This window comes from Leptodactylus fuscus, chromosome 8, assembly GCF_031893055.1.
Source record: "Leptodactylus fuscus isolate aLepFus1 chromosome 8, aLepFus1.hap2, whole genome shotgun sequence".
NCBI lineage: Eukaryota > Metazoa > Chordata > Amphibia > Anura > Leptodactylidae > Leptodactylus > Leptodactylus fuscus.
The window spans coordinates 63,391,163-63,535,341 of NC_134272.1; the positions used below are offsets into that span (position 1 = coordinate 63,391,163).

The 144,179-nt window shown below is 42.1% G+C and overlaps 1 protein-coding gene across 3 annotated transcripts; it reads left to right on the forward strand.

The window, feature by feature from the left end:
- Positions 1–6,301: 6,301 nt before the first annotated feature.
- Positions 6,302–98,121, forward strand: ZNF804A (zinc finger protein 804A). 3 transcript variants are annotated; one of them, XM_075283798.1, is made up of 4 exons: positions 6,302–6,615; positions 87,536–87,679; positions 93,154–93,284; positions 94,907–98,121. In XM_075283798.1, exons 1-4 carry the CDS (start codon positions 6,511–6,513, stop codon positions 97,809–97,811), a joined length of 3,285 nt encoding a protein of 1,094 aa, XP_075139899.1. In that variant the 5' UTR covers positions 6,302–6,510; the 3' UTR covers positions 97,812–98,121. The 3 variants fall into 3 exon arrangements, with proteins under 3 accessions (XP_075139899.1, XP_075139901.1, XP_075139900.1); XM_075283800.1 differs by lacking the exons at positions 6,302–6,615; positions 87,536–87,679 and adding an exon at positions 24,028–24,538; XM_075283799.1 differs by lacking the exon at positions 6,302–6,615 and having other exon boundaries at positions 87,586–87,679; positions 93,156–93,284.
- The last annotated feature ends 46,058 nt before the right edge of the window (positions 98,122–144,179 follow it).

A 144,179-nucleotide genomic window follows, 5' to 3' on the forward strand; every position in this document is an offset into this window, starting at 1 on the left:
CTGCATTACAATGTAAAGATGTCGCAATAGTCTCCCCCTGCATTTTCTAGTTGTGGTTTATTGCGATGATGACACAACAACGACAAATATTCTTTGCCTTTTTTTAAATTTTTATCTGGGCCGAGTTATATTGTAATCTTCATATGAGTTATTTTCTCTTTTCCTAGGCTTTTCCCTCTTGTGAATTGTATTTGTCTCTCTTTCTTGGTAGTGTTTTGTGAACATCTAATGGGTTATTTCGAGCTCATGACTTACTCGGCTCCCACCATGTCTGTACATGTCTGAGTGTGAATATTTATTTCATTTGGAAGAGGGAATTAATGAATTTGCATGAATTAATGGGTGCTGCCTCACAGATTCCTGCACAGTTGGAGCTTTTTCTCTGGCCCCCACCATTCCTGAGCAAACAGTGTTGTTAGTGTTGATGCCTCACATGCTATTTAGGTTCTGTACCATCAGGAGAGTGGTTCAGACCTGAGATGTGATTCTGAGATCTGACACTGGCTGTCTCTGATTGGAGCTCTACATCACGTCGCACTGCCTGACACCGCCCTTCTGACATTACAGAGCTTAAATAGCACAACAGGCACCAAAACTAACTGTGCTGGTTGCTCAGGAATGGTGAGGGCTAGAGAGAAAACTCCAACTGCGCTGGAATTAGTGGACAAATTCCGAAAACTTGAAATGGTAGATGGGAAAAAGGTCCTCTGTAAGCACTGCTGTTTTTTCCTGCAACTGGAAGCCACAGTTATAGCACTGTAAGGGTAAGTTCACATGCGTTTTTCTGGTCCAGAACTTGAGACGGAGGCCGCCTCAGGTTCTAGACCAAAATATGGGTAGCTGTGACTGGATGCCGATGCAGTGCACCGGCATCCAGTCGCACAAACTGCTCCGGATTTGGCCCAAATGAATGGGCCTAGTCAGGAGGGAGTGTCTTCAGGCGAATATCACGAGGTGAATCTACCTGAAAAAATGAGCATGTCGCTTCTTTTGTTCCGGCTCCTGGAAAAAAGAACTGACCGGCTCCCATTGATTTCAATGGGAGCCATCTTTTTGGTCAGGATTTTGAGGCGGATACGGCCTCAAAATCCTGACCAAAAAACCAAGTGTGAATTTACCCTAAGGGTCACAGTGCAGGAGTTACAGGGTGACATTATGATCTTTGCATGCATGATGGAAGTCACAGCCAAAGAGTAAATCAATATAGTATACAAGACTAGACTAGTAATATTAATACAATTATAACTGAAATGCAATATTATGTAAAACAGACAATATGTTTATTTCAATACAGTATACAACACCGTACTAGTAATGTGAGCACAATTATATACTGTATTAAAATATACATATTGTCCACTATATTTAATATTATGTTGCAGTTATAAGATCATACTTGTAATATAAGTACAAACATAACTGAAATGTAATATTATATAAAATTGGTATATGTCTATTTTAATACAGTGCATAAGACTATACTAGTATATAGGGGGTAATAGGGTGTATAGATATAATAATACAGTGTACTGCTTTGGATTTCTGCACTTTTTAAATAAATGATTTAGTTTTATATGATTTATGTAAACAACAGTTCACAAGACATGTAACATCCCCCTGGGTAATAAATAGTTAATAGGTCAGCATCATTTGCCTGTGGTTTTCATCTTTTATGTAGCCATTTCTGTAGTTTCAGCATCTCTTGTAATGTGCTAGCCAGTTAATGCTGTATTATGATCAGATTGTAAGGTTCGGGGGATTATACTGAACCAGGCAACAGAGAGATTTAACATCAGAAAAGACAGATAACAGATGTCAAATACATTGTGATTTACCATAGGCAGGATTATTTGGTTTTAGCAGAAATCAGGTCTCTGACATTATTAGATCGGCATTACCTAATATTACAGTTATTGTTCCCATTTGATAAATGCTTTTTCATCTAATTGAAAGACAAAACCACCTTAAGACTTGTCATGTCTGGTCTACGTTTCCTCAGCTGACTTAGCCAGATGTAGCCCCAGCAGCGATTTTGCTTATGCAACCTCAGCAGCTGGCAGTGTTAACATAGCCATGGGGCAAGGACAACCCAGCATTGATGCAAGCTGCATCTTCATCTTGTTAGCTTTGTTTAGTCGCCTGACGCAACAAATGACTTCAGGCCTTCAACTGTCTTGCTTGGGTGGCCTTTGCCTATGGCAGTTCACATGGGTAGCAGGTTAAAATGCAATTTTGCAAAAACAACTAACGTACTATCATCCATTTTACATAGCAGGTGCTGCAGTTTGCCCGGTGATGATGTCCATGATAGTACTTAGTACCTGGGGCTAGCTCTCCATGTACTGGACTTCCTGTTTTTCAGATTCTGTCCTATCCTGTTCTTAAGGGCAACTTATCATTGGAAAAATTCTGTTCAATCTGTAGACAGCACATTAGGGGTAGTTTTATGGGAAAAGATTTAGCATAACTTGGCATTTATTCATTCTATTTCTTCTCTTTCTATGATTAGAAGTCAAGGAGACGGTCTTATCAGAATTGACAGACTCCCCTGTATAACTGTGCATGCATAGATAGCTGTCAATCACTGACAGGACCGCCTCCTTGACTCCTCTGAATAGAAAGAGCGGATATATCTCTATATAAAAATTAATTTCTGTTGTCTAATTTCTGTTGTTTGTTCTTTATGCACGGTCAAACGACTGGACCAATCTTCATTAAAATTGGAACATAGATAAATCAGACCCTTCTGAGGGTTTTAGACCTGGTTTCAGTTTTTTTGGACCTATCATTCCTGAGACATTCACAATAGCAAATATAGCACCACTTAAAGGATCTACCTCCATATCATATCACATGAACTGCATTAGCCCTATAAAAGTTGGCAGGTACATCACTCCTAGTAGCCTCAATTACATACAGCATTGTCAAAGGATTGCAGCTCTTTCTCTATCAGCCATTATCAGGGGACAGCACTCTTGTGACCCATATTAGCCAATAGAAGCTCATAGGTTGTTCATCCAGCAGGCAATTCAGTATCAAAATAGATACTGCATCTTATGGGGTGGCTTCTACTGTTTCCAAAGATGCCTTTCTCATTGTAGCTCCATTTTGCTGAAAATCAGTATTTTGCTCCTTTGCAAATTAACTGAAAAGGACTTTAAGGGCGTTTCTTCTCCTGCTAATGTTGCATTCTCTGCTCTAGATAATAACTCCTAATGGTCACCCAGTTTCTCCCCCCTCCCATTGTTTAAGTAACGTCTTCCACTTTTTCACACTTTGTCTGAAGTCGGGACCATTATCTAGAACAGAGAGTGAAGCTCTTGCATTAGAGACGCATCCCTAAATTCTATTTGCATAAGAATAAAACACAGATTTTTATGAAAATGGAGCTACAATGCAAAATAAGGAAGGTACAGTGGGGCAGTTATATAGTCTACTCCTATAGTCTCTTTTCAGCTAACACATAGAAGAATAAAATCCTGATTTTCATAAAAATGGATCAGCAATACAGTATAAGAAAGACATCCTTGGAAAGTGTAGAAGCGCTCTACAATGTACTGTCATTAGTCTGATACCAATTTTCCTGCTGACAAACTTTCTTTCAAAGGCATCACAAGATATGCAATGATCTAAGAACCCAAGCGAGGTGACCTCAGAGAAAGGACTGGTCAACTGATCTGCTTTGGTCCCATTAAATCTCTAGTCTATAAACAGAAAACAAGTCCTACATTATTAATCCCTCCCTGTACATTTTCATGGCCAGTCTTGCACAAACATTATACTGCGATATCTTCCCCTTCACATCTTGTAGACAATAGACCTAATTCCCACTTTCTGTTTTTGACTCCTCTGCTCCTGCCATATTATAATCCCACCTCCCCCACTTTGTTTAGCAGCTCTAATAACCCTTTGTAGACCACTGTTCCAAATCCAGTCATAGAGGGCTAGTAATCCGGCTGTGTCTTCTTTAGGGCTGACTTTTTGGTTGTTTCCCCTGGCAAATCAGTGTGAACTGATGGTTATCATATCGAGAGAGTGCCCGCATGCTGGAAAGAATAAGATTATAATTTTACATTACATTCTGACCACCCTGATGTGAATTGCAACTTTCCATTTGTTTTCTGAAATCCTTGTATAGCCAATTTATGGATTAATCTTAGGTTTGAGTGGACACTGGGGCTCCGGTTATTACTTTTGTGTCCTTGAATGTATTTTCGACATAGTAAAAATGTACCTAGAGCTGTGTTGGAAAGACACTCATATCTGTTTTATAGTACTATGTACTGATCTAGGGGTTTGTTTTGCATGTAAATGTGTAGGAAATACTGAAAATAGTCACATTTATTTAATAAATTTAATCACAGTACATTACAATAAGCGTAGCTTGGTATGGAAGGCTTACTGGAGCTTTTTTTTTTTTTTATCTACAATGACTTCATATTGTATCACCAGAAAATTAATTTGGATTTATTTTGCTCATCAGACTGGTGATCGGCTTTCCAAGGGAGAAACAAATGATAGAGACCTTGTGTTGTCACCCTATGGCTTACTGACCTTGTTGCTAGGTAACTGACCGATTGGACTCCAGGCCAAACCTGCTTAATAAAAAAAAATAAAGTTTGTTGATGTTCACACTTGCTGCATTCTGTCAGGAATTAGTTGGCGATTACATGCCTATATCCATATCCATGCAAAATCTATACGTGCCACTGGCAAGTCCTGATTGAAGTGAATGGGAGCAAAACTGTGGTTCCCTGGCATCACTGTTGCAGTGTACAGATAAGCTGTATATAGTGTACAGAGAAGCTATATACAGTGTACAGAGCAGTTGTATACAGTGTATAGTGATGGCACCAGGCAACCACAGCTCTGGTCCCAATCACTTCAATAGGAGCAGTATCAGAAATGTCAACCTGAGAGAACCCTTCACGGGGTGATTTATGAATGGCAAGTCAAAATGGCGAATGGCAAAAGTGGGAGTGGCCTTTTTAAGTGGCGTGGTCTTGATAAAAAGACGGTTACATATATCCAGACCTTACATAATATTACAACAATAATTGCAGTATTTCTTATTTATGCCATTTAATGATCTTTAAATATTGTAATATTTTTTCATATTATTATTATTATTATTATTATTTATGAACAGTACATTACTATTGTAGTTTGGTATAAGAAAAAACCTATTGAAACTAATAGAGCTTGTGGCTCAGTCAGTAGAGCAATAGCCTGGTTCGAATCCTCACAAATACCTAATGAAACAAATGAATACAATTAAAAGGATTGTCCAGGGAATAGAGATTTGAGGAAGGGGAAGCCTAAAAAACAAAAACAAAATAACCCCTACTCCCCTGACCCCCATGAGGTGACATCACAGAGCAGTGAATACTAATGGGCTGGCAGGTGAGAGAGACTTAGTGGTTCTGTGCTTAGCAATCCTACATTGTTTGCATTGTTGCCTCCCACACTCCAATGAGTACTTTCTTCATACTCACCTTCTCTGGTCCTGGTGCCTATGTCAGAGTGACCAGTGCTTAGGAGTGGTGGTTGCTCACTCCCCGTGCCCCATGGGTAACCAACAAGCGTTTCCATCATTACTAATGGATGTCCTCATTGCTTACAAGGGTCAGCAAGGTCGTGGTGTTAACCTTGTGTATGTCCCTGGAAAATTAGATTGTGAGCGCCAATGCGGCTAATGTGAATGCTGCCAATCTCTGTACAGCCTTATAGAATATGTTGGCATAATATAAACACATTGTCTATTACACCTTGCCAGGCCCCTCAGCTATATTGTCTCAGTTACATCATATCTGTCCTGAATTACTACATTGTATACTGTTATCAGTAAACATTTTCACATTGGACCTCTTTAAGACCTCCATCACCTAGACCAAAGAGATTTTCAATACTTCATTCCCCAGTGTAGACAACTATTCTGCGTTGCAAATTGTGGGTGGTGGTCTCAAAGATGTTTCATGGTATATAAAATCCTCTATATCTGAACAGTTCTTGTAAGTAGTAGCAGTCTAGACTTAGCCAGGAGGTTGCTAATGTGTCTGTAATCCTATAGCTGACCATGCTACACAGTGGTATCTATACATCTTCTGTACTAGATCCTGCCATGTATAGACAGTAAGTGAGCAGTCTGATGAACACATTGTAAGTGCAGTGACAATACAGAGCGCCTTCCATCCAGCAGATCAGAGCAGCGTGTGACATAAGCTCTCTCCTGACAGCTCTGTGTGTTTCAGTCGAGGCGCCTCCCTTCCATTGGCTCAGTTTAATGGAGCGACATAGCCCTCCCGTATAATAATAACAGTGCTTGTCAGGCAGCAGTAATACTGGAGCTCACAGCCCATCAGAGAGATCCGAGAGATCCTCAGGCAGCTGCACACACTTTCCTCCACTCTCCCTATAGACACCAGAACAGATCATCTCACTCTGCATTATTAGTCAGGACACCGCTGCCCGGCAGTTCGCACTGAACCTTGTATCGCATGTAATGGAGGGATGGAGTGCTACTACATTGTCATCAGCTCCTCGCACCTGAGCAACGGACACTTCCGTAACGTCAAAGGAGTTTTCCGAGGACCCCTCACTAGCAGCACAACTCTGGTGAGGAGCATGATTCCCCAGCATCTGCTGCGTGCCTTGTCTGTATTCCCTTCCCTTTCTATGTACATTGTGTCCAATGATCCAAACATTCTGCAGATTTTATATATTGGGTTTTATTAAATGACGTGATGTTAGTTACAGGTTTTACCTCCTGGGCTTTCCTTCTTCTTACATTTGACACTTGGATTTTTACTTTGCTTGGTGAAGTATTGGTGAATATTAATATACAATGTGTAGTATTTGACTGTTCTATGGATTCTATCTCAGACTTGTATACACATGTAGTAGGGCTCAGCTGAACTCATACGGTACTTGTGGTACTATATACTCTCTACATGCAATTGTGTTAGCTCCTATACCTAATGCAACAAAAGTTATATGACTTATTTACCTCTGCTACATACACATATATATTGCTGTATATTTTGTGTAAACTGGGAGCCATATGGGTGGAGACATTCCCATTTTTCAAATTATTTAAGAAGTTTGTAATATTGTAAGTTTTTACAACTGTATATACCAACTGCTATAGCAAATGTTCAGTATAACACTTAGTATCTCTCCACCACACTCTCTCTGGTCATATCAATATGTTGTCATTACATAAGATTCTCATTCAGCGAAATTACAATCTTCATAGGAATTTTTGGGTTTATATTGAGTTTATACTGTTTAACTTTCTAGTGTCTGTCCGAGAAGGGTCGAACTTAATGGACGTGTATCTTTTTAAAACTTTTTTTTGCTATTCTATCTATCTATCTATCTATCTATCTATCTATCTATCTATCTATCTATCTATCTATCTATCATCTATCTATCTATCTATCTATCTATCTATCTATCTATCTATCTATCATCTATCTATCATCTATCATCTATCTATCTATTACCTATCTATCTATCTATCTATCTATCTATCTATCTATCATCTATCTATCTATCTATCTATCTATCTATCTATCTATCCATCTATCTCTTTGACCACCTCTTGGACAGAGATATACTGTGACACATTTCAGTTCATCCATAAATTATACATACTGGCCATCGTCTTTGAGATGTTTAGAACTTCACTTTATCATATAGTTTTGTGTTGTCATCTCAAAGAAGTTTTACTGTATATTAGTAAGTTTGGTAAGAAGTAGATAAAAGTGCTTGAATCGGGCAATTACAATGGAAGTTAATACTGAGGATTATCCTACACTTCCTCAGTGGCTTTGTGCTGCACATTATACTATGTCTTCAACCTCATCCATTAGTTTCCAAGGGCTGAAGAAGTGTTGGGTCAGTTCTCAGATGCTTTTGAGTTCTTGAGGTTGTCACATACACACAAGGGAGAGCCCACGTGAGACGTACTTTATAACAGCCAAGAACAAAGAAAGGAAGGTCCAAAATAATGGAAAAATACAAAGTTTATTAGATAATAAATAATAATTTAATCAAATAGAAATGAACCCAACAAGTCACATAAGGACAGAAAAGAAGTAAAATACAATATTTCACTCTTCTGTTCTTGGATGACATTTTTCATGTCCATTTCTGTTTGATGAATTTATTATTGTCTAATAAACTTTGTATTTTCTATTATTTTGGAGATTCCTTTTTTTTGTTTTTGGCTGTTATAGGGGTCTTCTCACATGGGCTCTCTCTCTCTCTTCTGTGTATGTGAATTGAGATACTTGTCCTTGTCACACAACTTTTATTCTCATCGTTTCCAAGAGACTCCTACAACCAAAAGTTGCTGTAGAGCCTATGGCCCATATGAACTCACTATACGATGGCTTAGGTTGATACCATGAGACAAAGTAGTAATCTTTGATAATACTGCATAACTTTTAGGCTCCATTCTTAGAAAACTTGTTGATTAAAGTTACGTAAAAGAAGGGCTAGACATGCACAGAGTAATGTCACACAGGGGAGACCCTCACCCATTTCAGAAGTGTATTTACAGAGTAATAATACTACAATCCATTCATTGTGATATAAGTGCAGGCATAGACAACAGGGAATACTCTACACTTGGATATCTCTCAAATACTATTACAAGTTTGTAGCCTCTGTCTATGAATCCCTTCCTCTAATAGATGGAGATGTAATACCTCTAGAGAGTTACCTTGTGCTGCCGTCCAACCTGATAAGCTTAGCGAGCCCCACTAATAGAAGTGATGGCTGTGATGTGTCTTGTACAATGTCTCCGAGCTCATGATGAATGTCTCTAATAACAATAGTTATTAGTAAGGGCACAAGATGCAGAATGACTTTTATCCATGCCAGCCATGTTCTTCACCTCTGTACGGCTCTGTTCACATCTGTTTTGGACTTTCCATTGCAGAGTTTGTAAGATAAACTGCATGTTCACATGACGGATCTGATGCTGATTTTGAGGTGGATTCTGACCTAAAATCTGTGGCAGGTTCTGTTTGAGTTTCGTAGACAGAGATTAGACCAGGACACTAAAAAAATAACTGTCCTGATCAATTTTCTCAAAGATTTTGAGACCAAATCAGTCACAAAGACCACAGTGCAAGAACCCCTGCTGATCAGATCTATACGGCACTGTGCCATGAGAAGCTGGAAGGCCAGAATATGAAGAGGAATTTCAGGTGGACATCTGCCGATTCCTCTTCATTTTCAGCTATGTGAACATACCCTAACACTGCACACATCACAGTGACAGAATCAGAAGAGCCCCAATATAAGGAGCTGAGGGAACATAAAAAACACTGTTACTTACCTCTCCTGCAGTCTTGGGGCGTATTTGGTGACATCCCAGATGTCACTTGGGCCAGGCTGGTGTCATTATGCGTTGCAACGATGGCCTGGCTCAGGTGATGTCCAGTGGAGAAAGTCCAAAGCAGTAGGGAGTGCACTGGAGCCAGTGAGAGGTAAGTAACAGTGTTTTTTATGTTTGTATCCTCCCCCGGGTCTCCAATCATTATACTTTGGGGTCTGAAAAAAAACGGAGAGTATAATAATTGTTCATGGTTGGTCCACTATGGGGCATAGTAGTGTGTGCAGGCACCATGGTGGGGCATAATAGTGTGTGCAGGGGCCATGGTGGGACATTATGCCATGTGCAGGACCGCTATGGGACATTATACCATGTGCAGGGGCCGCTGTGGGACATTATACTGTGTGCAGGGGCCGCTGTGGGACAGTATACTATTTGGAGGGGCCACTATGGGACATTATACTGTCTGGAGGCCACTTTGGGACATTATAATGTGTATAAATGGGGTGTTATACTGTCTGGGGGCCAAGAAAGGGGGCACTATGCCATGGGAGCAAGTCAAAAGTTTGCTGGGGGGCCCAGTCTTTGCTAGTTACTCCACTGATAGTCGCAGTGAGTTATCCACTGCAAACTCACTGGTGCCCAACTCAATGGCATCTAAGGTAGCTGGATTGTGGATACGATATAAACAGATCTCATCCACATGCTACAACTATAACCAGGAGTGAAAACTGACCTGCTCTCCGGCTTCGATTATTGCAAACTTCAAGCTTAGCAAAATAAGAGAACTGTAGTGATTTCTAAAGAAAAAAAAACATGGATGGTTTGTGCCATGGCAGCATTCAAGGAAACATACTGCTGAATTTTTCATACACAAATTTAACAGTCTGTTGTCCAGTGTGGCCACAATCTTAAGGTTGTTGGAGTCTTAAATATTGTACGTGCCTCAGCCTCTTCATTCTTATGATCTTTAGAGAATCCTTGCAGTCAGATCCTTATTGATTAGTAAGTGATGAAATATTCTCCCTATATGCCATCACTTCAGGCCGGCTTCATTGGGGCGATCCTGGACCAGACTCTGATCCGGGCTGAGCTCATTCACTTTGCTGGTGCTATAAAATACATAAAAATCTGTAAAATTCGCAGCATGGGACCCCAGCCTTAATTTTGGGCTAAGGCTAGCTTCACAGTACTGCTTCCAAAAGAAACACGTACAACGTTTTCTTATTTATTTACAACCAACTCCTGGTTTCGAAGAGAGCATGCAGCATGCGCTATAACTGTGCCGTAACTGCATTGTGTGAACCCTTCCTTATTCCAGTTCTATGCTCTTCCTTATTAATAAACCTTCCTAGTGTGCGGGTCTTGGCGAATTTAATGTGGTGAATTAGAAGAATAAACATATTCTATGCAATTTTCAGATGTGGGCATTGTACGGTTGCATTGCGGTGTTCCACATGTATATTGGGAATACAATCCTATTTATTGTTTTACCGCATCTACCCAGCAGAAACCCAAGTCAAGTGTTATGGATTGAACAGCATTCATTACTGACAAATAATTGACCCGTCGCACACTCCTGTCACTCAATATATGCTGGAAATGGAAGTCTCCTACATATCAGTGGTATTAAAAGGAATTGTATATCCCACAGTCATGTCTTTGACCTCAGACTTTCCTGCTGATGTGCACCCATACCGTCCAGCATGGGACTTGTAGTTCTGTGACAGATGGAGAACCACAGGTTGGTGACTACTGCTCTAAAATAGCAGCGATACACCGCCATATAGCCTCACAATGATCAGCTCCGTATCTAATGATCACACATTGTGCTATGGAGTCAGGTTCGGACTTGCTGGGTGAGGTATCCAGCTATAGCTGTAATACAGTCTGACAATGGTTTTCACATTTACAGTATTATCTCCAATAGTAGAAGCTTTCTAAATGATATTACCATAAGAAGCCAACTAGTGTTTCAGCCTTGGCGGCCATTAATGGAATTTGCTGAAGTGCTACTTATTGACATGTACTATGTGATACTTATACCAGATATGTCACGTACTAACACACTACAGTGAGAGGTGACTAAGAACCCTGGAAAACTGAGGTGACATATTAAGAGTTCGTATAACACGCAGGCCATCATCTGTAAGAGGACGTTAAGATCTTAAAGGGTTTGTATGACATTTTTAGAAATGACTTGGAATGGGTTCAAAAATAAAATTAGCAACACTCCGATACCCCTCCAAGCTCTTCCCATCCTGCATAAAGCCCCCAGTTTGTCTCTACTTTCTGTTCCCTCTGACATACAAGGATCCTCGTGACTAGGGTTGAGCTGATCTTGAGATTTCAGGATCGATTTTAAAATCCGATCATTTCCCAGCCAATCCCAATCGTGATCGTGAAATTTGCTCGATCACCGATCGGGATCCGATCTTTCCCGATCCCGATCGCTCAACCCTAATTGTATATCATATATACAGTGGGGTTGAGCCAATCTTGAGATTTCAAAATCCGATTTTCAATCATTTTCCATCCGATCCCAATCGTGAAATTTGCTCAATTGACGATCGGGATCCGATCTTTCCCGATCCCAATCGCTCAACCCTACTCGTGACCCACCATAGCCAATAAACGGTTAAGGAACATTTACCTGGACCAAGAAGTAGAGAACAAAGGGAGCCAATAGAACAAAAGCAGATGGAGGTGAAGCCTCACTTCATCATCTGTGAGGTGAGTATTGCTTTTAGTGATGTGCAAAAGTTTTAGGTAGGTGTGCAAATGCTGCAAAGTAAGATGCTTAAAGATTTAAGGTATAACCTTTGCCCTTTGGAGGAAGAGTCCTAGAAGTGATGATTTGGCTTCCAGAGATATAGCCCTGATCTCAACACCATCCAGTTTGTCTGGGATTACATGAAGACATAGAAGAATTGGAGCAAGCTGACATCCACAAAAGATCTCTGCTTAGTTCTCCAAGATGTTTGGAACTAGTCCCTGCTGAGTCTCTTCAAAAAGTGTCTGCAATTGTACCGAGAGGACAGTAAAGGGCAAAGGTCACACCAAATATGGATGTGACAAAAACATTCAGTGAAATACTAACATTTTTATTTCTAAAAGCATTGTTAATATGTAGCATTGCGGACACCAATGGTGTCCGCAGCAGAGGTCCAACATGTGTTAACCCCAGGTTCACTAAACCTGGCTGCTGTGCTATTACAGTGCCATGCTACCGGTACTTAGCCTCCTGCTGAGTCCGCTTGACCACACGGTGGGTCGATTAAAGTCAGTGGCTGCTTTCTTAGAACCTATTCAAGCAATCGGCAGGGGTCACAGGAGTCAGACAGGTGCCCTTCTAAGTTTGGCAATTGGCTCAGTGATTTCCTATTACACACCTGCGACATACAAATACCCCTTTGGAGTTAACATTTTATTTTTCTCTGCATTTCCCCCCTAATGACTGTTAAATAATGTATTTGCTCTGTCTTGGGGTTGCTCTCAGAGGGCTAAAGTGTTATGTGCATTCATTTAACACTAAACTCGAAGCAATGTCACCATTAGAAGTAGCGGGTGCTGTTTGCCTTGTGAAATATTACTTGCTGTGGTGCATTAGTTTCAGGCACATGTTAGTCAGAAGTGCTATGCGGTTGGTCAGTGGGATATTGTGGTTAATTATCCATTTGATTTATTCATAAAGCCGGAGAATGTGGCTGTTGTTTTGTTGAATAACTATAAAAAAATATGTCGTTTCCAAGAGGACGCCATTTTAACCTCGAATAATTGCTTTATCTTCTGTATTGTGTTGGACAAAGCAGATTCTAAAGACTAATTCTAAAGGAAAATGGATTGCAGATGAGATCATAGTATTTTGATTTTGTGTGTTTTTTTGTATATTTGCGCAGTTTTATATGATTGTTATGTATATGAGCTAATAGAAGTAGGTTTGGGGATTTTAACCTGGCACTACCAAATGTGATGCTGGGATAAAGACCGCAAGGATGACACCTTTTACTCGATGAGGCACAATATCACTGTGCTTACAGGTCTGCTTTAATAGATTAGGTGGCCCAGTTCAAATGTTTTGTAAGTAGCCCCCCACACACACACACACACAATTTCAATTTCCCATAACTAATCCCCACATAAGGTCCCATCTCTTCAGTAACCAATATTCCACGAAAGAACAAAAACAAAGAATACTCAGCTAACGCGTTTCCCGCAGGCTTGCCTGAAGCCTTCAGCTGAGGGAGTCCTCTAAACCTTAGAGCCCAGTGCTGATGCACCTCTTGCCCTTTTGTTAAAGCGACTATAACCCAGCATGTACATTCTTACAAACCCTGGATTTCCTCTGATTCAGATTCATTTGCCATATCTTGACATGGAGATGATGAAAGTTGAATGTGGATCATGAGCAACATTAACCATGGGACATATAATAGATGAATTTGCATTTTAAAATGTGATTGTTCCAGTATATGTGATATAGTGTGATTGTTCTATTTATATATTTGTCACTTGGACCAACCTCTTGTGTCTGGTTCCCTGCCAGCACATTACACAGCCATTGGTCAAATATTGGGGCATATATGTCCATACTTTGCACTAAAGCATCTAAAGCTATAAATCCCTGTGGGAATACATCATGTCCTGTACACCAATTTTCTGATGTAGGGGGATGATATTGAGTCACATGTTTCGCTCAAGGCTCTTTCTTGCACCAAATATGCACCTCAAGCCCCAATCTGCACTTCGCCCACCACATTCTGCGTATCTCGGTGTTGCAGGACAGGGACTAGGGCGGTGACACCTTGGCCTGATCTATAGCTTTCCATTCTGACACCAAGACCTGAAGAGACTGCAGCCAGGAGGTAAAATGGTTTGATATCCGAGTTACATCCATTAAAAATGTATCAGTGGGTTGGGTCAAAAAAGAAAGACAAATGAAATTCATCCATTTTTTTTTTATCAGTCCATTAATAATGGATGGAAATAGAACAGAACAAATGCAAAACGGACATAAGAGTAGGTGATCACTGATGAATGTAACAGTCTTTAGGTCTGTCAAAAAATGGCACTGTTATGTGAATAATGTTATGACCCGGTCTTCGCTGTCTCAGCCTGTTAGGTTCAGGAGTGGAGTGTCTGAACAGCATTCTGCACGTGAATTGTCTGATGCATGGCAGGGGTATGTTCACACTGGACATCCGGTCTCTGCCGTTGCACTTTTGCGTGGATCGTGCGATAAGCTGCACCGCTGATCATTGCTGTAGTGTGTTGGCCTCTGAAGGGGTTAAGTTTCTCTGCTGTGCTAGGACTCTATTCAGGTTGTAGGTGGTTCAGGGTTCGGCTATCCAGTTGGCCTTCTGAATACTCCTGCTTCTGGCTAATTGAACTCCGCTTTGCAGACTGTCAGATGCCGGTCTTAAACTTCAGTTTCCTGTGTTTCAGAAATGGTCTGTCTGCCTGACGCTGGGTTCACACCTGCGTCTGGGGTCTCCGTTCTGTGGTTTCCGTCTTCTGCATGCCAGAAGACGGAAACCACAGACCGGGTCCGGCCGTGCGCGGCGGTGAGCGTTTTGCGCTCTCCGCTGCGAAACCGGATTTTTTTATCCGGACACAGAGTACTGCATGTCCGACTCTGTGTCCGGATTATAAAACCCGGTTTCGCGGCGGAGAGCGCAAAACGCTCACCGCCGCGCACGGCCGGACAGCTTTCTCACCCATTCAAATGAATGGGTGAGAAAGTCTCCTGCAGGTTTCCGTATCCTGCCTGTGTTTTAGGCAGGAAACGGAAACCTAAGTACGGAGACAGGGCCGCAGATGTGAACGAGCCCTGAATCTGCTTATTCACCTGTGTCTGAGTCTTGGCCCATTCAGCCTTCCTTACGGCCTATTCATACTATCCGGGTATTTACTAAGTATTGAGCTTATTGATCAAAGCCTAGTTGTTCCGGGTGCAGTGAACCCTAGCCTTTTACTGTTTGGATGTTTGGACCTTTTGTAGGGTTTTTTGTGTGTGATACTAAGTTCTGTTTATCCTATCCCTTTGCATAGTGTCAGTTTTCTGTGTTTCACATTTATTTTCTGCTCTATACTTTGTGTCCCCTCATATTCACCCTTATTCCAGTCGGACCTCTATGGGGGGGCTTTTTCTGTATCTACCTCTCCTTCATAAATGTGAAACAAGTCAGGGGTTTCTGTTTCACTTGTAGGTGACTTATTTCTCCGGCTGTGTTCGCGCCCACTCAGGTCATTTAGTCGGGGCCATGGCTACTTCTAGTGTGCAAACCAGGGATTATTAGTATTACACACAAGATATTCCAAACGCCTCTTACTCTTGATTTTGTTTTTTTCTTTTGTGTTTTCCCTTACAATTGACTGAGACGTTATCTCAGGGGCGAGCCCATGGTCAGAGATTCCCAGACCATAACAAATAAGGTCTAAGGTTAAGGCCGCACGTTGCAAAGATATTCCTGTGGTTTTTTGAGCCAAAGTCAAGAGAGGCTTCAAAAGGAATGGGAAATATTATACTTCTCTCTTCTGCTAAATATATTCCTTTATGTGGCTTAAAAAAACAGTAAAATGTGCAAAAAATGCAGAGTTTACGGAAATACTCCGTTGTACAATAGGGTTTTGCGTAATCTCATCCACACAATGCATAACTCCACAAAATATAGGGACAGTTTATATGAGGTATGGAAGGTAATAGAGATGAGCGAATACTATTCGAAACTAGAGTTTCGAATACCTCGCTCCCATAGAAATGAATGGGAGCTGGCGAACAGCAAGGGGTTAAGCGCCGGCCCCGCACTGGCCGCTCCCATTCATTCCTATGGAGCGAGGTATTCGAAACTGCAGTTTCGAATACTATTCGCTCATCTCTAGAAGGAAAAAATAAAACACAGAGTAAAAAACACAAGTGTCTTACTGTTTTTATTTCTTCTCCTTTTCTACCATGTTTTTTTAGTAGTTTTTCTATAACATGTGGGCTTAGCCATAAAGAGATTTTCTACAGCTTCAATATTGATAGCCTGTTTTTCGGATAGGTCATCAATATCAGATCATCATCTCCATGTGAACATACCCTAATATTGATGATCAATATTAAAGTCCCAGAAGACCCCTTTAAATGATAACATTCATGCAGACACCATTAAGAGGAGCTAAGGAACTTCTAACCTGCTTATGATAAACTGAACGCAATATACAATAAGGCAGATTTATTAAACTGTTTAAGGCCCCACGTAACTAAATGTGGCGTTTTTCATTGAATTTCGCATAGTTTTCCTCTGCAGACTTTCTGCTGCTAGTATACCTATACGGAAACCGCCTGTGTTTCCAAAGGTATAAATGACATGATGCGATTTCCAAAAATGCCTGTGTTTTAGAATTCACAGCTTTTAAACTGCAGATTTTTTCCGTAATGTGTGGATGGGATTTGCCGGAATCCCATTCCCTTTGCAGGTACTGTAAAACACAGTCTTCTTGCAACATGAGGCTTCAGCCTTAAAGATAATGTGTCTTAGGCTAGGACCCTACGTAGCAAGCCACAGTCAAAAAGCACTGCGGGAAAAAACGCAGTGGAAACGTATTGGCGATTTTTTTTTTTTTTCCTGCAATGCTTTTCACAGAAAGTGAGGAAAATGAAAAGAAAGAAGAAAAATCTGTGCACTTTCTGTTTCAATCATTTCTATATGGAAAATGGCAGCATTTCCATAGGTATAACTGACATTCTGCGATTTACAAAAATGCTATAGTTTTTGAATTCGCAGCATGTCCGCTGCGGATATTTTTCTGCAATGTGTGCATGGGAATAGCCAGATCAGTTTTGAGACGTTTACACTTTGTGGGGCCCCGGCCTAAGTGTAAGTGTGATAAGGTCAAAGCCGCATTTATGACTAATTAACCAATAATCCTGGGTAACTGTCGTTGTCTTAATTAATTAGGCTGAGTGCCAGCAGTAAGGAAATGACACCAGACTCACTATGTTGGTATTAGTTCCTCTCTCAACCAAGGAGGAAATACTGACGCGCTTTTATTAAAACAACGTGGGGTTAAATAGTATCAGAGAAAGGAAGAGAGATAACAACAACGTAAGTTTTCATATTCATTCCTGATTGGTATAGTACATCTCAGTCAAACAGAAAAAGTTTTAGCAGTTCCATATATAGCCAACTACTCCTGTTCCTGCGTGGTAACCTTAAGGAGCTGTCATCTGGCAGCAAGTCAAGCATTTGTTTTTCTTGCACCCATCCTAGATGCAGGTACCATCTTATCATATAACATTATGGGGCTTTAGCCTTAAAAAGGTTTACCAATTGGGACAAGTTATACCTTATCCGCCAGATAGGAGAAATTGAGAATAGTGAGCGTGTGCAAATTTAATTCCCCTTTAATGAAGAGACAGGTGGTTGTCACAGGGTCGGACATTGTGCCCATAGATCCATTCTACTGAATGGGAGTGCTGGAGACAGCCGAACTATAGTACTCAACCATCTCTAGCACTCCCATTTATATTAATGGAGCTGTGTGTGCACTGCACGACCACCAGAAGACCACCATGTCATTCAGTAAGGGGGACAAAACAGAATTGAATCATTAATATTATCATTTCACTGTTATTGCAGAAGCCTCTTATCAGAAAAAAGTGGAGAAAATGTAACAGAAATAGACACATTTAATATAAGAAAACAAAATGGTCTTTGACATTCACACTTCTAAACACAACTGAGAAGAATCCCAATGTCTTTGTTGTTTTCAGCAGATATTGGCGGCCAGAGGATCTTGTATTTTATACTCCTTCATAAATCAGAATTGTCAAGACTTAATATCCCAATCCTCTGCATACATTCGATAGGCTTATCTCTGTATGCACATAGATAGCTGTCCATCACTGATAGGTCCGCCCCATAGATCGCTGTCAATCACTGATAGGACCGGCCCATAGATAGCTGTCCATCACTGATAGGTCCGCCTCATAGATCGCTGTCAATCACTGATAGGACCGGCCCATAGATCGCTGTCCATCACTGATAGGTCCGCCCCATAGATAGCTGTCAATCACTGATAGGTCCGCCTCATAGATGGCTGTCAATCACTGATAGGGCTGCCCCATAGATGGCTGTCAATCACTAATAGGTCCACCTCATAGATAGCTGTCAATCACTAATGGTCCGCTCCATAGATGGCTGTTAATCACTGATAGGTCCGCCTCATAGATGGCTGTCAATCATTGATAAGTCCGCCCAATAGCTGTCAATCACTGATAGGTCCGCCTCATAGATGGCTGTCAATCACTAATAGGTCCGCCCCATAGATAGCTGTTAAACACTGATAGAACCGACCCATACATAGCTGTCAATCACTGGTAGGACCGCCCCATAGATAGCTGACAATCATTGACAGGTCTGCCCCATAGATAGCTATCAATCACTATTAGGACCGCCTCATAGATAGTTGTCTATCACTCATAAGACCGCCTCATAGTTAGCTGTCAATAGCTATTAGGACCGCCTCATAGATAGTTGTCAATCACTGATAGGACCACCCCATAGACAGGAGTAAAAGAGGATAGGATATAAAGGAGTAAACTACAAGTTGTACTGAATATTATACATTGATCTGCTCAGTTCCTCCTACTCTAACATGATGCCTGCAGCTTGTACTGCATTTTCCGTCTTACAGATCCCTTTAAATGCACATCACATACCCCAACATAACAAACAATGAACCGTTATAACCCCCAACATCTATCACTCATTTAGCCTCAATTCAGGAACAAGATTTGAAATATTTTGTGGTTTATTTTCAGGAATAATTATACCATTGAATACTTACTCTTCAGAATAAAGACCTGGTTGCCAGGCTAAGTACAAAGGGAACGTTCATGTGTTATAATTCAATCTGCATCATGTTATATATTTGTGTTTCTAACAGCTCCAGCAATATCTAGGGAATTCAGCACAAAGCAATGTTTCACTCCTCTACAAAGTATACAAATTATACAATGACCACATGGGAAATAAAACAAGGGAGGTAAATCAACATATAAATCCTATTAAAAGAGGGAAGAATGCAAAGATATTCACCCTTTGCTAACAATGGGGAGATTTCCTTGTTGCAAAATAGATTATTTTTGAAAGGTCAAAGGAGAATCTTACCAGTTTATAATAAGAACCGTGTAATAAAATAAAGACAGCAGGCGCTATGTAGTGATATTCTGAGATACCGCGCTTCTGTGCAGAGGAGTCTACGCAATTTTCTATTTATTGGGTTTTGGTATTTTTATTTGAAAAATTCTACATTGCTAAAGGAACAAGGAACTCCTATGTGTTACAGTTTATTAAAATGTACTTTAGGCCAGGGCCCCACAGGACAGAAACGCTGCGATTCCACCGTGGGAAAAATCATAGCGTTTACAGTCAGGGCAAAGTGGATGAGATTCTACCAAATCTCATGCCCACTTAGCGGTAAAAACCATGGTGCGGACACGCCGCAATTTCCAAAACCGGCGTGGTTTTGGAAATCACAACATGTCAATTATACCTACATAGACAACATAAATTGTAACAGTTTCCTGCAGTGCTTTTTTTTGCTGCGAGACATCCTGCGGGGCCTTAGCTTTAGGCTCCACATTGCGGAAAAGCTGTTTCTGTAGCAGATTTTGCAGGGTTTTTTTCAGCCAAAGCCAAGAGTAGCTGCAAAAGGAATGGGAATATATAGAAAGTTCTTATACTTCTCCCTTCTGCTCATTAAACTTCTGGCTTTGGCTAAAAAATTGGAGCAAAATCTGCAGTTCTGGTTCCGTTTCCAGAAAAACTATTATGGAAACTTTGTTGCATTGTATTTTTTTTCTAGAGTTTTTCTCTGTGGATTTTCTGCTTCAATTATTCCTTTAAGCAAACCGCAAGCATTTCCATAGGTTTAAATAACTAACCCCTCCTTCACATCTGCGTTGGTATTCTGTCTGGGGGAGTCCACATGGGGACCCCCCCCCGAACGGAATACCAAACGCAATTGCAAGCGGTGTGCAGTAAAAGCACATGCACCCCATAGACTATAATGGGGTCCGCGTGCTTGCTGCGCACTGCCCGCACAAATTATGCAGACAGGAACTACTTTGTGAACTACTTTCCTTTCCGCATGTTCTGTGCGGAGATCTGGCGGCAAGCACACGGACCCCATTATAGTCTATGGGGTCCGTGTGCTTTTACTGCATAGTGCCTGCAATTGCGTTTGGTAGTCCATTGCAGGGGGGGGGGTTCCCATATGGACTCCCCCAGAAGGAATAGCAACACAGATGTGAACGAGAGGTAACCTACTGAGATTTCCAAAAACACACTGCTATTGAAAATTGCAACATTGTCACGGGGGATATTTTTCTGCAACGTTGGGATGGGATTCGATAGAAGATATAGTCTAGCAAATCCCATCCACACATTGCAATAAAATATGCATAGTGGAAATGCTACGATTTCCAAAACCATTGCGATTTTGGAAATCGTAGCATGTCAGTTATACCTATGGAAGCACAGGTGAGGGGGCAGGGACAGCAAATATGTGTTTTTGCTGGACTGCTTCTTTAACTGTATCACCTCTATATAGAGCTTTGCTAAACCACTCGCCACCATGTGACTTAATTTAAAGGCGCATATGAAGAATGGTTTTCCAGCTGTTTTTAGCATCATTAATTTAGTCATAATGAGATCTTATTTTAATTACTGTAGAGGCAGAGACTTTGTAATTAGCTGAAATCACACCAATGAATCGAGTAATACAATAATAGAAGAAAAAAAACTCAGCGCACCAGCCTCATAAAGATGAATGCACATGTGGAATTTGAAGAATTTCTTGCCGCTACGTATGCCTGAACATTTTCCAGAATGATTTTCACACTTCTGCCTTTTATAATTTTCACACTTGTCAAAGCCTTGGTAGTGTTCCATTTGTTAAATTAACATAGTTTTCTGCTGGGACCCTTTGACTTGTTATGTGTTAGACTGCTTGTCTGGGCAACAAAATAAGTCTGCGGCATTTGAAGCGAAATAGAAATAATTTGATATACAGGATGTGGGAGATTTCCATCCGATGAAATGAGATTTTAATTCTATTTTTTAATTGTGTTTCGAAATTGTATAGGAAAGAATTTCAATGTGTTATAAGAAATGGCAGAACCTTTTATTGCCCAGGAGAATGGAATTTTTTTTCAGGTCTCTTGTTTTATCCTAGGCATAGCTGGGAAATATTCAACTGGAGGTTTTAGTAATTTTAGAGGTTTGTCCTTCCTTACCTTTTCTTTTGGCTGTACATCTCCAGGTATAGGTGTCACGAGATGACCAGCATTTTCAAAACAACATGATTATACAGAAATCTTGTGTGGTTTGCAGCATTTCAATGGTTTTGATAGCATGCCATGATATTTTATTAAAGTGGTTTTATGACAAATTGTAGGCTCCAATCATAGTCAAGCGAGGATAACAGTGACTCCTCTTACTAGTGCTGTATCAATTAGGGTTGAAGAGTCTGTATAATACAATCTGTAACATTATAAAGCTGGGTTTACATTCAGGATTCCGTATTCCATTCTGCTTGAAAAATTCAGAGAAAAGAGTCCTGCAATCAGCGCTTTTCTCTCTGCATTTTTTGGGTGGAAACCCGGTGGACCCCATTATAGTCTATGGGTTTGTGGGTAACTGCGGTATGACTAAGGGACGCCAAACTACCAAAACGCGTTTTTAAACCACATTTTGTGTTACTATGTTTTTCTGACTTTGCACCATGTATGTCTTTCATCATTTTTAAACCGATGGATTAAAAGTTAAATTTTAAAGAAAACTCAAGTGCTGCGGACCTTTCTCTCCAATATTCGATAACTGCTTTTTAAGTAGATGGGGTTTCCATTTTTCGGATCTCCAAGCTAAGCGGACCTGAAGACCAGAAACCCAAGCGCAGGTGTGGATCTAGGGTAAGTGGGCAAAGTGGAAGGATTATAAGAAATGATGCCAACCCTCTAATGGTGTAACTATGCCAGATACCATCGCTGGTGAATAGATGGTAGGTTCAGGTATATATAATGCACCATGTACAAGGAGGCTCAAGCCCTTGTAAAAGTACATGATTGCCCTGCTCACACACACATACACTACATACATATATACACACACTACATACACACACACACACACTACATATATACATACACACACTACATACACACACACACTACATACATATATACACACAATACACACGTATACACTGCCATGGACGACACCCCCCTTTACTTATCTCCTTCCCTACGATCAGCCTTTCTAATCCCAAAGTCTTCTTCTGTAGGTTACAGCTGTATAATCTCCCCATGGTTGACTGCAGGTTACTTAGTGGCTATGTGTTATGCTTATGACTTCTTCCACCATTTAGTGAAATGCGGCAACTTTATGATATCTCCCAATTATTATTGTTATTGTTATATTGGCAAATGTGAGTATAAAATTGCCAATTGTAATTCCTAACCTAGCCAAATGTATCTACTGGCTAGAGGACCAAAGTTCAATTGATTCTTACGTGGGGGCAGTGAATGGTCAATACGGAATCCAGTAAATACACAGTCCAGTCATATTAATGTGACCACCACCTACTTTTGACGTCAATGTTAAATAACCAATTGCAGAAGGCTCGTGTCATCAGCGATGGAGCAACACAAGTATGCATCTATCCGTGTGGACCATGTTCACCCCTATATGCAAAATGTTTTTCCTCAGGATGATGGCATCTACCAGCAAGACAATGCGACGTGTCATAAAGTTCGCAGTGTACGTGCGTGGTTCGAGGAGCACCAAGATGAGTTTACCGTACTCCCTTGGCCAGCAAATTCCCCAGACTTGAACCCAATCAAGAATCTGTCGGACCACCTCGATCGGGTTGTTCGCACCACGTATGCTCAACTACGTAACCTAGCGCAGTTGGCCACGGCACTGGAGTCGGCATGGCTCAACATACCAATGAACATCATCACAACATCCCTTCTCTTCCTGCACGTCTCGCAGCGGTCCGCTCTGCCAAAGGTGGTTATTCTGGATTTTGACAGGTGGTCACATTAATGTGACTGGACTGTGTAGTTACTTAGAGCAAGCCAAGCTGTAGTTATGAAACTAGAGAACAGGTCAGTGGGGACGGTGGAAAAAACACATGTACAAAATTTTACGACTAAAGAAAAATGCTATTAAAAATGCTTGAAATGCATGGGGAGCTTTACAAGTACTATAAAAAGCTATAATAAAGTGTGCGTAAAGGAGCCTGAATACGGCACGACCTGCATGTAACCGTGGTGCTGAAGAGCAATTTTGCCGCTTATGCACTACATCCATTGGGAGGCATCAGGATGCATTAAAATGGAGAGGTAATAGACTGTGAAAACCTCTAAGGTTTGCATTTTTCTGCACATTTTCCCAGCCCTCAGCCATACATGAGATATAACTGATTCCTGTGACTTTTTTTCTTTTACGGACAATCCAAAGTTGCAGAACTCCCAGCCAAACAATTGTATCCGCTGCATGCCGCAGTAGTAGGGATATGCGGTCTCACGTGGCCGCTGTCATTCTGTTGATAACATGTTACACAATTTATTACTTATTTATCCTTTACCACCAGAAAAGCAAATTCATTGTAGCAGGAAATATTATTTATTAAAAATTCTCCAGACCTACCGCCTGCGTTTGCATTACAGCTCCGAATTCGGCACTTGTACACGACTCAATAATTCACACTTTCCCCTAATTCTGGTGAACGGTATCACTTTATTTCTAGGATACAATATGGAAGGTCTTACATCAGCTCACACTTTCCATTATTTATACATTTCAGACCGGCTATTCAGAGTTTCTAAATGTCAGTGCCCATGGCATTTCCTGAGACTGCTGTCAAGCACGGTGTCAGCTCCGTGATTCTTGATTCCAGCGACTGTCTCTTACACTCATGAAAAGGAACCGTTGTGGGATGGCTACATATTTTCTTCCATATTCTAGTATACAGCAGGTGTCAGGATGATATTAGTTTAGTCTAAAATTGCTTTTGGCAATATTATTGCGTTACACCTTGTTTTTCGTTCCAGACTCAAATGCATTTTGTTTGCAATGCAATAACCGATGTAAATGACTGCTGACAAAGAAATGTTACCTGAATTTATATGCAGTGCAAGTAAGTATGTGTTACAGGCAATTGTATCAAACCATAGTACTTACAATGACAAGCCGTTTCTTTTCTAAAGAGGAAAAATAAAGATTATATTAAAATGATCTGAAACTCCGTATTGCACGCGGTCTATGGGACTCTATCTATATAGCAACGTTTATGTTGGATGTCCTGTTCCATTAGTTGCCATACAATGGAGACCACATTGGAGACAGGAGACTAGCTCTGTTATAGATTGTGGTACGTAGGTACTAGAGATGAGCGAACACTGTTCGGATCAGCCAATTCGAACAGCACGCACCCATAGAAATGAATGGAAGCACCTGTGACGCCGGCTGGCCGCCGGCAAAGTCAGCGTCACAGGTGCTTCCATTCATTTCTATGGGTGCGTGCTGTTCGGATCGGCTGATCCGAACAGTGTTCGCTCATCTCTAGTAGGTACCATATCGCTATTTGTATCAATAAGATTATATTCCTACCGTAGCTTTAAGTCATCGCCAGTCTTATAGGGTTTAGTGGACATATTGCTCTAATGCAGGACTAATCCAAAGACCTTATGGAAGTGACACAGACTGCCAGATTGCTATATGTCGTAGAGAAATAATCTATCTAATCCATAGAGCAGATTACACAGATGCCATAAAACTCATTTCATCTACTGCAACTTTTTTTCAACAAGTTTTTCTTTTATGAAATGTCCTGAGGGTTTTTATCCAAGTGAGAAGTTTAAGAATTCGGATGGTTCATCTAGTGACCAAGGTTGCTTTTTCTATTATTTAGTATATGGACATGAATAATGGATGAAGTGTGTCAAAGTAACTATAGGGGTGAAGAAGTAACAGTGTCTCCCTCCCAAATCCTTGTGGCTGGAGAGGCCTAAAGGCCCTTCTGCCATATAAGAAGACAATATTGTTATTAGGCAGCAAGTGAACCGTCGGATATAAAAACAATGGGCAAAATGGCAAATCTTTTAAAGGGATTCTACCACTAAAACACTTTTTTTTCTAGTTACCACGTCGGAACAGCCTTTAAAAAGGCTATTCGTCTCTTACCTGTGGAAGTGTTCTCCGCCGCGCCGTTCGTTCAAAATACCGGTTTGTACCGGTATGCTAATTAGTTCTCTCACAGCGATGGGGGCGTCCCCATCGCAGGAGCAGCGATGGGGGCGTCCCCATTGCAGCTCGAAAACCGACCGCAGCGCCGCCTCTCTGGTCTTCGGTGTCCTCTCCTTGCCTCTTCAGCGTACTGTCGGACGCCTGCGCAGTATGCTCTCTGTTCGGCGAAGATTGACGAACGTACTGCGCATGCGCGAAAGTGCGGTGCCCGCACTATGGCTGGGACCGCAATTTCGCGCATGCGCAGTACGTTCGGCAATCTTCGTCGAACAGAGCGTACTGCGCAGGCGTCTGATAGTACGCTGAAGAAGCAAGGGGAGGACACCGAAGACCAGAGAGGCGGCGCTGCGGTCGGTTTTCAAGCTGCAATGGGGACGCCCCCATCGCTGCTCCTGCGATGGAGATGCCCCCATCGCTGCGAGAGAACTAATTAGCATACCGGTACAAACCGGTATTTTGAACGAACGGCGCGGCGGAGAACACTTCCACAGATAAGAGACGAATAGCCTTTTTAAAGGCTATTCCGACGTGGTAACTAGAAAAAAAAGTGTTTTAGTGGTAGAATCCCTTTAAGGTTTCCTCTAAAAGTGGTCCAAGGTAGGATGAGTGTAGATCCACGAACATGGTCAGGGGTATCAAAGCCTCATGGAGAGGAGCGAAGTCTAGCCTATCTATTCAGATCCAACAGTGGATCCATTGTTTTGGTAAAAAAGTAGATCATTCACATCTGAGTTCGGGATTCCGTTCGGGGAGTCCACTTGGGGACCCCCTGGATGGAAACCTAAAGGCATTGAATAAGCAGTGGAAGAAGGTGACCTGGTCTGATAAATCATGGTCTCTTTAACATTATGTGGACAATTGAGTACATAAGTGTTACTTGCCTGTACAAAAGTTACCAGGATGCTCTACAGGAATAAGGCAATCTGCACCAGTAATGTGATGCTTTGGGCAGAGTTAATGTGCCACCTTACAAGATTTAAGCGATTTGCTGCTAACGTCTTGGTACCCGGCAGCGCACACTTACAGGTCTTGCAGAGTCTATTCCTCAATGGGTCAGTGCTATATTGGCAGGACAAGGGGGACCAATACAATTTTAGACAGATAAAATACAGGATTCATTCACACTACAAATACAATGTTCATTTTTTTATTCAATGCTGACATGTCAAGACGTCCAGATATGTTCTCAGAGAGCTGTCGTCTTTGAAGTAGACACTGTATTTATCTTGGTGCTAAGGAAACGTCTACGACTCCCAGTGTCGAAATCCTGATATTCAACCATTGATTATCTTCCTCTATACACATCTGTCCTGTCTTAGGCTTGGCTGTAATGATCCAGTCTGAAGCTGAGTTTCTGCTGTTTTCCTGTCAATTGACTGCTGAAACTGCCGGTGGCAAAATACACAGACCTAATATGAAATTCTCTTGTGTTTGGCTGCTAGAACATCATTTTGTGAATTCCAACACTTGACGTGCTGCTTAGGTTTGTGTTCTATGTGAATATGTAGTTAAATTGGACTTTGTGGATTTGTATGTTGTAATAGCTAGATCTGTTTTATTTTCATGGCTACAATGTATGGAATTAATATCTTAGATTGACTCTACTGTAATGGTCATTGCAAGTCATGTCATCCTTCACCAAAGGTTAGTGTTTTTATTATATTCTACTTTTTTACTGAATTTTCTGTACCAATAACTCAAATCGGTCAAAAATATTTCCTGTCCCTAAAGGAAGCCATTGCAATTAGAGATGAGCGAACAGTAAAATGTCCGAGGTTCGATATTCGTTTTGAGTAGCCCCTCAATATTCGACTACTCGAATCGAATATCGAACCCTATTATAGTCTATGGGGGGAAAATGCTCGTTTCAGGGGTAGGCAACGTTCGATCAAATTATACTTGCCAAGTCCACGAGTGAGGGTCGGGCTGGATCCTCCGAGAAGTCTTCTCCTTGCAGCGTCCCCGCGGCATCTTCCGGCTCTGAATTCACTCTGCCAGGCATCGGGCCTGGGCAGAGCCAACTGCGCATGCCCACACTACAAGCGGACATGCGCAGTTGGCTCTGCCCAGGCCCGATGTCTGGCAGAGTGAATGAAGAGCCAGAAGACGCCGCGGGGAAACTGCACGGAGAAGACTTCTAAAGGTAGGAGAAGAACCAGCATTGATTGGCCGATTGTATAGCATTCGGCCAATCAATGCTGGTTCTGCATCAAACTTTTACATTCGAACAGCGAGTGGTACTCGATCGAGTACGAGTGTTTCGAATACCATAGTATTCGATTGAATACCTACTCGATCGAGTACTACTCGCTCATCTCTAATTGCAATGCCTATAGTGTCAGGGGCATAACTAAAAACTCATGAGCCCTGGTGGAAAAGCTCAGCTTGGGCCCCTCTGCGCTGTTTCTACCAGAAACTGTCAGCCACATCTCATCCGTATATTTTATCAGCATCTACATTTCCCTTATCTTCTCTATGGGAGTGCAGACCACCGTGAAGACTTTGTCACAACCTGTCTGTGCACAGAAGTTTCCCATCCTTGCCATGTCTCGTCAGTGCCCCCAGACAGTAATTGTGCCCATTTTGTGCCAGAGCCTCTTTCCTCCAATCCCTTCTGACTATATATATATATATATATATATATATATATATATATATATATATATATATACAGTCCTATGAAAAAGTTTGGGCACCCCTATTAATCTTAATCATTTTTAGTTCTAAATATTTTGGTGTTTGCAACAGCCATTTCAGTTTGATATATCTAATAACTGATGGACACAGTAATATTTCAGGATTGAAATGAGGTTTATTGTACTAACAGAAAATGCGCAATATGCATTAAACCAAAATTTGACTGGTGCAAAAATATGGGCACCTCAACAGAAAAGTGACATTAATATTTAGTACATCCTCCTTTTGCAAAGATAACAGCCTCTAGTCGCTTCCTGTAGCTTTTAATCAGTTCCTGGATCCTGGATGAAGGTATTTTGGACCATTTCTTTCTACAAAACAATTCAAGTTCAGTTAAGTTTGATGGTCGCCGAACATGGACAGCCCGCTCTCAAATGATCTGAAAACAAAGATTGTTCAACATAGTTGTTCAGGGGAAGGATACAAAACGTTGTCTCAGAGATTTAACCTGTCAGTTTCCACTGTGAGGAACATAGTAAGGAAATGGAAGACCACAGGGACAGTTCTTGTTAAGCCCAGAAGTGGCAGGCCAAGAAAAATATCAGAAAGGCAGAGAAGAAGAATGGTGAGAACAGTCAAGGACAATCCACAGACCACCTCCAAAGAGCTGCAGCATCATCTTGCTGCAGATGGTGTCACTGTGCATCGGTCAACTATACAGCGCACTTTGCACAAATAGAAGCTGTATGGGAGAGTGATGAGAAAGAAGCCGTTTCTGCACGTACGCCACAAATAGAGTTGCCTGAGGTATGAAAAAGCACATTTGGACAAGGCAGCTTCATTTTGGAAACAAAAATTGAGTTGTTTGGTTATAAAAAAAGGCGTTATGCATGGCGTCCAAAAAGAAACAGCATTCCAAGAAAAACACATGCTACCCACTGTAAAATTTGGTGGAGGTTCCATCATGCTTTGGGGCTGTGTGGCCAATGCCGGCATCGGGAATCTTGTTAAAGTTGAGAGTCGCATGGATTCCACTCAGTATCAGCAGATTCTTGAGAATAATGTTCAAGAATCAGTGACGAAGTTGAAGTTACGCCGGGGATGGATATTTCAGCAAGACAATGATCCAAAACACCGCTCCAAATCCTCAGGCATTCATGCAGAGGAACAATTACAATGTTCTGGAATGGCCATCCCAGTCCCCAGACCTGAATATCATTGAACATCTGTGGGATGATTTGAAGCGGGCTGTCCATGCTCGGCGACCATCTAACTTAACTGAACTTGAATTGTTTGTCCAAAATACCTTTATCCAGGATCCAGGAACTGATTAAAAGCTACAGGAAGCGACTAGAGGCTGTTATCTTTGCAAAAGGAGGATCTACTAAATATTAATGTCACTTTTCTGTTGAGGTGTCCATACTTTTGCACCGGTCAAATTTTGGTTTAATGCATATTGCACATTTTCTGTTAGTACAATAAACCTCATTTCAATCCTGAAATATTACTGTGTCCATCAGTTATTAGATATATCAAACTGAAATGGCTGTTGCAAATACCAAAATATTTAGAACTAAAAATGATTAAGATTAATAGGGGTGCCCAAACTTTTTCATAGGACTGTATATATATATATATATATATATATATATATATATATATATATATAATATATATATATATAATATATATCTTCTTGCCATTAAAGGGTTAACATTCTCCTTTCTGACAATGAAAGGCTTTGTATCATAACTTATTTTCACTCCGGTGCACCAGAGGACAGGGGTAATGCATTTATGATGCACAGACTGTCAGCCATCAAAGGAAATCAGAAAGGAGATCAAAGAAACTTACCTAGGCCTAGTGTATTGAGGATGACCTGTGGGTCCCCTGGCTTTTGGGCCTGGTCACGGCTGCAACCACTGCCACACACATAGTAGTTACACCAGTGGATAGGTTACACTTCTATATTTTTTAGATTAATAGATTTATGATATTGGGCACCTTATCAATATGGTACATGAGACACGGGTGAACTTTGAAACCTATAAAGTTGTGTCTGCACATGTAGTGGCTCTTATTTGCATGGCAACAAGGGACACCACATATGTCACATTCTGCTTGCGGGAACAGATCAAGATGCAGAGCTAGAACTCATCGCCTAAAAGCCACAGATAATCTCCTACAAGTCATATCCTATAATATCCTGCAAGTCGTGTAGGATATTACACAGATTTCACAGATCGCCTTTCTGTAGCATAGGACATCGATATATAATCAAGTGTGTCTCATCTGATAAGTAGAATGAAGGAGTAGTATCTAGTACAGATAGATTTATGAGGATACCAAATTGGACAGGTTTCAGCACTCACTAAGGTTTTCTGGATTCAGCATATTGAGCAATACGAACTGTAGCAGCATGTGTGGGTACTGCAGTGCTGCCCCATAGATTTCAATGGGACAGTAATACCAAGTGCCCGGTGATCTCTCATGGGTCCTGGGTAGCACCACCCCCCCCTCCCCGCACATCTTATATTGAAGGCCTATCCTAAGCTGATCAGTGGCGATGCTGAGAGTCAGATCTACACTGATCCGGTAAGGGTGGCACATCAATATTGTTGATTTGAGTAAATCTCTTTAAAGGGGCTGTCCAGGATTTGTTTTCTTTAGGTTAAGTTCACAAAGGTTTTTTTTGGATCAGAACCTGAGGCGGAGGCCGCCTCAGGTTCCGATCCAAAATCCGGGTAGCCATGACTGAAAGCCAGTGCACTGCAGTGGCATCCAGCCGCACACTCTGCTCCGGATTAGGCCCAATGAATGGGCCTAGCCCTGAGGAGAGAGTGTCTTCAGTCCGAATCGTGAGGCGAAACAGCCTGAAGAATGAGCACCTCGTTTCTTCTTCCGGGAGCTGGATTGTGCTGAGCGGCTCTCATTAATTTCAATGGGAGTCATCTTTTTGGTCAGGATTTTGAGGTGAATACGGCCTCAAAATCCTGACCAAAAAACTCTGTGTGAATTTACCCTTAGAATAGGTTATAAATATCTGATGGCGGATGTGTATAACATCTGGCCCTGCACAGATCAGCTTTTCTGGGCTGCATCCAGTCCCTGTACTATACAGTGCACAGAACCAGAACCAGATAGCTCCATACATTGTATAATGATCGGGCAGCTTTGTAATCCCATTGACACCATTGAGAGCAGGAACAACATCCAACCGTGATACAGTGTATGGCGCTATCTGCTTCTGGTTCTGTGAACTGTATAGTAGATTCCCAAACCACTGATCAATGCCATGTCTGGCTGTTAGTCCTAAGGAGTTGTGTGGACGTGTCTTGGACCCAAGTCATGGCCCAAAAGGTTCCTCAATGTAGATAGGCACCCATTATACAGTAGATTTAGCATTGGGGCCCAGGACCTTTAAGTTACACCTCTAGTAAAAGCAATATATGAGCATCACAATCAGATCCTCTATTAAAAGCAAAAACATAACCACTAACAAGTTATTTGCAGTTTTTAGAAGGAAAAAAAAATCTTGTGTGTATTTGTAATTAAGCTAAAAAAATTCCAAAGACTGTTTTGAAGTTTGATGCATTTTCATGGTTACAGGCAAAGTGCATTAGCATAATACATTGCAAATAGTATTTGTATAGCGCACACTGGAGAGCTAATTATTGTTGCTGTTGATGGCATAAAATGAATGGACGAGAAAAAAAAAGCCTTATTAAAATATAAATAATAAAAATGGACACATTTCTCAGTCCAGATTCTCAATTAAGAAATGAAGCTTTGTGCAAAATGTATTATATAACAAATGCAATGTAGCATATGCTGATGCTGGCAAATCTTTAAAGGCTCTTAAATAATCTCCTTTTATTCCCGTAAAGGGAGGCAGGAGAATCGCTGAATATTTGGATTCTTACAAATGTATTTGGCATAGATATTTGCACACTTTAAATTTTACAGCAATAAGACAAGGCCAAATGTTTTACATTTTCATTTACAGTTCGCTAAGCAGATCATATTTTTGCAGCTTTTTAAAAGCAGGAATAAAGCCGGCGTCGCACATCTATGGCAGATCAATCGCTATTCGCATGCATGGAACACTTTTTATTATTATTAATAGAAACCGGAACGTACGGCATGTTTATTTTGGGTTCATATACAATGGGATCCAAAAAATACTCGTACTATTGATTCAATCCTATACAGAGATGCCACTATGCTTCAGTATCATTAACTGTGGTCAATGTAGGGAAGGCATCAGTTAAAGAGAACCTTTTACCATCCCCGCCAAGTCCTGCTCCCTGCATTAATAGTATTCGATTGATTCCAGCACCGTTGGCATTTTTCTCTAGCCCTGATGTTCCTGAGCAATCAATGCTGTTAGTGTAGGTGCCTGATATGTTATTTAGGCTCCGTACAATCAGGCAGGGGTGTGATTCTGAGCCCTGACACTTTCCACCTGGGTTTGGCACTCTGAATCACACCCCTTACCTGCTCCTGCCTGACACCACCCACCTGACAGTCCACATGGAGGGATTTAATACATCACTACATGCATTTAAAGGGATTATTCGGTTTCTAAGATTTGATGGCCGATGGGGAAGCCTATGGGGAAGCGCTGCAGTGCCTACACTCACTGACACAGTTTGCACAGCGGTGTAGATTTGATCTAGGTGGAAGAAGGGACTTGTTACCAACAAAGAGGAGACCAGTCAGCATTCTGCTTTAGATGCTGTTTTAACATTTATCTAGTGAGGGTGTAATACCTATTCCCCTATTCACTATGTGTGTTATTATTGTAGTTAACAGTTACACTATGGGGAGCCTTATTTTTTGTCTTTCATTTACATGCTACTATTCATCTGGGGACTGTGCGGTACTATTTATCTGGGCACTGTGTGGTACTATTTATCTGGGCACTGTGCGGTACTATTTATCTGGGCACTGTGTGGTACTATTTATCTGGGTGCTGTGTGATACTATTTATCTGGGCACTGTGTGGTACTATTTATCTGGGTGCTGTGTGCTACTACTTATCTGTGTGCTGTGTGCTACTACTTATCTGGGTGCTGTGTGATACTATTTATCTGGGCACTGTGTGGTACTATTTATCTGGGCACTGTGTGGTACTATTTATCTGGGTGCTGTGCGGTACTATTTATCTGTGTGCTGTGTGCTACTACTTATCTGGGTGCTGTGTGATACTATTTATCTGGGCACTGTGTGGTACTATTTATCTGGACACTGTGTGGTACTGTTTATCTGGGTGCTGGGTGCTACTACTTATCTGGACACTCTGTGGTACTGTTTATCTGGGTGCTGTATGCTACTTTTTATCTGAGTGCTGCTTATTGCTATTTACTTGGGCACTGTGTGCTACTACTTATCTCGGCTCCATGTGGTATTATTTATTTGTGCACTGTGTGGTCCTATTTATTTGTCTAGTATCTAACATTATCTAGGTGATGTATTTAGTACTTTTCTAAAAGTGCATGGCATTGAGTGTGGTGTGTTGCTTTTGGGACACTTAGTGGCACTATATACATGGACACTGTGAGGCTGTCAGAATCCTGGTGTATTTTGCTAATCCACCACCAGTGGCCACTGTTTCTCTCACTCTGAACTATTGAGTTGCACTTCCACTCTTCACCACTGGAGGCTGCTGTGTTATCCTAGGAATTGCCTTTAACAAAGATGTGAAGCCATCTTGTTTCCTGTTTGGGCCTATTTATACCCATGAGGCAGTACAGCCTTTGCTGCACCCCGGCCTACAACTTTACTATTCCTAACTGAGCCTGGCTTATTCCATCTGGCTACTGGATTCCAGCCGTGCCTTCCAGTGGCATTACCTAGACCTTGTATGGACTATTAATCTGGGCACTATGTGGTCCTATTTGTGCCCTGTGTGGTCCTATATATCAGTAGGCTGTCGAGCATTATCTGTGAGATGTATTGTGTAGTTTCCGAGCACTGTATGGCACTATTTCTCTGGACATTGTGTGTAATGGTAGTGTTTAGTCCACACATTGCCTTTAACTATAACTATATCTATAAGGTCTATGTGGAATTATTCAGACATTGCAAGCCTGTGTATATATATATATATATATATATATATATATATATATATATATACATATATTTGAGCAATGTACATATTATTTCTTCTCTCTGTCTCTGAAGTTTAATTCCAAAAAATCTACATTTACCCTAGTACTTTAAGTAGTTGCTATGACATTCTGTTTTTAGATTTTGTTCTTCTTTAACCGGAGTACATAGCAGCTTTTCTGGGGAGAATTGGTCATGTGGAGTCGCTTCATGAATAGGAGACTGTCAATAGTCATAAACATATGGCGAGCATACTAATATACCATATGGAATCTTCACCCCTTACTTTGGGGAAAAAGCAAAGCCTGCAAGTGAATTTCCGAAGCGAAGAATCTTGCATTACAATTCAGCTTATTTGAACTCTATTTGCAATAAATATCCTTAAATGACACTTGGTTTTTGACCATTAATTATAGGTCTAAAATATAACAATAACACAAAAGTATAACCATAAAGCATAAGAAAATGAAATCTATTCACCTTAAAGATGTCCTCCGTGTAACTTAATTCTTGGAAAATCTACTATAAATAGATGGGAGATCCCTTGACACACTTGTCATTGGCTAGCGTGTATTTTGTGCACATTTTCGCTCCTGTATTATGGCGCACCCTGGGTCCAATGGGCAACATTATAGGAATTTATGATGCTGTCAGTTCATGTCATTAGATTGGCAATCTGGTCGGGGCAATTGACTTGACCACAGTGCACGAATGCTCTTGTAATACACTTGCTCGAAACTGGACTCACTCCAGGTTTCTGTCAGCACAATGGCACGTCTCAGCTTTCAATAGTTGAGTCTTGGGAGACATTCTGGTTTCTAGATATGGACTACCCGAAAACAAGTCCTCCCGGTCTTCCATGTTTGCACTGCCAATGTAAAACAAGATATAATACACTATATACAACAAAATTGCAGCATATTACATGAACAATTGCTGTCATGTATGTTCAAGTGATCAAGTGTAACTAAAGTAAAAAGTAATACAAGTTTGGGGTTTTTTTGTTGTTAAAAAATATAGAACAAAAATGGCATAAAAATCCAATGTTTCCTATTAAAGATAAAACATAAAATAAGCAAAAATTGTATACAACGCAACATGGTACTATGAAAACTTCGACTAATTCCCCATAAAAATCAACCCCCCACAAGGCCATTATTGGAAACAAAGGCATTTTGGCTTTTATAATATGGCAGCACAACATCACATTTTCTTAAAGTGTCTGCAATAAGCAAAAGTATAAAAGAAAAAAAAAAAAAAAGCTGATAAATTGCACCGTGAATTTGTAGCACAAAAACCCTACTTGAATTTGTTTGTTGTTTTTTTTGTTTTTTTTTTCCATTGCCTAGAAAGTGTTAATATAAGTTAATCAATAAGTTTTACGTGTCTAAAAGATTGGGGTCATTGAAAAATGTAACTGATCCTGCTATAAAAGCTCTCATTGGCTATATTGAGGAAAAAAATTGTGAACTTTGTAGCTAAACTAAAAGATAGTTTGGGTGTTTAAAGGAATTTTCCAAACTAAGGGTAAGTTCACACGGAGTATTTTGGTCAGGATTTTGAGGCCATATTCACCTCAAAATCCTGACCAAAAAGACGGCTCCCATTGAAATCAAGTCGGCTCCGGGAAAAAGAAGCGAGATACTCATTCTTCAGGCCATTTTGTCTCGCGATTTGGCCTGAAGACATTCTCTCCCGACTAGGTGCATTCATTGGGCCTAATCCGGAGTGGAGTGCGGGACTGGATGCCGGTGCAGTGCACAGGCATTCAGTCGCGGGTGCCCGTCTGTTGGACCGCAGACAGAGGTGGCCTCCGCTTCAGGTTCTGGTCCAAAAAAACCCCGTCTGAACTTACCCTCAAGGTATTAATGACTTAGCCTTAGGATAGCTCATCAATATTAGTTTGATAGGGGCACCACTACCCGTCAGCTGTTCAAAGCAACTACTGGCATCGTAACATACACAGAGAATGGAACCGAGAGCAGACAGCTCCATTCTCTGTAGTGACCAGGCCATGTTACTGCACCTTAAAGGGGTTGTCCCATCACAAGGATCCTATCTATTCTACTTGTTAATGTGGATGTAAGACTTTTCCTAAATACATTGCTTCAGCAAAACTGCTTTGTTTGTCCACTATCTTACTTTATTCAATTAATTGTTGACACAGTCCTTGACTTATCTGCTCAAAAGTCAAGTGATGTATCTGCCTGCTCTCAGGGGGGAGGGAGGAGGGGCTAAGTGCACGGGAGCGAGCCTGTGTTTCTAGCTATTCCTGTGTCTGCACCATGTGACCTAGCTTCCTGCTCTCAGATAGGGGGGAGGAGCTGCTTTCATTTCGGAACTCGTCTTCTGTTCTCCCAGTTATCAGGCTAGCTAATTCAATTGTGTTCATTATGGCAGAGACAGGCAGTCTCTGTATGTAACACAGAATGGAGTTGCTCCTGCCTGTACTTCATAGAACAATATTGTGCATATAGTGTTTTTGAGGACCTTTGATGACATCACAGGCCCTTCAGCCGCCCCATAGGATCACGCTATGTGGTGGGTGGAGCTACATGCTAATTTGGGGTGGAGCTAAACGGCAGGTTGCATGTGAAACCCCGCCCAACAAATGATGCAAGAAACCAGGAAGAAAGAAGATTTTACAGCAGTGAAGACTGGTGAGTATGCGACATAGGAATACCCCTTTAATCCCCATTTACTAAAATCGGAGCTGAGCTTCTAAACTGACTATTCTAAATAAAAGCCATCAATATCTTTAGCCCAGGTAAACTCCTTTAAGGTCTATAGTAGCCTGGTTGTTAAAAGGGTTTTACTGAAATAATTTTTTTGATGGCCTAGGGTTAGTTCTTAGGACTGCTGTTGGTCTGATACTATATAGTGTACGAAGCTCGTTTTGTATGTATGGACTCCTATGATCCCATAGAATCCAGTGATGATTCAAGAATCAAAAGAGAGAGAGGTGGTATGAGGGATGTGAGAGATAATATAGATGCAGTGGTAATACAGTTGACTGTACACTAGGTTTACATTTGTATTGTTCTAAGGTGGCCTTTGATATCCATCTCACACACGGAAATCAATGGCACCTACTGGTGAATACTTAACTTTTTTATATGACATTGGTCAAATACATATTATAAAAACTGTTGCATGGTTGATGCCCTACCAGGAACAATTCTATTAGAAGAGTCTGCGAGTCTTCTAGATTGGTACTAGCTGCACCCCCTGCGAGATGACAACGTCTTGACAACGTGTGACCCTATATTAAACCTGAATGGTAGAACATCTGCATTATACCGCATTGTGTAGCACTCAATGGAAACATTATTGGTCAAGTCAGTAAATCTGCTTGCAACAAACTATGGACTTGGACCAGCACCAAGCTTTATTATTGGCCATTTTGGAAAACATTTAAACACTTGGAAACTCTCCATTTCTTAATGGATTGATCTTTTTTTTAAGCTGTTTTTTGTGTAATGTAATTTGATTTAATAATCAGCAACATTAATTAATCCGTCAAACTCCAGATAAAATCCTGTCTAAAGGGAAAATATAATATTGATGTCAAAATAAATGCTAGGTTGACAATGCTGCTGTTTAGTGGAATGGTGCCAAAGAGAGCCTGGTCTTAGTGGATCAGTTGATGGATGAGTCCATGAGTCCATCATCATCAGTTCTATTTTTGAAAGGATTTGTCATGATCTATATTTTCTTTGTTTTTTTTTTATTATTGAAGGAAACAGGAGATGGATTGAAAAACAACCTGATATAATAGTGAAAAACTAAAATAATGCTATCAGGTTTGGGGGCAATGGTTGTAGGTTGAAACCTTTGTAACCAAAGACCATAACTCTATGTAAAATACGTAATTGGTTCTGAAAACCCCTAAAAATAATAATAAAAACATTGTATAACTAATATAGATATAGAGGCATCAACAGACTGGGACCAAAATCTTCAGAAGGTTTGGCAAGGAGAAGCGCTCACCCAATTGGATAACGATATGTTTATTAAGGCACAACGTGTTTCAGGCACTTAGGCCCTTTATCAAGTGCAATAAATCACCTTCCCAGAGCAGCTGGGAGTCTTAGTGGCTCCGAGTTCAGGCTTTATCCAGATAGAGTACATGAAGTACTGCACTATACTGTAGGGAGGCGCTACTGAAATGGATGGGATTTTGGCGGCGGCTCTCTAGGCTAGACAGTCATAAAATGTACCAGATTTATCATTATGTCTACTGTCTAGTTTTACTTTATATCACCTATTAGTGGGTTTAGTTTTCAACGAAAAAATCTGGCAAACTTTTGGCCCATGGTGCCGCATCTTAAACACCGCTCCTTTCCAGAGAAATCAGGCCAGAGAATGAATGTTTTGTAAAGTGAATTCTGGAGCGTTTTCAATAGCAAGTCAGCCCCACCGAGCCAGCTGGGAATATTGGGAGCTCAGGCAGCGGCAGACTGGTTGAGGATGGACAGTAGAGCAATTCATCTGCAACTTTCCAGAACTTCTCCCGTAGATTACTTTTATATGTAAAGCGTAAACTGATCTTCAAAGGTGAACATACGCTGCCTATAACCTTGTCAGCAACACAGATGTTGCACATGGACTATGAATAAATTTAACCGTATAATGAAATCTTAGTTCTGGCTACTGCAGCAATATCCTTTTGTAAAAGATAACCTTTGGAAATCAATAAACTGACTTTGAAATGGTATTTGATATGCAAATATGTTTATAAATATAAAATGCAAATGTAACATCTCACGTAGCATATGGAGCATGAGCTGGTAAAGATGACCCGGAGGTACATGTGTAACTCAATTGTTTATTCAAGGGTTTACACTGAAACTAGACCAGTATTTATGAGAATTTTAGGACATTAACCGAAACACTTTGTTTGCTCCTATGATGAAATAGAAGAGCAGAAAGCTTGAACCGAAGTGTGAACAGACCCTTAGTTTGCAATAATGGTTTCTAGGCTATGCTAAATTCTAACAAAATTATAGCTGACCCTTCAATATATTCAACATGTGGTATACGGGCAAAGCTCCAAAATGGCTGTTTGCCCCCTATTCCTTCCCAAGTTTCATTCAATATTATCAATGGCTACAGGATATTTTAAGAGCTCTTGGCAAAGGCGATGGTGCCCTCGAATAACTGATGTATTGGTGGCCACTACGCCAATGTTACACCGGATGACTTTAAGTGACAACTGTAATTTGATGATATTTGGCCTCAGGTGACGCTCACCCTAGCTCTACTTATCGAGGTTTTACACAGAAAAGCCAGTGGAAAATATTTTAGTTAATATTCAATATTATTGTGGTATTCAGATACATAATAATATTAATAGTAATATATATATATATATATATATATATATATATATATATATATATAAATATATATATATATATAATTTTTGTTGTTTATGCATGATCAAACTGGACAAATCTGCATCAAATGTGGTACATAGATAAATCAGTCACATCCGAAGATTTTAGACCAACTTTTAGCTCTGTAGGACCTACTATTCCTGATATATGTTCACAAAAGCAAATATGGCATCACAGGCATCCACAGCAAGGATTTCCTCCATATTACATCACATGACCTATATTAGCCAATAGAAGATCACAGATCACTTCATTCCTAATAGCATCACTGACATATACCATTATAAGAGGATTGCAGCACTCACTATTGTTCTTTTTAAAAGCCATTATTAGAAGACACTACCCACATGTATCACACTAGCCTCTCTGATATACATCATTATCAGAGCATTTCAGCACTCACTGTTGTTCTCTGTTGTCAGCCAAGGTTCCCTACCCCTGGTCTAGACAGTGGTCCATCAATCCCAACCTATGCATTTCTGGTTCCTTTTTTTGGAAAGAGGATGCAAATTCATAGTTAGGCTTCCCTAAACTTCTTACCTGAAACAGAGTAGGTCGTTGGTGCCCATTCCCTTACGTTAAGCCCCAAGATGATATTGTCAATATTTTCTACATTCAATGGTACCACCATGAAAGTACAGAGGAAATGTGATCTCAGAAATGTATTCATTTTATTTTTAGTTTTTATAGGGATTGGGTGTCACATAGACCTATTTTATCATTTCCTTATCAGACTACACTCACACTGGTTTCTTTTAATCCATTGTTCTGATCCATCATACGAGCAGAACAACGGACTGAAATAGCATGCCACAATTCTGGCATTAAAATAAATAGAAAAATAAGATTTCCAGTGATGGATCAGAACAACAGACTAATAGAAGTGTGAACATAGCTTTATTTAAGTGAGTATGTCTTAAGGCTGCAAATTAAAATCACAATTTGTGAAAACATCACAGGCCTTTATTATTCACATTTAAAATAATAGATAATATAAGAATTACATTACTGGCCTGGAACGGGTCGTCCTGCTGTGACATTAATGCCATCTCACGGGCAGAAAAATGGGTCGTTTTTTCCAGGTAGTGAAAAAGTTCACTGCACATTCACGAAAATACCACAGACAATAGCTAGTGTCTAGCGTTCCAGACGACAGCAAAGTAAATTGTTTTTGTTAGTTCGGCAATTAAATCAAAGCAGCTGCTTGGCTTCTTAAATAGGAAGTAGTCTGACACCATGACTGTAAACTTGTTGTGCTGGCTTTTATTTAGCAATCATTAACTACTGCAACGAAACGACTAATTGCCGCACGTCAAGGCGCTATATTTGTCTTTCTCACATGTAGCAGTGCACCAAGAGCTAGTGAAAAATATTTATATTCCGTATTTTTCACATTTTAAAAAACATTACATGCACTATAAAGCTGCTTTTTTGTTGCAGACTTGAGGTTGCCCATAGCTAACCCACTGTGATCTACAGCGGAAAAACAATAGAAAGAGGACCTTTCACCATCTCGAACAAGTCCAGTTCTTTACATGTATACATGTGTTTATAGCTGCTGCCCCATTGATTCAGGCACACATGAAATTTTCTCTCTAGCCCCCACCATTCCAGAGCAATAAATGTTGTTAGTTTTGGTGCTTGATATGCTATTTAGTCTCTGTACTGTCAGGAGGGCGGTGTCAGGTGGAGCAGACAAGGGGTGTGATTCTGAGCTCTGACACTGGCTCTGATTGGAGCTCTGGATTACACCCCTTTGCCTGACTCTCCCCTTCTGACATTACTGAGCTCAAGGTCGGGGACCCATGGGACGTAAACGCCGCGATTTGCCCGTGGTGGAAATGCTGCGGGAAAAATCGCAGCGTTTTACAGTGCAAGCAAAGGGGATGGGATTCATGTGATTTTTATGCCAATTTGCGGAAAAAAACGCAGTGCGGACACACTGCGATTTGCAAAGCCGTTACGGCTTTGCTAATTGCAGCATGCAAATTACATCTACGGTAACGCCGGCGCCTTTCCCGTAGATATAATGTTAAGAGAAAGTCCGCACAGGAAAACTCTGTGAACTTTCTCTTTAAAAGCGCTGCGGAAAGAACTGCAATGCGATCACACAGCAGTTCTTCCCGCAGCACTTTATCACTGCGTTTAAGGTCCATGGGGCTTTAGCCTAAAGAGGATCTCCCCCCCCCCCCCCTCCCCAGGGGTTTGCAGTTTCAAATAGCATGCACCCAAAGGAATGGAGCCGGTCGGCGTGCAGGGGGTTAAGTGGTCGGACACCGGCGCTGGCTGCATGCCGGCTGCATCCATTAATTTCTATGGGAGCATGCTATTCGAAACTGCTGTTTCGAATAGTACTCACTCACCTCTATAATGCACATTATTGGTTAATACCTCCCTGGTGACCCAATAATGCCCCTCATTATGTCCCCTTCCAGGTTGCCCCCACATTTTCATGTCCCCCTCCATGTTGTCCCCACAGATTCATATCTCTCACCCTCCTGGTTTTCCCCACAGTGTCATGTACCCTGCCCCTGTCAGATCTCAGGTTGCCCTCAAACTGTCATGTCCACCACAGTGTCATTTTCCCTCCAGGTTACCCCCACAGTATCATGTCTCCCCAAGTTGCCCCTACAGTATCATGTCTCCCCAGGTTACCCCCACAGTATCATGTCTCCCCAGGTTACCCCTACAGTATCATGTCTCCCCACTTCCCAGGTTGCCCCCACAGTATGTCCCCTACAGTGTCATGTTGTTAACAATGGTACCGCACTCTCCCAAAGAGATATATGATAAATAGTGGTGCAGGCAAAAAAGAGGGTCCTGCAACCCCACAGGAGACAAAAAAAAATACTTCCGCCGCACACACTTAGAAAGTGAAAAAATATATTTTAATAAGTGATTTCAGCCCAATGACAATGGATGTATGCCATGGAAAAGAAGGTTGCAATGCACACAAGTGAATAGTAGATCATTAGTAGTGACATTTCAGTTGTGAGACCTTCTTCATGAGAACTATACATGTAGACCATCTAACCTCCATGGTGTTGGTGTCATGTTCCCTTCAGGTTTCCCCCACAGTATCATGCCCCCCCAGGTTGATCCTACAGTATTGAGTCCCCCCACCCCACAGGTTGCCCCTTCCCCCCCAAGATTACTTCCACAGTTTCATGCCTCTCACTGTATATAATCAAAGAAAAAAAAAAAAAAAAAAACCTTAATACTCACCTTTCCCCGTTCTCCTAGTCACTCTTGTCTCTGGTCCTGTAGTCTTCAAGGAGCAACAGGCACGATGTGAGTGAGGACACCGAGAACTAAAAGTGGATGGCTCCCTACTTCATCACTGGCTTCAACTCATTGGTGTCCCCCAGTGATAACCAACCCGCTGCCCTGGACAGTGGGAACAGGAAATGTAGGACTGCCCCGCTGTCCAAAGGGGGCTCCCACCACCATAGGGTCTGGTGCAAGTGCACTGTTGGCCTATGGTTAAAGCTACCTTGCTGCTGTCAAGTTTCATCCAAGCATGGAGGCCATTGTGCAGTCGTGGAGTCATTCACACTCCAGATTTTCAGACAGACAAAAATGACTGCACTTTCTATTCAGATCCATTTTCCTGAATCAAAATAACACAATTCAATGTTCAGTTCAAAATTTCCCCAAACTGCAGTGAAGGACACACGGAACAACATCTATTTCTTTTTTATCCTCTTTGGTTCCCAGAGGCAATACAGACTATAAAATATCAATCATGTGAATACTGCCTTATAGAAGGCACCAACACAGCATGGTCTGCCATTAAAAGGTGGAAGCTATATATATCATGTATGTCCTAGTTACATTGAGCATTCCTGATTAGAATGTATAAGATATGTATGGTGGATGAAAGGGTTAAAAACGATTCCTTAGTTATGCAAATTTTAATTTGGCTGCATTAACAAAATGTATTTCTGGTGAAGTCACTTAACTGATTAAACCAAAAACTGGGATTGGATCCAAAATAAAGATGAAAAGTCTCAAGCTTTCCCCTATGCTTCTCATCTTTTTAATGCATTGTACGAGAAATAGTGGCATTCAGTAATTATTAGTAACTTTCTATTATTATTATTATTATCATCATCATCATCATCATCTTTATTTAGCTCGAACACTCTATAGCACTGTATAGGATTTTAACTTATCTTATCTTACAATTTATGAAGAAAAAGGGCTAACCTTTAATAAACACTGGTTGTACTTGTAAAGACTCCATTGATATCCCTCCTCTGTCACCTCTATCAAAATAATAATAACTGTCTATCTATGTTAGGTGGAATTAGAAGTGATTACCATCCCATTCACTGGAAAGGTACAAATACTACAAAGGGTACAGATCTACAGGGTGAGGCTGGACCACCAGTGGTCCCAAGACCCAATAATTAGCCTTTAATACAACATGGCCTAAAAGTGACATCATGATTAGAGATGAGCGAACAGTGTTCTAACGAACACATGTTCGATCGGATATCAGGCTGTTCGATGTGTTCGATTCGAATCGAACATCACGTGGCAAACTCCAAAAAAATTCGATTCCCCTCCCACCTTCCCTGGCGCTTTTTTTGCACCAATAACAGCGCAGGGGAGGTGGGACAGGAACTACGACACCGGGGGCATCGAAAAAAATCGGAAAAAGTCATTGGCTGCCGAAATCAGGTGACCTCCATTTTAGACAAATAGTGGATTTCAAATCCGGGTCATATGAGAATGTGAACTTTGTGACTATGAGACAGGGATAGCTGTACAGGCAGGGATAGCTAGGGATAACCTTTATTTAGGTAGGAATGTTATTAAAAATAACTTTTTGGGGCTCTATCGGGTGTGTAATTGTGATTTTTGTGACATAAACTTTTTCCAATAGGAATGCATTGGACAGCGCTGATTGGCCAGAGTACAGAACTCGACCAATCAGCGCTGGCTCTGCTGGAGGAGGCGGAGTCTAAGATCGCTCCACACCAGTCTCCATTCAGGTCCGACCTTAGACTCCGCCTCCTCCGGCAGAGCCAGCGCTGATTGGCCGAAGGCTGGCCAATGCATTCCTATGCGAATGCAGAGACTTAGCAGTGCTGAGCCAGTTCTGCTCAACTACACATCTGATGCACACTCGGCTCTGCTACATCAGATGGACAGCTTAGCACACACATTCAGCTCTACTTCATCGGGCTAATAGAATGCATTGGCCAATCAGCGCTGGCCAATGCATTCTATTAGCGTGAGCTGAGTTTGCACAGGGGTTCTAGTGCACCCTCGGCTCTGCTACATCAGATGTACATCATCTGATGTAGCAGAGCCGAGTGTGCATCAGATGTGTAGTTGAGCAGAACTGGCTCAGCACTGCTAAGTCTCTACATTCGCATAGGAATGCATTGGCCAGCCTTCGGCCAATCAGCGCTGGCTCTGCCGGAGGAGGCGGAGTCTAAGGTCGGACCTGAATAGAGACTGGTGTGGAGCGATCTTAGACTCTGCCTCCTCCAGCAGAGCCAGCGCTGATTGGTCGAATTCCGTACTCTGGCCAATCAGCACTGGCCAATGCATTTCTATGGGGAAAAGTTAGCTTGCGAAAATCGCAAACTGACAGGGATTTCCATGAAATAAAGTGACTTTTATGCCCCCAGACATGCTTCCCCTGCTGTCCCAGTGTCATTCCAGGGTGTTGGTATCATTTCCTGGGGTGTCATAGTGGACTTGGTGACCCTCCAGACACGGATTTGGGTTTCCCCCTTAACGAGTATATGTTCCCCATAGACTATAATGGGGTTCGAAACCCACTCGAACAGTGAGCGGCTGTTCGAATCGAATTTCGAACCTCGAACATTTTAGTGTTCGCTCATCTCTAATCATGATGTAGTTCTAGTTAAAGCTGTAGTTGGGGCCAATTGTTTTGCAGTAGGCTTTATATCTTAGAAGTTGATTTACAAATAACCTATTAAATATTATTGAAGTTATGTCCTGTCACTGTGTTCTGTATAGATGGAGGTTGTGCCCACAGTGTTAACGTTTTCTTCTTGTTGACCACTGTAGCATTAGACTACGACAACATTAAGTCATGAAAAACAGGCATATGGTTATAGGAATCTATCTTCCAGAAGGTGGTTCTAGAGCAAGTTTCCTGTTTCCATCAAGGAGAACTTTTTTTTTGGATTTGGACATTCCTTTACAAGCTTATAATACATAATTAGATTCTCCGACTTCACACAGGACTTGTTTGTCATCTTTAACCATGGTGAGATATGTTTGCATCTCACTATAGTGGGATATTTTTAATACTTTCTTTTTTTTTTATACATGTTTCATTGGAGTGGTAAGTCCCTAGTAAAGGTGGTTTATTGTATTTGGGCCATTAAAGGGATCCTATAATTAAAAAAAAAAAAAAAATTCTGACTAACACGTACAAAGACTATTCTTCTCCTACCTTTAGATGTCTTCTCCGCGCCGCCGTTTGGTAGAAATCACGGTTTTCTTCGGTATGCCAATGAGTTCTCTTGCAGCACTGGGGGCAGTCCTCAGGACTCAAACAGCACTGGGGCATCCACAATGCTGCGAGAAAACTCTCCAGCGATGCCTCTATCTTTTTCTGGAATGGCCTCTCCCTGTGTCGTCTTCTGGCGCTGGGGGTCAAACCTCTACACATGCGCAGTCAGCTCTGCCATTGGGCCTCAGGCAGAGCTGACTGCTCATATGCGTGGCCATTTTCTTGTGACTGTTTACCCCAGCTTACTGTGTAAGTGGCCACAAGAAAATGGCTGCTTACACCAGTCGCGCATGAGCAGTCAGCTCTGCCTGAGGCCCAATGGCAGAGCCGACTGCGCATGCATAGAAGTTTGACCCCCAGCGCCGGAAGAAGATGCAGGGAGAGGCCGTTAGAAAAAGATAGAGGTGTCGCTGGAGAGTTCTCTTGTAGCATTGGGGACGCCCCCAGTGCTGTTTTAGAGCTGAGGACCACCCCCAGTGCTGTGAGAGAACTCATTTGCACACCGAAGAAAATCCAGATTTCTACCGAACGGCGGTGCGGAGAAGACATCTAATGGTAGGAGAAGAATAGCCTTTCTTAAGGCTATTCCTATGTGTTTTCAAGAAAAAATGTTTTATTGATAGGATCCCTTTAATTCTTAACCCTGCGTCCCAATAATATAGTCATGTAGAAGGTTAGTAAGGTTTTAAGGTGGTACTGACTGCAATCTAATGTCTATAGTCTTAGACTGGTCTTATATATTATATAGCTATCTGCCAAATGCTTGCTCTTGTGTGCATGCTGAGTATTCATGTTTTCTCAATGGGAATCGGAAAGTCAGTCACTGCCAGACACCTCTAGCAGACGAGGAAATTAGAGTTGCACAAGACTGGGACACATATTGTATAGGATTGAGCATCTTCTATTATGACGTGATGTAGGATAACTTATTCAGCTCTGTTAAGGGTTATAAAATCTTTTCCCTATGAAATAAATTCCTGTATAGGTTACGATGCGCTCACTATATTTTTGCTACAGAATAGAGTTACTTATAAGATTACTAATACAGACAAATGATATTATAGCGCTTTTAATTAATCACACCGCTATTACAGTATTACTTTTTTTCCAGGAACCTCTTCAATATGCTTTTAAGTGAAATTTATCTTACCGAAAATATTTGCTTTTGTTTTGTCAACTTCATATTTTTAAGAATTTTTAATGTAGACTTTTTGAATTGATGTTCTGCATTTTTGGGGGTGAGCCAAAAGCAAAGCTGTGCTTACTGAATTGAAGCATTTGGCACAAATATTATGTTAATGAAAAAGCCTGTACGAAACAGATGCATGAATTTCCCCCGTACAGAAAGAGATTATGCGGATTTAATGTTTGGATTAGTAATAAGGGTTAAACATCACTCAACCTAAAAAAACTGGATTGTGCCCAAAGTGAAATTAGTTGACTGACTAGAACGTCCATCTGTCCAGTTATGTTTGCTGCACGAAATTAACAGAAGAGCACTGACATGAATTAACGTGGATACGCGCTACTTCTCCAAAACAACAGCACTACTAAATATAGATTTTGAGAAATATACCCCCCAAAAAACTTCTGTATGTGCTATATACTTAAAGTAGAATAAAAAAATAGATGTTGATTATACATTTTATATATCCCTGTATATCTTTGTCCAAAAATTTATTATACTCTAAATTATTAACTATCCATGTACTATGACATCACTATGTTATACACAGTCCAGTCATATTAATGTGGCCACCGCCTACTTTTGACGTCCATATTAACTAACCAATGGCAGAAGGCACGTGTCATCCGCCATCTGGGTGCACTCATCATTGTAGAAGGCACGATGGATCTACACCAGTATGCATCTATCCTTGCGGACCATGTTCACCCCTAGATGCGAATTGTTTTTCCTCAGGATGATGGCATCTACCAGCAGGACAATGCAACGTGTCATAAAGCTCGCAGTGTATGTGCGTGGTTTGAGGAGCACCAGGATGAGTTTACCATACTCCCTTAGGCAGCAAATTCCCCGGACTTGAACCCAATCAAGAATCTGTGGGACCACCTCAATCGGGTTGTTCGCGCCATGGATGCTCAACAGCGTAACCTAGCGCAGGTGGCCACAGCACTGGAGTCGGCATGGCTCAACATCCCAGTGATCATCATCACAACATCCCCTCTCTTCCTGCAGGTCTCGCAGCAGTCCGCTCTGCCAAAGGGGGTTAATTCTCGATTTTGACTGGTGATCACATTAATGTGACTGGACCAGTGGAGTAACTGATTGGCAGAAACGGGAGAGGTAAGAAACATAAAAAAAAACTGTTACTTACCTCTCCACGATCCTGGCCAGGCCTCCTTCCTAGTTGTCTCACGTCTCATAAAAAAAAATGTGCTTGATTACCTTTCCGGTTCTGCTGCCTCTAATCACTGCTGTGAACCAGGTGCTGGCTTGTCTGGTGATCAGGATCAGCCCCCGCCTCTACCTGGCTGCTCTGGCAGTCAATAAAGTTTATACAAATGCTGATCAGAGACATCATGCTCATGGTGGGTGTGGATGACACCTGAGTGACCACTGAAGAAGTCACTGCAACAGAGATTGTTGAAATTTATTTCACCACATCTGAAAAAAAATTCTCAGAAACTCGTTTAACATTGATTACCTAAATTGGAGAGATCCAATGGGGCTATGTGGCATTACTGTGGCATGGCCACTACACAAAGCATGGAGCTGTCTTCTCTGTGAATGGAGCTATTTACACTGGAGGCCGCTGCAACTATTCACTGGGGGTATCTGGTATTGGAACGCCAGCAATCTGACACTGATGACCCAGCAATATCAGGCCTCTGATCATCCCTTTAAGCAGGATCAAATATTTGATATTTTAATTATTTCTAAAAAAAAATATTTTGTGCAATTTATTAATTTTACGCAATAAATTAATCAATTTTAGATTTCCTTTCGTAGTCATTACATCCTGTATACTGGTGTGTGTAAGAGTGGTATACAGCTACATGTGCTAGTTCCAGCTCCTTACCATTAGTAAGTACAAATCTAAGGAAATGCTGATATTACATTCATCTTTACAGTTTTAAGGTTTACTGTGCATCATAACTAATTCATTTGGCGGAGGAAGGAATAAAAATTCCCTGCACAGTAAGTAAGAGCCTGACATTTAAACTGACTTAAATCATTAGGATGCTTGACCTGGTTCAACAGCTTTTTACTTTTTGCTCATAAATATTTTGAATCACCAGATTTAATGGATAAAATTACTGACTCTTCACATTCTGTTAATGATAGTTTAAAACGTGTCTGAAAGGGACGACCGACACAATATGTAAATGGGCCAAAATCTAGCTAATAGCGATATGGCTAGTCAAAGTGTTCCCGACATACACAGTAAATGATGCTTTTTATTAGACATCTTACACGACAGCTAAAGTGCTCATGTGCTCACATTCTGCAGACAGATCTTAAACCGTCTCCCATTATTTTGCATCATCAATTTTCTTAGTGTAACTCAACTTTTGAACAACTTCAGTTTTTTTTCTATCAGAATTTGTGCCATTAAAGGAAGGATATGAAACCAGCAACACAGATAGTAATGCTTTTTTCTCCATGAAAATGTGAGCCTAACTTGCCATTGCTCCAAACTCCTATGCCCCCCGATGCTCTAATAGGCTCTCTATCAACCCTTCCTTCTTTGAGGGACAGGGCCAGGCAATAGTTCAGCTTAAGGGAGCCTTCACAGGGAGTTTATGCTCCGCTCATTCTCAATGTAAACTCGTTCAGAGTGAGCGTTGTAAAAAACAGATCCCATTGACTTGTAGGGGTGCCGGCATACGCGCGCTCCCCGTTGAAATCAATGGGAGGCTTTTTTACCTATTGCTTTCAATGTGATACGCACGTATGCCGGCACCCATTCAAGTCAATGTGATCTGTTTTTTGCGCCGCGCACTCTGAATGAGTTTACATTGAAAATGAGCGGAGCGTAAACTCCGTGTGCAGGCTCCCTAACTCTCAGGCCTAGTCACTCAAAGAATGGAGGGTGTTCCTGGGCAGTGCGTCTTAAAAAAAGCTAAGGATCTCATCTTTCATATGACACCAGATGCATGGTTCTATGTTTTATAGTGCCTAAGATCTCAGTGTTTGAATTGATCGCCTGCCCCCCAACCTCAGCCTCTGTGTATTACACCTATACGCCCCCAGCCTAATGCCAACAGTGAAACAAGGGACAGAAAGTGGATTTCAGTGCAGAATTTCTCAGAAAGGAGCTAAAACGTGTCAATAAAATATATTATAAAATACAATGATGACTGTACATTTTTCTATGGTAGGATAACTTATATGTCCAGTACGTAGTAACTAGAGATGAGCGAGTACTGTTTGGATCAGCCGATCCGAACAGCACGCTCGCATAGAAATGAATGGACGTAGCCGGCACGCGGGAGCTTAAGCGGCCGGCCGCCATCAAAGCGGAAGTACCAGGTGCATCCATTCATTTCTATGGAGCGTGCTGTTCGGATCGGCTGATCCGAACAGTACTCGCTCATCTCTAGTAGTAACGGGACAAGCTATTTGACTGCTTAAGGCCATGTTTAGGTGTCCATACACCTTTAAAGGGGTTGTCGCACAGAATATTGTTTATGGTTAAGTCCAGCCTATAATTGGAAACATTCTGTACTTACACTTATTTAGAAAACAATCCTAACTCCAGATATTGCAAGAATAATATTAGAATAGCGCCACCTGCTGTTTCTATCTCTAGTCCTTATCATGTCCACCTCACTAGAAGTGCCGAGGTGGACACACATTCTCAGTCTTGCTATTTTCTGTGTTCATCTATCCGTGCCGAGGGATCCGTAGGTTGTCGAGCTGACGGCTTTTGAATCAGATCTGAGCAGATACAATTTCATTAATTCTGTCTTACCCTAGATTCACATGACCGAGCTTTCCTCTTGAGTCTCGGTCTGTGTGTTTGGTGGATTTACCGGCCTGAACATCTTGATTTACATATAGAATAAGCGTCTTGGTAAAATCTTGTGACTGGCTAATGCTCCTCTGCATTTACAACCAGGCCCTGCCATGTTTTTCCAAGCTTACATTTCCATAAGTTTCAGTAGTGTGTAAATGATTCCTACCTAAAGGTATACGTTAGGATAATCCCAGACGACATTCTGTAGCATGTTAAATATTCATACAAACATATAGAAATGTGACTCATTCGGAGATAAATATTTCAGTGACTTTTGCCTTGTCCCACATGCGTCATGTCTGATTCACTCTATAATGACACTGCAGGACTGTCCCAGAAAGATTCATTCCCTCCATTAGATCACACAAAACAGAACAGCTTTTCATCGGGAATCATTTGTATGGGAATTGTCAGCACGATTGTCTCATTGTGTACATGGCCAATAGGATAAAACATAAAGGACACAAAATACAAGGAGCTTGGTCATTTATCAGGTTACACATACAGATCAGCTGCACATTGATGGCAGGTCCTTCTTGATTTTTCTCCTTTTCCAGTTTTTTTTCTTCTTACAGAGAATGTTGCAGCAACCATATGTGATCAAGCCATTCAGAATAGGGGTAATCTTACTGTAAAGGGTTTTTCTAGGTTAAATTTTTAGGACCTATCCTAAGAATTACTCCTAAATATCAGATTAGTGGGGGTCCAACATCTGCACCCCTACTGATCAGATGTTCTCAGTAACTGTTACATGTTAAATGGAACAAGAAGTAAACAGCTCCATTCTCTATGTAGTGGTCAGGCCAGGTTATTGCAGATCAGCTCTCATTCACTTGAATAGGACCTATGCATCTGTAACTGACTCTGGCCACTAAGCGAATGGAGGTGTATGCTTCCTGTCTGTGTATCAGCTGATCGATGGGGGTGCTAGGTGTCGGTTCCTCCCCATTGATCTTATATTGATGGCCTATCTTTGCCACGTACAGTAATCCTACTTGGCATACACTTGACCAATATAATGCAAATGGTAGTATACCAAGTGGTAGCTCAAAAGTTTTGGTACTTTAACTGCTCATTTAGTCAACAACACACATTTTAGGATTTGTATATGCCTTAAAGGGTTATTCCCATCTCAAAGATCTTATCTATACTGGTAGCTTATGTAAATTAAAGACTTTTCCTAAATATAGAAATGCTTTGTTTGCCTGTTATGTGAACTTATTCCTTTAATTGTTTACACTTTGTTGCTATCACCCCAGACCTGTGAGATAGGGCAAGTGACTTACTGCCTGCAGGACAATATGTTCAGCTTATTGCAGTTTGCTGATAAATCCAAGTCTGTTATCTTTCTGTGTAAACACTGAATCTGTTGAGCACAGGCATCTGCATATTATCTGATCTGCATAATTATTCTGATACCTCACTGTCCCGTTCAGCAAGGGCCAGGAAGGGGGGGATACAGGAAGTGCTGAAACACTGAGATGGAAAGCCCCTTTAATTTAGATAACATTTGTCCATATAGATTTATAATACTATAACTCTACTAATATTGTACATAAATATTAGACATGATTTTACACGTAGTGTACGCAGTCTTATACATTGCAAATATTCCCTCTACAAAGAGATTTTCTCATTAGACATTCCCATTCTTTCCCGCTGCCCATCGTCCTGATTATTGTAGCACATCTGGTATGAAGGACCCCAGGCCAAGCTAACCATTACACCAGAAAACAATTACCAGTCTGCAGCACATTCGCGTCTCCTAATTGACCTTATTGGTCAGTGTTTTTCAGTTTATTTGCAGTAAATCTTTTTGGTCTGCAATGTTCTACCGTTTCTCTATCTCCTTCCAACTTCAAACGTAAAGAATGTCAGCCGAAATAGGAGGCCTAAAATTGAAAGCAAAGGCTGGGAAAATTACAACTGGCATTACAGAAATGGGGATTAATGCCGCTCACAACTTGCCCGCTGTTGTGCTCATTTTCAATGGGAAAGACAAATGGTGTCTTTGAAGGCTTTTGCCTTAACTGAATGAACTTATCTAACTTAGCAACCTGCAATCTGGTAAAGTTGTGAATCAATATTACAATAAAATATCTGTATGTAAACCATATTGTAGAGAATCTAGATGTGTTCATAAAGCCATTGAATAGAAGACTAGACTGCAAAGACCATTATTTATGCTGCAAAATTTACCTTCAAGCCATAAGAATTGACCAAATATTGACTGCACTATAATTTTTAGATAGCATGTAATGTATATGTACCCTAATGAAGCAAAGGGGCTGCTCTCCCATTCCTTTATTAGCCATTCTTGGCTTTGGATCTAAAAAATGCAGCAAAATCTGCAACAAAAAAGCTGCGTTTCCACAACAAGGGACCTTAGCTTAAGGCTGGTTGCTCACGACCGTTTGCTTCCAGCCAACAGTAAATTGAAGACACAGGCGGTGCACGGGCAACACATGGGTGACATCCGCGGCCCCTTTCCTTAAATGAATAATGATGCAGTTTAGTCAGTATTGGTAAATCTGTTCCAGAATTTTGCCGTAATTTTGACCAAAGAACTGTCTAACATGCCTTGCACCACATTTATGAAGTATTTTAGACATTTTTTTGTTTGTTTTGTTTTTTGTAGATTGTGAGCCCCATATAGGGCTCACAATGTACATTTTATTTTATTTAATTTTCTTCCTATCAGTATGTCTTTCCTCTAGTATAGGAGGAAATCCATGCAAACACAGGGAGAACATACAAACTCCTTGCTGATGTTGTTCCTGGTGGGATTCAAATCCAGGACTTCAGCGCTGCAAGGCTGCAGTGCTAACCACTGAGCCACCGTGTTGCCCCGTGTTTTAGACATGTTTTGACATTTATGGTGGGCGAGGCGTGGGTCAGGGCATGAGGCACACATTTGATGCAAGAATGGGCCTTGAACCAAACATACGCCTCAATATCATCTCACTACACCAGAAAACTGGTGTGTAGATGGAATGATGAATTCCCCCTACTGATTTTATACCTTGCTAAATTCAGCCGATCATCCGATGAATGAGCAAAGCTTGTTCAGCGGGTAATTGTCAGCTCCATTAGAAAAGCAGATTATCGGGAATGAACGATTGTGCGAGCTTTCGTTCCTGATGGTTACCTATAAAATCACCCTGCTTAATAGGGCCTTAAGTTTCCACTGTCTAAAGCTTAGTATTAGTAAATCTTCCCCATTGTATTTTAATCACTATTATTACTACTATCCTATTGAATTGCCTGGCACAGATACGACACTTTGGGTTTAAAGGGAGTCTGTCACCTCCCCCAGCCACTTTAAACCACTACCATAATGCTGCAAATGATGTGATCTCAATTAAAACCATATCTTTGTAGTGTTTCAGAGTTCCCAGAATGGGTCTAAAAAGCAATTTCATTCTTTATGCAAATGATGACCTTGGAGCACAGGGGACCTTTACTTCAATCACTGAGCACATCTGCATTATCAGTAAAACAGGCCCATCCTGGGTGTTTAATGACCCTCTGGGCAGTGGAAGCTGATCTTCCAACTGCTCTGAAATCACTAAGGTGGCTGTAAATTCCCACGCATGCGCAGTACTCTTCTGCACATGCACTACCTGGAAGTCCTGCACTACACCTGTTCTCCCACTTAAACATCTTCTTCTCTTTCAGGGTTCAGGGTAGGATCTCCATATGGTGTATGTGCAGTATATATAGCTATGTACTGGATTAGAGGAGTGTGCTGCGCATGCGTGGGATTTCACAGCACTTTGGTGACATCAGGGCAGTTGGAAGATCAGCTTCTACTGCCCAGGGGAATGTACTACATCCATGATGGGCATGTTTACCTAGGATGCGGCGGTACTCAGCGATTGCAGTGCTCCAAGCTCCTTATTTCCTTAAAGAATAAAATGTCTTTAGACCCATTCCTGAGTCTCTGATCACTGCATTTACAGCACTATGGCAGCAGTTCAAAATGGCTGGCGGAGGTGATAGACTCCCTTGAACATAGTATTTTTGGTAATAGGTAGTTCTGAGATGACTGTAACTTTGAATGCCAAATACGTTGTGGTAGAAGAGAATGGTTTGGGTAATCGAATGCAATCTGCTGTATTAGAAGATTATCAGTTAATGCTGCAGGAAAGTTTAAGAACTTGTCCTGTGTCTTTGGTCATAAACGTGATGGCACTTAGCAATTACTGATTTTCTTTTGCATTAATTAGTCTTAAAAAAAAAGATGAAAAACCAAATTACGCGGATAGTCAGCGACTAATAAGAGCAAGAAGTATAGCACTTGAGTAGTAATTAAGAACTTTTAGCTTATCAATTCTACGGTAAAAGCTTTTCTTTTCTAATGCATCTTTTATTGGATATAACAACATTTTATTTTCAATTATTTAAATTGCACTTAATTTGAACATTTAAATAGAATTGCAGAGGAAATGGTATATGCAAATGAAATGGCTTATGTTAATGAAGACAATTTACCGTGTCATTCTGCAAAGCTTTCGTTTGATATGGGAAAATAACTGTTGTTTTCATGTGCCGAACATCCCAGCTTGTGTGTTACTACTGTACCCTACATTAGGATCATTTTATATACAATAGAACGTGTTCAAGGAATACTAATAACAATGCATCTGCCATCAGCCTCCCAATACCCTGACAATAATACACAATTATATCTGTGGGGGAAAGGCAAATTCAATCAGATGTACACAATCTTCTGCACAATAGACATGGCCAGGGATTTTTTAGTTAGTATCACAGGCTTTGGTAAACTAGCACTTAAAGGGGTTGTACTAAGATACAGATGCTTAAAGCAGCATTTTTATTGCAGATCTTGCTTCGATTTTTTGAGCCAAAGCCAGGAGAGGATTAAGCAAAAGGGAGAAGTACATATGCTTCCTAGATATTTCCCATTCCTTCTGTAGGTTCAACTTGAAAATAACAGCATTTTTACAACGTGGAGCCTTGGTTCACCTATGCATTTGGTAATCCATTCAGGAAGTCAACATGGGGACCCCCCGAATGGATTACCCAACACATTTGCAAGCGGTGTGCAGTGAAAGCACATGGACCTCATAGACTATAATGGGGTCTGTGTGCTTGCCGCAAGATCTCTGCATGAGTCATGCGGACAGGAAAGTAGATTGTGAAGTACTGTCTTGTCCGCATGGTCTGTGTGGAGATCGTGTAGCAAGCACACAGACCCCATTATAATCTATGGGGATCCGAGTGCTTTTTATTTTCCAGACATTGCAGGAAAAAATGCAGTGGAAAAGATGCATTTTCAAAAACAACCAGCATGTCAAAAATACTTGCAGAAATTCTGGGCAGAAAGTCCACAGAGGAAAACTGATTGTGGAAAATACATGATGCAATTCTGCATTTCGCTATGTGGGGCTTTATCCTAAGAGAGCCTTCACACGGAGTATACACTCCGCTCATTCTGAACGTAAAACTTGTTCAGAATGAGTGCGTAAAAACTAGCTCTCATTGACTTGAATGGGAGCCGGCATACGAGCGCTACCCATTTAAATTAATGGATGGCTTTTTTCCCTATTGCTTTCAATGTGATACGCGTATATCACATTGAAAGCAATAGGGAAAAAAGCCTCACATTGATTTCAATGTATTCAAGTCAATGGGAGCTGTTTTTTACGCGCTCATTCTGAACGAGTTTTACGTGTGAAGGCTCCCTAAAGGAGTTTTCCAATATCAGAATGTCAGCTGTTCTTCTTTCCAGGATGGACCATGGAGAGGTGAGTAACGTTTTATTATGTCTATTAGTTTGGGCTAGGTGATCATTTCTATTGGAGGGTAAATTGAAGGGGGTTTCTAGACTTTACAGTTGATGACGTATTAACCTATTCTTTGGATAGGTCACAAATTGAAGATCAGCAGAGTCCAACACCCAAAACACTGTTAGATAAGCTGTTTGACGCAGTAGCAGCACTCCCTGCTTGTATCTTCACAGGCCATGTGACGTCACTTTCGTTAGTCATATTTGTTGGTTTTTTTGTGATGAGGCCACAAGACTCTCCTGAAGGCTGGGGTCTTGGGGTCTCTTCAAACAGATGATTGGTGGGGGACTCTTGACAATTTTCTTATCTTAAGGTAAAGCCCATATAATTCTACAGCATACAAAGACATTTTACACAATTTTATGCTTCCAACAGTTTGCAGAAAGTCCTTGCCTGTTCCGTTATGTCTCAGTCACTCTATACTAAGCAAGGCTCATAAGGATGTGGTCTGATGAGTTTGGTGTGAAGTCACTGTACAGATCCCAGACCTCAACCCCAATGTACACCATGTAATGAATAAGAATGCTGATTCTGAGCCAGAACTTCTCATCTCACATCAGTACCTGACCTCTCCAATGTTCTTTTGGCTGAATTGACACAAATTCCCAAAGGCTCCAAAGCCATGTGGAAAGTCTATTCAGAAAGTCAAAGCTATTATAGCTGCAAAAGGGAGCTCAACTCCATATTAACATTATAGACTGCGAAAGGTTTTGTAGCCAGATTTTGATATTAATTGGAGTCAACTTTACATTTAAGTAGTATTGTTTTTTTTTTACCTCGGAGATAACAACTGCCAAGATTGACAATGCCCAAAGTAAAAGTCAAAGGAACAAATTACAAGGAAAATACAAACAAAGGAAGATCGCCTAGTAGCCGAATAAAAAATGAATCAGGGGAACTGGCTATGTCAGATCCAGGGAACAGGTCATGTACAGCAAAGAGCTGGAGCAATAAAGTGAATCAGATTGGCCTGGCATACCAAGCCATGGATGAATTAAATTACAAATTGAAGGAGGGTGAATGTCTGGTGTCAGGGAAGTCTTCTAAGCTAAACGAATTATACGCTGTGTAACCTCTGAAATAATTGAGGTTGGAGGACAAACTTTCCTCATGACCTACCTTTTCGTGGGATTTTTTTCTAGTTTACTTGTAGAGCCATTTTTTTTTTATCTTGATCAAATAAGATTTCATGCTGTGGTAGTAGATTCTGCTGAATGTGATTCACAGGCTTTCTTTTTTGGGACACTGACTATAAGCTGTAGGAATTTACAGTACTTTCATTGTGCTCCCTCTACTGGTGGCCACAAGCAAACAGAATTTTGCTATACAATAAAACCAACCAGTCTAGGCAATGGAACAGGAAATCGGGAGATATATGGAAAAGCCACATATCTCCAAACTTTAGAACAATAGACTAAAACGTGTTATTATTCCAATGCATCCAAAAAATGAGGCAACTATACAAATTGTGAATAAAAGGGATTGTCCAAATACTTACTTTTTTGTCCAAAAACTATTTAGAATGGTACAACATATTAAAAGAAGTTATAATCACTTTACTCAGGGGTGTAACATGAGGAGGCGCAGAGGGTGCAGTTGCACCGGGGCCCAGGAGCCTTAGGGGGCCCATAAGCACTGGTATCAGTATTGAGATTGCAGTTTCCATCTGGTCCATAAGCCAAGGAGACCCAAACCTTACCCTAACCATACTAAGGTTAATTAAACTCCTTAGTACCCGTAACCATCACTATCAGTAATTCACTGTAGGAAGGAGGTAGGGGGCCCCGGACAAAAGATTGCACCAGGGCCTGCAAGGCTTTAGTTAAGCCACTGATCTTACTGATCCCTTGCCGCACACATTCTGACGCTTTCTGGTTCCTTGCTCATCTCTGTACACAGACATGTGACAGTTTTAGCCAATCAATAGCTGTGGTGGTGACCTAAGTGGTGTCGATAGGTCCCTCCTACAAGCAGTGATTGGCTGCAATGCTCACATGTCCATGTTAGGACTTTATCACTGGAGAGGAAGCACAAACTTCAGGATGGCAGTACCGAGGGATGACTAGGATTAGTCTGACATCTTTCATAATTTTATAACATTCTAAGAAGTTTTCAAAAACATTTTAAATAACTACACAAACTTCATACTAAACTCTTGTATATACAGCTGTTCTGGAGATCTATGCATCACCATTGTTGCAGATGACAAACACTATTAATAGTCTAACCATGAGTTACCATTTGCATAGCTTCTATTTTTATTTTAGAAGACTTTGAGCAGCCACAAAGGGTTACAAAAGTAAATATCAAACCCTTGGAGAAAGTTATTAGTTATACATTGTTTTTATAAATTATAGTTATTTGACATCATATTCTTAGACAATATTTTACCCTTCTGGTATCAATATCAATTTGGAAATATAATCTGTGGGTCTGAGAGACAAAATGTCTTATGAATGAATGGAATAGACAGAAATAGGGTTGAGCCGATCTTGAGATTTCAAGATCGATTTTGAAATCGGATTTCCGATCATTTTCCAGCCGATCCTGATCGTGAAATTTGCTCGATCGCCAATCAGAATCCGATCTTTTCCGATCCCGATCCTCAACCCTAGTCAATGGTTCTCTATGGGAAAAGTCACTTTTAGGGTTGAGCCGATCTTGAGATAACCTCCGATCTTGATCCTGCTAGAAAAGATCGGGTCAGAATTCCGATCGCGATCATGAAATTTACTCAACCTCCGATCGGAATACAATCTTTTCCGATCCCGATCGCTCAACCCTAGTCAGAAATACAATGAGCACCAAAAGATCTGAATGTTATACCCCTGAATGGTGCAAACACAACAGCAATAACTTTCTTATAACATTCCGTTTGAACTTTTCATTACTTGTACATCAAGAAATTCTGTTTTATGAATCTCTTTTATAAATGATAAAAACCCTTTGAAAAAGGAAGATGAAATCAATGGATCTAGATTAATACAAATGCCATTGTGAATGTTGCCATTAATACTTTTATACTGGGCTAAGTTTGGCAGATCCATCAATACTGCAACACTCAATACCCTGAATTATTACATTCGCTGGGTCGGCCAGATTTCCTGCTGCATATTCCTTAGTATGGGATCCTTGCCAAATAGCTACAACAGCACTTCTGTGTATAGAAATACAGAACGCTACACCAACAGTATTTTTCCAATATACTATAACTTATAAGTGAAAGCTTTGCTGTTTTAATGACTTATGACATATCAAAGGAGCCGTATAACGCTTCACAGATGAAAATGCTAAGCTGGGGATCAACATACAGATAATATAGAAATAGACTGTTGAGAGCAGATGTTAGAGGAGCGATATTGAACTTCTCAAAAACACTATAACTCACCAACATTTGGAATGCCAGAACAAAAGGAAACATTCCATTTAAAAAGCAAAAGAACATAAATCCTACTTTTTAAAGTCCATTTTGCAGGAAGTCATTGAAATATTGGTGGTAAGGCCGGTTGCAGACGATCTTGCTGTGGGTCAGTGTGCTGTCCATGCATTTCATGGAGAGAAACACACTGACCCATTCTTTTCTATGCACCCGGACACACAACCATGATGTTCACGGTCCCGTGTCCAGGTCGCATCAGATAGAACAGGTCCTATTCCTGTCCTATTTTGTGGCCCATACTTCCATGGCTCCTATTCGTTTAATTAAAGGAGCCATGGAAGCATGGACCATGCACGGGCAACACACAGGGACATCCCCCCGCTTTTAAGTCATGGCAGGCCGGTTGCAGCACATTCGTCTACAACCGGCCTTAGTATGATGTAACTTCAAAAAACCATTTGTATTTTTCAATAACCAAGCTAGTTACATAGTAGATGAGGTTAGACCAAGACATCAGTCCATCAAGTCCAACCTATAACCCCTACTGCAGATGTTGTCCTTGGCAGGATTCAAACCCAGGACTCCAGCACTGTAAAGCTAACCACTGAGCCACCGTGCTTCCCACCTAACAGCTGGAGTTTTATTGTCTCTGACCACTCCAATCACAGATGAAAATGTAAAAAAACGATTTGCCTCGAAGGACTTCTTAATAAAAAAATTACAATGGGAAACCCAATTTACTTGAGATTTTTCTGTGTATTACAGAGGTTGTCACTTGCAGTTTATCATCTACCCCTATTTTTGGTTTCAAAATCTGAAAGTAAAAACCTAAAGATATACTGATGTGGGAGAGTTAATTTTGACAATTAGCACATTAAGGGTCCATTCACATGGAGAATTTTGGCACTGGTTCTGGCACGGAATCCGTGTCAGAATCAGTGAGGAAAAAAAAGCCTCCAATTGATTTCAATGGGTTCCATTGAAATCAAAGGGGAAAAAAGCCTTCCATTGATTTCAATGGGTTCGGTGCGGAAAGTGGAACCCACGGAAGTCACTGGGAGGCTTATTTTTCCACGCTGATTCTGTTGTTGGACTCTAACAACAGGGTGACGTAAAGTGCTTTTCTATGGTGTTTCTCGTCTTCTGTGATAGGATATTATGCTGCAGCAAGTTATCAAGTCAAGTTAAACTTTGCTACATTTGTAAACAATCATTTAGTCTGGTGGAACGGCCGTTAATGTAGTTATGCTTTTTTAGATGGGTTTAGAATAACACCATTAATGTGAATATAGACTGTGGACTGTCTGCTCATCGTAACATTTTGGTAGTCTTGGGTTTCCAATCTAAAGTGTCAAAGCGTTATTGGAAATAATAGATATTATGTTGTCACTATGGCACTGACTAAGCCATCCTCTGCCCCACCTCTCAGCAGAAGAAATGCCCTATTATTCAATATATCTGTGTGCGATTCCAAAAGCTTGCCCTTATGTGCAAACATGCTCAGTCTACCATGTTCATAGCACCATCTGCCAACACAATCTCATTTTACAGTCGGCTACTTCTCTGCTGTCGCTAAATGATGCACCATGTGACAACCGGAATGAAGATCCAACTCCGCAGTGAAATGGAGCAAATTATATTAATATGAAACAAATACAAAAGTAGTTCTCGAGTAACCATTTTGTTTTAATTACAAAAAGGCAAGCGGCAAGCCCAAAAGAACAGAGCGTTTATTAAATGTGCGAGAAAGGTGAAGAATATCCTCCGCCGTTTCCACTAATTACAATGGGGATTTACGCAATACCCTGATGTTTAATACAAACGCAGGGGATGAGAAGTTCCAAACTTGCTACAGTTATAAATAGATCCTCACATGGTATTCCATGGAAGACATGAAAAGACGAATGCACGCTTACATTAGACGAATCCAAACGGTAGTATTGTGAGGCCGCCAGCTGAAATGATAATATACGACTACGCCTGGCATTCACAGTGGGAGAGCCTATTTGTTCCGAAATGTAATTGGTACAAAAAATATGTTTACCTAGGAAGAAATATTCGCTTGAGGGGCTTGTTTGCTGATAACATCTTAAATTAATTAACATGATGCCTCGCTCACCAAAACAAGACTTATCCTGGTGATGTGGAAACGAGGCAAGACAGCAGTTAACACAATATTAGTTCTCGGCGCTCATCTGATTGATTCGGAGGTTAATGTTGCATGGCTTACAAAGAGACGACTAACAAATGACTCTTTAGTTTTGATGGTGAAATTTTATATTAAAAGTGAGATCCGTGACATTAAAGTCTTGTATTTCCAATGGCGGAAAAAAAATAAAAATAATTGAGAAGTGTTGTGTTTGTGTTTTTAGAAAATGGAAAGGTTATGGAGAGTAGCCATGCATACTGTCATTACCTCATTTGCTCTTAAATGTATAATTATAGGAAAGCCCATGTGAATACAGAGACTGGAATTCAGATTACTGATAAAAAATGGCTTGATATTGTGTTTAGAAGTCACGAGTCTCTCATTTATCTATAGTTACGCTGGGTTCACACCTGCGTCTGGGGTCTCCGTTCTGTGGTTTCCGTCTTCTGCATGCCAGAAGACAGAAACCACAGACCGGGTCCGGCCGTGCGCGGCGGTGAGCGTTTTGCGCTCTCCGCCGCGAAACCGGATTTTTTTATCCGGACACAGAGTACTGCATGTCCGACTCTGTGTCCGGATTATAAAACCCGGTTTCGCGGCGGAGAGCGCAAAACGCTCACTGCCGCGCACGGCCGGACAGCTTTCTCACCCATTCAAATGAATGGGTGAGAAAGTCTCCTGCAGGCTTCCGTCTCCTGCATCTGTTTTATGCAGGAAACGGAAACCTGCAATAAGGACCGACGACGCAGATGTGAACGAGCCCTTAGAGAATATCGCTGCCTAGATCTTCAGGCTTTGTGCATAAAGAGAATATTAGAGGCAAGACAACATGCTGCTTTATAGCAATATTGTGTGTTGAAGGGGTTTTATTCTTGAAACAAACATTTTTCACCAAATAATAGATATGAAAGTCTGGCGTCCATAAAAATCGGAAATTTCATATTCATAAAATCCACGGGAAGATGTGAAGTGCTATCGCTTACGCAATACAAGCCTTAGTGCCTTAGTCATAGCATACTGGTGGTTGCAGTCGGGTGATCTTAGCCTTGGTTCAGACTATAATGGGGTCTGTGTGCTTGCCGCATGCTGCCCGCAGGAATCATGCGGACAAGAAGGTAGATTGTGAAGTACTTTCCTGTTCACATTTTCCTTGCCGAGATCTCGTGACATTATAGTTTATGGGGTCCATGTGTTTTCACTGCACACCACTTTCAAATGCATTTGGTAGTCCGTTCAGGCAGTTCCCATGCGGACTCACCCGAACAGATTACTGATGCAGATGTGAACAAGTCCTTAGAAGCATAGTAGTAAATATATGATTACTGGGGTTCCAATTGCAGCGACCCTCAATGATCTCGAGAATGGGGGTCTCTAAGTTCCCTCTGTGAATAGCGGAATAATGCGCATACAGTGACACTGCTCCATTCAATTCTGTTGAACTGATAGAGAACTGTTATGCAAGTTCACTAGTGCTCTGTTCACATATGTTGTCCTTGGCAGGATTCGAACCCAGGACTCCAAGGCTGCCATACTAACCACTGAGCCATCATGTTGCCCATATTGAGGCAGATTTAAGAAGACTGACATATCGTACGCTAGTCTTAATAAAAGCCTGACTGCTGCAGAGAGAGATGTATGAAGAGGCTGCAAGCTCTTCATAAATCAGTTGGATGTTCCTGCAGCGAGATGGAAATGTACACCAGTTAGGTCACCATAATAACTAATTCCAGAACATTGGCCAAGCCATAATGTGTTGGGGGAGACACAGACAAAGGACCTTGCACCTAACGTGCACCACAATATCATCCCTCCGAAAATTGGCGTAGAGGGAATAATGAATTTCTCCCATTGTATCAGAGGCGTAACTAGAAGCTCCTGAGCCTTGATGCAAAATCTGTAACAAGGTCCTTAGTTAGCATGTGCTATGTATAATACTGATGTATTATGTTGGGGCCAGTAGGGAATGCTACCTCTACACTCTATATATATATATATATATATATATATATATATATATATATATATATATATATATATATATATAATGTGTGTATAGAGAGATAGATAGGTAGATAGATAGATAGATGCCTCTGTATTGCATAACCTTTGATTAAAGTCTTTATGTAAGTAAAAATAATCAACTCAAAAAAGCTGAATAGTTTAGTAAACTCATTGCTATACTAAAAGTCCAGGATATGATCGATAGAGAGGTTGTGCTCTGTGATATATAGGATTGTATGGCTTGGAACAGAATTTCTGAGCAAAAGCAGAGCAAATAATTAGAGGACTCCTAGGGGGCACAATGAGAGTCCTGAATACTCCACCCCAACATAGTTATTGACAACCTTCTGTATACACATAAAAACCCAGGGGAAGTTGTCAAATACTGTGTATGAGTGTGTGCAGGTGGAGTAACCGGAGATTCTTTGCTACTGAGACTCTAAGATAATAATTGCAATCTTATGTATGTTTTTCCAAATGGACAAGACAAGATCAAATATTTAATTCATATTGACTGCCATACTTGTTTTTTGTTTTCAGCTTTCTTCCCCCCCCCCAACCTGTGTGACCAACTGAGATGGCGTAGCAACTCAACTGGACTATAAAGCGAGCAGTCACATGCCCATAAAGTTTATATTTCAATAGAACAAAAATCACTGGAGAACCATATTTTTTTCAAAATATAAACATATATATTCTACAAACTACGGTAGTTTTCCAATTTATTTTTCCAAGTATTCATATTTCATATGTACATCCTATACATTGTAATATATACAATACATACACGTGAGATTATATGCCTGCTCATGACTTGATAATTTCCCAAACAACCAGATCAGATAGGCTTCTATCAGTAAATGCATCTACGGCCGCTTCTCACCGCCGATGTAGTGAAGCATATCAGACAACAAGCTTCGATAAATTGGTCCCACAGCTGTCTGATCTAGAATAGAGCCTACCACCATTAAAGAAAATAATTGTATTTCCAATATTTTCTCCTCTACTGTACTGCCCCCTCATTATTATTCTGTGCGCGCTTTTTTTAAGTGAAGAAGTTTATAGATTGAATTTTTTTTTTTTTTATTGGAAATTTGCTCCTTATAGTTAATGGTTGGTTTCCCAAATATATAGTAAACCCTATTGAAGAGAACACGCTCCCGGTTTTCCAACTGGTATTCGTCGCCGTGCAATCATACACTCTGTGGCACTGTAATCTATCTGAAGCAAGCAACAATACAATGTAATCTTTGTCAGACACATTAAATGTTGTCCAACAATGACATTGGCATTGGAAATAGAAAACAGGTTTGGAATTTAATGAAAGTGCGATGCATCCCGTAACACACTGTGACATATTGTCTTAGTTCCATTTCAATGCATCATTTGCCACTTATCGTACAGTGCACATATAAAAGCTTTTCCAAGTGCCTTCCCAATTCCCTTTCATTCTCATTTTCTCTATCAAATCTAAGAGCAGATTCTACCAAGCTTGGAAGTAAAATGGCAAGTTAATACGTCCAAGATAGAAGTCTTGTTCGCAACAATACTCATCAGTCATTTACAACATTTTACTGACGGGAAAATAGCAAATGACTACAAGTTTCATTTCAACAACAGCATTGAAAAGCAATGGTATTTAGAGATGTGAATAGCTGAAATGTTATTGGGCTCTGCATTTCAATACTTAAAGGGTATTCAGAAGAGTATGAGAATACTTAGAGTGTTCTGTACATACCTGAAGGAGAACGTGAGAATTGGACTCGTGGATATTGACATTCAGATACTAATGAAGGAATATAGATGGTGTCTTTTCCATGGAGTTGCTTCAGACAGGACCCAGTACCCAGTTTCATAACCATCATCATAACCCATCATTGCCACTTATACATACCTCCCAACTTTCAGGTAAGTGTGTTGGCGGTCACACCATGGCGCTGTAGATATTTTTCTGTTACCTGATGCCCCTAACCCCGCCCATGTTCCTATTAGCCTCACCCATTCCTGTCATGCACCATTTGCAGGAATACAGTAATAGTGTCCTTCAATTTATAGCATGCACCACACAGTATGTTTCCCCCAGGTGACCTCATACAGTTTTATACCTCCTAAAAAACCCGCACAAAGTATATTGCCCTCTTCTGCATTATACTGTCACTTAGTATAATGGTTCCTTACTGGCCCCCATAACAATATATTGTCCCCTTAGTGGCCTATCACACAATAACATGTCCCTGCAGTGTCCCCATACAATATAATGTCTCCCCATAGGCCTATCACTCAGTCAAATGTGTCTCCATGGACCCCATATAATAGGGAGGTGCAGTATTATGGAGAATCTTGTGGATGAGGGTGATAAGTTTATATTGTATTCTGTAATGAATAGGCAGCCAATGTAGTGACTGACACAGACTGGAGGCATCCCTGTAGCATCTAGACCAGTGATGGCGAACCTACGGCATGCGTGCCAGAGAGGGCACGCAGAGCCCGAATCGCTCACTAATGGGGAATCTGGTACAGGATTCCCTGTTAGTGATCAATTTTGCTTTCACCTGGATGTGAAAGCTGTCAGTGTAGGCCACATGATCCGCGTGGCTTACAATGACTGCAGAGTGTGACCTCTGCCCCATGCAGGCGCAATGACATAAATCATCAGCGCCTGCAGTCAACAGGATTAGGTCACCCAGCGGTTCTTCATGTAAGTATATTTGTGTGTGTACTGAGTGGGGAGGGGGACTACTGTAGAACATTTACTACTGTGTGGGGAGGGGGACTACTGTGGAACATTTACTACTGTGTAGGGAGGGGGACTACTGTAGAACATTTACTACTGTGTGGGGAGGGGGACTACTGTGGAACATTTACTACTGTGTGGGGAGGGGGACTACTGTGATTCATTTACTACTGTGTGGGGAGGGGGACTACTGTAGAACATTTACTACTGTGTGGGGAGGGGGACTACTGTGATTCATTTACTACTGTGTAGGGAGGGGGACTACTGTAGAACATTTACTACTGTGTGGGGAGGGGGACTACTGTGATTCATTTACTACTGTGTAGGGAGGGGGACTACTGTAGAACATTTACTACTGTGTGGGGAGGGGGACTACTGTAGAACATTTACTACTGTGTGGGGAGGGGGACTACTGTGATTCATTTACTACTGTGTGGGGAGGGGGACTACTGTGATTCATTTACTACTGTGTAGGGAGGGGGACTACTGTAGAACATTTACTACTGTGTGGGGAGGGGGACTACTGTGATTCATTTACTACTGTGTGGGGAGGGGGACTGCTGTAGAACATTTACTACTGTGTGGGGAGGGGGACTACTGTAGAACATTTACTACTGTGTGGGGAGGGGGACTACTGTAGAACATTTACTACTGTGTAGGGGGGGCTACTGTGGGACATTTACTACTGTGTGGGGAGGGGGACTACTGTGGGACATTTACTACTGTGTGGGGAGGGGGACTACTGTAGAACATTTACTACTGTGTAGGGGGGGGCTACTGTGCAGCATTTAATACTCTGTGGAGAGAGTGTCTATTGTGGAACATTTCATACCGTGTGGTGAGGAGGAATACTGTGAAACATTTAATACTGTGTGGGAAGGGGTAACTACTGTGCAGCAGAGCCCGGGCTTTAAGCTATATTTCACTAACACATAATGTATAACATATGGTGGTACATTTGTTACAGTAATTCACATACATACATAGCAGTAACATCATCTATCTATCTGTCTATCTAGTCATGTATTCAGTAGGGACAGGCTCTAGATTTTTTGAACATACTTTTAGTTAGAAGCTGTCAAATGCCTGTAACATTTTATATATATATAGCAGCTGCTTTATCTGTAACCTTATAAGACCTGCTATCAAACTTTTACTGATTCTTTTAGAGTATCAAAGTTACTTTTAAGTTACATCGACCATCCTTCACTGTGTGCTACTTCAATAGAGCTAGCCCTGCTTTATCTGCTCCATCCATTACTCTGAAATCTAAGTCTAAGCAAAAAGTTGAAAAGAGATATTATGGCTAAAAATATATACATACGTATAAGAGTCTGAATAAAATGATTATTACAACATATATGTAGCTATTGATTATATTTCTGATAGAGGAAACGGTTGAAACGAGGGGATTTATAAGGGGCAGACTGGATGGATGGATAGATAGATAGCTGGATAGATAGATAGATAGATAGATAGATAGATAGATACTCTGTCATTAAATGTCTATCCTGTTTCCTATGCTTGTGTTGCAAACTGCAACCTGTCAAGAGTTGTCAATTTGAACAAAAGTGAGGGTGCACAATATTCTAGATATAGATAGATAGATAGATAGATAGATAGATAGATAGATAGATAGATAGATAGGAGATAGATAGATTAGATAGAGAGATCAGAAAGATAGATAGACCAATTACAAAGATAGATAAATAGACAGATCAGATAGATAGATCAGATAGATAGATAGGAGATAGATAGATAGATAGATAGATAGATAGATAGATAGATAGATAGGTAATGATCAGATGGATAGATAGATAATGATCAGAAAGATGGATGGATAGATAGATAGATAGATAGATAGATAGATAGATAATGATCAAAAAGATGGATGGATAGATAGATAGATAGATAGATAGATAGATAGATAATGATCAGATGGATAGATAGATAGATAATGATCAGAAAGATGGATAGATAGATAATGATCAGAAAGATAGAATACTGTCTAATATCAAATCAGAGGAATTATTGACCAAAATCATGTAGAACAAAAATTTTTATCTGTACGTGAAATTTTTAAATAATAATAACTAGGATAATATGGGGTTAAGTTTCCTTCTGCTCCGTCCTTTATTAATTCTTCAGACAAACCTGGTTATAGGTTGTGTGATCTGTTGGTGTCACTTGCTTTTTGTTTTTGCAAATGTGGAAAAAAAAAATCTCTTGAAAAGTGTTAATTGGAATGGAAAATGCACGAAAATAAACCCAGTCCCCATTGTAGATCCAAAGAAAAAAAAGAAAATTCAATTAAACGCTACCTTTCACTCCAAACCCCCCTACAGTCTGTAATCCTTCTTTAGACAGCTGTACATGAGCATTAGACTTAGCACAGTCAGACATGGAATGGTGCCTACTGCCGAACTTGAATATTTAGGGTTTTTCCGTCTTCACCTTTTCCTGTAAATTCATTTTATCGCTTTATATTTGTTCCTTGGGGATCTAGACACGGTGACAAGCATTGCATGAATGCGATACATCAGGCTGGTTTAGTTTACAAACAAAAGCGATCCAAGCAATCTAATTATAGTGTTGCTTACATTGCTTTTCTTTTCACTCTAAACCACCATGTAATACATCAAGCATCGATTTAATAGACATTTGACACATAACCAAATGTATCAAATTTTAACAGAGCACATGAGTTCCCAAAAAGGATATAATAACATGAGACAATGGGGCAGATTTATTAAGAAAGGCCCCTTAATAAAAGCCCGACTGGTGTACGATGAATTATCAAGTCCGTGTGCTAGAATGGAAATCTACGCTAAACAGGAACTGACATAGATTTTCTGTAATTATAATAAATATGGTCGAGGCGTCCCCGCTCCGGCCCATCCTGTGGCAAGCGAGGCATAGAATGGGTGCTTGGAAAATCTTTGGCATAAGAATGGGTCTTCCGCCAAAGTTGCACCACATTATCACCCATCTACTACAGAAATAGGTTGATACATTCTTCTCACTGTGCATGTTGTGCAAAATGTCTGTGACCTATGACTTCACAAAACAGTCAGTTTGGGTCTCACATGGTATAAGGCCAGATCTTCTATTATGAGGACTTGCAGGGTCCCAAAAAAATAAATCCTTAAAGGGGTTGTCCTGTTATGGACACTTATGCCATGTTCTGTGGATAGGGGATGAGCATGAGGGTGGGCCTGTTCTTTGGGTTCTCCAATGATCAGGAGGATGGGCACCATAAGTCCCCCAGGGCCTCCTTGTGAATTGAGCACCAGTGCACTTGCATGACCAGCATTCTATTCAATTCTATGGAGCTGCAGGCGCTTCCAGAGGTTACAGTCCCAGCAGCCCGATAGAAGCCAATGGAGCATCGGTCACATAAGCACACTCGCAAGGAGGCTCTAGGGGGACTTTGCGTCCCCCATTCTCTTGATCGCTGGGGACCCAACGATCGAGCCCCCAGCAATTCAACACTGTTATGTTGCGTGAGGGATTCCGGTGCCTATAGCCTAAAAAAGGCAACTCAGGGAATGGTGGTCTCAAATGAGAAAACAATATTCTCCAATTTCAATGATTTGAGCCTGATCTTAACAAGTGGAAAGAATGGTCTATCAGACATTTCCAAGATGGTGGGATGTCTTAAGTGCCCAGAGAGAACCTTGTCCTTCTCGATGCTGAATGAACATCTTAACACTGTTGGCTGTGTACATGAAGTGAAACTCAATATGCTAACTGATGCAATATCCATGAATGTAGCCAACCTGAAGCTGTCCAAAGCCAAAGTAGTTACATTTACACAATCATAAGATGAAATGTTATTCTGAATTATTTATTTTTTCCTGTCCCGCAAGCAGATAGGAAAACATAGCCCAAAAATTTCCAATGGTGGTATTGGAAATTTCTGTAAGTATAAGACATTTGGTAAAAATCCAAATATTTTGCCCTTGGCTGCTCAATAACAGATTACTTTGGGCTTCATTGTATTCCAATATTGCCAATAACTCCCTAGGTTTACAAGCAGAGAGTTCATTTTAGGAATTGTATCCCTTACTAACATAATAATATAACTTCGAATCCAAATATGTTGTAACAAAAGTCCAAACGATTGATATTAATGTCGACGATTTACGGAGCGACTTCTCATCCGCAACCAAAACTTCTAATAATGAAGGAGTGAGCTTTGTCTAACGTAACATTTCCCGAGAAATGCAAATGAGATTTCTGCTTTATGCGCCACTTTATCACACTTGTCAAGCTGGGCCGTACCTGAATTCTTTTTATTTTTTTTATTTTTTTACCTTTGTCGAGAAAGTAAGGACGCTATTTTGTATTCTCTGAAGCTCGGCGCCTGTGAATAATAAATATTACTTAGTTTTGGTCTGAATTAAATCATTTGGGTAGTGAAAATGCATGTGGCTATAAACATGTCAATACGCAGGAGTAAAGTTTCTAAAATACCATTTTGGAGAAAGTAAATCTTGAAAATTGCTCTTTTATAGGAAGAGTGTAACCACTAATAAAACAGATGCTCCGAAAAAATGGGGGGAAAAAAGTTACCCATGTAGACCACTAAGCCATATAAATTCTGAGCAAGGCGGAGAGAAGTACGGATGGAAAATTGACTTTTTTATTTCACATTCTGAGAAAATATTAGCTTCTTTTCACATCTACTCTGCTATTCACTTTAGAATGGGTGACTGGGCTAATGTCTGCAAGTCGGGAATGAATTGCCGATGACTAAATAGTTTTATCTATAGAAATGAAAAACATTTGTTCATGGTATAGTTTATCTTGATGTAATCGATTTTCAGTTTATTCATTTGCTTTCAGGCCACTGTGAATGAGCTGTTTTTTTTCCCTTTATCACAGGCTTTTTGTGTGCTTTGAAAGCTTCTGCATATGAATGGACTGGAATAAGAATGTAGGGATACTTGCAATTTAACTGTATGTATAGATATGTCCGCCCTTTCCTTATGATACAAATTCAAGATATTATCAGCCATTATGTGATCAGAAAGGATAAGACCTTTATAAGCTGTAATGGACAAGGCTGCACCGCCATTCACTTTAATAGGAGTTCAGAAAATACTTGTACTCAGCTGATTGTTTTCAGTACCACCATGAAAGTGGATGGAGAGAGGTGCACATGTATGGCCATGTCTTGGGCCCAGTTCACTCTGCGTTTGGTATTCTGTTCAGGAAGTCCACTTGGGGACCCCTCTGAATGGAAACCTATACGCATTAAAAAGTGGTTAGCTAAGAAACCATATGGACCCCATAGACTATAATGGGGTCCATGTGGTTTCTGCACAAAAGTGCTTGCAGTACTTTTCTCTCTGTATGATTTGTGCAGACAACAAGTGAAAACCACACAAACCCCATTATAGTCCAGGGGTCTATGTGGTTTCTTAGGGGGCGTTCACACTACCATTGGTGTCCACTCAGCAGTGTCTGTGGCTATTGTCCGTACAAGACACCAGCTAGTCCATTTGCAATTTCCATTCATTTCAATGTGATTTTATCTTGTTTCCTTTTGTGTTTGTTTGTTTCCGTTTATACCCATGTCCATTTTTTCAAGCAGACAAAAAAATCCTACATGCAGGACTTCTCTTTCCATTTGAAAAAATGAACAGTAAGTGTCCAGGTTTTTTTTTAACATTGAGGTCTATGGGCAACGGACATATTGCCATCAGTTACTGCCCGTTCGTGTCCATTATGATAGGTGTCCAGTTTTGTTTTTTTTAAACGGACATCTTCTGAGCGGACACCAATGGTAGTGTGAACTCTACCATAGCTAATTGCTATTTAATGCGTATAGGTTTCTGTTCGGGAAACCAAGCAGACTCCCTGTACGGAATACTGAACGCAGATGTGTTACGGGCCTTGCAGCTGCTGTGTGATGCGAGTTCCTGACCTCTTTTCTCAGGAGATAGCTGTGTCTTGCATCTAACTTGACCCTTTAGATGGATTTTCAATGGCTAATGCAGTCTCCTGTGATAAGGTATCAATCTGCAGGAAGTCAATCTAAACATTGCTAGGTTTATGGCACAAAGTTTATCGAACTTTTGTAATGCAAAATAAAAAAAATAATTTCTAGCAAATAGATGGAAATACTAGTGATAATAGGTAAGGTCCCATGCACGCAGTCAAATATAGTATGTAAAAGCCAGACCATATATTGCTTTCATTACCTGGACTGAATCTGGTCTAGAGATTGGAACCCCTTGGATTATCATAATGCTTTGTGATGCTTGGATTGAATAATGTCCGCCATTTCAGCATATATGATGCTGTGTACATGTATTATAGTCAGGTGTGGAAAATGTTGCAAAGAAAGAATACTTTAAAATAGAAGTATTAACAGTTTGTGTGACATCCTTTTGAGGAGGAGTCCTGGAAGTGATGATATGGCCCCCACAGAGCCCTGATCTTAACATCATCCAGTCTGTCTAGGGGGAACATGAAGAGAAAGAAGAATTGGGTCAAGCCAGCGCCACACCTCCCATGAGGCGACCTGAAGTGACCGCTTCAGGCGGCTCTATGCCGGGCCCCCGGGGGGGCAGCATTTTTGCTGACCTAAGCCAGTCCAGGACAAGCCCCCTCCCAGAGAGGCGGGTTTCTGTCGTCCGCCTCAGGCGGCATAAAAGCTAGGTTCACCCCTGGGTCAAGCCTACATCCATAGAAGATCTATGATTAGATCCCAAGATCCCAACCTCCTACTGAGTTCTTTCAATCATCAATCTTCAGTCTGTGTTACTATAAGAGAAGCTCGACCATGGCTCCATTCATGAGGACATGATCATGGTGGTTCCAGTGGTTGGATCCTCATAGATCAGATACTCATCACCTATTCTGTGGACAGGTGAAAATGTAAGTTCAACACTTGGTGCAAACTCTTTAAAGATGAAAAGCCATTTAATTTGGCAGATTCAATTAACCCTTTCTTGCCATCATAGTATGCTGAAGCCAAAACCGCTAGGTCTCCACTGTACTGTTCAGCGCACTAATCATCACACTGATCATAGGGCACTAACCCCACCCACCCAGAGCTTTGGTCTGAGCTGGGGTGGATCGCCATCCTCCGGAACAAGATCTGGGGGTGGCGATCCATTGCCGGGACAGCTTATTGAAGACTTCCAGACTTGCTTGCAATGCTCTATGCAGCCTGTAATAGAAATGCTGGTATTATTTCATTTTACAAGGCCTAAGGAGTCTAAAAATAAAATCATTTAAACGAAAAAAAAAGTGATAACAATTCAAATCATCCCCCTCTATCTAGAACACATTAAAAAGTGTATTAAAAAAGAAAAAATATATATACATTACCTATACGGTGAATATGGGAAAAAAGATCGGAAGAGATGAACTGCCATTTTTTTTCGCTATTTCACCTCTCATAAAAATTCGAATAAAAATTATTCCCATTGTATCATTCCCCAAAATGGTATAAATAAAAATGACATCTGGTCCTGCCGAAAATGTCCATGTCCAAATGTCCAAAATCTGGTCCATGCCGAAAATGCCTTACGCAACCCTGTACACAAAAATATAAAAAAGTTATGAGCGTCAGGCTATGGTTTTGGATTTCATTTTAAATGGGCTAAAACATAAAAAAAATGTAAGAAATAAATTTTGTATCACCATAATTGTACCAACCTATAGAACACATGCACTGCGAATGCTGAAAAAAACAAAGCTCATCAGAAGGTCGCGCAAATGCAGTTTTTCTCCAATTCCACCCCACTCTGATTTTTTTCCAGCTTCTCATTGCACAGAATATTAAATGATACTATTACGAAGTACAAATTTTACTGCATAAATGAATCCCTCATATGACTATGTGGACGGAAAAATAAAAAGTTATGAGTTTTGGAAGGCAGGGAGTCAAAAACAAAAATGGAAAAATGCCTGCGGTGAGAAGGAGATAAAGGTGGGTATTTATTTTTGGTGGGTATTATTTTACAGCACTGTCCATTTTACGTATTACCCATCTTCCTAGCCTGCAAGTGACAGGTTATGAAACAGCGGCTTTGAATATTTGGACAATTTTACAAAAATACAGGGAGGTCATTGCAAACCCTATTGATTTTGGAAAATGTTTGTATTGCCAAGTCTCACAACATGAGGCTACAGACGCCCTTTGATCATTTCGTTGTACTCCAATCATACAGACACAGAAGATATTCATAGGGAAAATGAAATATAAATTCCCCGCTGAGCTTGTTGTCTGTATCATCTTTTTCTGACTTCCTGCTTGGAAACAACATGCAGTTACAATCACTTTAGAAGTGATAAATGACAACAGCTAGGAAACAATTTAATATCTATTGTCATTCCAAGGAGAAGGCAGTTTAACTTATTTATAGCGTCCTGGCGTTATCTCATGTAGCACATATATAATATCAAGTCTTCTGCGTTGTCCTGCCTTAAGCAGCTTGGAAAATTCACCAGAGAGTCTCACCGTTTTTCAAATGGATTTAATTCTCATGGAACCTGTTAAAGAGAAATGCGTCCCATTCATAAGATCAGCTGGTTCCCATGTAGACATATCGTAAGAAAGAAAAACATCACATGCGTCAGAACACTACTGTATTACACCTTTGCTATCAAGTCCTATTGGACTCTGAAAATCCCAATTATATACCTCATGTGATGGGAGCCGTCACCATAATACTTTAGTGTTTTGTTTATCCAAATCCATTCAGCCATTCCAAAGATATAAGCCCCATCGGCTTTGAAATTAGTGTCTACTACCCAAGGGCGCCATTTTCTTGTAGAGAACTGCACGACCGTAATGCGCATGCGCAGCACGCTCGTTTAGTTCTCAGGGGAACTGAGTATACTGAGCATGGTGCTCGGGCATACGCAGTAGCGCTTAGAACGGAGCAATACTGAGCATACACGGAATTTGAACCGCCAGGAGCAAGACAATAGTGGATCTAGGTGGAACAGCAAGTGTGGAGGAGGAGGGCTTAACGGAACACAAGCCACGGAGGGGTGTTACTGAGGTATGATGCGGGGGGTGCTCGCTGGCCCTGGGGAATGCCCAGGGTGCTCAGTGAGCCTAAATAGCATATTGTTTTTATCGATTTTTACTAAAAACAGGGGGGTCTTTGGAAGAACTGGAGGCAGCACCTGAATAGCCTTTTTAAAGGCTATTCAGACATATTCTTAGCTCATTGACTTCAATGGGAGCCGCTCGCTTTTTTTTTCCGCTAGCTAGTAGTAGAAAATAGAAGCGACATGACCTATCTTGCCGCAGATTCTATGGCTGAATAAGCCGCAGCATCCGCAGCTCGAGACACGCTCCAGTGTAGGCCCATTCAATCAGACCTACACAGGAGTGGGATGCTGCGACGGAATGCCGATGTTGCATCAACATTCTGTTGTGGCAAGTGGCGCAAAATGTTCACATGGTGGAAAAGGTTTCTGTGACCTTTTTCTCTGTGGGAACATACCCTTAGGCCTCAGAAATCCGGAAAACAATAGGCAAAACAACAATTGTTCTAGCTAAGATGGAAAAAAATGAATTGCTTAGTCAGGGGTAGTATTATAGCATGTCGCTAGTACAGAGAGAACACAATACCTTGTAATAAAGTCTAAAATTTCAGTCCTTTAGATAAATATACACCTCTCGAATGCCTGTAATATACAGTATAGGTCACTTGCTGGCTTCCCTTTCAGGTTTAAGTGCACAAAGCAATCTGAAATTGAACTTAAAGGGGTATTCCCATGTACATAATCATATCTATATTTGTAGATATTTAAAAGTTAACATTTTTTGCAAATGTAAGTAGCTAAAAATTCTGCAGAGTTTTAAAGATTTTCTCTAACCATCTTAGTGGTGACATCTGCTGTCTTGATCGGGTACCAATGGATACAACCACAAATGCAGAAACTTTCTATGGTCTGGGACTTGTCAGGAACCTAGTCATGACTTTCTTATTGTACTTGGGTTATCAGGCCAGAGACACTACATGTATCAGAAGATATCCCTGCCACAATAAAGAAATCATGGAGGATTTTCTGGCCTTAGAAAGATCTGGCATTCATGGTCATATCCACTATCACGACAACAAGACTGTAACCACAAGATATTTAGAGAAAATCTTTAAAACTCTGCAAAATGTTGAATTACTTATATTTGCAAAAATGTTTAACTTTTAATTATCTATCTATAAATTGTATAATAGTTGTGTTCATGGGAATACCCCTTTAAGCAGAATGAGAACTTGTCATGTTAACAATGCAGTCCAATGTGCAGGCAGCATGTTATACAGCAGGAGGAGCTCAGCAGATTCATATTTAGTTTTGTGAGAACTTGTCATTTATTCATTTAAACTTCTACTCAGTGACTGACATCTATCTCTGTATGAGTATGCACAGAATGCGCAGAGATAGGAGTCCAGTGGGTGGTCCTACTCAGTGACTGACATCTATCTCTGTATGAGTATGCACAGAATGCACAGAGATAGGAGTCCAGTGGGTGGTCCTACTCAGTGACTGACATCTATCTCCATATGAGTATGCACAGAATGCACAGAGATAGGAGTCCAGTGGGTGGTCCTACTCAGTGACTGACATCTATCTCCATATGAGTATGCACAGAAAGCACAGAGATAGTTGTCATTAAGACCACCCATTGGACTCCTAAGGAAATTTTTACTTTATGACATATCCTTAGGATAGGCTAAAATATGTGATCAGTGGTAGACGATAGCCTCTGCAACGTTCAGTTGTTTGGAGCTGTATCTGATCCCTGTGTACTGTTCAGTGCATGGAACCAGAAACAGAGAGCTCTGTACACCATGACTAATCTTTGCTAATGCAGCTCATTTTCCTTTGTTGTCTATATAGTGTACAGAGCTATCTGCTTCTTCTTCTATGCAGTGCATAGTAAGGGGATTAGATGCTGATCCATGCAGGGGCCAGCTGTTATCCCCGCACCCCAACTTAGATATGTATGGCCTATCCTAAAGACAGGTCATTAAAAAATTTCCTGGAAGACAATGTAAATCTTTTTCCAGAAACATACTATGTACAGTAATTATCTACTGAGCTTATTTTGCACTAAATCATAGTTCTTGCGGGTTCCCTATAATACATTCTGATACTGAATCTGTGCTCGGTTTTATTCCGTTTTTATTCAGAAAACCCAAACCTTCAATAGACCCTATAAATGAAATGAAACGTCAGAACCTGATGAAATGTTCTCTGCAACTTTAATTTGGGTCCTGCAGTGCTGCAGTGCGTGCCTGGACACAATCCATAACGGATACATATTTAGATTTATGAATAATTATGAAAAGTCAGTAGGTCTATTAGGTTTATGTCACACAACACTATATCAGACTCGGCTGGGCTGCAATATGCTGTGTAATCACGTCAGCCTCAAATTGCTTATTGATTTTCATCATAGAAATTGTTCAATTAGAATTCTCTAAATCAAAATGTTCTTCTTAATCTCTGATCTAAGATGTCTCAAGTTTATCAATTAATCCATTTTGTATTCTGTATTTGTTAGTAGTTTCTCTATGGCTAACAAGGACCTTGCCAAAACATTATCTGTTTAAGAGCTTTTAAAGAAAGATTTTTTTTTTTAATTGTCTTTTAAATTAAAAAAAGAAAAAAAAAATGTGCTGAATAATCTTTTAATGTGTTGGTGATACTTTTTTGTAAGACAATGAGCTCAATAATAAAACGGTATGTAGTCAGCTCCCACTAGTGGTGATCGCTGGCATTGTTTTATGTTAAAATTAAGTCTACGCAGCAAATTTGGAGCTTGGTGTCAGAAGAGCTCCGACTATTATAAAGATACATTAAGAAATAAATCAGCACAGAATTTAGGAAAACTGTTCAAGGGAAGGCATTCAAGTGAAATAATTTCCTACATCAGCTGTAAGCCTACATTATGTTTTCCTTGTGCCTTTATTCAGAAATTAGGATACCTTGGGGAGAATGAGTCAGGGTAGCATAAAATCTATGCCAAAGCTTGCCTGGTCTGGGTAATGAAAATAACCTTTGCATATAGCCTTGACAAAGGTGCTCTAGACTATCATAGAGAGGAATATGTCGAAATCATGGGTCTCCATAGCAAAATTCAGAATGAAAAAAAGTAAGCAGTAAAGACGGACAGTGGTTGTGGAATATTGTAATTTAATATATTTATTTAAATAAATGGTCATTACCAAAAGATTATGTCAGAGGTAGAATCAAGAGACAACATGGATATCCATTACAAAGGCAAGGTTCAGTTCAGAGCAGTGACGTCAGAGGTACAATCAGAAGACAAAAGGGGTATCCAATACAAAGGCAAGGTTCAGTTCAGAGCAGTGACGTCAGAGGTACAATCAGAAGACAAAAGGGGTATCCAATACAAAGGCAAGGTTCAGTTCAGAGCAGTGACGTCAGAGGTACAATCAGAAGACAAAAGGGATATCCAATACAAAGGCAAGGTTCAGTTACGAGCGGTCACATCAGAGGTAGAATCAGAAGACAAAATGGATATCCAATACAAAGGCAAGGATAAGTTCTGAGCGGTAACATCAGAGGTAGAATCAGAAGACAAAAGAATAAAAAGAGTCAGAATAAAGCAATCCAAGACACACGATCAGGGTTCAGAGCCACACTAGAGTACTAAATTATCAGACACCTGACTCAGGAGGAAGGGGTTTTATATATACCACTTCGGCTGTTAACTGGACAAGCCCAGGGAACTTCTGATACTGCAGAAGACTCTCAGGTCAGCACAGTAACCTTAAAGAGGACCTTTCATGTCCTCGGGCACATGCGGTTTTATATACTGCTAGAAAGCCGACAGTGCGCTGAATTCAGGGCAAGAGATATCGGTGCCGTTACTGATATTTCTTCACTGTCAGAAGGGCATTCCTGACAGTCTAGCTGAGTTGTGAGGAACACCCTTCCTGACAGTACTATCCATAGCCCTACACTGTCAGAGGGGGCCTTCCTTACCGCCCAGTGATGACGCTAACCTGTGAGGAATGCCCCCCCGACTGTCCTCTCCATAGATTAGTACTGGGGGGTTATTCACAGCTTAGCATCATGGCTGGGCAGAGTATTACAGCTGCAGTTATTGGTGTATCATTTTGAAGCAGCTTCCCCTCTTATCCCCCCATAGACTTCTATGTAAAAAGTAATGCAACCTTATAAATGGAGAAAGAAACATATTTCCTTAATAATATACATTGCTATATTCATGTGTACTGTTCATTTATGAAATTGTTTTATAATTAGAGGTATGCTTAGAAAAATCAGTACAAAATTGTCAATAACCATTAAATGAAATTTAAAATGTATTTAATTTAAGCTTCATTAATTAAATGTAAGAGCCTAGCAGAAAATTAGATTTTTTATATCTTGTAGCTATTTACATTTTATAGTACCGATAGATCAATACAGTTTCTAGGAAGAGATGAGACTTTGCTTCTCTTCCAGTGACCCGGGATGGCAGGGAAATAATGTCATATAATGCCCTGTCCTCTACAGATCGTAAGATGAATGTGCTGACCATGTCCCACTCTACACAACAAAGTAGAAGTAAAAAATTTGGAAATAGAAAATGGAATCCTTATATATACGGACACCGGTGGTTTGCTTTAAAAACCCATTCAAATGAATGGATTTTACAACTGACCGCCGGCAAGCTGTCCCCTATGCAGTTTCCCTGGGCATTAGGACGGAAATGCAAAGCACAGATAGAGGTGCAAAAGTGAATGCCCCCTTAGTTGAGTGTGTCATGTTCTGATGATATATAACTTCCCTTTTAGTTGTTTTCAACGTTCCACCATGTTTGGCCCTATAATTTCTCTAAGTCATTTTTAAGCCACTTTTTATTATAAATGACGCAGCCATCACAGCATGGTGGAGTCAAATCATAAACTATTCTACTGACATTATGCTTTCCATTCTCGTAATTAGATTATTATGCATAGATTGATAGCTTTGGCTTTGCGAAGTATAAAGCATAACTAATCCGTGCGGAATAATAGATTTAATCACCTTATTGAGAAAACTTGCCAATATTTAATATGAGATTTTGGACTTTGGCTCAAAAAACACCTTTTGGTATGAAGGCAAAATGCCAGATATCTATTCTGTAATCAAAACTGTAAAAATGACAAAGAATAACTTCAGGATAGTACAGAATGTATTTTGGGCATTCAGCCAGTTGATATACAATATTAGATCTTGCATCACAGTAGAAAATGTGAGCATAAACTGGAAAGTAACTTACCCGAACCATAGTTTTTTTTAACTATATTGCGGCCCTCCAATGGTCTGAAGGACAGTGACCTGGCCCCCTGTTTAAAAAGTTTGAGGACCCCTCCAATATACAGGTGGCAATGCAACATCCTTCAATCTGTTTATTTATCTTACTGACTTACTCATATAGCAACACTGTCCCATATAGGGCTCACAATCTAAATTCCCTAGTGATATGGAGTGTGGAAGGAAACTGGAGGAAACCCACACAAAAATGGGGAGAACATACAAACTCCTTGCAGATATTGTCCTTGGCTGGATTCAAGCCAAAGACTCCAGCGCTGTAAGGCATTGGTGCTAACCACTGAGCCACCGTTTATGCTTTTTTATCTGTGTTTTTTTTTTTTTTTTTTTTTTTTTTTTATAGTATGGGTAATGGATTAAATATCAGATGGGAGCTCAGGTAAATTTTTTGACAGGAGTTTTTGAATGAGTTTAATTAGTTATATAGATGCATTTAATGTGTTTTTGTAATGTTTCAAGGGTACTGTATTACAACAATGAACATTGAATGAATGTAAGATAGCTGTCGGTCCAACCAATAAGACCCCAAGTAAATACAAAGGCAACATCGATCCCCTATTCTTAAACATAAGCAAGTCTGCAACTGGGAGAAACTGTATACACTCCTACATGATGTCAATGGGAAAACAAACTGTAACCCTTTGTAGGCTGGCCAGACAGGTCTAGTCTTGGCAAAGGCAGTTGTGTAGTACACTGATTGTTTGTGGAGCAGCCACTTTGGTTTAATAGGGGTTTGGTTGACTTTGGTGTAGAATAGGACCTAGATTTCTGGATAGGGAGGGAGGTCCTCATGGTTGCCCAAATGGGTGGAGGGAAAACTATTTTATTTCCACAAGAATAACAAGACGTTTGGGGTGCCCCAGTGACAGGTGTTTAGATGTCACCATGCTTTTACTTCCCAGTTCCCACTGTTCCTCCAGCAGTTCCCCTTTTTTTCTCAATCATTGGAATTCTGCATTCAGAGTCCATGGGGCCTGTGTCCACCATATATACTTACAAAATGTCTAAAAGGTTGGACCATACTCTGTTGTTTTTTATACCCTCCATATCTCATGATAACTAGGTTAAGGTTCTGGAGTCCCACTTGTTGTCTCCAGTAGCAAACAGCTATATATCATCCATCTGTGCTACAATACCCCAGTATGAGGAGTGGATGATATTAGAGATGAGCGAACGGCGTTCGATCGAATTGATATTCAATTGAATATCAGGCCTTTCGAGGTATTCGATTACAATTGAATACCACGAGGCAAACGCACTAAAAATTTGTATCCCCTCCCACCTTCCCTGGCGCTTTGTTTGCACCAATAACTGTGCAGGGGAGGTGGGACAGGAACTACAACGGAGGCATCGAAAAAAAAATCGGGTGTTGCAGAGCTCAGCTCACGGCCAGCTCTGCTACATCTCAGGTGTAGCAGAGCTGTGCGCTCAACACTGCTACATCTGAGATCAGACAACAATGGAGACTGCTGTGGACCGATCTTAGACTCCACCTCCTCTGTCAGAACCAATGTTGATTGCCCGAATGCTGTACTCTGTATGGCATTCGGCCAATCAACGCTGGTCAATGCATTCCTATGGGAAAAAGTCAGCTCCCGCATATCGCAAGCTGACAGGGATCCCGACAAGATAGTGCCGTAATACAGGTACTTGGGCATTTTAGATGCCCCCAGGCATGCTTCCCCTGCTGTCCCAGTTGCATTCCAGGGTGTTGGCATCATTTCCTGGGGTGTCATAGTGGACTTGGTGACTCTCCTGAGTCAAAGTGTGGCTTCCCCTGAAACAAAGCATTTTTCCCCATAGACTATAATGGGGTTCGATATTCGTTCGAATAGTCGAGTATTGAGGGGCTATTCGAAACGAATATCGAATCTCGAATATTTCACTGTTCGTTCATCTCTAGATGATATATGATAGAGTTCAGCTATTGATTATTGCCACAGATGTGTCATGGATCGAACCCAATTCACACATGTAATGAGGATGTATCTTCTTTCTGGGCCAAAATCTTACACCTTTTTTTGGCCCTTCTCATTATCTCAATGGTGTAGATTAGTTAATATTACTCTATCATACTAAAATATTGTGTACCGCAACAATGGCTACCCTGAGACTTTTCAACATGTCTGGGGTACATAGTGTGCTTCCACTCTGACCCATTCTAGTGTCAGGGGCCAAAAGAACTCTCTCCTTAGGGCCCATGTTTCTCAGTTGAGTGTCCTAGTCTCAGTATACATTGTAATATATATATATATATATATATATATATATATATATATATATATATATATATATCAAATTGTCTCTATTTTGTTCAGGACCAAAATCCTGAGATAGAGCCTTCAATAGCTATGTTATTTTTCACGTACACGCATATGGCAGCTTGTTCTGAAAAGTCATCCAAAAGATTAGTCTTTGCACGTAAATGATTCTGTAAATGTTCTGAGATGTGAATAGATTTATCACTTGCCTTGCCATTCATAGGACTTCATGCTGCATAGCCTACAAGTATGACAATAACAACCACCTACAAAGCTAATGTCTGAAAATGGAGATACGTTTTTCTGACTGATGAGATGGATTTCCATCTATTAGAAACCACTGTTTTATTATCGGAGCGCTTGTTGTTGACTGTGTTTCTGCGCTTCTATAGCCGGTTTAAAAGGCGTTGTAGAGAATAATTGATGTGATTCATCATACATCAGATACCATGTCTAGTAGTCAGGCTTTCACTAAAAATAACCCTTTTGTACATTGTAAATACCTTTCTATGAAAGGTTTCTGAAGCGCCCTCTGCCTAACCATAAAAAATCCCCCTCTCTTCTCTTGGCGTTACTATTTGGTGACCGGGTGCTACTATTAGAGCTTGTTTACCATGGAGTGAAAAGCTTAAAGTGCGCCTCCAGCTATAAAAGAACTTTCCATAAATGAATAGCAGAGATGAATATAAGAAACATTGCGCAGCGAGCTCGCAGGAGCCGACCTGTTCCGACGACAGCCGGGAGCCTAATGAAGGCTCACAGGCCTGTCATCGCTATATTACTATTACGGCTGGTCTATGACCAGCCGTAATAGTAATGTAGAGAATCTCCCATAGACGGCAATACACTTGTATTGCCGTCTATGGAACTTGCAATCAAATGACTGCAGGTTCAAGTCCCCCAGGGGGGCTAAAAAAAGTTTAAAAAAAATATAATAAAAAATAAAAAAAAGTTCACAGCGGGTTCACACCAGCACCTGATCTCAGTTATGCAGGTTTCCGTTTTCTGTCAGCAGAAGACAGAAACCGACATTCAGTGTCTGTGGGTGAGCCGTCTTCTGCTGCCCATGGCGAAACCGTTTTGTTTTTTGTTTTTTACTGGACACAAAGTCCTACATGTCCGACTAAAAAAAAAAAAAACTGTTTCAATGCAGAGAGCAGAAGACGCTCACGGACACGCGGACACTTTTCAAACCCATGAATGTTTCTCGGGCAGGAAACGGAAACCTGCATAACTGGGATTGGGCGCTGGTGTGAACCTGCCCTCAAAGTAGAAAATGACTGTGAAACACATACACATTAGGTATCCCTGTGTCTGACAGTGCCCGGTCTACTGAATATAGGGGATCTGCAGTGCTTCTATTCCGTCCGGAAGGGGTTAATAGGAGCACTGCAGATCCCCTATATTCAGCCAGGCTGAATTCCAAGTGGGGGTAAAAAACCCAGTCCTCAAGCTCAGGGAAGGGGCAGACAGACAACCAAAACACCCCCTCCCCTTTCCCAGCACTTACTGCACCCAAGAACTCGGCCATTTTAATTTTTGAAATTTTCCAGTAGCTGCTGCATTTCCCCCTAGGCTTATACTCGAGTCAATAAGTTTTCCCAGTTTTTTGTGGTAAAATTAGGGGGGTCGGCTTATATTCGGGTCGGCTTATACTCGAGTATATACGGTATATAGAATCTCCATATCCAGCTCACACATAGACATCTATGGAGTGGTACAGCTTGACCTTAAAGGGATTCTATCATTAGAATGCCTTTTCTAACTAATACCACGTAGGAATAGCCTTAAGAAAGGATATTCTTCCCCTAACTTTAGAATTCTTCCCTGCGCCGCTGTTCCGTAGATATCCCTGTTTTTCTTGTTATGCTAAAGAGACTCCATACAGCACAGGGGGCGTTCCACTGTGCTCAAACAGCATTGGGGGCCGTCCCATGTGCTATGTGAAAACTCTCCAGCACTGCCTCCATCTTCTACAGCCGCACCTCTCTGGCACATACTCTGCGTTGTTTTCTTCTAGTGATCCTGTCTACAGTATCTAAATCCCGCACATGCACAGTCGGCTGTGCCATCAGGCTTTGGGCAGAGCCAACTGCACGTCTGTCCGGCCATTTTCATGTGGCCGCTTAGACGAGCAGTATGGCTCTGTTTAGCCATTTTCTTGTGGCTACTTAGACAAGCAGTATGCTTGTGTATGTGGCTACAAGAAAATGGCTAAACAGACATGCGTAGTCAGCTCTGCCTGAAGTCCTATAGCAGAGTCGACTGCGCATGTTCCGTATTTAGATCTTGAAGACAGTATTGCTGGAAGAAGGCAATGCAGAAGACGCGGCGGAGAGGCGCAGCTGTAGAATATGGAGGCGGCACTAGATGAGTTTTCATGCAGCACGGTGGACGCCACCACTGCTGTTTGAGCATGGGGGAATGCCCCCTGTGCTGCCTGGAGACTCATTAGCATACCGAGAAAAACTGGGATATCTACAGAACAGCAATGTGGAGAAAAATTCTAAAGATAAGGAAAGAATAGCCTTTCTTAAGGCTATTCCTACATAGTATTAGTTAACAAAGGAATTCTAATGATACCACGTAGGAATAGCCTTAAGAAAGGATATTCTTCCCCTACCTTTAGAATTAGGTTCCTCTTAAACAAACCTTGTTTTCCTTGATTCCTCCATTGCTGAGATATCACCATTTTTCCCAATATGCAAATTAGCACTTTAGAACAATGAGGGCGTGGCCATGGCTCCTAAGAGGTTAGTGGCAATGCCTTCCTTGTGTCAAAGAGATAATTTGTATACTGGCAAAATTGTGACATAAAGGTAGCAATTCACAAGGATAAAACATTTTGATTTAGATGACCCTATTTTATTCATCTTTGGGGTTGGGTTAATATCCTGGTTCTGGTGTCCGACTCCCTTTAAAAGTACAGCAGTGTCAGAAGAGCTTACTTCTTCACAGTGCAGCAGAGTTTACCCACAGCAATATTTGTATATTTTTTCCAGCAGTCACCTCCTTCACCTTTCCCTCTCCATAGACTTCATTGTAAAAACTCAGTCTAAAAAGTGGAAAAGGAAACATATTTCTTTAGTGATATATATTATAAATCTTCATATATTTACCTGTACTATTCATTTAGGACAACATACAAATCTTGGGCAGTGTAGATTCACCACTATATGTTGTAGTCTGTAGACTGGTGCTGGAGGTTATGCTGGTAGTTCCTGCTGAGAGAGGAGCTGAGATAGCTGTTTCATCTAAAGTCCCAACACAAGGACATAGCAATGACCACACAGTGGTCCAATAAAGAGAGAGAGAGTTGATCACTCTATACACTTTTTTCTTGTGGGGTGGGGTGGAATGTTGAACATTCTGTGGATTATGAGCCATCAAAGTTTATGGTAGTTGTTTGGGCATACACTGCACCGGTACAGTAGTTGTGCTATCCTGCATTGACCCTGCTAAAATGCCCACAACTATACAGCAGGAATTGTTAAGAACTACACAAGTATGAAAGCATTGGCACGATTACTTAGCGGGTTGTAATGTTCATCACTTAAGCAGATCAATAATTATTTCACCTCTTTTCTTAAAGGACTTGTCTGAAAAAGAAAATTCAAGAGGAAATGCTTTGGAATCCCTGAAAGCAAATTTCTACTGTGAGCTGTGTGATAAGCAATATTATAAACATCAGGAATTTGATAACCATATTAATTCCTATGATCATGCACACAAACAGGTAAGATATTCTCGGATGGTTCATTTGCCAATTTGTTCACATTTTTTAATTTAAATCCATGCACAGGGCTACATTATATATTGGTGTGGTATCGATCTCTAATAGGGTGCCCATAGAATGTTATGGGCCCAGTTATATTCTAGAATTTATTGTACTCCATATTTGCTTGTTTTTTCCGTTACTTCAGTTTTTTCTTACAATCCAAAAACACGGATTAAAAAGATTTTTTATTACACTGACCCAGTCTATATTCAGTATATCAGCATGTCAATCCCTGGGTGGCCACGTAAGCATTTAAGCAACTTTGTTGTGTTACTCGTACCCTGGCCTCCTCACAATCCAACCTGCTTGTTGCTGGAACCTTCTGACTGAGTATTGCTGTGTGCACTGAGTGACACCGGATGGGATGGGGCAATGCAATGACAAAACACAAGAGACTCAAAGCACAGTGAGCATTGTAAAGTAGGGGCGTTAGTGGCTGCCAAATAGGTGCTCATCTCCAATACTCACACGGGGAGAATACGTTCCATGCAGATGTTGCCCTTTGTCGATTTGAACCCTGTCCACAGCGCTGCTAACTACTGAGCCACCATGCCATCCACATGTCTAGTCCTAGTTGACTCAGTGGCTGATCTGGATGTATACAGTCTGTGCACAGTGCTGCATAAATGATAATAACTAGAGATTGGCAAACCACTTTGTCACAAACTCGATTCAACCCAAATATTCTAAATTCTTTGGTTTTAACAAAACCGAATAAATGGCGATTCACTTTGGGTGAACAAAATTTGCTTTCGCATAATAGGTGAAGGCACAGGGGAGGTGACAAAAATAAGGAAAAAAAATACATTCACATTTACCTTCTGTTAGTTGTGACATCTAGCGCCCTCCTGTGATATCTGCACCACTGAGGCCTGTGATTGGGCCACCATTGGTCACATGGATACTCAATCACAGGCCTCAGTGGTGACTCCTGGAGCATGATGTCATAGGAGAGCGCCAGACGTCAGCGGAGAGAGAGCGTCAGACACCATAAGGAGACTCAAGATGGAGCGGTAACGGAAGCTGAGAATTAATTAATTTTTTTACACTTCCACTAGGCCTCCACCTATTATACTTTGAAGAGACCCAAGAGTACAATAGGTGGAGGAGCAGAGGAAGTAACAAAAATTAAAAAAACAAAACAAAAACATTCATACTCACCGTCTGTTACCTCTTTTGGGTTTCCGGTGGCATCTGGCACTCTCCTGTGACGTCATGTGCTCTAGGTCACCGCTGAAGCCATCAGTGATCACATACTCTATCACAGGCCTCAGTGGTATCTCCAGGAGCATGATGTTACAGGAGAACGTCAGATGTCAGCGAGATTCAAGTCCTAATTCAACCAGCAAAAAGTTAAGCAGTGACGACTAGAGATGAGCGAACAGTAAAATGTTCGAGATTCGATATTCGTTTCGAGTAGCCCCTCAATATTCGACTATTCGAATTGAATATCGAATCCTATTATAGTCTATGGGGGGAAAATGCTCGTTTCAGGGGTAGGCAACATTCGATCAAATTACACTTACCAAGTCCATGAGTGAGGGTTGGCCTGCATCCTCCGAGCAGTCTTCTCCTTGCAGCGTCCCCGCGGCGTCTTCTGGCTCTGAATTCACTCTGCCAGGCATCGGGCCTGGGCAGAGCCGACTGCGCATGCCTGCACTACAAGCGTACATACGCAGTCGGCTCTGCCCAGGCCCGATGCCTGGCAGAGTGAATGAAGAGCCGGAAGACACTGCGGGGAAGCTGCATGGAGAAGACTTCTAAAGGTAGGAGAAGAACCAGCATTGATTGGCTGACTGTATAGCATTCGGCCAATCAATGCTGGTTCTGCATCGAACTTTTCCATTCGAATAGCGAATGGTACTCGATCGAGTACGAGTATTTCGAATACCGTAGTATTTGATCGAATACTACTCGCTCATCTCTAGTGCCGACCGATTTTATTTCTACTTTCTATTTGCATTTGTACTATGTTCAAGCTAATTTAAGGCGTCAATCATACCAAACTTGTTTGACTCGACAAAAATCATGGTCCCGAACCATCTGAAACTAAACAAATCTTAAGAGTTTTGCCCATCTCTAATCATAACGTATTTGAATACTCTCTCTCTTATGAATGTAACTCATTTTTTGGCTTGAAAATGGACAATAAGCCTAAATCTTATTTTCATATATCAAGAAGGAAGAATTCTCATCATGGCCCTGAAGAAGTGAACGTATAGGTGGATATTGAATCCTTTCGTATTTACTCTTGGCAGAGTAAACCTGCTCACTGTTAATAAAATCTGAGTCAGAGTATTGAAGTCAAGCGCTCAGGGCATCCTCCCAAGTAATGCAGAGAGATGTGGAACAGCGCGAGAGAACAACCGCAGTGCAAGCATCTGTTTTGGAATAAACATCTCAGGAGAGCCTTGCGTACTGCGGGTGCAACAGGATTTCTGAGAATGACCTTTAACTAAAACTGTTTATCATGGCAAATATTTCTTCAAAAGCGTATTACAATAGGAATTATTAGAAAGCTATTTGTTCTCTCCGTGCTGAGAGTTTAATTAAATGAGAGCTTCGAAGGAGGACGGAGCGAGGAGCGTAATATATGGAGAATGTTATAAGTAACAGGGAGCGTGGCTGCACGGGGGCAAAGATCCCCAGGGACCATTTAAAAAATGCAATTCATGACATTTTTTTTTTTTGTGTGGTATGGACGGTATCATTTTATTGTTTGGATCAGCCCAATTATAGAAGTATTAAATTGTTCTACTACTTTAAAAATTCTCTTTCAAAAATGATTTGTTTTTGTGTAGACATATCCGATCTTGGTGGTTTTACTCCTTTGCAGAGGTACACAGCTTGGTACAGCAAAAAAGAATTGTATGTATTAATGTGCTACTTCCCCGGGATGAAGCACCACTTTGCAAATACTACTGTTCAATTTACTACTACCGTATGTAGAGGTGCACAACAGTACCCGCTTATAAAAACTGGGTCCATATGAGGATGTTGATTGGAGCCAATAGCAGGTCAACCGAGCTCTGCTGTCTTTACCTGCACAAGGCCTGAATGCTTCTTTAGCAAGATGTTAGACATACCATCAGGTGCTAAAGTACTATACACACATACACATGGCGAAAACATAACCTAGTCAACTTAACATGACAACAGATCCAGCCACAATCCATAGCAGGGGCCAACACGATATAAGAGAGAGAGCGAAACATTCACATAATGCATTTGGCTTCAACTCTATTACGCTAGTTTCACACCTAGGTTCGGGTTTCCATTCTTCGTTCCCAAAAAACGGAAACCAAATCCTCTTAAAAAGCGATTACCTGCGAACCCCAAAGACTATAATGGGGTCCACCAGATTTCCACCCAAAAAAGGCAGAAACATGCGCAGAGAATAGACTGCTAGCAGGCTTTTGCGTAAAAAAATGGCGACGTATAAACCATGAAAAAAGTCACAATTACACAAAAGTTGAGACTTTTACAGGTATGCGTAGCGCACACCATTTTTCTCAAAGGGGGTGTAGAATTTGTTAATCTTGAACTATTGGCCCCATCATATGTATCATGGCAAAAATCCACACCAGCATGGAGCTGACGTAGTTTTCTGTTCACATAGAAGGACCCTGGAGGATGCACCTGAATGATGATGATGTAGGGATTGAAGATTGGAATGGAAAATGGCGGTCTTATTAAATCAGCACAATAATGTCACTGGGTCTTTAATGCCAGTATCTGTGTATATAGCATTGTCATGTATATAAGCCCAAATGGAACAATGTTAAGTTCTAGCGGTGTTATATATATATATATATATATATATATATTTATATATATATATATATATATATATCAGTACTTTGCTATGATACAAATCATATACTATGATACTATATACTATGATACAAATCATATACTATGATACTATATACTATGATACAAATCATATAATCATATACTATGATACTATATGCTATATACTATGATACAAATCATATACTATGATACTATATACTATATACTATGATACAAATCATATACTTGTCAGTATTACCACTGCTCTTTCTTTTTAGCCTGGCAGCCACTTTCTCTAGCTCACTAGCTCATTGTCTTTTGTATGTCTGACCTGTAAAAGTTATTCCCTCTGCACAGGGCAGACAGATATGAACATTGCAGTAAAGGCTAAACTCGATGTTAAATTTACAGTGCTGTCAGCAAAGAGAGTGAAGTATAAGGGGTCTGAGTTAAAAGCAGGCACTTGGCCCCTTCATACTGAAGTAATAGTGTATGTAGCAAAGTATTCCAACAGCCAGACAAGAAATAGGATTTATCAAGACTAACGTATGCCAGTCCTAGGCCTTAGTCACACATGGGCATTTCTCTTACGTATGCATCCACTTTTTTCATAGACGTCATATATACTCATCTATTTCAATGTGTTTATTCACTTGTCAAACAGAAGCATGCTCTTTTTTTTTTGCATGGATGTGAAAAACGGAAACCTAAACTGCTTAAAAAGTGATAACCCGTGGAAACTCATAGACCTCATAGACGACAATGGTGTCTGCCCAGTTTCTGTTCGGTTTCCACCCGAAAAATGCAAAAAAAGTGTATTCAGGGACAGAAACTTGAGTTCAACCATTGATATCAATCCAACCTAAGGTCTCATTCACATCTGCGTCAGTAATCTGTTCAGGGAAATCCGCATGGGGACCCCCCCCCCCCAAACAGACTACTGAACGCTTTTGCAAGCAGTGTGTAGTGAAAGCACGCGGACCCCATAGACTAAAATGGGGTCCGTGTTCTTGTCATGAGATCTCCGCAGGGAACATGTGGACTGGAAAGTAGTTCACAATCTACTTTCCTGTCCGCATGACTTGTGCGGAGATCGCACATCAAGCACACGGACCCCATCATAGTCTATGTGGATGTATGTGCTTTAATTGCACATCGCTTGCAAATGTTTTCGGTAGTCCGTTCAGGGGGTCCCCATGCGGACTCCCCGTACGGATTACCAAACGCAGATGTTAACCAAGAGTCAGTCAGCTCACAGAGATATCAGACATAAAAGTCTCTGGAAAGATAATAAGGAGTGAGATCCCAGTGAGAGGGAGACAGAGAGACATGGCAACTAGATTGTGCTCACCACTGCTGTATACTGCCTTCCATGCTGCTTTTTCTGTGTCTATAAGATATAGTGATAAAAAATGAAGATAAATGAAGACTTGTAAAAACCTCTATAAGTGCAGAAATAGCAAACTTAAACTGTCTGCAGCGTGATAATATAATAAAAGCCAATGAAAAAGTCAAGTAAGAGTGAAGAATCAAAAGTAAAGTTAAAGTTTACTGCATCTGTAGCTGTGTCCTAGCTTGATATAGGCAGGAATACTCTGCATCTTATTTATTGTCAAATGTCTTCTGTTTCTCAACAGAGGCTTAAAGAGCTGAAACAAAGAGAATTCTCTCGGAATGTGGCATCAAAATTAAGAAGGAATGAAAGAAAACAAAAAAAGTATCTTCAAAGGCTTCACAAACTGGCGGAACATAAGAGAGAACCTACTTGGTGAGTAACCAAGCGAAGCTCGAAACTGGAAGATCATTTTACTACTACAAGTCACAAGTGTGAATTCCAGATAAAGGACATTATACTAGTTGTGTAGTCAGACGTAGTAGTGTCCAACATTGTTTAATGACATCTAAACGTCAAGCTACAGATCTGTATTTTACAGTCACCAAGATCTGGATTGCTAATTTTTTTTCTTAACCACTTAACCAAAGATTCCTTAACATGTTATATGAACAAAACCGTAAGCCATAATACATCACAAAGATTATATTTAATATACAGAATGTGTATATATATATATATATATATATATATATATATATATATATAATGAATTAATGAGTACAATTAATATTCTCTACAAGTTTCTTCAACTGCAAATACTACAAAAACATGAAATATTTCTACAGACATCAGACATAGTCTCCTGTTTTATCCACTACCGTGCAGTGACGACCCAGTATTCATGACACTTTGTTGCAATCATATTTGCATATATGTAGATTCAGACAGTGTCGTACATTATAGCAGCTTTCCATCACTTCATACTGGAAAGATATTGCTATGCAAATTGTAGATGCACAGCCTCCCCTGGTGGACACAAATATGCACTACATGTTCTTTAGTTTTGTTATGTAAATCATCCAACCACGTAAAAACCCTATTAATGATGCATATTATATTAATAAGTGTTTTATTAAATATTTGCTGTAATAGAAACAGAATTAGAGACCTTGATCTTTCAGCTGAAACCATCTCCGTATTATATTTTGGAACACGCTATATGCATGAAAGTATTTACAAAAGCTTTTATGACATCCCATTATAAATCCATAGGTATTAATATGGCATTGGTCCACACTTAGCAGCTAAAAAAAACTTCCATTCTTTTGGAAAACATTCTACAAGATTTTGGAAAGTATCTTTGGAAATTTTTGCCCATTCACCCAGAAGAGCATTTGTTAGGTCAGACCATGATGTTGGATGGGAGGGCCGGGATCACAAACTCTGTTCTAGTTTATCCTTTAGATGTGGGATAGGGTTGAGGTCAGTCCATATACCTCCCAATTTTCAAAGTACTGAAAGAGGGACAGAACCCAGGGGTTGGATATTATACACCTGTGGCAATGGGACTGATCGAGACACCTGAATTCAATGATTAAGAATTTGGAGCAAATACGTTTGTCTAAACAGTGTATATGCTAGTGCAGGGCCGGCCTGAGGTTGGACGGTGCCCTGTGCGGAATCCAATTGGGATGCCCCTCTCTAGTCGTTGGAAAAAGTTCTTAATAAGCCTTGTAGATTGGAAGACTTTTCCATTTGCTGCTTATTGCCTTTTTAGGCCCTAATGTGTCCAGATTTGCTGTAAACCCTGTTCAGATCTTAGATCTAAGGACCAGAACTTACCGCACCATACATCCCTTTGATGTTTTAAAGGTTTACTCCAGTCACTTTTTTTCATGATCTATCCTGAAGCCACCACATAGCCCTGAGCTCAACCTATCCCTATGACCTATTCCATACGTTATATGATATTATCCCTGAACTTAAACATATGATATTTGATTGATTATTAACTTTTCATTTACATATTGCATTTCTCCTTTTTGTGTTCCAAGTGCTCCAGGAAGTGGTCCAATGTTCAAATCCACAACAGTGACCGTTCACGATCATATCCATGGAAGTCTTCAAAGTACTATTGTCCACACTACAGAGAGAGAAAAACCACAGCTTGCATCCATCACAAATATCCATAACAGCACAAATGTGGCGTCTATACTTCTACCCAGTTCAGAGAGTTCTCAGAATGATAACAAGATGCAAAAAGATAGCGAACATAAAATAAGCTTCTCCTTCTCCTTTCCAAAAAAGACCCCCGTTAAACTCGAAGCTTCTGCTGCAGTTTTCTATGAATTCAATGAAGACATGTCGAGTGGTCATGGGTTAAAGAAAAGAAGCAGATTTTTACCATCATCATTCAGTGTTCAGTCATCTTTGCCGATAGACACAGTGTCATGCCTAAATGGTGAGGATGGAGAAGATGTCTTAAATCCTGAAAAACCATTATCTGGAAGAGAAGATGCTGCCCCAGATACAGATCAGAAACAATTGAATGGGGAAGAGTTGACTAGTTTTTTAACCTCAGAAGTTTGTCAATTAAAAGTGCCTTTAGAATTTGAGGTCGAAGCACAACATGTGAACTCAGATACTCTCATTCGCTCAAAACACAATGTCGATGACCACAAAACTGATCATGATAAACTGGCCATAGGGTGCCTAAAATTGGAGATGCCTTGTCCAGAGACAGACAGTGACATTCATGATGACCAAGCTGTATTAGAAATTGGAGAATTAGGAGCTAGCAATAAAACTAATGAAAGTGCCACGGAGAATATATCAGATTTGACAGTCAACAAAGGTGGAAAAACGATACACGAAAAGGAGGAGCCCGTGAAGAGGTTAAATTATGACTTTCATCCAGTGCAAAACAGAGATGGGTCAAAAGTTCTTCAGTGGCCTTCTGAAATGATAAGGTATACCTGCACGCAACCGTCACTCTCCTACAGTTGCAACCCATTGCATTTTGATTTTCGTTCATCTAAAGCAATAAATCCAAAAGATCAACCATTTTGCCAAGACGGTACCTTCTCCAACAGAGATCCAAAAACCATGCTGAAGCTAAATTGTCAAACCGTTGTCTCCGAAGACAATAATGATCCAATAAACGCATGTCACCCTATGTCAAAAGCTTCAAGTAAGCTGAAATGTTATAGCTTAATATGCAGTATTAAAGAAGATCAAAAGCACAATATCTCGAAATATCTTCTGAACAACGACTTTGACTTTAGAAAGAGGAAGTGCAATAAAAAATTCCAACACTCATGTCGAAAAGGACGAAAACGAAAATGTAAAGTCCAAGAATCCCGAATGAGATATAGGAAAAAATGTCACGTAAATGAAGATACTCAAAATAACTTTAAAAATTTAGAACAACAACACGTTGGATCAAAAGACGCGTTTTGCTCATTAAAAAATTTAACACTTTCTCATCAACTGCCACATGCTGAGAGTGATCACACAGAAAGAGAATTGTTAAAAAGACCAGCGCTAAAGATCAAAGAAGAATGTGAGGTTTGGAACGTAGATCAGAAAAGAGGTTTCGCCAATCAAATAGAAAATGAACTTAGCAAGAACACAAGGTCTTTCAACTACCAATCAAAAATCCTGCAACTAGATCATTGCTCTCAAAATATAGCTTATTCTGACACTTTTTGTAGATGGAGTTCTAACAAAATAAGCTCTAATCATGGAAACCACCAAACCTTTCTAAACCATAGTTATAGGTTCAAAAGAACCCAAAGAACTGTAATAGATGAGATAGAATTGTACTTTAAAAGACCCAGGCTCTGCAGATCGGTCTCCGCTTCCCAACAGGTCTTCTTCCCAGAGAAAAACTTTTCTATTTTGTGTAAACCTATCCCTATAAGAAGTACGGAAGGAATTAACAAGAGGACGAATAACAGGCGGAGAAACAAATACTGCAAACTAATAAAAAATAACTTCACTTTCCATAAAGCTGACAGATTTCTAAACGAAAACTATTACAAATTGGCTAAAGAATCCCTTCGAGCCAAGGAGTTTCTCAAGAAAATAGTAAAAATTAAAAAAGTGGTGGAAAATAAGTTGGACCAGTTATGTAAGAATTTGCTGGCGTTCAAACATAATAATAAACCTCCGATTGCCTCTTCCATTAAAGACCTTAGTATGGATAACAATTGTATCTTACCTCCAGTGAAAGATGGTGAACATAATGAAGACTCTTTTCCTTCTAGTGAAGATCTACCACAGTGCCAAGGACAGTCAGCACCTTGGCCCGTGAAAGCTTGTAATGGAGTAAAGAACAGTGCTGGCCAAGATAAACCTGAGGATAGAGATAGTCAAGGAGTTCCAATGGATGACGCACATGTGACTACTAAAAAATATATCACAGATCAGCTTTTGTCACATGTCACCATTCCGTACCAACAAGCTCATCTTCCAGGAACATACGCTAAGAAGCTTAAGTATCATCAGTGTGCCAGGTATGGCCCAGCCCTGCAGCCTCATCCTTTTCCCACCAGGTTTAAGTTGATATTTCCAGCAGGAGCCATTCAGACATGTACCACAGTCTACCCTGTTCCATTAGAGCCGCCATTATGTTCCTCTTCTATAGCTGCCTTACCTCAGCATCTAACTGCTCCCTTTCCAGCTGCCTCTGTTGACAGTGTCAAACTTATATGTCCTCAGCAGCAATTTCTGTGTCCACAGAGTCAAGGTGTTTCCAGGACTCCATTCTACCAAATGACAATGGAGCCAAGCTTATGCACTAGGGATGCCTTTGGTTCTTCACCACAGCTACCCATTATCACAAATACTGTGCTTTGTCACGTTCCGGTGCCTCTTCCACAGCCTTCACCTACAGCAGTTTTTACACCAATACACTCACATTTGCCAGCACTTATTCCTTTACATTCTCTTTTTTGAGTATATGTTATGTCTTTAGGGTAAAACATAGGCATTGTTGGTATAAGGTTTGCATGGATACATGATCATGGAGACATGGAGATCAGATTCCGTTGCCCAAAATTAGAGAAATGGAAATCCCATTTGAAGAGTAGTGTCACCTATGATGGTAAACTGCTTAGAGAGGCACAAAGCGATGCTCCAGTCCCAAGCCCAATATTATATACTGGTCAGTACCTAAAGAATATTATGTACTTTCCTTAAATCTTGCTGGATGCTTTTTAGTTCATCTCCAGTAGGACAAAGCTGTGATCCATGACTATAAAGCCTAATCTGAGAAGAGCAACAGCTCAACCAATGATGTGGCAGGAGGGGTGTCTCAGACTCTCTGTAGGCACTGTAGCCAAACTGAAGTCACAGATCCACCTAATGGAGATCAACTAAAAAACAGCCAAGGATCAAGACCTTTAAGGGTGCATTCACACTGAGTAAACGCTAGCTTATTCTGAACGTAAAACACGTTCAGAATAAGCGGCGTCTAAAGCAGCTCCATTCATTTCTATGGGAGCGGGGATACGAGCGCTCCCCATAGAAATGAATGGGCTGCTTCTTTCACTCCGTGCAGTCCCATTGAAGTGAATGGGGAGTGCCGGCGTATACGGCAAGCTCTGCTCATGCCGGAGCGTACACGCCGGCACTCCCCATTCACTTCAATGGGACTGCACGGAGTGAAAGAAGCAGCCCATTCATTTCTATGGGGAGCGCTCGTATCCCCGCTCCCATAGAAATGAATGGAGCTGCTTTAGACGCCGCTTATTCTGAACGTGTTTTACGTTCAGAATAAGCTAGCGTTTACTCAGTGTGAATGCACCCTAAGAAAATAAATATCAGGAAATGATCCCTGTAGGTATTTACTTACATATCATTTTTGACCTCCTGACTTGAGGTTTCCTTTAATTTATAGCATTATAATATGCATTAAAGGGTTGTCATAGAACGAACAGTTATTTTATATTGGTTTGTGATTGGTGTGGTTCTGATCACTTTCACCCCAGCTGCTCAATGCAGCAGGAATACTAAGAAAATTCAAGCGATTGTTGGTAACTGATCGACCTAGAGGGCTGGGTATTGCTGATGCTGGGGGAAAATTAGTTACTCTGAAAATACATTACATTACTATAATATCATATTCATAGGAGGAGGAAAAAATCAGCAGGGATGTGCTCCTCTTATGAAACCACGGTGTACCCCTGATATTATCCTCCAGATATTTCGGTACCTACACTTCCCAATGTGAGGGAGAGAGACTAGTATTCACGGGCAATCTTGCCTCATACAGCGTCAACTGTGCCTGATGGAGCAATGCCGTACGAATCTAAAAGTATAAGGAATATGGGATTCCCAAAAAACAAGAATAAGGCAGCGCACTCCTCAAGATTATCCTGTTCATAATCTTGAGGAGTGCACCGCCTGATTCTTGTTTTTTAGGAATCCCGTATCCCTTATACTTCTACATTCCTATAATATGTTATATTACTGTATCATTGTAACAGTCTGTATAAAAGTTCAGAGCTGCATTTACAACTCTTAAGGCTTCAGAGCAGAAATTCCAAATATTCACTGCTTGTTCGGTGTCTGTACAAGGCTTACAATCTCGGTTTCCATTTGCAAGTTTTATGGTACAGTAATTTGAGGTAAGAACAATTAACTGTTGTACATGTCCCACAAATGCTTAATGGTGTTGTCCAGAAATTTGTCAAACTCTAGAGGAGCCCTGAACAAGTGTGACATGCTGATTAGAGATGAGCGAACAGTGTTCTATCGAACACATGTTCGATCGGATATCAGGGTGTTCGCCATGTTCGAATCGAATCGAACACCACGTGGTAAAGTGCGCCAAAATTCGATTCCCCTCCCACCTTCCCTGGCGCCTTTTTTGCACCAATAACAGCGCAGGGGAGGTGGGACAGGAACTACGACACTGGGGGCATTGAAAAAAATTGGAAAAAGTCATTGGCTGCCGAAATCAGGTGACCTCCATTTTAGACGAATAGTGGATTTCAAATCCGGGTCATATGAGAATGTGAACTTTGTGACTATGAGACAGGGATAGCTGTACAGGCAGGGATAGCTAGGGATAACCTTTATTTAGGGGGGAATGTTATTAAAAATAACTTTTTGGGGCTCTATCGGGTGTGTAATTGTGATTTTTGTGAGATAAACTTTTTCCCATAGGGATGCATTGGCCAGCGCTGATTGGCCGAATTCCGTACTCTGGCCAATCAGTGCTGGCCAATGCATTCTATTAGCTTGATGAAGCAGAGTGTGCACAAGGGTTCAAGCGCACCCTCGGCTCTGATGTAGCAGAGCCGAGGCTGCACAAGGGTTCAAGCGCACCCTCGGCTCTGATGTAGGAGAGCCGAGGGTGCACTTGAACCCTTGTGCACCCTCAGCTCTGCTACATCAGAGCCGAGGGTGCGCTTGAACCCTTGTGCACACTCTGCTTCATCAAGCTAATAGAATGCATTGGCCAGCGCTGATTGGCCAATGTATTCTATTAGCCTGATGAAGTAGAGCTGAATGTGTGTGCTAAGCACACACATTCAGCTCTACTTCATCGGGCTAATAGAATGCATTGGCCAGCGCTGATTGGCCAGAGTACGGAACTCGACCAATCAGCGCTGGCTCTGCTGGAGGAGGCGGAGTCTAAGATCGCTCCACACCAGTCTCCATTCAGGTCCGACCTTAGACTCCGCCTCCTCCGGCAGAGCCAGCGCTGATTGGCCGAAGGCTGGCCAATGCATTCCTATGCGAATGCAGAGACTTAGCAGTGCTGAGTCAGTTTTGCTCAACTACACATCTGATGCACACTCGGCACTGCTACATCAGATGTAGCAATCTGATGTAGCAGAGCCGAGGGTGCACTAGAACCCCTGTGCAAACTCAGTTCACGCTAATAGAATGCATTGGCCAGCGCTGATTGGCCAATGCATTCTATTAGCCCGATGAAGTAGAGCTGAATGTGTGTGCTAAGCACACACATTCAGCACTGCTTCATCACGCCAATACAATGCATTAGCCAGTGCTGATTGGCCAGAGTACGGAATTCTGATGTAGCAGTGCCGAGTGTGCATCAGATGTGTAGTTGAGCAAAACTGACTCAGCACTGCTAAGTCTGCATTCGCATAGGAATGCATTGGCCAGCCTTCGGCCAATCAGCGCTGGCTCTGCCGGAGGAGGCGGAGTCTAAGGTCGGACCTGAATGGAGACTGGTGTGGAGCGATCTTAGACTCCGCCTCCTCCAGCAGAGCCAGCGCTGATTGGCCGAATTCCGTACTCTGGCCAATCAGCACTGGCTAATGCATTGTATTGGCTTGATGAAGCAGTGCTGAATGTGTGTGCTTAGCATAGTCATAGTCATAGTCCTTCCCAGAATCCCTGTGCCCCACTTGACCGCTGAGGGAAGTCAGAGACCTCATCGGTCATGTAGGGCCCAGGACTTCTGGGGATTTGGCACAGCATGTGACAGAATGGAATGTAACAGGGGACAATGGAGTATTGGGGACAGTTGAGTATATTTTTGTTTTATGCTACACCTATCCCGGTTCCCTCCAGAGTTTGTACAATCCTGGAATTTAAGTGGCCGCTATATTGGCCTGCAGAGCAGAATGACTCTTTTTCACCTTTGATCTACGTATTTGAAGAACCATATGTCTTATTTTATTGTTGAAATACATGATCAATATTGTTCTACCTTCTTCTTTTGGGGTACATATAATTTATTCATTCTGCGGGGCCAGAGAAGGGCCCAAAACAGCAATTCCAAACACATATTGTCTTTTTCTTATATAAATGCTGTTTGTTTTATTTTTCTTACCCCAGATGCCATGCCATGTATTTTCAGCAGCACCATATGTCGATTTATTTTTCACTACTTTAACCCTTTTCTTATATCAATAATATTAAATTATCAAATTATTGAACTTGCATGGTGAATAACGAGAAAAATAATGCCAGAACTGCTGTTTTTTGTTGAGCTGGATTCCCAAAAATTTTCCCAAAAAGCTCTATGTACCCTAAAATGGCACCAATGAAAATATCAACTCATCCTGCAATAAACAAACCCTCACAGCTCCATCATTGAAGAAATAAAAAATGCATGGTTCTCCAAATATGGGGACACAAAGAAAAGCTTCTTTTTTTATAGTTTTCATTGTGCCAAAGTATTAAAACATAAAAATACTATCTAAATTTGAAACTTCAGTCATACTGACCCACAAAATACAATTACATGTCATTTATACAGCATGACGAATGGTGCAAAAAAAAAATTCCAAAAGTTGCAGAATTGCCAAATTATTACCAAATTATTGGACGATATTCATTATATTATATGAACCCCAAACAATATATAACGTATCCTCCAAACCACACTCATACAGCTCTGCCAGTAGAAAAATATACTTTTTTTTCTCTTTTTTTTAACTTAATCTATTTTTTTTTTTATCCCACGAGGAACCTTGAAGTTAACCTATGGCAGACCCATAGCCTTTCTTACTCTAGAGCATATAGAAACCCATCAGCACCATGTAGTCACCTTAAAGGGTGCTGATGGGCTGATAAAGGGTACCCTCTCCTTTTATATAACCCCTTATATGCCACAATTGAACTCCTATCTGGACAGGTATTCATTTTTTTATGGACCCTTTTATTTTTATAAAATTCTGTGTTCGAAATCTCGCCTGATATTCTATCTTTTTTTTTTATCCTGCCTTTTAATATCATTGTAGCTTCTCTTTTAGATAGTCACATAACAACCTCACCTGAGAATACGCTCTGTATTTTCTTCCATATTGCTTCTATATTAGTGTAATATTAACATCCATATTACTAATGCAGAGTGGGTTCAGGCATTGTCTGTATGGAAACCACATTATGGAGGTCAATTTGTGCAACACAGTAATATATTTCTATTACAAAACCTTGCCATTGGCTGACATGGCTTACTTATGAAAGGGTATACATCATTTATAGGCATACTCATTTTTGCTTAAAATTGTAACTGTACCAATACCAGTGTACCCATCGATGTATCATTATTAGGGCACGTATAACCAAATTCAAAGGTTCTTGCCTAGTGGCATATTCCCTTTCGCTTAAGGATCATGTTATAGGAAATATCAGATATTATTATACATTTATGTACTTTTCCATTCATCAATCAAATTCATTATAATATTAAACTGAAATAAAACAAATATTCTGATCTATCATTGCTTTCGTACTTGCTCAATACAGAGTCGCCTTAGGATAACTATATTTTTTTCCCTAAGTCAAAAAAGGCCTGAAGATATGAACCTGAATGAAACCTCAGAAAGTACGGATGTGCCCACCATAAAGGACTCTGATTCCTCATTGAAATATCAATTCATCCTGCAATAAACAAACCCTCAAAGCTCCAAAGCCATTAAAATTTCACAACACGCTAGCAAAGCCTTAAAGGGGACCTTTGACCATCTTCACCAACTCTAACTCCTTGATTCCCTACACCTATTCCCATGCAGTTAATATTTTTCCATAGTCTCCTTCATCCCAGAGCAATCCATTCTGTTATTTTAAGCACCCAATATGCTAATGAGGCTCTCTACTGTCAAGTAGGTGGTCCCTATCTATTTGCTTTAGCAAAGGACCATTAAAGGTCCCTATCTGTCTGCTTTAGCAAAGGACTAATGCATTTGAGACAGTAATTAGCATAATGAGTGCTCAAACTGACAGCACCATTGCCCAGGAATGGTGGGAACTACGAAAAAAATCCAACTGAGCTGGAATAAGTAGAATGGCAACTATTAAATGATGCAAAGAATTGGAGTTGTAGGGTTAGTGAAGGGTCCATTTTAACAGGTCACAATTCACAACACAACCACTTGGTGGCCACAAAGACACTTCATATATTCAATAATGATATATCTACACTTCAATAATATTTTGTATCAGAGTATAATGAGATGATGTTGTTTCCAAAAGCTGGTCATCTCATGGCACACACATCACAATCAAAGGGTAATATAGGGAAGGACATATCTGTATGGCTCTCCCTCTTCTTAATCCAACCTGCCTGTATACTGCATGGTCAACCATTCGTCTCCATACCTGGAATGTAATACTATATACATTCTCCAATGACCATCACAGAGAAAATGTATAGCTAGCCTTCAGGCATTTTTTAAGCTAAAATTACAGAAATCAACTTATCACCATTCCAGCCCCAATATTATACAGGATTGTCTTTATGAGAAACCACCTTTAAACATAAATCACATATCTGTTTTAGGGAATAGTTGTATTTCCAAGGAAATAACAATTTAGTAGCATATTTTCATAGAGCTGTGTGTTGTGTTGTTCCTCTGTTATTCTTAATAAAAATGTATGGATAAATTGCCAACTGGATGTTATTGGTTGGGGGTGTCTAAAGTGGACAAAGAAGATGAGAAACCAGATGTACGCAATTAAACTTTATTAGAGACAAGAGATGGGTGAACCATGTAAGAATCATTTCACAAATTTTAGCGAAGTTTGCCAGTCAATTTCAATATGGACCAAACTTGTTCAGTCCAAATTGGAGGTGCTATTATTTTACTGTGGGTTTCTTCAGACAACAGAGTATAATAAGTCATATTCACCTTCCTTCACCTCTCCTAAGTTTCTTTGAGGAATCTGCTGCTCCCTTTTGGGCATCTTCAGTCCTCTTCCGGCCTACTGGGTGATGACAGTGGGCTAATGGTAACTCTGAGGCCAGTGATTGGGGCTCACTGTTTATGTTGAGTACATTGATGTCATAATGCTTTTATCATAATGTCGGTGTGCCACATGTGTAAAATCTGATGTCACCCAGCAGGTTGTAAGAGGACTGAACATGCCCTTGAAGAAGCCCAGGAGAGGTGAGTGAAGAGGAGTATAACTATTTATTACTTTTCTGCACCACCCCTGGGCATTACCCATTATTAATCTTTGGGGTTTGAAGAGACTGCAAGTGGGTGGCAAGCTCCAAAAAACTTGTGTTCTTAACCTTTCTAGTTAAGAACTGTTTTGCTCATCTCAGCTTAGTCCTCCATGGTCCATAGAGGAAAATGCAGTATAGGAATAAGGTCCTATTTACATCTGCGTTCGAGGTCCATTCGGGGATTCTGCTTGGGGACCCCCCAAACTGAAATCTATACGCATTAAAAAGCGGTTACCTGAGAAACCCACAGACCCCATAGACTTTAATGGGGGTCCATGTGGTTTCCACATGTTTCGTGCTGAAACCGAGCAGAAACCACACATACCTCCAGTATAGTCTGTGGGGTGCACTAGTTTCCTGAAGGTGCCCACTTTTTAATGCCTATAGGTTTCTGTTCAGGGGGTCCCCAAGTGGACTTCCCAAACGGAAACCCAAACACAGATGTGAACTGAGCCTAAGTTCACTGTTGGCAGTATGTCCAACAAAAAGTAATCTGTCTAACACATTTTAGAATTATAAAAAAAAAAAACATGATACAGTATTGTTTTTTCATGGCAAGTAAATGTTTTAACTAAATATGACAAGGAAAGATGACAGGTCCTTCTTAGCAATGCTTTATTGTCCCCTACAACACCATTCTCTGACTATGAAAGTTGTGCCTTTTTCTCGTGGTGAACAGAATTACCAATGTAAAAGAAGTTCTTATCCAATTCCAATGTTCTACTGTCGGTCATGGAAGAAAAAGAGGGGTTAATACTGTATATGGGGCTGTGGTAGGAGCAAAATTGGTGTGTTATGGAAATATGAACAAAAATATACTGGTATCTATAAAGATATTTCAAGGTCAACACAGCTGAACTACTACAACCTATGACCCTGATTTTTACTTTCTTTCATTAGAACTATATATTGATCCATGAAATCCCCATCCTCGTGTGATACTTAATAACGTTTATAGAATATGTTAGTTATTTTATAACTATGCCTTTGATTTGTTAAGACGATGTGCACTTATTTTGTGCTTAGAAATTGCACTGCATTTTGTATGATGTTCTTATAAAGTTGTAACCTTATTGTTAAGACATCTTGCAATTCTCAATACGTGTTAAGTATTAAAATATGTCACAAAATAAATGGGTGGATTTTGAATACTAACAATTGTAACATCAGTTTTTTCTTCAAAGGGTTAACGGATCACCTTGAGTCTGTGAAGGTTATAATCCTGTAATGTATGAAAAACATTGTTATCCTTAATAGCTGAATCCTAGATATAGTTGCTTATGCATGAAATTGATATAATGTTATAGGATAAGATGGCTCCTGCATCCAGGATGGGTGCAAGAAAAACAAATGCTTGGCTTGCTGCTAAAAGACAGCTCCCCAAGGTTACCACACAGGAACGGGAGCAGCTGGCTATATATGGAACTGCTTAAACTTTTTCTGTTTGATTGACATGTCCCATACCAATCAGGAATGGATATGAAAACTTCGTTGTTGTTATCTCTCTTCCTTTCTCTGATACTATTTAACTCCACGTTGTTTTAATAAAAGTGCATCAGTATTTCCTCCTTGGCTGAGCGAGGAACTAATACCAACAGTGAGTCTGGTGAGTCTGGTGGCATTTCCTTACTGCTGGCGCTCGGCCTAATTAATTAGGACGATGATAGTTACCCAGGATTATTGGTCAATTAGTCAAAAACACAACTTTGACCTTATCAAGTACAGCTGATGGAAACTCCAGCAATAAAGAATAAATTTCTACTTTTCCCCAAAGGTGGTATTGCATATGATATGCATTCAAATAAACGGGTCAGTCATAGGCAGTTCAAGCATTCTAGAGCAGTAACCATTACAGCCTATGGGCTCTCTGCTCTGACTAATAGAGTGGTTCTCAATTCCCAATTATGACATTCATGTGGCTTGTCCTTACCTTTGCAATACATTACTATATACGAAATTAAAGAGCATCTGCCACCAAGTACAAAATGCTAAATGCCATACACATTTGATTCTTGGCATTCCCCTGAACGAGCTGGTGTTTTTATTTTTTAAATCCATCCACCTATTCAAAAGATAAGTCCCCCTGGAAGGTTACCTGTGATCTATCTCTGACTCTTCATGTGGGCGGGACCTTTTTCAGTTTCTCTTTGAAATACAAAAGGTTCCCACCCACTTCTGAATCAGAGATAGTTCACATGTAACTTTCCAGGGGCCATATCTTTTGAATGCATGGATGGATTTAAAAAAAGAAAAACACCAGCTTGTTCAGGGGAATGGAAAGAATTAAATGATTTGATGGAATTTAGTATTTTGGGCTTGGTGACAGATCCTCTTTAGGTTTATTGGTTTTATCCTATTTATCCCACAGAACAAAATAAATTCTGCTTTGATGCTTCCTGGTTCCTGGCAACTCTCTGCTTCCCAGTCCGGTTTATCATGCAAGAAGTCTCCACTCAGCCCATTACTGGCTATAGTAGTGATCCACTTTGACCAATTGGTTAGGCAGTATTTCGTGCATTTGGAGCAGGACCAAAAACAGCAGGGACCTGTGTAGCACTTGAATGGAGAGAGAATGGAAAAAAAAACCTTTTTGTTTCATGTACACATCATTTCACGTTTCTCTTGTCAAGGTTCACATAAAAGTTGTATAGCTGTGTAGAACAACATTATTTTTGGCTTTAATTTATAAAACGACATTAAGGATTGCTGTAAAGTTGTATTCACTTCTGAATAACAGGCAGAGTTGTTAACTAAAGACTCATAGATCCTAGTGCAAAAGCTTAGCTTGGGCCACCCTGCTCAACATCTCCTTGTGAGTGTCAGTAGAGTCACAACTGTACATTTTAACAAAAATTACATTTCCCCCTCCTAAGAGATTAAATTGGAAAAAATTTAAGGTGAACGCTCCTCCCCCCCAAAGACCCCGACTGACCGATGACCCCCCCACACACACACACACACACATTTCTGCACACACTGTTATAGGGCCTAATACTTTGTGCAGGGGCCACTTTGGGGCATAATTTATGCCACATAGTGGCCCCTGGCACAGTATTATGCTCCATAGTGGCCCCCACACACAGTATTATGCCCCATTGTGGATACCATGAGCAATTATTATACCCAGAGACCCAGGGGAGAATACAAACATAAAAAAACACTGCTACTTACCTCTCCCTGGCTCCGGCGTACTCCCCGCAGATGTCAGCCATCTTCAATAACATATGGGACGTCACATGAGCAGGGGCTTGCGTCACAATACATAAGGACGCAAGCCCCGGCCCATGTGATGTCTGGAACGCCACCAACTAGTTCCAATGCCTTCCGGAGCCAGGGGAGGTAAGTAACTGTGATTATTATGTTCCGCTTCAGCTCAATTTAACCACTGCCCCTACTTGCCTGGGCTCAGATATATATATATATATATATATATATATATATATATATATATATATATATATAATATTTCCATGCAAATAAAATGTCCATCACTCCCACATAATACCTCTTTGACTATATGTCGACCAACCGGCATTAAAGCTTAATTTTCTCCTTTCTGACAGTGAAAGGCTATGTGTCATAAATTTTCTTATTTATATAGTGCTATCATATTCCACAGCACTTTACAAATATTGGCAGCACTGTCCCATATAGGGCTCACAATCTACATTAACTATCAGTATGGCTTCGGAGTGTTGGAGAAAACCCATGTATACACGGGGAGAACAAAACAACCCCTTGTAGCTGCCAATATTGGCTGGATTCAAACCTAGGACTCCAGCATTACATTACTGAGTCCACACGCTGCCCAGTGAGCAGGTATGACAAATTTAGAATGAACAGACCGCCATCCATCAAAGGAATTCAGAAAGACGTTCAATCAGCCTTAGTATGGTTAGGGTGACCTCGGGATCCCCCTTCCTTATGGACCCAGTTGCAGATGTGACCACTGTGACTCCTTTATGCCAGCGGTTGCAGATTTCATGATAAATGCCATAGCAAACAGCACTATCAAAAACTTGATAGGCCAATTATAAGGATATATATATATATATATATATATATATATATATATATATATATATATATATATATAGTTCTTTTGGCCACTATCAGTGTCCATCACGTAACAGATTCAGCATACGCATTCAACATAGTATCAGAGATTTGGTAAAAAAAAAATTACTGTTTTTATTTTTTCCGCTCTTTCCAGGAGAAGTAAAGCTGTTTTTCCCACCAGTAATATGCACTATTCATCATGTCATCAGGTTCTGATCATAAATATGATATAGGAGTGTGTTACCATCTCAGATGTCAAGGTTAAATAGATGGCAATGCTTCGGGAAGCTCAGGGTACCAATTACTGATAGAACTTAACTCTCTCCTGGAATGAAAAGGAGTAACATTGTTATTAATTCTCAAGGGAAAGCAGACCCTGGAATGTAAGGAATGTCACATCTACCTTGTTATAGCAGGACATGTTGGCAATGAGAGGCTTCTGTGCAATTGTCAATTTTGTAAAGTCGGGTTTTAGTTACAAACCTTTGCTTGTTCCCAGAGGTTAATACCATCTTAGAAACGTATCTGAGGGCCACGGTTTTTGTTACATATGTTGTTTCAGTTGCTATGTTCATAAGTGGTGGACATGATTTGCAGTCTGGATTTGCAGACAGAGAACCTGCAGCGTATAACAGTAGGAGCAAAGTAGATGAAATTTTAACAAATCTCATCCATGTGTTGTAGAAAAAAATTAGCAGCTTGTCAATTATTTATGCAGATTTTCACCATCAATTTCACCCCTTCACTATAGCAGAGTAGAATCTGTCATGAATCTGCAGCATAATTGGTGACAAAATTGGCGTTTAATTCATCCATACTTCGTTGCAGATTCACCCTGGAATTTGATAGGCGCTGTCACCTTAAGCATTTTGGTGTTTTGTTTAACTACATCAGTTCAGCCCAGGGCCAGCTCCAGATTTTTATGGGCCCTTGGGCGACAGAGCCTCAGCGGGCCCCCTTGTAAAGGAGGCGGGGGAGTCGAGACACTGTGCGTTGCAGATGAAGCGAGTGACGTCATGCAGGAGTGTGGCGTCACCAACACCATACCTCCCAACTTCTGAAGAGTAGAAAGAGGGGCAAAATGTGCGGCGCGCTCTGCGCACTGCGGCAAATTTAGCTCCACCCACTTTTATGTTGACTCCGCCCATCCTCATTCATTTTTTCATGTGCTCCCACACAGTATAATCCTCCTACAGTCACCCGTAAATTATATGCCCCCCCTCCATCTCTCCCCCAGTTTCATATACACCCTTCCTCTGCCCCCAGTTTCATGTCCCCCCTCCATCTCTGTCCCCAGTTTCATGCCGTTCTCCCCCTTCATCTGCCCAGTTTCATGTCCCCCGTCTCTGCCCTAGTGTCATGCTGTTCCACCCCCCCATCTGCCCCAGTGTCATGCCGTTCTCCCCCCTTCATCTTCTCCAGTTTCATGTCGTTCTCCCCCCCTTTATCTGCCCACAGTTTCATGTCCCCCCGTCTCTGGCCCAGTGTCATGCCGTCCCCCCCCTTCATCTGCCCCAGTGTCATGCCGTTCCCCCCCTCCCCTTCATTTGTCCCCCAGTTTCATTGGGCCCCCTCCATCTCTGTCCCCAGTTTCATGTCGTTCTCCCCCCCTTTATCTGCCCACAGTTTCATGTCCCCCCGTCTCTGGCCCAGTGTCATTCCGTCCCCCCCCCCTCATCTGCCCCAGTGTCATGCCGTTCCCCCCTTCCCTTCATTTGCCCCCAGTTTCATGGGCCCCCTTCAAAACAAACACTTACACTCACCTTCCATCGCTCCCCCACCGCTCCTCTCTCCGCTCTCTCACTCCATTCACATAGTTGTAGGCGCGATGTGACGTCATCACATCGCGCCTACATACGCCGAAGCCGGCCTGCAGCGTTAAAGCAGGAGCTGAGCTCACAGCTCCTGCTTTAATCACCTATGTATTCAGCTCATCGGCGTCCGTCGGTTCAGGTCCAAAAAACCCCATCTGAACTTACCCTTATAGGTGGAGGCCTAGGGGAAGTGACAAAAATAACAAACAATTATACTTGCCTTCACTCACTTTTTATGGCCCTCTGTACAGAGTTCTCAATTATCAGCAGATCTCCTGGGCCTTAACAGTTATATAGGACATGCTGAGTGTCATGACGTCATCATCGCATGGCAATACCAGAAGCCTAGAAGAGTACTTGGAGATGACTCAAGGATGCCCAGAAGGGGTGAGGGAAAATGAGTATCATTTGTTTATTTCTCATGTAATATACAGTGCATGGTCATGTGATATACAGTGCATGGTCATGTGGCATACAGTGCATGGTCATGTAATATACAGTGCATGGTCATGTGATATACAGTGCATGGTCATGTAATATACAGTGCATGGTCATGTGATATACAGTGCATGGTCATGTGGCATACAGTGCATGGTCATGTGATATACAGTCCATGGTCATGTGATATACAGTGCATGGTCATGTGATTATTACTAGTATCATTCATTCTTCTAGATAATATAAGTTATCGGGGAATATGTAGTAATTATAAAATTGGATCGTTTACCTTAAACAAACAAGAATTGCTTATATTTTATGTTTCTGTGCATTAGATTTAGTAATGTATGTAAGTCGGCCATTTTTCGAGCTTTTAATGTAGTTGACGGTGCATCACATAGACTGGAACAAAATGTGGCTGCTATATTTTTTATCAGCAAAATTGTTCTGACAAAGTGTATGCTATGTCTAAGTTTAAAGAAATGTTTAGTCAAAAAATCTAACAGTATTTGTCATTATTAGATTAAAAGAGGAGTCATAATCACAAAGTACAATTGTTGTAGCAAACAAATTACCATAGGACACCTCTAGAGGGCAGTCTGTCCTCTGTTTACAGGGCTTGATGCCTCTTTTTCCCACCTTGTGTTGCAGTAGTCCTGTAAAAGCATCGCAACAACCATTGGCAATGGTTAACAAGGTTCTCTCATTGGTGTCTTAAACATTTATGGCTTGGATTATAGATGGACATATGAAGTGAAATGTCTAACAAAGCCTAATGTATGTTACACTGTATTGAGTGCAACAGGATTCCAATACAATACTACTTAAAGAGAGAGAAAAAAAGAAAATATTAATACCTGGTTATCAAGTTGGGGGTTTTGATAACTGGGACCCCCAATGATCACAAGCGTCCTTAAGTCCCCTCTTTCAATAGAGTGGTTGTACATTTGTTTTGTTACTTGCATTGACTTCTATAGCAGTGCTCCAGAAGTGAATGGAATGGAGCAACAGTCACTGATACTACCGCTCTACTCACATGGGGACCCCCTGTTTTTATAATCATGGATGTCGCAATGATCAGACACCCAGAAAATAGGTGATCTGGTTTCTACCATAGGCCATCAATATTAGTTCTGCAGGGGGTCCCGCATGTCAGACTCCGGCAGATCTTATATTAATGGTAAGGTAATGCTAAGGGTAGGCCATCAACTACAGAAATCAGATATACCCTTTAAGGGTAAATCACTTTGCAGACTTTCTGCCCTTATTATACGTATAGGGAAAACGCCAGTGTTTCCACAAGTATAATTGACATGCTTCAGGCGTTATTAATTTTTTTCCTGCAAAATGTGGTTGTGGCATTTCCACAGCTTCAAAAATGCTGCAACATGGGGCTTCAGCCTACAGGGAGTTTGCTTGACTTCTATAGTATAGGTCATTATTAAGTGATTGGGGGGATCTGACCCATCTAGGACACCCACCGATCTGCTGTTTGAAGAGACCTCAGTGCTCACGAGTATGAGACATCAGTCACATGGTACAGCTGCAGCTCAGTTCCATTCAAGTGAATGGGGCTGAGCAGCAATATCTTGCACAGCCTGTATACTATGTTCAACACTGTGCTTGGTATTCAGTGGCTGCAGTACTTGCCCAAATGCCTCTTCAACTGAGCTGTGAGGTCCCAGATGTCAAACCCCACCAATCACATATTTATGACGTACCCTAAAGATGCAGCTTTGCAGACAGTGATTTTCTTCAGTGCATGAAAATTCAACTTAATGACCAAAATGCATACAAAAGGGTTTGTGATATAGTTAACTCACCATAAATAAGGAGAGATGAAATTATAGGGGTCAACCATGTACTTGATGATAGTCATGATGAGGTAGATACCTGCGTATTGGAAAGTAGGCAGGAAAGTTCCTATTAGATAATGGTAAATTGTATCGCCTATAGTTCTGTGACAGTTTTCTTTACAGAAATACACTATAAACCTAATACATCCAACCATATGAAGTCCAGTGCACCACACACTTTTCATGACACCTGCGCTGGCAAAGGATTCACTATATTCATGAATCTCTACCAAGCCATGCACCTTGACAGAATTCTACACAAGTCAGAGCTGGCATAAAAATTTTTTGTCATTTATGCCAGGAAAGTGTGGCAAATGATAGTGAATAGAGATGAGCGAACACTAAAATGTTCGAGGTTCGAAATTCGATTCGAACAGCCGCTCAATGTTCGTGTGTTCGAACGGGTTTCGAACCCCATTATAGTCTATGGGGAACAGATACTCGTTAAGGGGGAAACCCAAATCCGTGTCTGGAGGGTCACCAAGTCCACTATGACACCCCAGGAAATGATGCCAACACCTCTGGAATGACACTGGGACAGCAGGGGAAGCATGTCTGGGGGCATCTAACACACCAAAGACCCTCTATTACCCCAACATCACAGCCTAACAACTACACACTTTACACACTCAATACCACCTCTCTGACAGTAGGAAAACACCTTGAAACATGTGTATTTGGCACTTGCAGTGAGGAGAGCTTGTCACCAGCAGTGAATTTGGCCCTTGTAGTAAGTTGAGGTTGGCACCAACATTTGTTTTGAAAATCAGGGTGGATTGAGCCTCTAACCAGCAGAGTTTGGGCAAATTCATGGTGGAGGGAGCCTCTAAAAACCCCAGTTTGGACCAATTCATGGTGGAGGGAGCCTCTAACCAGCCCAGTTTGGGCAAATTCATGGTGGAGGGAGCCTCTAAAAAACCCAGTTTGGACCAATTCATGGTGGAGGGAGCCTCTAACCAGCCCAGTTTGGGCAAATTCATGGTGGAGGGAGCCTCTAACCAGCCCAGTTTGGACCAATTAATGGTGGAGGGAGCCTCTAACCAGCCCAGTTTGGACCAATTAATGGTGGAGGGAGCCTCTAACCACCCCAGTTTGGACCAATTCATGGTGGAGGGAGCCTCTAAACAGCCCAGTTTGGGCAAATTCATGGTGGAGGGAGCCTCTAAAAAACCCAGTTTGGACCAATTCATGGTGGAGGGAGCCTCTAACCAGCCCAGTTTGGACCAATTAATGGTGGAGGGAGCCTCTAAACAGCCAAGTTTGGACCAATTCATGGTGGAGGGAGCCTCTAAAAACCCCAGTTTGGACCAATTCATGGTGGAGGGAGCCTCTAACCAGCCCAGTTTGGGCAAATTCATGGTGGAGGGAGCCTCTAAACAGCCCAGTTTGGGCAAATTCCTGGTGGAGGGAGCCTCTAACCAGCCCAGTTTGGACCAATTAATGGTGGAGGGAGCCTCTAACCAGCCCAGTTTGGACCAATTAATGGTGGAGGGAGCCTCTAACCACCCCAGTTTGGACCAATTCATGGTGGAGGGAGCCTCTAACCAGCCCAGTTTGGACCAATTCATGGTGGAGGGAGCCTCTAAAAAACCCAGTTTGGACCAATTCATGGTGGAGGGAGCCTCTAAACAGCCCAGTTTGGGCAAATTCATGGTGGAGGGAGCCTCTAAAAACCCCAGTTTGGACCAATTCATGGTGGAGGGAGCCTCTAACCAGCCCAGTTTGGGCAAATTCATGGTGGAGGGAGCCTCTAAAAAACCCAGTTTGGACCAATTCATGGTGGAGGGAGCCTCTAACCAGCCCAGTTTGGGCAAATTCATGGTGGAGGGAGCCTCTAACCAGCCCAGTTTGGACCAATTAATGGTGGAGGGAGCCTCTAACCAGCCCAGTTTGGACCAATTAATGGTGGAGGGAGCCTCTAACCACCCCAGTTTGGACCAATTCATGGTGGAGGGAGCCTCTAAACAGCCCAGTTTGGGCAAATTCATGGTGGAGGGAGCCTCTAAAAAACCCAGTTTGGACCAATTCATGGTGGAGGGAGCCTCTAACCAGCCCAGTTTGGACCAATTAATGGTGGAGGGAGCCTCTAAACAGCCAAGTTTGGACCAATTCATGGTGGAGGGAGCCTCTAAAAACCCCAGTTTGGACCAATTCATGGTGGAGGGAGCCTCTAACCAGCCCAGTTTGGGCAAATTCATGGTGGAGGGAGCCTCTAAACAGCCCAGTTTGGGCAAATTCATGGTGGAGGGAGCCTCTAACCAGCCCAGTTTGGACCAATTAATGGTGGAGGGAGCCTCTAACCAGCCCAGTTTGGACCAATTAATGGTGGAGGGAGCCTCTAACCAGCCCAGTTTGGACCAATTAATGGTGGAGGGAGCCTCTAACCACCCCAGTTTGGACCAATTCATGGTGGAGGGAGCCTCTAACCAGCCCAGTTTGGACCAATTCATGGTGGAGGGAGCCTCTAAAAAACCCAGTTTGGACCAATTCATGGTGGAGGGAGCCTCTAAACAGCCCAGTTTGGGCAAATTCATGGTGGAGGGAGCCTCTAAAAAACCCAGTTTGGACCAATTCATGGTGGAGGGAGCCTCTAACCAGCCCAGTTTGGACCAATTAATGGTGGAGGGAGCCTCTAAACAGACAAGTTTGGACCAATTCATGGTGGAGGGAGCCTCTAAAAACCCCAGTTTGGACCAATTCATGGTGGAGGGAGCCTCTAACCAGCCCAGTTTGGACCAATTAATGGTGGAGGGAGCCTCTAACCAGCCCAGTTTGGACCAATTAATGGTGGAGGGAGCCTCTAACCACCCCAGTTTGGACCAATTCATGGTGGAGGGAGCCTCTAAACAGCCCAGTTTGGGCAAATTCATGGTGGAGGGAGCCTCTAAAAAACCCAGTTTGGACCAATTCATGGTGGAGGGAGCCTCTAACCAGCCCAGTTTGGACCAATTAATGGTGGAGGGAGCCTCTAAACAGCCAAGTTTGGACCAATTCATGGTGGAGGGAGCCTCTAAAAACCCCAGTTTGGACCAATTCATGGTGGAGGGAGCCTCTAACCAGCCCAATTTGGACCAATTAATGGTGGAGGGAGCCTCTAACCAGCCCAGTTTGGACCAATTAATGGTGGAGGGAGCCTCTAACCACCCCAGTTTGGACCAATTCATGGTGGAGGGAGCCTCTAAACAGCCCAGTTTGGGCAAATTCATGGTGGATGGAGCCTCTAAAAAACCCAGTTTGGACCAATTCATGGTGGAGGGAGCCTCTAACCAGCCCAGTTTGGACCAATTAATGGTGGAGGGAGCCTCTAAACAGCCAAGTTTGGACCAATTCATGGTGGAGGGAGCCTCTAAAAACCCCAGTTTGGACCAATTCATGGTGGAGGGAGCCTCTAACCAGCCCAGTTTGGGCAAATTCATGGTGGAGGGAGCCTCTAAACAGCCCAGTTTGGGCAAATTCATGGTGGAGGGAGCCTCTAACCAGCCCAGTTTGGACCAATTAATGGTGGAGGGAGCCTCTAACCAGCCCAGTTTGGACCAATTCATGGTGGAGGGAGCCTCTAACCAGCCCAGTTTGGACCAATTAATGGTGGAGGGAGCCTCTAACCACCCCAGTTTGGACCAATTCATGGTGGAGGGAGCCTCTAACCAGCCCAGTTTGGACCAATTCATGGTGGAGGGAGCCTCTAAAAAACCCAGTTTGGACCAATTCATGGTGGAGGGAGCCTCTAAACAGCCCAGTTTGGGCAAATTCATGGTGGAGGGAGCCTCTAAAAAACCCAGTTTGGACCAATTCATGGTGGAGGGAGCCTCTAACCAGCCCAGTTTGGACCAATTAATGGTGGAGGGAGCCTCTAAACAGCCAAGTTTGGACCAATTCATGGTGGAGGGAGCCTCTAAAAACCCCAGTTTGGACCAATTCATGGTGGAGGGAGCCTCTAACCAGCCCAGTTTGGACCAATTAATGGTGGAGGGAGCCTCTAACCAGCCCAGTTTGGACCAATTAATGGTGGAGGGAGCCTCTAACCACCCCAGTTTGGACCAATTCATGGTGGAGGGAGCCTCTAAACAGCCAAGTTTGGACCAATTCATGGTGAAGGGAGCCTCTAAAAACCCGTTTGGACCAATTCATGGTGGAGGGAGCCTCTAACCAGCCCAGTTTGGGCAAATTCATGGTGGAGGGAGCCTCTAAACAGCCCAGTTTGGGCAAATTCATGGTGGAGGGAGCCTCTAACCAGCCCAGTTTGGACCAATTAATGGTGGAGGGAGCCTCTAACCAGCCCAGTTTGGACCAATTAATGGTGGAGGGAGCCTCTAACCAGCCCAGTTTGGACCAATTAATGGTGGAGGGAGCCTCTAACCACCCCAGTTTGGACCAATTCATGGTGGAGGGAGCCTCTAACCAGCCCAGTTTGGACCAATTCATGGTGGAGGGAGCCTCTAAAAAACCCAGTTTGGACCAATTCATGGTGGAGGGAGCCTCTAAACAGCCCAGTTTGGGCAAATTCATGGTGGAGGGAGCCTCTAAAAAACCCAGTTTGGACCAATTCATGGTGGAGGGAGCCTCTAACCAGCCCAGTTTGGACCAATTAATGGTGGAGGGAGCCTCTAAACAGCCAAGTTTGGACCAATTCATGGTGGAGGGAGCCTCTAAAAACCCCAGTTTGGACCAATTCATGGTGGAGGGAGCCTCTAACCAGCCCAGTTTGGACCAATTAATGGTGGAGGGAGCCTCTAACCAGCCCAGTTTGGACCAATTAATGGTGGAGGGAGCCTCTAACCACCCCAGTTTGGACCAATTCATGGTGGAGGGAGCCTCTAAACAGCCCAGTTTGGGCAAATTCATGGTGGATGGAGCCTCTAAAAAACCCAGTTTGGACCAATTCATGGTGGAGGGAGCCTCTAACCAGCCCAGTTTGGACCAATTAATGGTGGAGGGAGCCTCTAAACAGCCAAGTTTGGACCAATTCATGGTGGAGGGAGCCTCTAAAAACCCCAGTTTGGACCAATTCATGGTGGAGGGAGCCTCTAACCAGCCCAGTTTGGGCAAATTCATGGTGGAGGGAGCCTCTAAACAGCCCAGTTTGGGCAAATTCATGGTGGAGGGAGCCTCTAACCAGCCCAGTTTGGACCAATTAATGGTGGAGGGAGCCTCTAACCAGCCCAGTTTGGACCAATTCATGGTGGAGGGAGCCTCTAACCAGCCCAGTTTGGACCAATTAATGGTGGAGGGAGCCTCTAACCACCCCAGTTTGGACCAATTCATGGTGGAGGGAGCCTCTAACCAGCCCAGTTTGGACCAATTCATGGTGGAGGGAGCCTCTAAAAAACCCAGTTTGGACCAATTCATGGTGGAGGGAGCCTCTAAACAGCCCAGTTTGGACCAATTCATGGTGGAGGGAGCCTCTAAAAAACCCAGTTTGGACCAATTCATGGTGGAGGGAGCCTCTAACCAGCCCAGTTTGGACCAATTAATGGTGGAGGGAGCCTCTAAACAGCCAAGTTTGGACCAATTCATGGTGGAGGGAGCCTCTAAAAACCCCAGTTTGGACCAATTCATGGTGGAGGGAGCCTCTAACCAGCCCAGTTTGGACCAATTAATGGTGGAGGGAGCCTCTAACCAGCCCAGTTTGGACCAATTAATGGTGGAGGGAGCCTCTAACCACCCCAGTTTGGACCAATTCATGGTGGAGGGAGCCTCTAAACAGCCAAGTTTGGACCAATTCATGGTGAAGGGAGCCTCTAAAAACCCGTTTGGACCAATTCATGGTGGAGGGAGCCTCTAACCAGCCCAGTTTGGGCAAATTCATGGTGGAGGGAGCCTCTAAACAGCCCAGTTTGGGCAAATTCATGGTGGAGGGAGCCTCTAACCAGCCCAGTTTGGACCAATTAATGGTGGAGGGAGCCTCTAACCAGCCCAGTTTGGACCAATTAATGGTGGAGGGAGCCTCTAACCACCCCAGTTTGGACCAATTCATGGTGGAGGGAGCCTCTAAACAGCCAAGTTTGGACCAATTCATGGTGGAGGGAGCCTCTAAAAACCCCAGTTTGGACCAATTCATGGTGGAGGGAGCCTCTAACCAGCCCAGTTTGGACCAATTAATGGTGGAGGGAGCCTCTAAACAGCCAAGTTTTGGGAAATTCATGGTGGAGGGAGCCTCTAACCAGCCCAGTTTGGACCAATTCATGGTGGAGGGAGCCTCTAAACAGCCCAGTTTGGGCAAATTCATGGTGGAGGGAGCCTCTAAAAAACCCAGTTTGGACCAATTCATGGTGGAGGGAGCCTCTAACCAGCCCAGTTTGGACCAATTAATGGTGGAGGGAGCCTCTAAACAGCCAAGTTTGGACCAATTCATGGTGGAGGGAGCCTCTAAAAACCCCAGTTTGGACCAATTCATGGTGGAGGGAGCCTCTAACCAGCCCAGTTTGGGCAAATTCATGGTGGAGGGAGCCTCTAAACAGCCCAGTTTGGGCAAATTCATGGTGGAGGGAGCCTCTAACCAGCCCAGTTTGGACCAATTAATGGTGGAGGGAGCCTCTAACCAGCCCAGTTTGGACCAATTAATGGTGGAGGGAGCCTCTAACCAGCCCAGTTTGGACCAATTAATGGTGGAGGGAGCCTCTAACCACCCCAGTTTGGATCAATTCATGGTGGAGGGAGCCTCTAACCAGCCCAGTTTGGACCAATTCATGGTGGAGGGAGCCTCTAAAAAACCCAGTTTGGACCAATTCATGGTGGAGGGAGCCTCTAAACAGCCCAGTTTGGGCAAATTCATGGTGGAGGGAGCCTCTAAACAGCCCAGTTTGGGCAAATTCATGGTGGAGGGAGCCTCTAACCAGCCCAGTTTGGACCAATTAATGGTGGAGGGAGCCTCTAACCAGCCCAGTTTGGACCAATTCATGGTGGAGGGAGCCTCTAAACAGCCCAGTTTTGGCAAATTCATGGTGGAAGGAGCCTCTAACCAGCAGAGTTGTGGGAAAGCAGGGTGGAGGGAGCCTCTAACCAGCAGAGTTGGTGGAAATCAGGGTGGAGGGAGCCTCTAACCAGCAGAGTTGGGGGAAATCATGTTGGAGGGAGCCTAGTATTAGCAGAATTGTGCAACGCTTATGGTGGATGAGTATGAGGATGCGGAGGAATTGGAGAGGTTGAGTACAGACATGGAGTTTCATGTTGGGGTGCTTTACACAGGTGGGCACAAAAATGAAGGCTCTATCCAGTGGTGGTTCATTTTTATCAAAGTGAGCCGGTCGGCACTCTCAGCTGACAGACGGGTGCGCTTGTCAGTGATGATGCCACCGGCTGCACTGAACACCCTCTCAGATAGGACGCTGGCGGCAGGACAGGACAGCACCTCCAAGGCATATAGGGCAAGTTCAAGCCACAGGTCCAACTTCGACACCCAATACGTGTAGGGCGCAGAGGGGTCGGAGAGGACAGGGCTGTGGTCGGAAAGGTATTCCCGCAACATGCGCCTATACTTCTCACGCCTGGTGACACTAGGACCCTCCGTGGCGGCACTTTGGCGAGGGGGTGCCATCAAGGTGTCCCAGACCTTAGACAGTGTGCCCCTCGTTTGTGTGGACCGGTGAGAACTTGGTTGCCTACTGGAGGAACTGCCCTCCCTGCCGCCAACGTCACATGCTGGAAACATCTCCATCATATTCTGCACCAATTGCCTGTGGCAAGCATTGATGCGATTGGCCCTCCCCTCTACCGGAATAAAAGACGAGATGTTGTTTTTATACCGGGGGTCAAGGATAGCAAAGATCCAGTACTGGTTGTCCTCCATGATTTTGACAATACGCTTGTCGGTTGTAAAGCACCCCAACATGAACTCAGCCATGTCTGCCACAGTGTTAGTTGGCATGACTCCTCTGGCCCCACCGGAAAGTTCAATCTCCATTTCCTCCTCATCCTCCATGTCTACCCATCCGCGCTGCAACAATGGGACGATTCGAAGTTGCCCGGAAGCCTCCTGTATCACCATCACATCATCGGACAACTCTTCTTCCTCCTCCTCCTCCTCCTCCATTAAACGCAGTGAAGCGGACAGATGTGTGGACCTACTCTCCAGCTGTGACGGATCGGATGCTATCCCTAACTCCTCTGTGTGATCTGAGTTATCCCTGATGTCAATCAGGGATTCTCTCAGAACACACAAGAGCGGGATTGTAAGGCTCACCATCGCATCCTCAGAGCTCACCCTCCTTGTGGACTCCTCAAAGACCCGTAGGATGTCACAAAGGTCTCTCATCCATGGCCACTCATGGATGTGAAACTGAGGCAGCTGACTTTGTGGCACCCTAGGGTTTTGTAGCTGGTATTCCATCAAAGGTCTCTGCTGCTCAACCACTCTATTCAACATCTGAAACGTTGAGTTCCAGCGTGTGGGGACGTCGCACAAAAGCCGGTGTTGTGGCACATGCAGGCGTTGCTGGAGAGATTTTAAGCTAGCAGCGGCTACTGTCGACTTGCGAAAGTGGGCGCACATGCGCCGCACTTTCACCAGTAGCTCTGGAACATTGGGGTAGCTCTTTAGGAAACGTTGCACCACTAGGTTGAAGACGTGGGCCAGGCATGGAACATGTTGGAGTCCGGCAAGCTCCAGAGCTGCTACCAGGTTCCGGCCGTTATCACAAACGACCATGCCTGGGCCCAGGTGCAGCGGCTCAAACCATATTGCCGTCTCATCGAGGAGGGCATCCCTCACCTCGGAGGCAGTGTGCTGTCTGTCCCCCAAGCTGATCAGCTTCAGCACAGCCTGCTGACGTCTACCAACGCCAGTGCTGCAACATTTCCAACTCGTAGCTGGGGTCAATCTAACAGCGGAGGAGGAGGCGGTGGCGGAGGAGGAGGCGGTGGCGGAGGAGGAGGCGGTAGAGGAGGAGGAGGAGGGGGGTGTTCTTCTCGTGTCCCTGCCAGGAATGTTAGGCGGGGAGACGAGGTACACCGGGCCAGTTTGGGAAGCAGTCCCAGCCTCAACTACATTCACCCAGTGTGCCGTCAGTGAAATGTAGCGTCCCTGTCCGCATGCACTTGTCCACGCGTCGGTGGTCAAGTGGACCTTTGTGCAAAGCGCGGAACTAAGGGCCCGCCTGATGTTGAGTGACACGTGCTGGTGCAAGGCGGGGACGGCACACCGGGAGAAGTAGTGACGGCTAGGGACGGCATAGCGAGGTGCCGCAGTTGCCATCAGGTCCAGGAAGGCGGGAGTTTCAACAAGCCGGAACGCCAACATCTCCTGGGCCAGCAGTTTAGCGATGTTGGCGTTCAAGGCTTGCGCGTGTGGGTGGTTAGCAGTGTATTTCTGCCGCCGCTCCAATGTCTGAGAGATGGTGGGTTGTTGTAAAGAAACGCCTGATGGTGCCTTTGATGGTGCAGGAGAAGGAGATAAGACAGGACCAGGGGAGGATGAGGTAGAAGTCAACAAAGTGGCGGAGGCAGATGAAGTGGTGTCCTGGCTCGTCCTCTGGAGTGCATCGCCAGCACAGTCAGCAGTGGCAGTGGCAGAGGCAGAGGCAGTGGCAGAGGCAGTGGCAGTGGCGTGAACGGCAGGCGGCCTTTGTCCTGCCGTTGCTGCCTGCCACTGATTCCAGTGCTTGGATTCCAAATGACGGCGCATTGAAGTGGTGGACAGGTTGCTCTTCTCAGAGCCCCTAATCAATTTCGAGAGGCAAATTGTGCAGACAACACTATATCTGTCCTCGGCGCATTCCTTGAAAAAACTCCACACCTTCGAGAAACGTGCCCTCGAGGTGGGAGTTTTTCGGGGCTGGGTACGAACTGGAACATCTTGGGAGATTCCGGGTGTGGCCTGGCTTCGCCTAAGCTGCTGACCTCTGCCTCTGCCTCTAGCTACCCTTTTTGGTGCTGCACCTGCCTCAACATCCACACTACTTTCCCCGCTTGACATCCCCCCTGTCCAGGTCGGGTCAGTGTCCTCATCATCCACCACTTCCTCTTCCAACTCCTGTCTCATCTCCTCCTCCCGCACAATGCGCCGGTCAACTGGATGCCCTGACGGCAACTGCGTCACATCATCGTCGATGAGGGTGGGTTGCTGGTCATCCACCACCAAATCGAACGGAGATGGAGGAGACTCTAGTGTTTGAGCATCTGGACACAGATGCTCCTCTGTTAGGTTCGTGGAATCGTGACGTGGAGAGGCAGGTTGAGGGACAATGAAAGGAGCGGAGAACAGCTCTGGGGAGCAGGGACAGTTTGGGTTATTGTTCTGTAAAGCTTCGGAATTTTGGGAGGAAGGAAGACAAGACTGTTGGGTAATAGGAGGAGAGGAGGCAGAGTCTGACTGGCTGCTGGACAATGTGCTGTAAGCGTTCTCTGACAGCCATTGCAAGACCTGTTCCTGGTTCTCGGGCCTACTAAGGTTTGTACCCTGCAGTTTAGTTAATGTGGCAAGCAACCCTGGCACTGTGGAGTGGCGCAATGCTTGCTGCCCCACAGGAGTAGGCACGGGACGCCCTGTGGCTTCACTGCTACCTTGCTCCCCAGAACCATTCCCCCGACCTCGCCCACGGCCTCGTCCACGTCCCTTTCCGGGAGCCTTGCGCATTTTGAATTCCTAGTTAGAAATTGGCACTGTATACCAGTAGTAAAAATTGTGGGTGCACGTAACCCCAATATATTCTTTGAATTCCCAGTCAGACACTGGCACTATATGGCAGTAGCAAGAAATGAGGGTATTTGTATTCCCAATATACTCTTTAAATTCCCAGTCAGACAATGGCACTGTATACCAGTAGTAAAAATTGTGGGTGCACGTAACCCCAATATATTCTTTGAATTCCCAGTCAGAAACTGGCACTATATGGCAGTAGCAAGAAATGAGGGTATTTGTATTCCCAATATACTCTTTGAATTCCCAGTCAGACAATGGCACTGTATACCAGTAGTAAAAATTGTGGGTGCACGTAACCCCAATATATTCTTTGAATTACCAGTCAGAAACTGGCACTATATGGCAGTAGCAAGAAATGAGGGTATTTATAACCCCAATATATTCTTTGAATTCCCAGTCAGACAATGGCACTGTATACCAGTAGTAAAAATTGTGGGTGCACGTAACCCCAATATATTCTTTGAATTCCCAGTCAGAAACTGGCACTATATGGCAGTAGCAAGAAATGAGGGTATTTGTATTCCCAATATACTCTTTGAATTCCCAGTCAGACAATGGCACTGTATACCAGTAGTAAAAATTGTGGGTGCACGTAACCCCAATATATTCTTTGAATTACCAGTCAGAAACTGGCACTATATGGCAGTAGCAAGAAATGAGGGTATTTATAACCCCAATATATTCTTTGAATTCCCAGTCAGACAATGGCACTGTATACCAGTAGTAAAAATTGTGGGTGCACGTAACCCCAATATATTCTTTGAATTACCAGTCAGAAACTGGCACTATATGGCAGTAGCAAGAAATGAGGGTATTTATAACCCCAATATATTCTTTGAATTCCCAGTCAGACAATGGCACTGTATACCAGTAGTAAAAATTGTGGGTGCACGTAACCCCAATATATTCTTTGAATTCCCAGTCAGAAACTGGCACTATATGGCAGTAGCAAGAAATGAGGGTATTTGTATTCCCAATATACTCTTTGAATTCCCAGTCAGACAATGGCACTGTATACCAGTAGTAAAAATTGTGGGTGCACGTAACCCCAATATATTCTTTGAATTACCAGTCAGAAACTGGCACTATATGGCAGTAGCAAGAAATGAGGGTATTTATAACCCCAATATATTCTTTGAATTCCCAGTCAGACAATGGCACTGTATACCAGTAGTAAAAATTGTGGGTGCACGTAACCCCAATATATTCTTTGAATTACCAGTCAGAAACTGGCACTATATGGCAGTAGCAAGAAATGAGGGTATTTGTATTCCCAATATACTCTTTGAATTCCCAGTCAGACAATGGCACTGTATACCAGTAGTAAAAATTGTGGGTGCACGTAACCCCAATATATTCTTTGAATTACCAGTCAGAAACTGGCACTATATGGCAGTAGCAAGAAATGAGGGTATTTATAACCCCAATATATTCTTTGAATTCCCAGTCAGACAATGGCACTGTATACCAGTAGTAAAAATTGTGGGTGCACGTAACCCCAATATATTCTTTGAATTCCCAGTCAGACACTGGCACTATATGGCAGTAGCAAGAAATGAGGGTATTTGTATTCCCAATATATTCTTTGAATTCCCAGTCAGACAATGGCACTGTATACCAGTAGTAAAAATTGTGGGTGCACGTAACCCCAATATATTCTTTGAATTCCCAGTCAGACACTGGCACTATATGGCAGTAGCAAGAAATGAGGGTATTTGTATTCCCAATATATTCTTTGAATTCCCAGTCAGACAATGGCACTGTATACCAGTAGTAAAAATTGTGGGTGTATATAGCCCCAATTCTATTGCTAGGGGACTTGCAGGGTATTTCTGGGGTGAAGGTGGGGGGGCACACCGTTGGAACGGGTATCGGGGTATATATCGGGTATACGGGAATACACTGACAGTGTATTCCATTCAGGATCCTGGGAAAGCTGGGTTGCGGCGATTGAGCCCGTCAGTGCCACGTTACACTGACAAGCTTCTCCCTGGAATTTAGCTCTTACAAGAGCTGTTGGTTGTCTTCTCCTTCCTATCCTAGCCTGTCCCTGCCTACCCAGAATCTAAGCCCTAGCTAGCTGGACGGAAACCTCCGTCCTCGGTGAATTGCAAGCTCAGAATGACGCGAACCTGGGCGGCGCTGTTCTTTTAAATTAGAGGTCACATGTATTCGGCAGCCAATGGGTTTTGCCTACTTTTTTCAACGTCACCGGTGTCGTAGTTCCTGTCCCACCTACCCTGCGCTGTTATTGGAGCAAAAAAGGCGCCAGGGAAGGTGGGAGGGGAATCGAGTAATGGCGCACTTTACCACGCGGTGTTCGATTCGATTCGAACATGCCGAACAGCCTAATATCCGATCGAACATGAGTTCGATAGAACACTGTTCGCTCATCTCTAATAGTGAATAAGGTACAGATGACGTCCTGCTCACTTTTTGAAAATGCCACTTATAACTATTAGAGATGAGCGAGTACTGTTCGGATCAGCCGCACAGATCAGGGCACAGATCGGGAAAGCCGACAGTGCGCTGAACTCAGCGCACTGTCAGCTTTCCGGCAGTATATAGAACTGCCTGTGGGCAAAATGGTGAAAGGTCCTCTTTAAGAACTGTTTTCAAGAGGAAATCCACATCTGGCCTTGCTTTGTTTACAAATAGTATAAAGTAACTTTGTATCTTGTAATTGCAAAAAGTATCTAAAAAGAACCCCACAACAATCAAGGAAATGGATAAGAACATTTATTGTTCCAGGAAATACGCAGTGTTTATACAATTCATGAAATATAATTCATGGAATAGTCTTGCTAAAAAAAAAAATACATCAAATATTGACTATACAACTATCCCATTATGCAGATCCATGTATCTTTGTGGTTACAAACTACAAACTCTATCTGATCCTCTACTGAACTCCATCCTCTGTCCCCTGAACCTTCTTAACATACATTTGGTAAGTGATGAAGAAATAGAAGGGAGTGTACATACAGAGGCCAGTGTCGGACTGGGATGTCTGGGGTCCACCAGTGGAATTATTTTTAAGGGCCCACCACCAGGACCTTCTAATAGCCTACACTAACTGAAATCTTACTTATGTGCTGATTATCTGGTGCTACTGAGTATATTCCAGTATACTCACCCCCTATAGCACTGTGCAGGCCCTAGTAGCGCCATGGCTGTTTCATGCACAACACTGTATGGGGAATGACACCACCATGGAGCACTAAACATATGTTTAAGGTTATTGTGAGGGAGCTGTGATGCAGGCAAAGCACACAGGGCCGCCAGCAGGAATTTTGAGCCACCTCTATAGTATAATGCTCCACATGGTATATAATGCTTTACAGTTCCCTCCACAGTAAATACTCCCCTGAGCCACCCCCCCCCCCCCATGGTAAATAATGCTCCACATATAACATGCTCCCCAGAGGCCCCTCAGTATAATGCTCAAGTGACCCCACACAATATAATATGCTACCCTGAGACCTTCCCAGTATAATATGCTAACTACAATAGCCCCACACAGTATAACATGCTCTACAGTGGCCCCCAGTATATTGCTCCACAGTGTCCTCACACAAGATAATATACTCCCTAGAGGCTCCCAGTATAATGCTCCACAGTGGCCCCACACAGTATAATATGCTACTGAGATGAACCCGCAGTATAATAGCCTCTCCACAGTGGCCCCAGACAGTATAACATGCTTCCTAGGGGGAACCCTTGTATAGTACTCCACAGTGCCACCCCAATATAATACTCCACAGTGACAAAAATGGTGCACATATCTCCTACATATACTTTAGGACCCCCCAAATTTAAGGGATGCTGTTCTGGGTAGAAGAATGTGGAATCTATCTTTCGATTACCAGGTAACGTCAGTGCAGTTGCACACTGGCCATCACTCCACCAGAACATCAGAGCCTCTTCTATTACCCTCAGTCATGAAGTTCCGGCCATTTAATTCAGCACGAGTCATAAAAATAAAGTGCCTTAAAACATGAGATGTCGCTTAATATGCGTCATGGCACTCATGGCATTTACTATAGCAGATATTTCTCAGAACATCACTCGGGGAGGTCACTTAGATGCATTGCAGGGGGCCCTAGCTGTGTGTATAATGTGTATAGCTGTAATGCTAGCTGCACTGACTGAATACAATACTGCACAGCTATCCACATCAGACATGCTGGTAAATATCTTCCAGAAATGGTCACTCGCACGTCTGAGCACAGTCTGGCTCATAGGTCACCACCAGCTTCTATAGAACAATGAGGTTACAGCAGAAAAAATGACTCCAATTTCCCTATTTTATCAATTGACCTCAGATATCTCTGGCTCTTCTTTACGCCTGCAAAAACTTTAGATATGTCTTGAATGTTATTACCTGGAGGGACATTCCTAATATTTCTAGTCCCTAAGGCAGTACACGGCAAGTATCCTGCAAATACCCACCCCCTGTCTTCAACATAATTCTTGTCTTTTCTTCCTTCCAGCCAATTTCCAACCCTGTTCTTCTTGTTTATCATTGGTCATACTATGTTGTAGAAATCCATTGGAAAAAATGGCGCGCAGTTATCAATCTATATGCACTAGATGGATGCTAATGTTGTGCATCATTGGTGCACGGCTCCTTTTTTGGCCAAATATGGGGCACATCTCCTGTTCTGTGCCTTAGTCGCCACTTTCTGTGAATGTGGGTGGAGCAGGGCAGAGAGCGGGCCAGGCCAGGGGCGTATTTATTATAACTTATCTAGAAAACTGGTATGCGTCATATAGGAAGTCAGGAAATTGCATAGAATTGTATTAAGGGGCACAGGTGTGTGCCGGATTTAGTGTTCTTGATAATTCAGACATGCCTCGCACCAGTTGGCATAGGCATCATTTGACTATTGTTAGTAAAGGAATTTTCAGAAGAAATCCATTTATTTTCTCTTCACAAGATAGGTGCTAAATATTTGATTATTGGGACCCCCACCTCTAGGAACCCTACTGTACATTAGAACAGGGTGTTGTGTTGTCTGTTTCACCTACTACCATGGCAAGGAAGGGAGTGACAATGTGTATGCTCAACTATTACGTCATTGAAATCCCTACTCACTTTGGGGCAACATGGTGAGGGGCAACAGGGTGTTCCATCTTCAAAAGGGAGTCTTGGGTAATGGATATTGAATAGCCTGCCAACGTCAGAACGGTGTGGCTTTGACACTCGGTACATGCGCCAAGTCATCTGTCTTAGGGACCATGGAGCTCAGGAGAGTGTTTGGCCTCTTCATTTTTTGCCCCATCCCATCTACCAACATGAAGTAAATCTAGTGGAAAATGTGGAAGGTGTTGCATATTCATTTCTATTTAATAAATGGCACATATTTAGAAAACAATAGAGAAGCCATTCTCAGTCATCTGATAATTGGTGAGGTTGGTGAGAGTCAGACCCTCCGATCTGATACTGACGACCGACCTCATCAATAGGCCATCAGTATCTTTATTCCAAAAAAACCCATTTACATTAATTAAATTATTCTATCCACCAATATAATCCATTTGTTAGTCCAGTTTTCAGGTATGATAAATTATGCTATAATTCTATCTATCGATTAATCCAGTTTTAAGGCAACCAAGACCTTGGAAGGGGTCCATGGGGTAGGAACCTCATTGATCTTCAATTCATGACCTATCCATATATGTAGTTTACATATATATTATATATATCTATATATCTACCACACAGTCCAGGATAACATAGATATCAAAAAAGCAACAGGGTGCAGCAAGTTTGACCAGAGCTATGCGAAGTCTTCAAATGACCCAAATGACCTAATTAATTAGATGGGCAACTATTAAAAAAATAGGTCCTAATAGAGTCTAAAGGTATTGGGATTGAAAAAATACTCATTAATATTGTGAATTTCAGAGTGTCAGGATTCTTCGATAGGCATTTTGTGAAGAGCTCTTAATGGCACATAGTCTTAGTCTTTGACCCTTCTTTCTTTGAAGTTTGACATCTTCAAGTAGAATAGGAAATACCCAAAGAAAGTTGTATGTGTGTGTGGGATCCCAGGATGGACTTTAATATTAGCTGAGCTAATACCAAGAGTTCTTTCTCAATGAGCTGGCACCGAAGGATCAGCTCAGGGTCATTGACCATAATCCTCTTTGTTATGTAAAGAAGGGTCTATTCAACCAGATGCAACAATTCACTTCCAAAAAAAATTCAGTCTAGGAAGTTTCATGTCAACTCGAAAACCTGATATTTACATTTGACATTATACATTTCTAGCATCGTTGAATGGTTAATGTTGTCATTCTAAGCCGACTATACAAAGCTGGAAAAATCACCTTCATTCAAGCTAGGCATGTCCAGGCGAAGATCTGACCTCATCTCTGGAACTTGTTCTGTCTACACGTGGGCCTCTAGCCCCCAGGTCTTTTCCAAGTACGGAAAGTGTAAAGCTTTTCCAGTTTAAGGTGATTTTCTATATCACAGACACCTGGAACAGGCTGCACATTGCAGTAGGTGAAGCATAAAAATCAGCCGCACCCAAGCTAACTGGAAACTTATTCTGTGCCCCAGAAATGTTCTGATATCGCTAAAGAATATTTTACCTAAGTTTTTGCAGAACTACAACTTCTTTACTTGATCTAGTGGTCGGTAACCCTGGGTGAAATGGATTTTTGAAACATTGTTACACCTCAAACATATTATCATATTGCCAGTCCTTAAAATGTTGACTATTGGCCCATATTGTGCATCTTTGGGCCTTGTTATCAGCATAGATCAAGGGTTTGACGGGTGCTTTGTAACTCAAAAGGGGTCAGAGGAAAGGTAAGGGAGAGGAGAAGTGCAATAGTGTTATAACTAGAGATGAGCGAGTAGTACTCGATCGAGTAGGTATTCAATCGAATACTACGGTATTCGAAATATTCGTACTCGATCGAGTACCACTCGCTATTGGAATGTAAAAGTTCAATGCAGAACCAGCATTGATTGGCCGAATGCTATACAGTCAGCCAATCAACGCTGGTTCTTCTCCTACCTTTAGAAGTCTTCTCCGTGCAGCTTCCCCGCGGCGTCTTCCGGCTCTTCATTCACTCTGCCAGGCATCGGGCCTGGGCAGAGCCGACTGCACATGTCCGCTTGTAGTGCGGGCATGCGCAGTTGGCTCTGCCCAGGCCCGATGCCTGGCAGAGTGAATTCAGAGCCGGAAGATGCCGCGGGGACGCTGCAAGGAGAAGACTTCCCGGAGGATCCAGCCCGACCCTCACTCGTGGACTTGGTAAGTATAATTTGATCAAATGTTGCCTACCCCTGAAACGAGCATTTTCCCCCCATAGACTATAATAGGGTTCGGTATTCGATTCGAGTAGTCAAATATTGAGGGGCTACTCGAAACGAATATCGAACCTTGAACATTTTACTGTTCGCTCATCTCTAGTAATAACTAGAGATGAGCGAACACTAAAATGTTCGAGGTTCGAAATTCGATTCGAACAGCCGCTCACTGTTCGAGTGTTCGAATGGGTTTCGAACCCCATTATAGTCTATGGGGAACATAAACTCGTTAAGGGGGAAACCCAAATTCGTGTCTGGAGGGTCACCAAGTCCACTATGACACCCCAGGAAATGATACCAACACCCTGGAATGACACTGGGACAGCAGGGGAAGCATGTCTGGGGGCATAAAAGTCACTTTATTTCATGGAAATCCCTGTCAGTTTGCGATTTTCGCAAGCTAACTTTTCCCCATAGAAATGCATTGGCCAGTGCTGATTGGCCAGAGTACGGAACTCGACCAATCAGCGCTGGCTCTGCTGGAGGAGGCGGAGTCTAAGATCGCTCCACACCAGTCTCCATTCAGGTCCGACCTTAGACTCCGCCTCCTCCGGCAGAGCCAGCGCTGATTGGCCGAAGGCTGGCCAATGCATTCCTATGCGAATGCAGAGACTTAGCAGTGCTGAGTCAGTTTTGCTCAACTACACATCTGATGCACACTCGGCACTGCTACATCAGATGTAGCAATCTGATATAGCAGAGCCGAGGGTGCACTAGAACCCCTGTGCAAACTCAGTTCACGCTAATAGAATGCATTGGCCAGCGCTGATTGGCCAATGCATTCTATTAGCCCGATGAAGTAGAGCTGAATGTGTGTGCTAAGCACGCCAATACAATGCATTAGCCAGTGCTGATTGGCCAGAGTACGGAATTCGGCCAATCAGCGCTGGCTCTGCTGGAGGAGGCGGAGTCTAAGATCGCTCCACACCAGTCTCCATTCAGGTCCGACCTTAGACTCCGCCTCCTCCAGCAGAGCCAGCGCTGATTGGCCGAATTCCGTACTCTGGCCAATCAGCACTGGCTAATGCATTGTATTGGCGTGATGAAGCAGTGCTGAATGTGTGTGCTTAGCACACACATTCAGCTCTACTTCATCGGGCTAATAGAATGCATTGGCCAATCAGCGCTGGCCAATGCATTCTATTAGCGTGAACTGAGTTTGCACAGGGGTTCTAGTGCACCCTCGGCTCTGCTACATCAGATTGCTACATCTGATGTAGCAGTGCCGAGTGTGCATCAGATGTGTAGTTGAGCAAAACTGACTCAGCACTGCTAAGTCTCTGCATTCGCATAGGAATGCATTGGCCAGCCTTCGGCCAATCAGCGCTGGCTCTGCCGGAGGAGGCGGAGTCTAAGGTCGGACCTGAATGGAGACTGGTGTGGAGCGATCTTAGACTCCGCCTCCTCCAGCAGAGCCAGCGCTGATTGGTCGAGTTCCGTACTCTGGCCAATCAGCGCTGGCCAATGCATTCTATTAGCCCGATGAAGTAGAGCTGAATGTGTGTGCTTAGCACACACATTCAGCTCTACTTCATCAGGCTAATAGAATACATTGGCCAATCAGCGCTGGCCAATGCATTCTATTAGCTTGATGAAGCAGAGTGTGCACAAGGGTTCAAGCGCACCCTCGGCTCTGATGTAGCAGAGCTGAGGGTGCACAAGGGTTCAAGTGCACCCTCGGCTCTCCTACATCAGAGCCGAGGGTGCGCTTGAACCCTTGTGCAGCCTCGGCTCTGCTACATCAGAGCCGAGGGTGCGCTTGAACCCTTGTGCACACTCTGCTTCATCAAGCTAATAGAATGCATTGGCCAGCACTGATTGGCCAGAGTACGGAATTCGGCCAATCAGCGCTGGCCAATGCATCCCTATGGGAAAAAGTTTATCTCACAAAAATCACAATTACACACCCGATAGAGCCCCAAAAAGTTATTTTTAATAACATTCCCCCCTAAATAAAGGTTATCCCTAGCTATCCCTGCCTGTACAGCTATCACTGTCTCATAGTCACAAAGTTCACATTCTCATATGACCCGGATTTGAAATCCACTATTCGTCTAAAATGGAGGTCACCTGATTTCGGCAGCCAATGACTTTTTCCAATTTTTTTCAATGCCCCCGGTGTCGTAGTTCCTGTCCCACCTCCCCTGCGCTGTTATTGGTGCAAAAAGGCGCCAGGGAAGGTGGGAGGGGAATCGAATTTTGGCGCACTTTACCACGCGGTGTTCGATTCGATTCGAACATGGCGAACACCCTGATATCCGATCGAACATGTGTTCGATAGAACACTGTTCGCTCATCTCTAGTAATAACGTATGATGAGGTTCAACATGTAGCCTCTATGTTTTCTATGTCAGTCAGTCTATGAACCAATAGTCCAGAGAACTGGTCTATGACCCCAAGCTGTATGTGATCAAATTAACCAAATTACCCTCTATCGAAAGGGCAGGGTGCGGGTTTGACCACTGAGAGCTCCATGATTCATGAGAACTGGGTTGCTTAGCACCTCAGTTTTCAATGGAGTGGTAGGTTGAACATCACGGAGTGTTCCATTAATTTCAATGGGAGCAAAACACAATACTTGGTTATCTCTGGTGGTTCCATTGAAATTAATGGAGTGGGGTGTGCTGTCAAAATTGGGGTGCTAAACGACTTTCATGAATGGTGGGGGTCACAGTGGTCATATCCCCAAGGATAAGCACGATAACCCTCACCCTTTAGATAGGGGGTAACTTTCTGTGACTGGAATACTTCTTTAAGTGTCTATATTGGGGGTCATTAGATTATAACAGGAATGATTTGTCTCAGAACAGTAATACAGTAGGCACTGCACTTGGCTTTCTTTGTCAGTCCTTCTCTGGACCATGATTTAGTGATCCTAGTGGCCCCAGACGTCGGATCACCAGCAGTCATACATTTACTACTTAGCCTGTGTATAGGTGATAAATGATATTTTTAGAATATGAGATTTTTTTTCTCTTTCATAATATAACAAGCTGCTAAGATGGTTCAGGACCAGTTCCTAAATCACCAGAAGTGTGGACTCTCTATATACCCTCTTCATCCAATACCATTAATTCTATATAAGCACCTTGTGTACATGATACAAAAATGGATGGATTAAAAGATTGATTTATATGGTCTTGTACATTCTCTGCATATTCTGAGCATTTACAAAAAGGAACGCTATTACTTAACCTTGAATTATACCTACAAATATAAGATGATTTATAAACCAGGAAAGCTGAAGGGACTCTGGAGGTGGCCTTGCACCCTTAGCATGAGAAAGGGAATTAAAGGGATTCTACCATTAAAAACTTTTTTTTCTAACTAACACGTCAGAATAGCGTTAAGAAAGGCTATTCTTCTCCTACCTTTCATTGTCTTCTCCTCCCCGCCGTTTGGTTAAAATCCTGTTTTCCGCTGGTATGCAAATGAGTTCTCTTGCAGCACTGGGGGTGGGCCCCAGCGCTCAAACAGCACTGAGGGCATCCCCAATTCTGCGAGAGAAATCTCCAGTGCCGCCTCAATCTTCTTCTGGAATGGGGTCTTCACCACGTCTTCTTCCGGGAGTGGCTTCAAACTTCTAGGCCTCGAGCCTAGGGCAAAGCCGACTGCGCATACTCGCGGCCACAAGAAAAATGGCCACTTACACAGTATTGTAAGCGGCCATTTTCTTGTGGCCGGTGGGCATGCGCAGTCGGCTTTGCCCTAGGCCCGAGGCCTAGAAGTCTGAAGACTGCGCCAGAAGAAGACGCGGTGAAGACCCTGTTCCTGAAGAAAATGGAAGCAGCGCTGGAGAGTTCTCTGGCAGAATAGGGGATGCCCCCAGTGCTGTTTGAGCGCTGGGGCCCACCCCCAGTGCTGCGAGAGAACTCATTTGCATATCGGCAGAAAACTGGATTTTAACCGAACGGCGCGGAGAAGACAACAACGTGTTAGTTAGAAAAAAAAAAAGTTTTTAATGATAGGATCTTTTTAAGGTTGGAATCCTGACCCCAGAGTTCAAGAGGTAATAAAGCTGCTGGATTCGTGGTCTGTGGGGCCAGAATGTCTAAGGGGTTGTCCACAAGGAGGTTTTTTTTTTTTTTTTACACTGATTGTGATGTAGAAATTAAAGCTACATTCCATTGTTTTCAAGGTGAATCAGTGATAGCATCCTGCCATATCTTGCCATGGTTTTGGTTCTGGTAATATTGAACATGGCTAACCAGAGTGGCAATCGATCATGGTAAGTCAAGGCTCAGTCTTGGATTTCTGGTGCATTCTCCACAGCAAACATATTTGACAATATTTTTTCAATGTGTATTTCTTGCTTCTTAAATATACCCTAATGGGAGGGAGAGGCAGTACTGTTCTCACCTGACTAGGTATGAATTAGAGGTAGAGCCATGGGAAGATAGAGGAAAAGTGTTGGTGGATTACAATAAGGCCTGGGAGTACCCGTATTTTCCGGACTATAAGGCGCACATAAAAACGTACGATTTCCTCAGAAATCGTAAGTGCGGCTTATAGTCCGGTGCACCTTATATATGGATGGAAGCGGCGGCAAAGTCTGCATGCCGCTTCCATACATACATAAAAGGCACCGTAAGGGGGCATTCACACTACGGAACGCCGGCGTGTATCACAGCCGTACACGCCGGCGTTACAGCAGGGCTGCCGGACACTTCCTATTCATTTCTATGGGAGCCGGCATGCGAGCGCTCCCCATAGAAATGAATGTACAGACACTTCCCATTCATTTCTATGGGAGCCGGCATGCGAGCGCTCCCTATAGAAATGAATGGAAAAAAGCAGTCCATTCATTTCTATGGGGAGCGCTCGCATGCTGGCTCCCATAGAAATGAATAGGAAGTGTCCGGCAGCCCTGCTGTCACGCCGGCCTGAAACAGAACGTGAAACTTACCGAGCGGTGCAGGGCGGGCGGGCGGGCATTCAGGCCTCCTCTTCCTCCGATGTTCCGTCCTTCTCCTCCGGCGCTCGCTGATAATGGCCTGGGCGCATGCGCAATATCATAATGCTTCTACTACGGCTACTGCGCATGCGCCCAGGCCATTATCAGTTAGCGAGCGGCGGAGGAGGAGGACGGAACATCGGAGGAAGAGGAGGCCTGAATGCCCGCCCACCCTGCACCGCTCGGTAAGTTTCACATTCTGTTTCAGGCTTTTATTTTAAAACGGGAAGGGGGGGGGGGGGGTAGTTTAATCTAACTTTTACGGTTGGGCTCTATCAGCATGATTTTGCTGATAGAGCCCCTCCTCGCCTGCCGAGCGCTTCCAATAGAAGCGGCTGGCACTTGGGGGGTTAAGCGGCCGCTGGCAAAGTCTGCCTGCCGCCGCTTTCAATAACATATAATGCGCACCGGACTGCAGCTTATAGTCCGGTGCGCCTTATATATGAACCGAGACGGACTATAAGGCGCTCATGGGCAATGCGGCTTATAGTCCAGTGCGCCTTATAGTCCGTAAAATACGGTAGTTGGGGATATATTAGCTAGTTTAGGAACAATGAGGGTAGTCCTTGTTGGAAATCAGAAAAGCAAAACACTACTGACTTTGTAAAATTAGGAATGTTGTCACAATACATTTTGTAGCATTTAAGAGGTAATTCTTTAGTGTTAGTTTGTGGCATTGCACTCGAAATTGCTGGCGGTATGGGGACCATCATCTATGTCAAGTGTCCTAGCCCCAACTTAGAAGAAGATCCCACTTGTGAGGTACAGTTTTGGTCACACAGCCATGGTGGACAGTTGGTAGGTTCTTGGATGGGGATTGGTAGGTGAACTAGATAAACATAAAAAGACTAGATTTACATTATCAGCAGGAGGTGCTGAAAGGATCAGGGTTAGGGTTGAGCGATCGGGTTCGGAAAAGATCAGATCCTAATAAGCGAGCGAGCAAATTTCACGATCGCGATCGGGATTGACTGGAAAATGATCGGAAATCGGATTTTAAAATCGATCCTGACATCTCAAGATCGGCTCAACCCTAATCAGGATCAACAACAGTCTTTCATTTGTCCACACCTATTGTAGTTTATATGCTGCAACGTTACACTACAAAGTTAGACAAAGGCCCCACTTAGTGAAACGCAGCTAAAAACCACTACGTACAACATTTTTCTCTGCATTTTTTTCATCCCCCTATCAAATATATAGTGCAAAACACAATATTTTTGCGAAAATTAGCATACTTAATTTTTCAAAAATGCATGGTTTTTTGGAAGAGCAGCTTTTCCACAGCTCTTTTATCTGCAAGGTGGGATTGAGATTTACCAAAATCTTATTCACTTTGCTGGTATTGTAACAACACAGCATTTTTCCCGCTGCTTTTCCGCAGCACCCACAAACGCTGAGTTTCAGCAACATAGGGACTTAGCCTTACGGAGTTTTTTTAGCCATGCAACACTAAATGAATCATGTCTATCCTGCTTCATCTTTGATGTAATGAAACATCTCAGTCCCCCTTCAAAATACTTAAGAAATAATATGCTAATTGGTGTAAGAAAGGTCAGAGTGTACAAGTGGGAATAAATCCAGATGGTTCTGTATAATAAATGCATAATACAAATCCAGATGTCACATACAGCAAAGCCATTAGGAGGAAATATCATGGGTGACTTAAAGGCACAGTTGAATAGGTCAAGCATGGATGATACATTTGGAAACACAGTCAGTGGGAGCCAGGATCGGTGACATTTTCCGGACAGATCAAAACGGGCAAATTTTATTTATGACTAATTCAGAGATTATAGCGATCTGGAATAAATCGGTGACCAAGGATTTATTACCATATAATATTAGGAAAGTGGCTTTTGGAGTAACATCTTAAGGTAGCCACAGCAGTTAGGGAAGATAACGTAAGAGTTGCAACTGTTGCTGTTATTGCTATTTTTGTCGATACGAAATGAGCACTTTGGAGCATTGAGGGCGGTGATGCTTACCTTTCTGGAGCAATGGCAACGCCCCCCTTGTTCCAAAGTGCTCATTTTCATGTTGACAAATCACTATGTAATTTCCCGTCCATTGCCCTGAACCGTCATTGATCTGAATGGCCCTGAGCACCTTCCTAATATACTTTATACCCTGAGCTATCAGCACCAACATTCCTATTATCTGTGAGCGAACAGAAATGTATCAGCAGCAGATATTTGGATAATCTTTTAGTGTAGCAATGATAAATAGGAATCTATCTATGTCATTCTTTCTATTTATATCTATCTATCTATCTATCTATCTATCTATCTAACACTCTCTCTTTATTGATCGATTTCTAAATATGCCATATATTCGGCTAATACCCTCAGAATATTGTAACTGTAACATCCATGTTTTGAGTTCAAGAGGGTGATCTGACAGGCATAGTTGTAAGAGAGATTAAGTAGAGTATCTGGTATCCTTCTCAGACTCCCACTATAAAATAATTTAGCAAATCTATTTTCTCATTACTGAGCTCCTTCCATTTACCCTCCAGAGACCTGTCAAGTTATGCTAATGGTTCCAGATACCATAATGTTTGCGGAGGTGGTACTGAGAAAAGCTTCAGTTCACCAAATAACCCTGGGAATTTATCAACTTACAATTTCAGGGCTGACATAAACATTATTTATTACAGTCTGTGCAAATATGCAGAGACAAAATGTCACTGTCAGACAAGCCCAGCGCACGGATCAGACACACATCATACTCATCAGATAGACATATTACAGCTCTATGCATGAGCAGAATACTCAAGATCAGGATAGAATACCATCAGAAAAAAAACCACTACATATATGGACAATCTAATAGCCTTGGCACAGTTTCTGAAGGATACATATGCCTGACTAAGAGGCCTAAACAGCCTCGAAAGCTTGCAATCTGTTATCATTTTAGTTAGCCATTAAAAAAGTTATCAACTACTGAAGACTCTCAATTTTTTATAATTCATATCCACTGGCTAACACGGGACAAAGATATCGCTGGAAAGCGCTGAAAAGCGCTGAATTCAGCACACTGTCGGCTTTCCCGTTCTATGCCCCCAGTGATTGAGCTATCGGTGCCGGCACTGTAGCTCTTCACTGTCAGAAGGGCGTTCCTGACAGTCAGTCAGGTACGCCCTTCTTCACAGCAGCGCTTATAGTGCTGTACTGTGAGAGCGGGGAGGAACGGCCCCCTCCCCTCCTGATAGTACTCATCCATAGACTAGTACTGGGGGGACGTTCCTCCCCGCTCACACAGTACAGAGCTATAGGCTCTGCTGTGAAGAATGGCGTTCCTGACTGACTGTCAGTAACGCCCTTCTGACGGTGAAGAGCTACGGCACTGGCACTGATAGCTCTTTACCTGGGGCCCAGATAGTGATAGCCGACAGTGCGCTGAATTTAGCGCACTGTCAGCTTTCCAGCGTTATAAACCGCATGTGCCCCAACTCATGAAAGGTCCTCTTTAAGGGGCTTTGTGTAGATGAGGACAATATGGGTTGGTTACCAGGAGAAATGAGGAGTCAAAGATGTCTGTGTTGCAAACTTCACAGAGACAAATCACCTGCTGGAAGAAGTGGTCACGTCGGTCCAAAGGGAAGAGACGTCTCCGGTAAGTCACCACAAAATGTTACTAACTGTATTCACTGTAATGTTACCACTAGCAACCCTCCCCGGTATTCAGTCCAGCAGAAGGGGCGGGGGCGCCGCCTTTCTGTCGTCCGCCTCAGGCAGCAGAAAGGCTAGGTTCACCGCTGGCTGCCCCTGTAATAGCCCAAACCTGATTAGGCGGAGATAACAGAGGGCAACTGACACCACAAGTCATACAGAATAATCTTATTGAGATGGGGAGACATTCATGGAAATGTCTCTTATTCTTAAGTTCTATAAATGATGGAGCAGAATAATGTACAGAGGAGATCATGTGAACAGAGACTAATACTGGACATTTATTAACAACCCCCCTCCCCCCAATCTGTAATATGTTCTGTGTAATGATCGATCACGTCCTCAGAGTTAGGATCAGATCCTCAGTGTTTGGTGTATCAAGGGAATTTTCTTTTATTTTTGAATGCAGACATTAATTCATAATAGCCCATTGAATACATACCTCATGCATGATGCTGAGTAAATTCTTTTGCCCTTTTTTTTTTTTTTTTTTTTTTTTTTTTTTAGGTTTTTTGCAATTGTTTAATAAAATACATAGAATAATATACTTGCATACACTTTCCTGGACAGTGGCTAAAGATCTACAGCAGGTCCTACAAAAAATAAGTCCACACACAACTGCATTGATCAAATTTCAAAAAGTTATGTTTAACTGAAGTAGAGGTAGTTGGTAAACAAGGTTAGCTCTGAACAGGATTAAGAGGTTAATATGCACTTAAAAATATGAATCAAATATATTATTATTATTAATAATAATAATAATAATACATTTTAAATATTTCCAGAAAAATAACATTTTTGTCTTTTCCCTGTATATAATAGAAGTAACTGCACCTACTTTTAGTTGTGCCCGTGGTCATTACATCCTTACATCCGTGCGGGTCCTCAGGTTGGTCACATGATCTGCATTGTGACCTGACACGTCACACAGAGTCTGCTGTATGGGCCGAACGATAAAAACTCAATGCACTTCATTTAGCCAAATCAGTTTAGGATCAGAGAGATTCCTGGATTCACCTGGTTAATTTATTTCAGAGAGATAGCAGACATCCCGATGAGTTTACACCCGTTTAAAACTGTCAAACAGATAAATAACATGGAAGTTCAGAGAAGTGTATGATATAATATATGCCATTGTCTAAGGAATTTGGCAACACTTTTGAGTTATGAGATAAGACTTTCTGTGTGGGAAGTCAAATGTGTTCACAGACAAGTTTTTGCATTAATGTAGAGGAGGTAAATAAATTATATAGAAAATTGCTAAATAGTCTCAATAGCAAAAAAATCTTAAAGTCTCCCTATACCTACATGGTGGTCTCCATGTCAGTGGCCAACCAAAATCCTGCTCTGCACTCTGCTCTGATCTGTCCGTAGATGGGTGTATTTCGCTTTTGGAAGAGGTTTTCTGTTTTGGATTATATCCCAAGTCACGTTACAAGACTCTTCTGAAGGTCAGACATTGACTCATAGGGTGTCTACCTTCCTTAGTACTCTTTTCTCTCATTTGACTTGTAATTGCACCAGTCTTTTTCAGAATCTGAATAATGTATATGGCTTCTGTTTTTTTTAGTTTGGGCATTGTGAGAAGGTGACAGGCAAAGCGCTGGAGTTCTGCTAGATCAGCCCCAGGTTTCTGACATAGGTGTAGTCCAGGGCGAGTCTATAGGCCTCAGCCCCAGCGGTGGGTCATAGTATCATTATTGGCCCATAAAGGCTGAAGAGTCTGCACTTCAGGGTGTCCCTGTCTTTGACTGGTTGGGTCAGCGCTACTGATGCTACCGAGCTACCTTCCCCACAGCATCTATAGGACACCTATATGGTATACCTAATTCTGCTTAAGGGCCTCAAACTTGCTTATAGGGGTCCATCACAATGACAGAGCCCTACTGATCAGTCTAATGCGGTAAGAGGCAGTATCCTCCACCTCCATAGATTCATTATTATTATTATTTATTTTCTAAGGGAATATCATAAATGTCCAACAAGGGATCTGTGTCCTGTCCTTCAATCTAATAAATCCATTCAAGAATTAAGTTTCTGCACCTCGTGCACACTCTGCTTTGTTCCTTGTCTGTTTGAGCCTGTAACAGAGGATTAGATCCTTGCATTTTACTCATTGTACCGCCATTCTTCCTCTTTTCATGATCCCTTCTCATCTACCTATGGATTACTCTGATCCTCAAGAAGCCATGTCTTTCTAGCAGTCTTTTTCCGACCCTTTGTTTGATAACCCTTTTCAATTTTATAAGCCCTTCCTTACTAAAGTTTTTTTATGGACTTCTTGGCCTTATAGTTAGAGTTTGCTTTTGTGTGGCTGAAGTTTTTTTTTAAGGAAATAGAAGTGTACAAATAATTTCTCATAAATAGAAGAGAACAAGCTATATGAACCCAATGCTCCAGTTCTAATGGTTGCTATACACATTAGGCTCTATTCACGTTTGTTCTAATCCCTATAGACCAAACTGTTGGGTTTTTCATCATGGCAGTCGCAGTATCATCCGTTGACCAACAGAGAGCTGACCCAGCCAGCAGTCTGTTATCAGAATAACTCAGAATAACTCAGTTATCAGAATAACTCTATGCACACTCAGCCCAATGCATAGTTAGGGCCCCTTCACACGGCTGATACGCTTGCTGCTTTAGAACGTGTAAACGTTCCGTAGCAGTGGCGTCTAAAGCAGATCACATTGTTTTCTATGGGAGTCGGCAGACGCGCGCTCGCCATAGAAATGAATGGGCTGCTTTTTCCATTCATTTCTATGGGGAGTGCACCCATAGAAAACAATGGGAACTGCTTTAGACGCCGCTGCTACGGAACGTTTACACGTTCTAAAGCAGCCAGCGTATCAGCCGTGTGAAGGGGCCCTTAATCCTATCCGTAGATGAAGGAAGTGATAAGTTTTTCCTAGACACCACTAAAAATGACTTGTCTTGCACAGGAGTAAAGTTTAAACATGTCTGATCCATCTCCTCCGCCTTCTATTATCTCCATCCGTTGACAGTCGGGAAGTCTTCTGTTTGGGTTTTTAGGAAGCTTGAAGCTAATCTGCCCCAAAACGTACGATAAATGTCACTCGAAATAGCTGATTTTGACTGATGGTCTTTTAGAAACTGTACACAAAGAATTGTTCGCAACGGCCAACATCAAACTATTTTTGGATTAGAATTTTCTGCAATTTTTGCTCACCATTTGAAACTTTAATTCTGCTGGGCTGGTTTTCTTGACTACAGTGAAAATGAACCAATAAATGATTTACTGCATTCTGGATGACCAAAATCTTTTCAATATGTCACAACCCAATATTTGGGCAGCACCAATCAATAAATGTGTCCATTGGCTATGAATTGGGATTCCATGCTACAGATGAGGAACAAGAGGAAAACAGTGCTGAGGGATGCCATAATGGAGACAAGGATTGAAGGGGGGAAACCATGTTGGCTACTAGGAATAAAAGGAAAGACTGATGGAGCCATCTTGAAGTATGAAATGTGCAGGTACAAGGGGAGTAAGAAAAAGTTGAGGCCCCCTGTGGTTATGTGTGTGGGTTGGTGTAACTGGTGTACAGTGCCATGGTCTGTCTAGGCCTGGTTCTGTGAGATATGCTGATGTCATACATGGTTCTGTATAATATGCTGAAGCATAACATACATGATTTTTGGATAGTTCATCATTATTTGGGGCTTTGGGAAACTGTGCATATTTTCTCACTCCACTAGAGACTTTAACCAGCATTCTGTATACTTTTTTCTTTAGGGAAGCCATTCCCTATCAAAAACATTTTCTGATGTTCACAGTATTATTTTTCAGATTGCCTTGGCCTATTGGATGGATGGATGGATGGATGGATGGATGGATGGATGGATAGATAGATAGATAGATAGATAGATAGATAGATAGATAGATAGATAGATAGATAGATCATGAACAATAATTCATGTAATAGTAGTCATGATGGTGGTGGACTTTAGTAAACGGAGAAGTGCTCCGACCTCTGTGGAGATCCAAGGGACATGTATTGAGATAGTCAGGACCTATAAGTATCTGGGTGTGCTCCTCAATAATAAACTAGACTGGGCTGATCACCTGGAGGCGCTGCACAGAAAGGGCCACAGCAGACTCTACCTGCTCAGGAGGCTGAGTGCCTTCGGAGTCCAGGGGACACTTCTTAGGGCCTTCTTCAACTCTGTGGTTGCTTCAGCCATCTTTTTCGGTGTGGCCTGCTGGGGGAGCAGTATATCAACCAGGGACAGAAATAGACTTGACAGGCTGATCAGGAGGGCCAGCTCTGTCCTGGGGAGCCCCCTGGACCCAGTACAGGTGGTGGGTGACAGAAGGATACTGTTTGTGGTGACCTCCATGCAGGAGAACAAATCCCACCCCATGTATGGGACCTTGATGGGACTTGGCAGCACTGTAAGTGACCGTCTGCTACACCCCAAGTGTGAGAAGGAGCGCTATCGCAGGTCCTTCCTTCCAACCGCGACCAGGCTATATAATCTACATCAGACCAAGCGAAGATCACTCTGCACAGAAAACTAATGGTTATGACGATGACCATGAAGTCTTCCTTCTTTCTCTTCCGTTCCTTAGCTGCTATGGACTCCTAGTATATCTTCTCTTCTCAGCA

Coding starts and splice junctions, on each gene's coding strand:
- ZNF804A (XM_075283798.1), top strand. CDS start 6,511: ATGGAGTGCTACTACATTGTCATCAGCTCCTCGCACCTGAGCAACGGA. Junction 6,616..87,535: donor TCACTAGCAGCACAACTCTG/GTGAGGAGCATG, acceptor CTTTTCTTAAAG/GACTTGTCTGAAAAAGAAAA. Junction 87,680..93,153: donor ATGATCATGCACACAAACAG/GTAAGATATTCT, acceptor GTTTCTCAACAG/AGGCTTAAAGAGCTGAAACA.